The sequence below is a fragment of the Lepisma saccharinum genome, chromosome 26, assembly GCF_977018435.1.
Source record: "Lepisma saccharinum chromosome 26, izLepSacc3.1, whole genome shotgun sequence".
Taxonomy (NCBI): domain Eukaryota; kingdom Metazoa; phylum Arthropoda; class Insecta; order Zygentoma; family Lepismatidae; genus Lepisma; species Lepisma saccharinum.
The window spans coordinates 18,459,840-18,594,080 of record NC_139254.1 but is presented as its reverse complement, the minus strand read 5'-3'; the positions used below and the strand labels follow the sequence as shown (position 1 = coordinate 18,594,080).

At 38.3% G+C, this 134,241-nt stretch overlaps 3 protein-coding genes across 3 annotated transcripts; all 3 read right to left on the bottom strand.

The window, feature by feature from the left end:
- Window positions 1-32,858: 32,858 nt before the first annotated feature.
- LOC145979712 (uncharacterized) lies at window positions 32,859-44,650 on the bottom strand. The gene is made up of 4 exons (XM_083112686.1): window positions 44,520-44,650; window positions 36,102-36,252; window positions 35,034-35,170; window positions 32,859-32,989 (listed from the first exon to the last, which is right to left on the bottom strand). Exons 1-4 carry the CDS (start codon window positions 44,584-44,586, stop codon window positions 32,892-32,894), a joined length of 453 nt encoding a protein of 150 aa, XP_082968812.1. The 5' UTR covers window positions 44,587-44,650; the 3' UTR covers window positions 32,859-32,891.
- Window positions 44,651-52,685: 8,035 nt separating this feature from the next.
- LOC145979753 (uncharacterized) lies at window positions 52,686-73,206 on the bottom strand. Its single transcript, XM_083112739.1, has 4 exons — window positions 73,073-73,206; window positions 67,496-67,571; window positions 55,616-55,734; window positions 52,686-52,859 (listed from the first exon to the last, which is right to left on the bottom strand). The coding sequence occupies exons 1-4, from the start codon at window positions 73,128-73,130 to the stop codon at window positions 52,702-52,704; spliced, it is 411 nt and encodes a 136-aa protein (XP_082968865.1). The 5' UTR covers window positions 73,131-73,206; the 3' UTR covers window positions 52,686-52,701.
- Window positions 73,207-80,069: 6,863 nt separating this feature from the next.
- On the bottom strand, window positions 80,070-106,805 carry LOC145979444 (brachyurin-like). Its single transcript, XM_083112346.1, has 7 exons — window positions 106,732-106,805; window positions 105,828-105,897; window positions 93,562-93,739; window positions 90,654-90,829; window positions 89,287-89,385; window positions 82,431-82,567; window positions 80,070-80,346 (listed from the first exon to the last, which is right to left on the bottom strand). Exons 1-7 carry the CDS (start codon window positions 106,774-106,776, stop codon window positions 80,179-80,181), a joined length of 873 nt encoding a protein of 290 aa, XP_082968472.1. The 5' UTR covers window positions 106,777-106,805; the 3' UTR covers window positions 80,070-80,178.
- Between the last annotated feature and the right edge of the window lie 27,436 nt (window positions 106,806-134,241).

The following is a 134,241-nucleotide window of genomic DNA, read 5'->3' as shown; positions in this document are numbered from 1 at the left end:
CGCTTTCAATAGACAGAAGGAGTGTTAGTATAGCAGGCTCCAAGTTTACAATTTATTAAATTAAACAATAATTTATGTAAGAATATACTTGTACTTAACGAACACAAAATAATAAAAGCACATGAGAATGTTTGCTTGTGTTCATGTTATATGACGACTGAGTAAAAAAATAATGTTGACTCCCCGAAAGATAAAGTACTCCACGTCACCAAAAAAAATATCTCCTCTTGTCGATAAGTTGTCACGTTGTAATCAAAGGGTCCTGGGTTCGATACCTACTGGATTCCGATTCTATTTTAAACTGTATGCCCAGTCCTCCGATTAATCTATCTGTGCATAGAGTAAACTTAAAAAGTCGGTTAATTATTGTTGCGATTAAAAATTAAAAAAAAGAGAGGTGGGTGAAGTCAGATTCAAAAAATGCCACGTGATTATTTTGATTCAATAGCTTCGTCTAGTTTGCTGCATTTTTTTTGACTGCACTCACGCGTTTAGTTGGTTACACGGTGCAACCTACCTTGTTGATTTTGGGTGTCATGTAGTGTATTTGGTGTCTGCACCACGTCTTAGAGAGGTGTAATATGTGGTGTGGTGTATGACCACGTGGTGAGTGGTTAACTAATCAAATGAATGTTTAAAGCAGCAGACAGGCATTTGTTGAATCTTCTGAACTTGAACACTGCTATTCGTCTACTCGGTTGAATGTTATTTTTTTTCACCAGCCTGACACCGGGATACACCTGCACTGCAAAGAAGTGCAGCGTACTAGACAAGAATATTAAATTGCATACTGATCTATTGCATGCTAACCAAACCTCTTGGGAGGTGGGCCACGGGTCCTCCACATGTATGTATGTATGAAATGCGATTTGGGGGAGGCCAAATTTTAAATTTACAGCTTAATTAATCTGCATGCATGCTTAATGTTTGATTTTTTTGTTTCTAGTTTGACATGAGATACACACAATTTTATTTTTTGAAGTACAGTTAATATTACCTAGGTTAATCTGTGACATACAACTAGCGATCGACACGACCACCTGATGACACACAGACACAGAGAGAGTGAGCAAATTTAAAATGTGATCTATCGTGAATTAAACTAAGCTCCCTCACCCACCCACATATAGCCTTAAAGGTGACTCAAAAGCAGAAATTGGTCATAGCGTGACAGGTTGATCTATCGTGAACTAAACTAACCTCCCCCACTCATACATACACACTATGTCTTACAATAAGTAAGGCTGCTATATCACATGTAAGGGCTGACGGTTGCCAACACACACAAGATCTATTGCAAATTTTATTAACCTACGACATAAGCCATGGACACACACACACCAAGCCTTCCAGATAGGCTACAAGCAACTCACCTCTTGCAATTGTATAACGGGGGAAAATTAACCTACAGCTAGCAACACTGTTTGAGCTGCTTTCGACGAGTAGTGTTACCAAACTTATTTTTTTGCAAATAGGCTCTACAGCTAGAGGCTTGAAACATATACCCTACCAGAGTATGCCAACTTACCTCATGTAAAAATATTACCTAGTACGGGTTAAGCTGTGACATACAACTAGCGAACGACACGACCACCTGACACACAGACAGAGAGAGTGTGATACAGCTTATACGCAGTTTTTCCTACACACGTACTGGGTTTAAAAGGTAACTTGCAACAACCATTTCACTCACCTCCTATCATATAATAAAATTACCACAGGTTTTTGATACTTGCTGCCAGAACATGGTGGTTTTAGACTGGAAATTCAGCCCGATTATTCTATTTGTGCAAGAGAAAAATGATGATGCCTGCATTTGGAATATATAATTCTTCTTACGGTATTTTGCGTGCCCCAGTAACCTTGCTTTCGATTCACGGAAGCTATGACGTGTATTTCCTGTTTCGCGAACATACGAGAACCTTTCACAATGTCGCATCAGATAATATATTGCAAGAGCGAGTTGGTTGTGTATATAAATCTAGTCTTGGGGAATGGACATGAATATAATGTCAAAATTATTGCATAACTTAAAAAGAATATTTATTGCACTGCGCTTTCTAGCAAAGGTAAATGTGGAATGCCCCGGCCCCTCAGAGATTCGAATACTGTTAGTTAAACAGCAAGCATTGTCATATGGACTGACGATTATTATTTTTTAAAAAAACAGACCTCGTAGTAAGTTATAACCTGAGCTGTCTTGCAAGTCTCTCGAGTTTGATATCTGGTGAAGGAATATGATGCCACTATAAACTGTACACAAGATATACCCAGTCCCTGGCATGAGATGGACGAGGACCTATACAGTTGTATAATGGTTGTTTTTTTATTAAAGCATAGCGCTTATTTACATGTCAGCGAGGGGGACCATAACGGATAATTCTTATTTCGATTTTAATATTTTTGCTAGTCACGCTATCTAGACGAACACTGGAAGATGGGCAAAAGCGAGGGAAAGAAAGAAATGTTATTTTTTGCCCCTCTGCCTGTGTGTGATATACTAGTTTTACATGCATACGGCTGTATCGTGAAGCGAGGCCGAAAATAATTTTTGAAAGCAGTCTCGAGCATCTTCGCGTTTAGCCAACAAGAGAAATAAAACATTACACATGGGTGTGGGGCGCAACAGCCACAGTACGGTAATGTGCATGGATGTTAAAATTTTTGGGTTTTTCTGAATAGACATACATATCAGTTTTGCAGTCTCCAGATGGGACCGGAGCTTATTTTTTATTTGGACAAGGGGGTTCAGATCAACTATAATTTTTGTTCACATCAAAATGAAACAAAGGATTTTACTCCACTGCTTACTTATTCAATATTTTTATTATTGTAAAGAATGGGGCGGTGTGTTTTATTGTATATAGTCTTCCAACAACCACCTCGGGGGCGTAAATTTATGTTTCTGCATGTATGCAAAATATAGTTAACTTCAGTTGTGAAGTTTGTTTTGCTGTTGTGATTAAATACTAAACCAAAATCACTGATGTGATATGAACCCTCTTCACTTGTGTGTATTTGAATATGCGAACATGAGGCATTTTGAATAATCGAGGCGGACAATCACAAAAACAGCTTGCAACGGTATGGAGAGTTCAAACTTCAGACGATTTTTGTTAATCTACGAAAAGCTAAGGGGGCGAACGGAGATCACTACGAAAATTGTAACGCGAGGCTATTTTGGCTAATGGCAACGATGAGGATGAATAATGGTTGTTTTGATGAAATTGAAAAAGTGGGGGCACGTCTGCTTCGAAGTGCATTACACCAACAACTACAATTGTTCCTCTTCCCCACACGAGGCGATTAACAGAGGTGTATTTTTGCCGGTCTACGACTCTGAGGGCTTAAGTTACAATGTTTACCTATAGCTGTACATATTTAAAAATAACCTGAGCAATTAAATGTTACAATACCGATCCTGATTTTTGTCGGATGACGTAGGTTGCAATCCTACCTCCGATGGCGTATAGACTTAAATGTTTCCATAACATGAAATACTGTTAATGGAAATCTGTTGTTTCTAATGTGAAAATCATATAACAAGAACCCAAACACATAAATAATCAGACAAGATGTCAACGGTGCGTTCATAACTAACAAGTGATTATTCAAAAATTGAAATGGTGCAGGGGGAAACAACCAACTAACTAACTAGGCTTCTTAAACCCGAGGACAGCAAATACAAGGCTATTCTGATCTGAGAAAGATTTCTATCTATTTTTTTTCCATCCCAACCGATTTTTTTAGGTCTATTCAACCTCTTATGGTACACGAGCTCCCACTGCCCTGATGGTGGAGGAAGCGAATCTATTTGGACATGAAAGAGCATTATGTGTGGGAGACTATAATTTATACACGTGGTTGCTTGGATGCTTACAGAGGATGCCATAGCTCGTGTGATTGAGGCATTTTATTAAGCACATATTTTGATGAGTGTAAAGAATTAAATAAGTCACAAGGGGCTGAGGCATGGTTCGAATTTCTCGATCTAGGTATGGATGCAGACAGATACGAAGTTTTGTGTGTGGACACAAATGATAATGGAAAAATGCCGTTCACCCCGATAGCATAGTGGTAATGTTGTTCTTGCCTCGTTTCCATCGACAACATAGTGGTTACACTGTCCAATATTAAGAAGTTCTCAAAATTATTCAATCACTCTCTCTCTTCTTCTTCTATCATCTCGGTAACCAAAAAAAGGTTTTCTCAAACGTTTAGACGGCTACGAAAACGTTGAAATGTAAAATATTGTTGCATTGTAATCAAAAAAGAATTTGTTGAATATGCCTAACCTAAAATAACCTTTCGCGACATGTTCGACTAATCGTGACAATACGTTTCAACGTTTATGCAGAAAGGTTGAAAGGTATTGTCACGATTAGTCGAACATGTCGCGAAAGGCAAAATAAAAAAAAAAAACTCCCAAGTATGATTACAAAGCGACAACGCCATCGGCAAGACATAATTACCAGAAAATAACTGCAACCGACACAGTGAGAGGGGTCTTCATATTGTAAGGCCAGTTCATCTGCTTGCTATTAAAAAAATAAATGCCGAACCTTGCAGGACACCCGGGAAGCCTTGAACTGTTCTTGTTGAAACTAAGTGACACTGCTGTGAAGTAAGTCGCTCGATAGTTTTTTAGTATTCAGTCACCAAGCCCGTGGTAGCCATTCTAGGTAGTTGAGTCGATATTTCACTGGAAATAATGTGTTTTCCATTGTTGAAAAAAAGCAAGCTTCCAGTTTGAATAAATAAGCTATTTCGTCCACTCCTGTTGGGTCACCTAGCAAAAAGTTGAAAACAATTTCTTGAAGAGAAAAAAAAAATACTGTTTCTTGTCACCAAGCGTACGTACATGAAGAATATGCATGAGTTGATTTATTTATTTCTTCTTCTCTCTTTCCGAAGGCATACGCGCTTCTTATTCAAAAACCGGAATATTTGTGCCTTTCGAATCGAATTTAAGAAGGGAGTTCCATGACAAACATCTACTGAAGTTTTTAAGATGAGCCCCGCAGAGTTTTTTGCATGTCCTCTCCCAAGTTAGTGTCTCGTACTTGTGTTTTCGGTTTCCAGTGTGGACAGGTTAGAAGCAAGTGTAGTAAATAAGAATCCCTCGGACCTAATCCTTAATATATATAATATTGTCATTATTATCCTGCTGAAAATAATGTTATGATAGCCATCGCCATTTCAGAGTAGCAAATGTTTAACTCTATTAATTCTTGAATTTTATTTTAGGTTAGGCATATTCAACAAATTCTTTTTTGATTACAATGCAACAATATTTTACATTTCAACGTTTTCGTAGCCGTCTAAACGTTTGAGAAAACCTTTTTTTGGTTACCGAGATGATAGAAGAAGAAGAGAGAGAGAGTGATTGAATAATTTTGAGAACTTCTTAATATTGGACAGTGTAACCACTATGTTGTCGATGGAAACGAGGCAAGAACAACATTACCACTATGCTATCGGGGTGAACGGCATTTTTCCATTATCATTTGTGTCCACACACAAAACTTTGTGTCTGTCTGTCTAGATCGAGAAATTCGAACCATGCCTCAGCCCCTTGTGACTTATTTAATTCTTTACACTCATCAAAATATGTGCTTAATAAAATGCCTCAATCACACGAGCTATGGCATCCTCTGTAAGCATCTAAGCAACCACGTGTATAAATTATAGTCTCCCACACATAATGCTCTTTCATGTCCAAATAAATTCGCTTCCTCCACCATCAGGGCAGTGGGAGCTCGTGTACCATAAGGGGTTGAATAGACCTAAAAAATCGGTTGGGATGGAAAAAAAATAGATAGAAATCTTTCTCAGATCAGAATAGCCTTGTATTTGCTGTCCTCGGGTTTAAGAAGCCTAGTTAGTTAGTTGGTTGTTTCCCCCTGCACCATTTCAATTTTTGAATAATCACTTGTTAGTTATGAACGCACCGTTGACATCTTGTCTGATTATTTATGTGTTTGGGTTGAGGCTCCGTATTTGCTCGCAACATTTATTTTCTTCTTTTTCTTGTTATATGATTTTCACATTAGAAACAACAGATTTCCATTAACAGTATTTCATGTTATGGAAACATTTAAGTCTATACGCCATCGGAGGTGGGATTGCAACCTACGTCATCCGACAAAAATCAGGATCGGTATTGTAACATTTAATTGCTCAGGTTATTTTTAAATATGTACAGCTATAGGTAAACATTATAACTTAAGCCCTCAGAGTCGTAGACCAGCAAAAATACACCTCTGTTAATCGCCTCGTGTGGGGAAGAGGAACAATTGTAGTTGTTGGTGTAATGCACTTCGAAGCAGACGTGCCCCCACTTTTTCAATTTCATCAAAACAACCATTATTCATCCTCATCGTTGCCATTAGCCAAAATAGCCTCGCGTTACAATTTTCGTAGTGATCTCCGTTCGCCCCCTTAGCTTTTCGTAGATTAACAAAAATCGTCTGAAGTTTGAACTCTCCATACCGTTGCAAGCTGTTTTTGTGATTGTCCGCCTCGATTATTCAAAATGCCTCATGTTCGCATATTCAAATACACACAAGTGAAGAGGGTTCATATCACATCAGTGATTTTGGTTTAGTATTTAATCACAACAGCAAAACAAACTTCACAACTGAAGTTAACTATATTTTGCATACATGCAGAAACATAAATTTACGCCCCCGAGGTGGTTGTTGGAAGACTATATACAATAAAACACACCGCCCCATTCTTTACAATAATAAAAATATTGAATAAGTAAGCAGTGGAGTAAAATCCTTTGTTTCATTTTGATGTGAACAAAAATTATAGTTGATCTAAACCCCCTTGTCCAAATAAAAAATAAGCTCCGGTCCCATCTGGAGACTGCAAAACTGATATGTATGTCTATTCAGAAAAACCCAAAAATTTTAACATCCATGCACATTACCGTACTGTGGCTGTTGCGCCCCACACCCATGTGTAATGTTTTATTTCTCTTGTTGGCTAAACGCGAAGATGCTCGAGACTGCTTTCAAAAATTATTTTCGGCCTCGCTTCACGATACAGCCGTATGCATGTAAAACTAGTATATCACACACAGGCAGAGGGGCAAAAAATAACATTTCTTTCTTTCCCTCGCTTTTGCCCATCTTCCAGTGTTCGTCTAGATAGCATAACTAGCAAAAATATTAAAATCGAAATAAGAATTATCCGTTATGGTCCCCCTCGCTGACATGTAAATAAGCGCTATGCTTTAATAAAAAAACAACCATTGTACAACTGTATAGGTCCTCGTTCATCTCATGCCAGGGACTGGGTATATCTTGTGTACAGTTTATAGTGGCATCATATTCCTTCACCAGATATCAAACTCGAGAGACTTGCAAGACAGCTCAGGTTATAACTTACTACGAGGTCTGTTTTTTTTAAAAAATAATAATCGTCAGTCCATATGACAATGCTTGCTGTTTAACTAACAGTATTCGAATCTCTGAGGGGCCGGGGCATTCCACATTTACCTTTGCTAGAAAGCGCAGTGCAATAAATATTCTTTTTAAGTTATGCAATAATTTTGACATTATATTCATGTCCATTCCCCAAGACTAGATTTATATACACAACCAACTCGCTCTTGCAATATATTATCTGATGCAACATTGTGAAAGGTTCTCGTATGTTCGCGAAACAGGAAATACACGTCATAGCTTCCGTGAATCGAAAACAAGGTTACTGGGGCACGCAAAATACCGTAAGAAGAATTATATATTCCAAATGCAGGCATCATCATTTTTCTCTTGCACAAATAGAATAATCGGGCTGAATTTCCAGTCTAAAACCACCATGTTCTGGCAGCAAGTATCAAAAACCTGTGGTAATTTTATTATATGATAGGAGGTGAGTGAAATGGTTGTTGCAAGTTACCTTTTAAACCCAGTACGTGTGTAGGAAAAACTGCATATAAGCTGTCTGTGTGTCAGGTGGTCGTATCGTTCGCTAGTTGTATGTCACAGCTTAACCCGTACTAGGTAATATTTTTACATGAGGTAAGTTGGCATACTCTGGTAGGGTATATGTTTCAAGCCTCTAGCTGTAGAGCCTATTTGCAAAAAAATAAGTTTGGTAACACTACTCGTCGAAAGCAGCTCAAACAGTGTTGCTAGCTGTAGGTTAATTTTCCCCCGTTATACAATTGCAAGAGGTGAGTTGCTTATAGCCTATCTGGAAGGCTTGGTGTATGTGTGTCCATGGCTTATGTCGTAGGTTAATAAAATTTGCAATAGATCTTGTGTGTGTTGGCAACCGTCAGCCCTTACATGTGATATAGCAGCCTTACTTATTGTAAGACATAGTGTGTATGTATGAGTGGGGGGGGGGTTAGTTTAGTTCACGATAGATCGACCTGTCACGCTATGACCAATTTCTGCTTTTGAGTCACCTGTAAGGCTATATGTGAGTGGGTGAGGGAGCTTAGTTTAATTCACAATAGATCACATTTTAAATTTGTTCACTCTCTCTGTATCTGTGTGTCAGGTGGTCGTGTCGATCGCTAGTTGTATGTCACAGATTAACCTAGGTACTTCAAAAAATAAAATTGTATGTATCTCATGTCGAACTAGAAACAAAAAAAATCAAACATTAAGCATGCATGCAGATTAATTAAGCTGTAAATTTAAAATTTGCCCTCCCCCAAATCGCATTTCATACATACATACATGTGGAGGACCCGTGGCCCACCTCCCAAGAGGTTTGGTTAGCATGCAATAGATCAGTATGCAATTTAATATCCTCGTCTAGTACGCTGCACTTCTTTGCAGTGCAGGTATCAGGCTGGTGAAAAAAAATAACATTCAACCGAGTAGACAAATAGCAGTGTTCAAGTTCAGAAGATTCAACAAATACCTGTCTGCTGCTTTAAACATTCATTTGATTAGTTAACCACTCACCACGTGGTCATACACCACACCACATATTACACCTCTCTAAGACGTGGTGCAGACACCAAATACACTACATGACACCCAAAATCAACAAGGTAGGTTGCATCATGTAACCAACTAAACGCGTGAGTGCAGTCAAAAAATGCAGCAAACTAGACGAAGCTATTGAATCAAAATAATCACGTGGCATTCTTTTTGAATCTGACTTCACCCACCCCCTTTTTTTAATCCTTAATCGCAACAATAATTAACCAACTTTTTAAGTTTACTCTATGCACAGATAGATTAATCGGAGGACTGGGCATACAGTTTAAAATAGAATCGGAATCCAGTAGGTATCGAACCCGGGACCCTTTGATTACAACGTGACAACTTATCGACAAGAAGAGATATTTTTTTTGGTGACGCGGAGTACTTTATCTTTCGGGGAGTCAACATTATTTTTTTACTCAGTCGTCATATAACATGAACACAAGCAAACATTCTCATGTGCTTTTATTATTTTGTGTTCGTTAAGTACAAGTATATTCTTACATAAATTATTGTTTAATTTAATAAATTGTAAACTTGGAGCCTGCTATACTAACACTCCTTCTGTCTATTGAAAGCAAATGTTGCGTGCATACGGAAATAACACAGAAAAAAAAGCGGATGGAAGCAATTTAAAATCAGTAGAGCAAGGTCAGTATTACGAGAACGTAAAAACACGTGCTTTCATTCAACTTCGAAAAATAAGAATAAATGTATGCATACAGAACACATATGCTTTCTTTTCACAGTTGTAAAAACATATAAATTGTACATGAAGTAAGTTACGGGAAGGCTCTCTCTTTTATGTCTGTGTATATGTTGTACAATTAGGTACAAGTTGTTGTACAATTAGGTACAAATTGTTGTACAATTATTTCCCCCCAGTTGCCCAGTTGGAGTTGGGGGCACAACACTGGTACTATTTGTACCCACAGTGCTAACTCATGTATTTTGTTTAATATTTTATTTCAAATTCACTGTCAGAAACTAGTGTTGCGAATTCCTAGATGTAGGTTTACCTACTCTGTTGGTTGTCACTGTCAAGCTTCCAGTATTCGTACAGCGTAAAAAGCTATAACCCCCCTCTCAAAATATATACATTGTATACGCCAAGATGCTCAATAGCCTAGCAACACATCATGAAAAAACATGCCAAGAGAACCCAGTTGGTTTATAAGTCCGTGCCGCCAATTCCTATTTGTAGGTTAGCTTAGCCAGTGAAAGATCATATAGTAGAATTTTTGTAGAGTGGGTTGGTAACACCGACGAGCCTCAAATAATAATTTCAAGCCTCAAATAATAATTTCGAGCCTCAAAAAAGGAACATCCAATAGAGTTGCCAGATGTAAACAGAGGGCAATAAACCCCCCCCCCCCTCATAAAAAGCTACAGTAAAAACCCACAGTGTCGTCAACTCTGTGCCCCTCAAAATATACATCATATAAAGCTACGATGAGCCCCACATGATGATTCGAGCCTCAGTAAAAAAACCCAGTAGGTTAACAACACTGTCAAACTACGGCAGTGTTACCAGATGTAAACAAAAAGCAATAAACCCCCCCTCATAAAAGGCTACAGTAAAAACCCACAGTATCGCCAACTCTGTGCCCCTCAAAATATACATCATAAAAGGCTACGACGAGCCCCACAAGCCCCAAATGAAAATTCAGTACCGGGCCACTTGTACTACAACATTTTCAAAGACACTGTCGTACTTGTATGCCGGGAAAGTGAATATGTGCAACCAAACTGTGCTCTGCCCCACCGAGCTCCAAATGATGGTTCGAGCTCCAAATGATGGCCCAGTACCCGGACACTTGTACTACTTTCAGCTGCAAATGGTAGGAAACTTTAGGCAAGCGTTTCGTTACAAATCGACAGTTTGCGCGCACAACCTCGATTCCCGGTTTTTGCGTGTTTTCTACTTAATTTGATGATATTTCACGGTTATTTCGCGTAAAAGCGTTCATTTCGTGGAAAAGCACACATTTCACATTACTTCGCGAATAAAACTCATGCATATTTAATCATTGGGGGTGTAGTTACGTGCAGAATGTTCCAAATTGCATCTTTTTTTCACATTTCGCGATTTCGCGCATCGCGAAAATTTAATGTCCCTACTTATTACTTAGCAATTTTTTGCGAAAAGGTAAAGATATTGTTTATTGCCCATTCTTGAAGTGAATACCGTACATTACTGGGGGTTCACTGCGCCTTGGTTAGACACGCAACATGAGAACAAAACCAATGCAATTATGAAGGAAAAGCAATGCTAATATACCTGGTGAATTCCATGGCAGATTAGAGGGTCCGTGACGAGGGAATTATCCAAAATTTTACTGATGCTGAACACGGCCGAGATCTTGAATGTGTGGGGCCCAAACTTAAACCCCACTATGTGCCTCAGTGGCAATGGTACAGTCGTAGCGTTCCTCTGGACGCGAGGATCTTGAAAGGTATGTAGCTATTAGTACTAGTTGATGGTAGAGACAGCCCTGAACGGGCAGGTACAAATATCTAACTATTCATTCAAATAGACTCATGATTCGTTTCTAGACTGAAGTGAGCAATGCAAATGGCAGAATGGGTGTAGACTAGCTTACCCTGTTCGGTTTAGAAATAAGACCAGTAGCTCCTGCTTCTCCGATGATTCCAGATTAAAAGACCTCGTGTCGCTCTCATGCGCACGTATATAAACCCTCGCTTGGCCTCTCGTCACCTCTTGCCAAAGGCCAGTGTTCTTACCATTTCCTGTAGAAAGCTTATTCTACACATTTCTGAGCAGGAGCTGACAAGGTCTGCCAGGGTCAATATTTCTTAACCGAACAGGGCATGGTACGACACTCCCTCTTGCGAAACAATTTCCAAAATTGAAATTGTAATAATTAAAGTTTAAATTGAACCTTCTGCCATTCACCAAAATTTAAAAGGTTTTGTTTATTACATGAACAAAAAGGATACATAAAATAAAATACTAATAAAAAAAAAATGTCGGAGACCCTTCACCGAAAATTAAATGAAACAGAATTAAGCTCAAGCTTGAATGCTGAAATAAAGTCCTATGTTTACATTAGCCACACGCTGGAAGAGTCTTTCGTAATCAACAATGCTGACGGTTGGTCAACATGCGATATAAAGTGTTGTTTGCAGGTCCGTGGAGTCAGCGGAAAGTTCAACACACTGCATCGTAACGCGATACATGCGACTTGCTTCTGAACAAGTGCTAAATAAGCACAGAACGTAATCCGTAAGAAACCTTAAGGCCGCATGCTCGCAATCTTCCGCCTCATCAGGAGGACAGTTCGAGGCGAGAGCAAAAAGACCGTGGTAAACACCAAGCTCTACTGGACTGAGCACAACCACACGAAGATTAAAAAAATAGTTGAAGATTATGTTTTCACTGACGTTCGTAGCACACTATGTGTGCGCACTATGACCTGAGAAATCAAAAGGCAGGGCAATCCAAATACACTCAAACCAATACACTCAAACCCCGGAGTCCTGGGGTACGAAGCACTGTTCCGGGACATACACGGTTCGTGACCGATCACAATTTCACTGGGGGACCTGATTCGAATCCCGGTGTGGAAAGTTCTGGAATACTGTTCAGTACAGGTCAGATGAAAATACGTTGGCCGTGGGGCGGGCGAACACAGGGTAGTCCATGGGAAGCCACTCCAAGTAGCGTTTCCAAGCCCCAAAATATGCGTTGTCCAATGGCGAACACTGGGGGGTATTTATGATAGGCCCCCGAAAGTTCACAGCAGACGCCATTGCATATTGCCGGCACACATCGAATGGCGACACATTTCGTACGCTGGTTCCATGGGAAAACGGAAGGTGTACCGTGCTGCTATCACTCCAAGAGGGGAACAGTAAATATGGCCACTGGTAGGATTAAACTGTTCACAGGTGGCCTGGCAGGTTGCTGATCCACAGGGGTGGGTCTCAACACATTTGGGTCGTTGACTGTACCCGGAAAGTTCCAATATGTGGTGAAGGACATTGCCTGGCCTTACAGAGCAAAAGGGGACGATGTACATGAAAGATGTTCATGCTTCTTCTTAAGGGGGGTTAGAGTCGTGGGGGGGGGGTTTGCTCTGTAAGATGACATTTCTTCTGATGTTTCTGACGCTGTTCCGATCCTGGGATGTCACTGGGAATAGGATTTTCGGTGCTACTAGGTGACATACACCGCTGAAAATCAAAGGAGGCTGGTGGGCTCCAAAGCCTTCAGGAATGCGTTGTTCTTCCGGCCTCAAAAAAATCGCTGGGCGACTTTCGAAATTCCTTGAACTCGTGGAATTCCCGAACAGGGAAGGAAACAGGTTGGACATGGGAAAACTACATTGCTCTCAGTCATTCAATATTGAAAATATAAAAAAATGTGTAAAGTAATCGTCTTCTATAGGCAAGTGAAAATCATGAGTAAAGATAAGTAAACTAAAATAAAATAAACTGCCCAATAAGTGATATAAATTATAAAACAAAGTTTGAATGAAGGCTAAAGAAAATAAAAGGCGGAAAATGTCATTTGACGCCGTAACACTGGAACACCATTAAAATGAAAAATCTGACTTCATCAAAAGTAATATATGTATATATTGACTAAATTATATATATATATATATATATAGCCCCTGGCTTCTCCCAAAATCTAAAATAATGTGCAATATAAAACTAAAGTTATGACATGGCACTAAATGCCCTTTGTTGGGACATGATCAATATACAATAACATAAACGAAAATATCTAGGTTTAAATATTGATAAATATATAAAAGTAATATGTAGATGGTATAAAATATATCCCCTGGTATCAGAAAATTAACCCGACGAAATCCATTAATATCATGTCAGAAGTGTCAAAGCATTGTAAAAAATGAGGAACTGACGAAAAAAAAATAATTAACCCAAAATTTGGTAACGTCACAGCTGTTAAAACGGACCTAGCCACAAGTAAAATAAAAGAGTAAATGACATGGCTCCAATGACGTTAAGATCATTAATTACGAAAGATACATAATAAAATGGATGAATAAATCAAGGCGACATAGTGACGCACTGTTAGCGCTCACTAGTCAAGGTTTGTTTGCGCTTGCATACGCCTGACGTATAGCATAAATAAACAGTTAAAATGAAGTTCCAAATTAGTAATAGGATAACAGTAAATTCAAAACTGAAACTAAACTGGGTTATTGATTTAGAAAACATTTCTTGGCTATCTGTGAAGTAAATTTACGGTTCTGAGAATAAAGGGGAAAAAATATATATAAGGCATTGCGTTAAACAGAAAAGAGGAAAAACTTCTCTACGTCATGCTATAGCCCGCCGTGTATTTTCTTCGTCACTTAGCATAAATGCTCGTCGCGTAAGAGATTACACTTGACCCATGACAACTATAGGCGTCTAAATCCACTCTTTTGAGTTTTTAGCCTAATAAGGTAAACAAAACTACTTTTTATGGTCGCCTTAGGAAAAAAAATTGAAACGGAACCGTAAATGAACATCATGACGCCGGGCCGGGAGAAAATTATAGGATTTCGTATGATATTACTTCAACTAAAGTCTATGACGTGTGGGAGATTAAAATATAAGCACAATTACTCGCTATTACCTACTTTACGAAGATTAACATGAAATTAATCTGTAAGAAGTAATTAAATTTCATTCGGGAAACTTTTGAAAATTCTGAAGGAACGAGAAAACGCATAAATAAGCGCCCTTGAAGAGACTCTTATTCTCGCCTCTTTGGGAGGCTAGGAATTTCAGTGTCGACGCCAGCTGAGTGCAAAGTTCATCTACAACAAAGAAAGGTGTCATCAAATTCTCTCTCTCCGAGACTGAAATAAGATATGTTTCTTCCGCTAACTCGAATGTGAAAATTTCCGCACGGAAATCTGGCGACTTACATGGGAGGAAAATCCTGGACTTAAGTCTTGCGACTGCACATATCCTGAGTTCGAAGGAACAAAAGGAAAACAACGAATGAATCGTGCTTTCGGTGCAGAGATTAAACTTGCGTGTTTAAACCTATCGTAAGCTGACGGAATGTAAACGTGATTATACCTAAGGGGAGGGCTTGATTGATTACACTATTCGCAATACTTCATCGTTATTTAATGAAAAAATGACAACCAGATTTGCCTTAATTTAAACAACCTTTTTAACTTTTATCGCTATTTAGTGATTTGCGATGCGATTAAATAACCACACGAAATCTGTTGAATAATGCTGAAGAGTGTTTATTTAAACATTAAGGAATGCCGTAACTTGAAATATAAATATCATAATATAAATACACATGAAATTTAAGGTATTTAAAATTCAAAGCTATAAAACGCAAAAGGAGGAATATTAAGCTATCCTTTAATAAATAGCTGAAGGAGACAATAAATATATGGATAATAACAAAAAAATCTCGTTAATATGTGAAATACTCCACGCCTTGAATACCGCTTACGTCTCGTTCTACTTTTCATTACAAGTTGGCTTACGCCTAACTATGGTGTTTTAACAAACTAAAAGTCATGCAGACTAAGTCATTCTTATGTCATTGCGCTACAATGACAGTGTCATTCCTCTTGCTACGGGTACCTCTGTGTACACAATTAATTCGTAGGGGAAGACATAATTAACCTTAAAACTAATGGAAGGGAGCGTCACACTTACTACCTTTAGTAGCTGACATCATTGCTCCTCTATTCCTTAAAACATATATATAAACACTTGCGCACTCTTTTATATTTCACTACCGGTATTTCTGCGCGTACAACTAAAAACACCTATTATTATCCCTTAGCTAGAACATTGAATCAACGAGCGGGTTATACTCTAGCCGAATGGTAGCGTCACTCTTACTACTTACGCCAGCGTATAGTAGCGGACATATAATTGCTCCTCTATTCCTAGAAATATAATTAGCGTTTCGTTTTTTCACATATTAACTTTACTTTAGTAAAAAAAATATTCCTTAAACAAGGTAAAAATAAAAATGCTCTGCGACTGACTCGTGTATTCTCTCGACTATCTCCTTATCAATTTGCACTACAATTATTAGTACCAAGGCTCCCATCTTCGGGGCGAGGAGATTTCAGTCATTTTAAATTACGAGTAAGTCGACCACTGATCCTTGTGCATTTCAAAACTATACGTGATAAAATTAAATATCCTCCTTGCGATAATCTTTAACAGTTTAACTTAAAACACATAAACACAAACGGCGTTACTTTTCGGATCATTAACAAGTTACGGTCTGTTTTAAAAATATATATGAAATTGAAACTTTAAAGGACTTTAATTAATTAAAAACACAATTAACTTCAGCAATACTCTCTGCTGTGACCCACTAAGTACACACACCATGGTGTGATTGAGTCGTATCGTTTATAGCCGAAATATCATAAGTCACGCACCAAATTTACGTTTAAAAAAATACCAAATTGTATTTCAAGAGACTACTGCAAGGACAAGGGTCATCAAAATCAAATGCCACTTTCAAAATTTTGATAAAATCCTGGGAATTGATGATAATTTCCCAGGCGGTAGTTTTGTCATAGCCATCAGGGCCTGACCGAAAGTACCGGGTTCGAGCGAACCACGGCGTTACTAGGAGCGGAATGACAAGGGCTTGTCGGTAGACGTGCCCGGGCTGGCCAAATTCTGGGCGGAATATGACACTCGAATGTCCGACATCGAACCTTCCGGCGCGCGGAATGACGGACGTACCTTATGCCACATCGCATCGACGCGGAAAACCGCGACGAAGCAAAAGCGCCCGTGGCTACCAAAGGAAACATTCTATTTTCGTTTCCTCCGCATTGTAATGTGCTTTAATGCAGCGGGTGATTAGCCTATTGGGTGGGTGTGGTGGGTAAGGACTGAATTAAAGCTGATTATCGACATTAACCATCATTAACATTAAAACTGCGTGCTACGCAGCTTTCCCCAAAAATAAAGATTCGCGGAGAAAAAAACAATTCTGACATGTCACTATTTAACAAATTTCAATTTTCATTTATTTCAGAGTGAAATAAATGAAAAAATTCCGCAACTCCACTACGTAGCTCTAATTTACATCACAATTCCGTAAAATGGATGAAAAGCCCAAGCATCTCACCACGTAACGATGCCTATCCTTTCAATTTTCATGTCTGTTTAAGAAAACAAGTCTTTGACGCTTTCATTTCCAAAAGAAAATGAAAAGGCCCGCATCAATCCACCACGTAGCGTTCCTCTGAACGCGGGAACTTAAATAGGGATGTACTATTAGTACTAGTTGATGGTAGAGACAGCCCTGAACGGGCAGGTACAAATATCTAACTATTCATTCAAATAGACTCATGATTCGTTTCTAGACTGAAGTGAGCAATGCAAATGGCAGAATGGGTGTAGACTAGCTTACCCTGTTCGGTTTAGAAATAAGACCAGTAGCTCCTGCTTCTCCGATGATTCCAGATTAAAAGACCTCGTGTCGCTCTCATGCGCACGTATATAAACCCTCGCTTGGCCTCTCGTCACCTCTTGCCAAAGGCCAGTGTTCTTACCATTTCCTGTAGAAAGCTTATTCTACACATTTCTGAGCAGGAGCTGACAAGGTCTGCCAGGGTCAATATTTCTTAACCGAACAGGGCATGGTACGCAGTGACCAGGGTGCACAAGTTTCATGCACCCATTTCAACGTTTCTTTAAATTATTTTTTTTAAAAAAGTTTCACTTTCACTAAGTAGAATTAAAGACTCATTACACGAAGAAATAGAGAATTCTACTTTAATTTAATTTAATTCTACTGGTTAGCACAGCGCGCTACTACGCCAAAGGTCCTGGGTTCGAATCTAAGGCTGGGTGTCCCATCAGACCTTTCTATCTGTAAGCCATTCATGGAGATCTGTTCATGCCATATATTTTTATCGCTTTATAAGAGAAAATCGTTCTATTTATTCGTATTCATTTATTTGTTCATCTTAGGACCGAAGTACCACTTATGTTGAACATATATTATATAACCTGCACAAGAGGATGTAAAGTTAAAATAAATATTTAAAAGTACATTACTGTTGAAACATATTACAAACATAATCTGCAGTTTGATTCTATAAATAAACAAATTTTGTAAAAACTTTCCACTAATAACTTTGTATGTATTCAGAAGTATAGCCGGTACCAGTTCCGTATATCGGAGACACATTAAAATCGGATATTTTGTGTTTCTCATGGTGCGTACTTACCAATTGTGTATTGCGGAACATAGTTCAAGGTGCCATTATGCTTTTTACACGAAAACAAACACAATTTTTCACATAGAGAGTAGTTGTTATTACTTTTTCGCTTCCCTAACACACAATATGGCAGGCACAGGTTGACTACAGTTGTGGGTATGCAGTGTTTTCAACCTTCTTCACTAAAAATACTTACTATCGTGTTCATCACGTGTGCAAATTGCACATTATGCACGGGTAGCTGACGGATAGCGCCACGAACCATTCACGGATAGCCCCACGAACCATTTCCGATAAGGTTAGGTTAGGTTTGGTTAGGTTAGGCAAGCATAGTTAAAAAAAGAGGTTGGAAACACTGACAGGGGGTTACGTCATCAAACGTATGGAGCATCCGGTTCACGTAGGGGAAGAAAATGAAAGCAATGGCTATTGTTCGTCGTTGAGATATTTCTCTTGCAAAATACATGATTTCTCGGTCAAATAGATTCCACGATGAAAGAAAATACCTCGACGAACGTTAGAAACCTTATAGAAACTCATTTCCGTAAGTAGTTTCTTCTGTAAAAATGAAGAAATGTGTCTCCGATATACGGAACTGTTACCATATAGCCAATTTATACGTATAATAATGATAACGTATCAAAAGTTGTTGTTTTCTTTCAATTTTCTGAACTATATATCAAAAGTGAAATTTCCGCGCTTGCTCTGATTCATCAAGCGCTTGGCATTGAGAGGTTCTTGCAACACTGGAGGAAGTTCGAACATAAAGCTTGTTCCTGGAGTTGTAGTCAGTGGCGCAGGAACGGGGGGGGGGGGTACAGGGGTACATTGTACCTCCCCAAATTTTTTAAGGGAGGTACTGTATGCCCCTAAATCCGTAAATCCAATTGTACCCCCTGTACCGCCTTAGATAATTTGACAGAAGCAAGGTGCTACTGTTAACAGAACCTATTTTCAATTCGCTCAATTAAAATATTTATATTTTTATAACTTAAAGATGTAACTTACCAAAGAAATTCAAACCATTGTAAACTTATCCTACTACATTATGCTTGCTACTAGTTAGTTCATTGACCTGTGTTGTTGGAATCCTCTTTAAGGAGATGAAAATAGTTTAAACTGTGTATGGAACGAGGGAATCAGATAAAGTTTACTCTCAGAAAATCACGCTCCAGACGAATTCTCCTTTGCGTAATTGGGTACACTTTTCTAAAGAAGTGGTCGCGTCGATTCGAAGATAAGATACAAATCTTCATCAGAAGAGTAATATGAATTTTTCAAATGGAATTTTTCGAAACGAAATACACAAACGAGACGAGACACGAGAGACAAACTTGGAGGGTACAATGTACTCCTGTACCTCACCCATAATTTTCATAACTTTGTAAGAGGGTGTTCGGAAAACTATATTCAGAGATATCTTGAAAATAGAGATGGTACTGAAACAAGGAAAAGTATCTGTTTCCTCTCACTAATCACACATATATACACGTATATATGTTTATACACTTGATTACCCAATTAATTAACATATTAATAAATATTTCAATAAGAAAAAAAAACACTGTTGCCCTGACACGGGGGCAGGGTAACAGATTTCACAATACACGTGGGTTGCTACAAGTCAACATAATTATATAATTAACTACAAGAGACAACGGATAACCTTTGCGAAACCTTATTGCTATAGGGGATAAATTACCTTGTCCAGCATCTGTGAAATTAAAATCTGAAATTTTGGATATTTTATAAAGTTTAATTAACGTAAAATTTGAAGTATATACAAGTCGTATCCGAACGTTCATTTCTTTAATTATCGGGCCAAAACTCTAAATTTTGATGTTGGAAATCTGTATTGTTTGTAACTGGTTGCTTTATATTTCATGAATTACAACGGGAGTAGAGCCCAACACATGTATTTCTACCGTGAGATGCGCGACACAACTCAAGAAGCAGTGTTGCTAATGGAGCAGATAGAAAAATCGCTGCAGTGCGCCGATGCACAGCTGTTACGTACAACAAGAAAATTAGAGAATTCAGGTCTATCTAACGTTGAGTTTTAAACGTCATGCATTATACCAGCACTAAGATTAATATGTACTAACAAGTGGCGTTCTATGTAGCTATATACATATGGACTAAAAATTCGCAAAATATGGACTAACACATAAGTAAAATTACCAAAAATGCTGCAAAGAAGACTTCTTCATAGTGATTCCTTATTTGAGTGATTTCAAACAAAATAAACAATTTATTATTTTCCATTGCATTAATGCACTTCACTGGTACGGAACTGCAACGACAGATAATCCACCACCGACACCACCACTGCTTTGAGAACTAATAACATGCGAACGTGTTAAACCGCGACAATTGGACCACAACACTCCTCCTCAAGCAGTATTTTTGCCTCTCTTTGATCGGCGACTGCCTTTGTTGTACATTTACAAACGATGCCGGCTTCCACAACAATAACAAGTACATATACTGCCACTAGACGATAAGCTGCGCGTCTTTTTTTTCTTTGCTATGAACTTACCACCCATCAAAGCATGGCAATTTTAACACAGAAAACAATATGCATCGCATTAAGCAGCAAAAATGACAGCCTCCTCTATGCAATTTCTACAAGAGCACGTGCCGGAGCCAAGCGTTGAAATACTCATGGAGCCACATAATTTATTTCTTTGAACAATTCCAAAATTATGAAATATGAACAATTTGTGAAATAAACCTGTTGAAATATCTAAAATTAAGTATATTTTCCTTAAATATGTAAAAGTAAGTAGGTATTAAAGTTAGAAATATGGAAAAATATTGACAATAAAATGTGCCTTAAATCATTACGAACATTACTATTCGCAAAGATATCACAAAATTTCAGCGATATTTCGTCAAACTAAAAGTGTCGGTGTCGGTGGAATCGGACCCTACATGGATGACTAGAGGGGCAGCCGCGTTCTCGTAGTCGTCTATTAATCCTTCACGTTCCAGGTACTCATGTTCCATCTGTTCTGCATGACGACATGTTGACGCCCATTCTTCGGTCGTGACTTTTTCAAATTTTTGTGCCGCAAGCGTCATGACGTCGTCCAATTTAAATGTCACATTATGTGATGCCACCCAGTTCTTTACAAGAGCCCAGATTTTTTCTATGGGATTTAATTCAGGATGATATGATGGGAGTCTTAAAACGGAATGGCCATGTTCATTTAACAAATAGTCTACTTTATATGTTACATGTCTCGCTTTATGTACTTTAATTATGTCATATTACTCAGGCTTCGTCATATCAGGTGTAAAGGGAATGCCTCTTTCTTGGAGCCAACTCTGCATGTTTTTCTTTAACGAGCCGAGAGTAGGAGCAGGATTTATTTGTGCATTGTGGTAAGAAGAGTTGTCAAGAATCACCACTGAACTGGGCGGCAGATTTGGAATTAATTTCTCACGGAGCCACTTCATAAAGTTATCGCTATTCATGTCAACGTGGTAGTTTCCTGACTTAGCATTTCATTTGAATAATAGTAGGGCATTGGGGACTCCTACGTGAACTATTACCAGGTGCCGTTCTTTAGACAAAGGCATCCGAAGCCCTCTTCCAGAGTCATCCGACCAAGATAACGATGTGGTGTGGGTGCTGTGCAAATAAGTCTCGTCTATGTATATTATTGGTCGGTCTTGTCGTCTGTAGTGCATTATTTGCCTCAAAAACCTTGTTCTTTTAAGGCGAATATCTTTCTGTCAGAATGGTTCTATTGCTTTGTGTCTTCCTCCACCTAAATCTCATCTTTCGAAGAAAACGTCGCAAACTCTCTTGACTTCCCGCAAAATTTATGTCCTTCTGTAATTTGACATGCAATTTTTTCAATGTCGGCACTTCATTTTCACGCAGAGCGTAGTCGTATATGCGCCTACGAATAACGTTTACATCGAAAGCGTCCACTGACGATTTGGGCGCTGGTCTTTGTCGTTCTTTCCCGGGAGTGTGGAATGATGTGGAGGGGCCTTCTGACATCTCAAGAGATTGTCTTTCGTTCACGATAGCCCTGATTGTTCGTTCAGGAATTCCAGTCGCAGCCGCTGCTCTCTTGCCAAAATGCTTTATTGGGATGCTAACACCATGACTGGCTTCCTCCTTCATGAACGCGTGCACGTTGCTTAGCATTTCCCGAGCTTCGCGATGCAAGGTTTTTGATTTCAACTTTGACAGAACTGGAGGCATTATGGAATTTAACGTTCATTAACAAACACACATTTTCACATACACACACGCAATACACGCACACAACGACAAACCAGTCAAATACTTAGTATAAAATAAAAATATGGTGCTTCCAATAAAACAAAAATCACCGTCACTTTATCTGCCTTTCTCCTTCCGTGACAGAAATAATGCTTCATTATTAGTTGGCAACACTAGTTACTAGCTAGCCAATGAACATGCACTGCCTAAAAGAAGCAACAACTTCGTCTTGCTATATTGCCACATTACGTTCCCTGCCGAACGGTGTGAACCGCGAGCTGTAGCACTATTCAATTGTTTTCAATGATATTTGCGCGAGTGTGTCAAGGAATGGAATGTCAATATGGCGAAGGTTTGCGAGCAGCGTAGAACACGTGATGCTAAGAGAGAGGGAGACGAAACGAAAATTGGTATCTGCGCAACGGCAAAGATGTGTGTTGCATTCTACGCTTGTCACAAGGTAGACTCGCGTAACTCCAAGAAACGTCGTAACAGGCGCGAGGTCGCCCGAAGTGTACATTTCTCAACCTCCACGGTGACAAGGCACTAGGCTGCCCGGCGCACCGTAATTACTTCAAAATAACATCCAGTACAAACTACCTTTTTACCTGTAAACTGGACACCAAGGCACTAGCTTGCCCGGCAATCCAATCTCTTACAGCATCCGTTTCAGGAGACCTGTCCTCCGGTCGTAGCTGACCTTAGCAAAAACAGCCTCTCCCTTCCAAGTCTCAGTTCCCACAGCCGACCTCCCCCACTCTCATCTGGGAGTTTATATATGGTTGGTTGGCGTCTGTTGTCAACGGACCTTCTTTCAAAATGTTTAATCTTGAACAGCTAAACTGCCCGCCTTTTCCTCGAACGTTTGGAACACGAAGATACAACAGAGAGCTACATGGAATAATACGAACCTAAAAATGCATAATAAATTGATTTACACTAATCACACATAGGTATATATGTTTATACACTTGATTACCCAGTTAATTAACATATTAATAAATATTTCAATAAGGGAAAAAAACACTGTTGCCCTGACACGGGGGCAGGGTAGCAACTGTAGACCTAGATCCGATTACCCTATCTGTACATAAAAAGGAATTAACAATAATTTCAAAGTTAATTTTTTGCAGTGTGCTCTTTCCGGAATTCAGATAGAACGTGAACAAAACAGTTAAGTATCACATAATTCCATCGTTTAAAAGTATGTACACAATGTAAGAGAAAACTGAATGACAATAGATAACTTTGTTCGGGCAATTCTTGAAAATGTACAAGGGCCATTTTTCTTGTATTAACCAAGACTAAAACTTCAGTTTACTTCATGCCTTGGTCCAAAACTTCATAATTATGCTTGTCAATATGTAATTGAAGCATTAAAACATAGACACGTTTTATTTAGCATGTTCCATATGACAACACAGAAAATGTAGAATAATTTTTTATTGTTCATAAGTACAAGTAATTTCAATTAGTCTCACATACATTTAAATTTGAAGCAGGTGATGATTATATTTCAAATGCTTTTTATCTAGTTATTAGTGAACCAATAAAATTTGCACATGACTGCAATGAAAGCTTTATCACTATTAATTAGTTCATGAAACACAATAGACGTAAGTGTCCACTACGACAGACATAAGTGGCGTCGACAGAATGATGTTAATCTGTTCAGGCATCCTCTTCTGTCTTTATAGAAGCGCATGTCCTTTTCAATGAACTCAAAACTCAACTTCACCTCTTGCATTAAGCTCTTCTTCGTTTTTTTAACTGACCTAGAATGAAAGTTCATAAACTGCACCGTACGATCGTGATTGAGGTGTCTGTTTTGGACAAAATAACATCCAACCCGCTTCTCTGAAGCAATGCGTTGATCCGTAAGCTTCAAGTATATCTTTCCCTCCAAATCCTCGATCTCTTTGTCGAATCTCGACCGGGCAGTGTTGGCGAGCAGTTTTTTCTTCAGTGAGGACTTTTTGGAGTCCATGAACTTTTTCAATTCTTTCTCAGCGCGTTTCCATTCGTCGTTGTAGAGCATTGTGAAAGCCTCCTCTTCGTTTCCTTCTGCTTCCTCGATATCTTTCCTTCTGCTTGTCTTCCGAGCTTCGCGCTGAACAACAACCATGCCTCCTCCCTTTGCTGCGAAAGTTAAGACCTCAGCTGCCGGGGTGTTCCCTCCTCTCGTGGTGGATTTGCCACGGACCCCCGTCAGCAGAAACTGGTTCCTCTCGCCCGTGGTCGGAGTAGTCCTTGGACCGTCGGCTAAGCTAATGGAAATCCCAAAGAACTGGCTTTGCTTTTTCTTCTTACTTTTCTTCTCGTAGAAACAGGTCTCTTTGCATATTCGTCTGAGGCTGTTTTCTAACTCGTTCAGGAGATTCTCCGTCAATTGTCTCACCATATTGCGTAGAAAGTTAGCGAAATTCAAAATGTTGTCTTCTGTTTTGTTTTCATTTGAGAGCAGGAAGTGTTTAGATTCAAGCTCGATGCATCTCCATGTCAATGCACCTTCCAATTTGCCAACTTCCTCTTGGAAAACCGAGAACGCGCAGTACTTCAAAGTTTTCTCTTCCACGCGCTTCAGGGCGGAGGATCTTTTAGTTTCAAAGGCCGAGTTAACTGTTACCACTGTCTTCTTCCACTCGACATGAAGGTAGTTCCTGATGAACTTTTCCCCCGGTCGAAAATGCGGTTCCTCCTCTGCGAGCTGCGAGGGCGCTGTTTCCTCAACTTGTACCTCGATTTCTTCAAAGCGATCAAGTTCAGTTTCGACACCTTTGTAAGACTCCCTCTTCGTTTCGCTACTGAAAGTCAACACTCCAGGATAACCCTTGTCGCCTTCTTTGGAATCGCGGGCTGTGACTCTCGGTTCCTTGGACTTCGAACTCTTTCCTTTGGCCAAGTCTTGGCCTATCGCCAGCGATGCCTCGGATGTTACCTTTGCTGGTTCGGCAACGGTGCTGCTGTCTCCTCCGGGTGATTCATTTACATGATGTCTCATTGCAGCGTCTCCAGAATCTTGAGGTTCTGCGAGGGAAAACGCATCAGCTGCCAGAGCGCCTTCATGATCCGTGGGCGTTTCCACACGATCTTCTGGCAGGTGACGCGTCGTGGCCTCAGTCATTCTCTTACGTTTTCTTTCCTTCCGAGCTACCTGTATCCCGTGCGACAAAAGACTGCAGTCCTCGTCGCTTTTTTCGTAGACGTACCTAGAAGACTTTCCTCCTTTCGCTGTTTGGGCTTCTGTGGGTGGTTGTACATCAGCCGACAGAGCGCCTCCATGAACCGTGGGTGATTCCGCACGATCTTCTGCCGGTTGATGTATCACGACCTCTGTCATCCTGTAATGTTCTCTTTCTTCTTTTCGAGGAAACTGCACGCCATGGGATATTAAACTACAATATCTGTCGCCTCTTTCGTGTACGCAGCTCAAAACATACTTAGATCTTGGTTCTCTATCGTTGCTACCTTGAATGTAGTCACCCTGGAATGTTTGCTGAACACGTCTCCTCCTTGGCATTTCGCTTGATTCCTCTGTTGGTATAAATTCTTTCGAAGAACGACGTTTCCTAATAGCTCCTTTTGATATCTCGGCTTTTTCAGGTGACATTCCATCGGCTAACAGAGCGCCTCCATGTTCCGTGGGTGGTACCGCACGGTCTTCCGTCAGCTGATGTGTCACGGCCTCGGCCATCTTTTGAAGTTCTCTTGCATTATTAGGAAACTGTACGCCGTGGGACAAGCGTCCGCAGTAACTGTCACTGCTTTCGGGGACGTCTCTCGAAGAATACCGTGATCTTAGGTTTGTCTCCTTGTTCACGTTAATTTCGTCACCTTGAAACGTTCTCTGGGCAAATCTTCTTCTTTTTATGTCACTCTGTTCCTCGACTTGTGTACGTTCGTTCGATAAACGCCCTTTTCCAATTTCTCCTTCCGACTGTTGGGCTTTTACGGCTGGCATTGCATCCGCTAACAGAGAGCTCCATGTTCCGTGGGAAATGCCGCACGGTCTTCTGTTAACAGATGCTCCATCGTTCCACCCACTGCTTCAACTTCTGTTGATGTCATCGTAGCTGACGTGATACCGTGGAACAAGAGGTTGCAATTTTCGTCTCCTGATTGGTGCGTAACTTCTAACTTGCCAGATACGTGATTTGGTTTGTACCTCCGTTCGTCAAGGTGTAACGTTTGTAAGGGTATAGACTGTGCTTGAGCGACAAATCTTCTTGACGTTCCGTGTATTTAGCACAAATACTGAAATTACTATCATTATGTATTCAAAACCGAAACCCTTCGGTTCTTAGAGCAAAATAAGTACTTGACATGACTAAAATTCTTGAAACATTGAAAACAATTGATTCACCGTGTATAATGACTGTAGTTCTGAAATTAGAATGATTTTTACATTTACATGACATTTTACCATTTTCTTTCAATCTTTGGTACAAAATGTGAATAGCCATTTTCAATACTTAGGTTTATTTCCAGGTATATTCGTATTAAATGCAGATACATGCCCATCAGATAAATATCGTATATTTTCCTCGCTTATGTGATAAGATGAACTTTAATGTAAGCGAAAGCAGGCCACTAGTTAAAATTTCTCACACGCACAAAGAAAGTCCAAAACATATTGTTACCTCATTCAAAAACCTTGCGTAACAAATCGAAATTTTATGAATATCAACAGTTGAATGTGAAATCGTGTTCCGTGATATGAATCTAACCTGAACTGATCAGAGAAATCATCTAGAAGTTGCAACACTTTCAAGCTTTCTTTTTCTTTCAATAAATGAACCTCGAATCCATTGCTTCCATGCTGAAAAATCTCCAACAATCATGTCTAAGCATAACAGAACCCTTGGTAAAACAACTGGAGAGACATCATATACAGAAATAGTCCCTTTCATCTAGTCTATTCAGCTGATTTATTTTCTTGTACTCTGATAAAATTGTCATTTTCAATAAATTTACGCAAGCAAAACATGGGGAAAACATAAAAATAAATTCTGCTTGTAGTGATGGATTCCTACAATTTCTTTTGGTGATAATTGTGAAGTATTTAATTTGGGAAAATTCCATTGGAAAAATTCGGAAGAGCAGACGTAAGCAGATTTATACCTTATCATTCAATCGACTAATTCTTAGAAGAGTGTAATTCCCCCCCGAGACACATACACATAGGAGCATTAGCCTGCAGCGCGATTTCCTGAAAGTAAATTTCATCTGCTTCCTTTGTTTCACACTCATTTCAAACAATTTTCATTTAATTTAAAAGGTTACCAAGAGCAAATATCTATACGAGTACAATAGGTTTCCAGTGATTTAAATTCTTTTATAAAGGAAAATCATGTTTGTAAACAATACAAACTTCTTGTGTTGAGTTATTAGAAAATAGGTTTCTTTAACGGCAGCACCTTGCATCTGCCAAATTATTTGAGGGGGTACAACTGGGATCTGCCGTTTAGGGGGTACTGTTGTACCCCCCAAACTTAGGGCGGTATGATGTATCCCTGCCCCCCTTTCGTGCTCTACTGTGCACACACACTAGAATTAATCTCCTTAACGAGAACTTAAAGCGAAACTTTAGGTAAGTACAAATTTCCCATTCCTAAGGTAAAAGCTGACATTACAAGGGACACGCTTCTCATAAGAGCAAGAAGAAAAACCGCTACATAATTTCTTTCATTATCCTGCTTCTCCAGTGTTCCGGATTCGAATCTCGGCGTGAGCATGGGGGTTATATTAGAGTGTCTCTTCATCAATTTCATCATATGGTCACTCATCCTCAACTTCCCGATAAGCCAAAAGTGGCAGAAAAGTGAAGTAAGGCCTGTTTTAGACGAAAGCATTTCCCTTAGCATTTTTCTTAATATTTATGCCATGACCAAAATGTTACCGTGTAAAGTGGAAAATCTTATGGCATTTCAGATGCCATGGCATATTTCATGCCATTTCTCAAGGATAGAATCGGTCCTATTAAATAAAATAACCAATCAGAAGCGAGCTCTAGGTCACGGGTGCAGATGTAATGGCGGCCGAGTGAGATGTAAACAATGCATCACTTCACACTTTTAAAAGCCGATAACTATTGAACCGAGAGGAATGACGTTTCACATAAAACGGTATTAGGTGCATATCAGCGGCACTGCTCAAATACATGCTTTATAATGTATAGAGTACACGTATGGAAGAACATTTTAGTTGTTTCAATTCTGAACACCGTGCACTCACCACAGATGGTGTAACTCGACGTGCCCTTCATGCTGTATATGCAGTGGCGTCGTGTGGAGTACATCGTTAGCTGTTCACACCCAGCCTAAATTCAGAGAAAATTTTACCCGTCCCCAAGACCGGGGGGATACAAACACATTGAGAACCAATTTTTTGATCACAATCACAGAGAGGAAAACGGTAAATGTGGACAACTAATTAATTGAGCATACAAGAAGGCGAAATTTGAGCCAAGAATCGAAGCTATGATTTCCATTTTTAGAGTACCCTACACTAGCCAAGTAACAAGATTATCTCGGTATTTGTCTAGAGTTTCTGAGGACAAAAATAGTGAGCAAATTTAATTAAACATTAAGAGCTGAAACTTTTCAAGTTGACACTACCAACTATTCTGCGTCAATACTCGCAAAAACATATCACTGTTTACCAAGTTTTAAACAAGGCTACAGAAAAATATGCTGATAGATTTGATTAAGTTCATTCATCTGGACGTTATGACAGAAGATGACAGAACGCAGAAAAGCCCTAGAAACTGGTAAGCGGTGTTCATCAAATATATCACCCCACCATCCATCGGGAGTGACTGAAGGAAGCCACGGATAATCTCAGAATGCGAGCCACGAAATTTTAACCCATGGCTTCATTGATACATCAACCACTAATTCAGAAAGAAAACACGATGACCACACGTCACCCCATTACCGGTTGAAGAACTCCACACCTATAATAGGATTGTGTGAGGGAGACTGGCAGTCGGGAGATAGGCCAAGACCCTTCGAGGGCTGTCGCGCCATGGGTTGTTACGGTATATATATATATATATAATAAATAAAATAAACCTTGGGCGTCTTTTCTGCGAATTTTTAAGGATTCCTCTACATTTTAAATAAACCTTTTCTCCTTTATTGTATAAATATAATTTATATTTTAGCTATACAAATTTGAACAATACACAACTGTTCTAGTGAAGTCAGAATATATTTCGTTAATAAATTTTAGAGTACAAGGAAAAAATAATAAACTAAAGTAAAACAAGAAATATGAATAATTATAATAATTCATGTTTTATGAAGAATACGAACCTTGGACCTTGTTCTGTGCTGGCCAGTCCGCCAGAACGCCCACCGAAAATCAATTTACAAAACACAGGCCAAATTTCATTTACTGTGAATTATTATAGTTTCCGCTTAACACCTCCCCACTCCTCGCCCGTGAATGCCCTCAAAAACAAGGAAACATTACTAAGGTAAACAATACATTTTTTCCCGTTTAAAATATTGAAATGCCTTACTTCTCTCCATTGGAAATTATTTTGCCTGTTCCTAAGAATTAACCTCCACCATTTCCACTAACCATGATATCGACGAATACGTTTGATTTTTTTTTTTTTTTAAATCAATAGCCATTTGTAAGTTGACATCAGCTTGGTAAGTAAGTCTCAGGCAATGCTCAATCTTCATGATACGAATTTCAATTCGCGAGCCGGCCCCCGTGGCGGAGTGGTTAGCACATCGCGCTATGACGTCAGGGGTCCCGAGTTTGAATCCTGGCCTGAGCATGGATGTTTGTGAGTGTCCATTCATCAAGTTCATTATATAATCACTCATCCCCATCTTCGCAAATTAGCCAAAAGTGGCACAAAAAGCGAAATATAATAAAGCAAATCAATCAATCAAGCAATTCGCGAAACTTAAAATTATTGTTTTAAAATTTACCTGTAGGAGTTTATAACAATTAGGTCATTCCACGTCAGATCGACCAGAGCCTCTAGGTCATGGTTTTTTGATTTGGATGAAATTTGGCATGAAGGTTCAATCATCTCTGAAAGGCTTGTATTCCAAATATTAGGTTCCTCCGAGAAATAGTTCTAGAGTTATAGCATGTGGAAGAAGGTGGTGCGCAACAGAAAATGTGACCCAAATCTGGGAAAAGAGTCTCAGAGCTAACTTCATGACTCAATAACTTTGGAACTATTAATCACAGCCTAGTGATATTTACACACCAAACAAACCTCTCACCAAGGAACATGTGTATTGCATCAAAATACCCTCAGCCTGTTTACGTTAGCAAATAAAATACCCCAAAATATGCATTAAAAAGCCTTACGCGTCAAAAAATGAATATTTTGTGTGCCTGCTGTTACAACTGTAATCCAACCAGGAAGGTGGCATTAATTTTTCTAGTAACCCTGATGTGAGCTCAGTATGCACACACCCACGTAGGCAACGCCAGGTCGTGAGGGTTCAAAACAGTTCCTGTGTATTGTCTGATATATATTTCATTCTCGAAGGAAGAATTGTGCACTTACTGATGATACTTTGTAGAAAAATATTTTCTAATATAAAATCCGTGCTTTTTAACGGGAAATTCAAAATTCCAAAAAATGTTATCTCGGAAACTATGAATCCTAGAGTTAAAACTTATACCTCGTTTTCTTACGTACACACTAGACAATACGCCCATGGTCGAATAAACTTAATTTTCATTTATCAAGTAGAAGAAGAAGACGAAAGTTAAATAAAACTATATTTTTTCGAAATGTAAATTTCATCAGGCCCCCACGCAGGCAACGCCGGAACGTGATGGTTTAAAACGGAACTTGCATATTGCCTGATATGTGTTTCATTCTCGTGGCAAGAATTGCGGACTTGCTTCTGATATTTTCGGAGAAAAAATATAATTTTTAATGAAAAAGCAGTATATTTTTCGGGGGACGTTGCACCCACTAGCCCCCCCTTACAAATATATTCGGATTCATATTGAACTTTACTAAATACTAATAGGATGCTTAAGGCTCTTTGTGTAGCACTCAAGACATGTCCTCTTAACATTGCCTGAGTCGCAGTATGCTCCAAAGTCGAAAATACCAATTTTTTCCACATTATATCGGAGCGGTCTACTTTGTAGGGCGTTTTACTAGCACACGGGAGACAGAGAAATGAATGTCAGCCTACACTTACATATTTCACACATATAATTTAATTTCAATCACAGTAATTAGCACTAATTATTATTTTTGCTATTTAGCGTCGCTCTTCTGACACTTTTGACTATATCCTGGCATGCTAACTCCTGGCCCCGCATTCACAGCGCAGAACGGTCATTTTGACAAAATGCGATTTACCTGCTGGCCGTTTCTGGGAGGAAGGATTCTAAGGTTGCCGATTCTTGCCCAAACAGGGGGACAGCGGTAGCCCTAATTGGCTGTTTGACCGCAAGTTTCTTGTTAGTAAAGGCGTCAACAGCGGGCCACTGCCATAAATACGTTCCCAGCGCCGGTTCTTACCTAGGCCGGACTCAGCGACGATGAAAATGAGTAAAGATGTAATGAAATTGATTGGGGAAACTGGCAAAGAGCAGCCATGCTCAGGTCTGGACTCGAACCCGAAACACTTTGTTGGCGAGATCGATAGTTGACCACCTAAGTCTCTGGGCTACGCTAATTAACGTAAAGGAGTTGTTATTATTACAAGTAAGACTAATACATATCGTTGCAGGAACATCATAACTTCAAACTGAAGCAATGTTTGGGAAAATAGAAGTTCCTTGTCTCTCCGCAAAAGAAACATCTTGCTGACGTTCCAGTATGTGTGTGTACAGGGTGAGCCAAAAGTCCCATTACCCCGTAGGAGTCTGTGCTGTGGTAGAGGTTCGTAGTGATACTCAGTTGGGAGCTGCAAGCCGAAGGACTTATCGATCGCGTCTGGTTTCAGCAAGATGGAGCACCAGCCCATTATTCGATTGCCGTGCGAGAATATCTTAATGATCTGTTTAGTAACAGATGCATTGGACGTGGTTCTCCACACTTACCAACACCTCTGGACTGGCCTCCCCGAAGTCCAGATCTTTCATCGTGTGATAATGCATTGTGGGGTTATATAAAACAGAAAGTTGCCGGTAAGCGTTACCACACAATTAACGAACTGAAAGAAGCCGTTCGGCATGCATTTGGCACGATCACTCGCACAATGCTGCGTAGAATTTCACACCGTACCTGGAGGCGCATAATTCTCTGTTATGAAAATGATGGTGTCCACACAGACATTCTGGACTAAATTGTTGTCTGTAACCTTCTCAGCTAACATGTCTCGTCTCTTATCATACTCTATTTACTTTAGATCCATAACCTTCCATCGTCGCAAAATACATAGGGGGTAATGAGACTTTTGGCTCACCCTGTACAAAAAATGAAAATGCACCACTTACCGAATAAATAGTCTTCCCAATTTCCTTTTCTTATCATACTTTTGGTATTGATTGGATTGTTGTGCTTTTTCTACAGTCGTCATCAATTGTTACTGTAATCGGTATGTCAGTAGCTACAATGTTTGTTGAACCTTGATGTAGTATGAGAAAAGTAAACATTGAACATATATATATTTATTATGTTCAAAATATTATTTTTTATAAAATTATATACCTGATATTATAGTAAAGCATTCGACGAAAAAATATGAACAATGTTTCATTCTAACTTGAACAAAAGAAACAGTATATAACAGTTTATATATTAGTGTAGTACGTAACAAATATTTTCTATGGTCATTCTTATTAGAGGTTTTTCCTTACAATCCCTCCTAAAGGACTAATTTATTGTTATTTCACTGCTAAAATTAACTTTCAACCCCCCATAGAAACTTTTACACACCCCAGCTTGAACATTATGGACACAAGGGCCCCAAGTTTTATTAACGCAAGTTATTTTTGATTTCTACTATTGTAAATGTCTATAGAATGGTTTCTGTATTCGAACACTTTTCCTCAAGTGGCGAGGGAGATAAAACTAAGGCAATAATATCCACTTTCAATTTGATCTCTATGTAATAATAATAATAATAATAATACAAAAATATATCAGATATAATGATTAAAATAAAATTTGTACACAAAACGCCCTTATCGTAGTAGGAAATTTAGGGAGCATTCTTCAATAGTTGTTGATTGTTAATCATATTCTTGTACAAATTAGATACAAATTACAAATTAATACACCGGGATAAAAGTTAAAGAGCAAGCTGTTACATCTAATTCACTGCTGCTGGTGTACGCTCTCGACTTGTAATATAGGTATCCCGTTAGATTCCCGTTCCCGAAAAGCCTATTTGTGCATAAAGTAAAGTTAAAACTTTCTGCCACAGGAGGCACTGCCCTCGTGTGACTGTCATGTTTTGTTGGCTGCAGTCTTCACCGTTGGTGATTCCAAACAACAGTCCGTTTTCAGTTCATTAGTTTAAAGAGTAACTTTCAATCAAATATTATTGCTAAAATAATACTAGGACCATTTAAGCTAACAATACTTCACTCAACAAAAATTATAATGTTCTTAATTAAAAAATATTGTACACGTTATTAATTTCACTAATTAATGACCAAATCCTATAAATGGCATTCCATATTGCAATAGTTTTAACCCTAGGAGCTTACTCGTGCCGTACGACAAACTTACTTAACTGAAGGAGTGGGGGGGGGGGAGCTCACAGGCCCACACTCTTTTCTATCACTAAAATTCAAGAAACCATTTTGTTATTAAATCAATGTTTCTTTGGTTATTATACAGCGTGTCCACAAAGTCCTGCTACCGTTACAATAAAACTTAACTCCTAAACTATATGAGATGAAGACATGCGGTTTTTTGCAACGTGTTCTATAGCTCTCAAAGTTTTATTTCCAATTACAACACTTCCACATGCGCCCCGTTAGTTGCCCTCAGGACGTCGAGACGATATTCGATCTCCATCCATACATGCTGCAGCATAGCAGCATCAACCTGTTCGAGAACTTCTGCAATCCGTGTAATAATAATAATAAAATTCCACTACTGATTAAAACACATATTTTACCATTCAATAGAACTCACAAAAACCATAATATTTTTAATTAGTGTTTTTGTTTATAAAGCTGAAATTGCTTATTAATTATAATAATTACAATAATTGCCAGCCAATTGTACACTATCTCTGTCATGAGTGTCTCGAATTTCACGCATTCAATGGTGGCGCCTGATAGGCCCACCAAGTGCATTTTGCCTCCTATTTACATTACATTTATGTCTTTATAAACAAAAGTTATACATAAATATTTGGAACATCCTAGTGAACAATATATTTTTTAAATTTTTTTAAAAATAAATTTCAGTTGAGATATAAAAAGAATAGAGGTGGTGGGATTTACAGCCCCTCCCCCCCCCCCTCTCGGGTAAGCTAGGGTTAACACTTGATTTAGACACAATTTCACATCAAGAAAATGTTCATATCAGTTCGAAGCCCCAAACATACCCCGCAAATTCGACCATGTTACGATTTACTTACACTTAAATATTGAGAAAATCATGGAGCCTATACTTAAGCTGTCTACAGAAAAATGAATGAAGGTGTTACATACCCTTCTCGATGCACACGTCTTCTTGTTTTTTCTTGTACTTGTATACCGGGCACCAAGCACATCTGTAACAGCAGAAGAGGGCTAATACCACAAAACATAAAGTCTGCGAGACAATGATAGCGACGATTGTGCCATAGCTAAGAAAGAAAGAAAAAAAGTCATTAACGTCTGAGCTTGTAAACATTTAGAGTGGCATGCCTGGGAATTTCTTCTTTTCGTAGTCAGTCCTGTATTCCTACATTTGTTCTTTTTTGTTGTTAAATATAGGCTAGAATTATAACTGTCAACAACCGCCCTGGGCACGCCACTGGACAAATGTGCACATGTATTAAGATCCTAACTAACTCTCTAGCCTTCTCAAACCCGAAGGTTTATGTCTGCAGCAACACAGGCCTTCCACCTGTCCCTATTCTGAGCAAGATCTATCCACTCTTTTTCCATCCCTACCGATTTCTTTTATGTCCATCTCAACGTTATCCCTCCATCATAGTCTTGGCCTTCCTACAGGTCTCTTACCATCAGGTTTCCCAACAAGAATCCTGTAAACTCTTCCCATTCGTGCCACATGACCATCCCACCTAAGTCGTATTGATTTAACCATTCTAATAATATCTGGACATGCATACAAATTATGTAGTTTTAACTTATGTAAACTTCACCATTAACCTGTCTCTTCATCCCTTTTACGCCCAAATATTTTTCAAAGGATTTTATTTTTAAATACTCTTACTTTGTTCTTCTTTAAATGTAAGGGACCAAGTTTCGCATCCATGTATTAAGATCCTTCTAACAGTAACTATAATTCTTTAAATATTTAGGTGAAACACCTGGATCTTGTAAATGTTCTCGATTTATTTTATTATGTATTATATTCAAGTCATTTTCAAGAGACCGAATCGACTTTGTGCCGAACCTAACTTGATGATAAGTAGGGCTCGGAAGTTGATGACCTAAGAAAATCATTAAAAATGACCAATAGAATGACCATGAAATTATTAAAAAAATTACCTCAAAAGTTCAGACATACGCCATTGGCTATTGTTAATAAATCACCCAATTAGCACCTACCTTGGGCCATTAGTGCGTGCCTCGTAATCTTCATAGGAGCAACAATGAAGAAGGCCATTGTTCATGCAACAGTACTGCGTTTCATTATTTATATCCGGGCATTCGATGAAGTATGTTTCTCCCAGAATATGCTGAGTGCAAACAGTGGTTGCTGTAAGTAAACACATCGCATGTGAATGGACATTTCTGAAATAATTGTATCTGAAATTTCTATTTTGTACAGTCAACGGCAAACATAAAGTGGACAAATTCACCCATGCTTATTCGCTTGGTTATACCTGTAATGCGAATTTGAAAAAGTAAAACAACATTTCCAATAAACGGGGGACAAATTCTGCTTCAGCCATCAGCTGAATTCCATCCCATTGAAAAATGCAGACGGTAGAAAAATAGATTAAAGCGATATAAAGTTTACTTACAATTATGTTAGCTGCTCATTGGATCTTCTTTACCCATATTGAATGACTGAATTTTTGTTTTAAGTCCACTTTGTGCACAGAAAAACTAATTCGGACGGCCTATTTAAAGTGGAATCCGAACCAACGGGTATCGAACCCGGGACCCCTTGATTACAAGGCGACGATATTACCACTATGGCATCGGGGAAGTCCTTTACCAATATTTCAAGTGCACAACTCCAAGAATTATAACATTTGAATAAATATACGCCCTTTTTTTTACATTCAGATACATAATTGCAACTTTTGTAAACTCTCTAAAACTAATTTTATGAGGCGCTTTTGAGTAACCGATCTCGTTACTTTCATTTCTTGCAAGAGTTATGGAAATGTGTCAGTCAATTTATGATTTGTATTAATATTTATTTATTTGAATTTTTGTATTTTAGTCACACTTTATGCACAAAAAGGCTAATCGGGACGGAACATGCAGTTTAAAGCAAGTTCTGAAGCACCTAGTGCCTCCATCAGGTATGGAGCTCGATTACAAGACGATGACGTTACCACTACGCCATCATAGAGACCCGTTTATCTTATATTATTAATGGTAATTTACCTACGACGTTGTTACTACAAACCCGGTGCAAATTTTATGGAAATATGCCAACTTGTTAGGGATTGACATACACACTAGCATATCTCCTGTATGTTAACACGAATCGTGGTGATGTCAGAGCCGTAGCTGGAAGGGGGCAGGGGGCCAACTCCCACCCACCTCTAGAATCCTGACCGTTGCACTGGGGGTGCAGTCGCATCTGATTGCCACGTAGGAGACCCGGGTTCGATTCCTGGGATTGGTCATGCAGGAATTTGCTTCTTGTCACTTGGTATCTGAGGCGATCCTGTAGAGGCAAAGGCTATCGGAGCGTGTTGGTGATTCATCACCTTGACCATGGCCGAGATCAAGAATGAGTGGAGCCATACCATCACATTCCGAATGTATCTTCATGGCACGATGCAGGATGGGTTACCCCATTTGTGTAGTTCTAACTTCGTCGCCTTGTAATCAAGGGTCCCGGGTTCGATACACAGTGGAGGCATAGTGGTTCGGATGCCACATTAGCCTATCTGAGAATAAGTGGAACCAACCTTTGTGGCATGGGAGGTTAATTGGAGTTACATACGACGCTTCCGTTACTCTTTGTTTCATGTAAATTTAATGAAAACCGTCGTAGTTTTCATCGGCATGCAAGGGTCCCGGGTTCGAATCCTGGCCTGGGCATGGATGTTTGTGAGTGTCCATTCATCAATTTCATCATATCATCACTCATCTCTAACTTCGCAAATTAGCCAAAAGTGGCACAAAAAGCGAAGTAAAATAAAGCAAATCACAATAATATATTTTTTTAATTGGCATGAACTTATGTTGGCAATCTGAATTGTCACGGATGTTACACTTAACTTTTTATAGACGCATGCATTACTTGAGTCTGTTACTGAATCCAGAACCTTAACACGCTGTATTTCACTATCTACATTTTGTGTTTGTCAGTATTTAATTTCTACAGAAATTGATCAACGTGTGTCACGGATGTTATGTGTTAAATTACTTTCGTTTTTTCTTATCTTGCGTTGCTTTTCGTCAAGACGATTCGATGAAACTGGTGATGAAATACTACACTCTGTCCCGGTAATGTTCGGAGCAAGGCCTCTTATAACTGTAGATAAGGGGAGAAAGCAAGTGGGCCGAGCAAAGCAGTGCACGCTGATGCAAACGGAAGGTAGTTGCAGCTGTGCTTTCCCTTCCATGTCATCACTTCTTCCTCCCACGCGTTCATTGGTCGAACCCTCTTAAGCCGGCTTTAGACAAAAGCATTTCCATTAACATTCTTGCTAGAGTCGTTTTCACGTTCAGAAGACACAATGGGCTCTTATGGGCAATGCTTTTCTTATGGGAAATACGAGCGCGCTGTTGTCAAATTTCTGGATTTACAAATTTAGCTTAAGTAAAATCGGTATCTGCAGTTTTGCAGGAAATTTCGTAGAGAATACGATGGTGAACACAAAAAACTGGTAACTTGCTTACATAATTTCAGATAATTTAAAAACGCAAATTTTCTGTGAAAACACAATTTTTACATTGTTTTCATTCCTAACGTTGAAACATGCCGTAAAATTGAAGCTTTTATTATGAAAAAAATTGACACTGTTTTTTAATTGTCATAGGTGACGGTGGTACTCAGGATTTATCAATACTTTAAAGCATATTTGCATTAAAAAATATTCAAATAAAGTATGTGGAGATTTTTTATATTCGTGCAGTAGAAAATGTCGTCGCTGGCCATTTTTTGTTCTGTAATTCCAAGTAAAAACTTCCAGCGACAAAGTTGTGGAGAAAATAATGAAATTATTTTTTATAACCACTCAAAGGTTCCCAGAAATATTACTTCCATGCATTTGGAGTTTCTTTTTAACCCGAACCGTGCGCGAAGCAAGGAGACGTTGTCTGGCCATCTTCAGCTGACTCACCGCAGCATTCCGGCTAATCACCACCAAGTTTTCGAGTTATTTTATTTCCATTCAGTAAAAATATGAACTTCATGCTGTTTGTTATAATAGAATTGAAATTACTTAAATTTAATAATTGAAAATTATTTCCAATGCTGCTGTTGTGATCAACATTAGTGCTGTCGCAAATAGACGTTGTTTTCGTTTACATTACTGTCGACATTAATACTGAAATGAAGATCACCTTTCAGTTTCCAACGTACACATAAATTCATAGACACTATATTAACCCTTGAAAGGCTTTCCAACACGTGACAAAATATGGGGCTTCAAGATAGAAATATGACATGCCTTGCTTGAGTCATTCACGTCTTATCAGTTCACGTGGGCCATAACTCATTTGTTTGTTTGGGTTGTAACTTAATCTAACCCATGTGCCAGGTTCCCCTTACTTGAGTGAGAGATCTGCTTTGGTCTGTTTACACTTTTTCCCTCTCCCGAAAAAGTGTTTTCAGTTGTGTGAGCGCTCAGTGATTTTTACTTTTTTAAGTGATTTCTGAAGTGTCATATTCGTGCATTACACTCGCGTATGTAGTGATCGCAATGGATCATAGTAAAAAGGGTAACTGTAACGTTCACAGTATAATATTAATATTAATAATTACATATAATTATCATTATATATACAAAATATGTAACACCTTCATTGTGAAGGAAGGTCATCATTACCCGGCGACATGAGCTAGCGCTGTATTGGCAACACTGTGCGGTTTCTCCATAAGCGCCGTTGTGTCTTCTGAACGTCAAAACGACTCTAGCATAAATGCTCCGCAAATGCTTCCAAAAATATTATAACAGATAGTAGTTTACACCAAAGCATTTCATGGAACATTTCCGTTAGCTGTTGCAATTACAATGTACAATACATACAGCACGAAAGGCACGTCGAGTTACACCGTCTATGGTGAGTGCGCGGTGTTTACAATTGAAAAAGCTAAAATATTCTTCCATGCGTGTACAGTAAACCTTGTAAAGTATGTATTTAATCAGCGCCATTCTTCTCTACCTAAAACCATTTAATACGAAGCGATATTCCTCTCGGTTGAATAGTTATTGTCGTTTAAACGTGTGAAGTGTTGTTTACATCTCATGCGGCGGCCATTATAACTGCACTCGTGACCTAGAGCTCGCCTCTGATTGGTTACGCTTCGAAAAATGATTCGGACTGATCCTATCCTTGAGAAATGTCATAAAATATGTCATGGCATCTGAAATGCCATAACATTTCCCACTTTACACGGTAGCTTCTTGGTCATGGCATAAATGTGAAGAAAAATGCTAAGGAGAATGCTTTCGTCTAAAGCGGGCCTTAGTCCTACTTGTGAAGTGACCAGGGACAGAGCGTAACAAAGGAAAACCAACGTGGCACAGGCCAGGACTTTGACCCAAAGCCTTCTAACTCGAGACTGTGACTTGACTACTGAACACGCTCGGCTATCTTCCGTGACAGACGCATGATAAATTTCTGCAAACACTAACTTCATTATCAAACAAAAACTATAACGTCTCGAAGCCAATGCGTTAAGAGGCTCTAGTTTCAGTAATTAGTTTAATCCAAGCGTGTGTAATGCAAAAGTTATTATATTTAAAAGAATAAGATATACATAATGATGTTAGCAGTGCCGGATCTACAAACTTTGCCCCCCCGAAAAGGCCCCTCTACCTACCTACCATCATAGAATAGTAAATACCATCACACACACACACACACACCATCACACATTCCTATATATATATTACACATATTGATATATAATGTATATGTGTGTGTAATTATTGATGTCATGTTGACGAAGTCACATAAAAGGACCTACAGGCTGATTCAAAAGTCCCTTAACACCCTCTATAAAAAGTAAATAAATTAAGCTGGGTAAAATTGGTCATGATAGAAGCAGGTTAGGCTAGGGGGAACCACATTGGTGTGTTCCAAGCAGACGTCCGCCATATTGGTGGCCACCATATTGAACGCAATTCAAAAAATTTAATTAACGGCTTCCCCGATGGCGCAGTGGTAGCGTCTTCGACTTGTAATCAAGGAGTCCCGGGTTCGATGCCCGTTGGAGGCACATAGTGGTTCGGATCCCACTTTAAACTGTAGGTCAAGTCACGAATAGCCTTAATGTGCACAAAGTGGACTTAAAACACCAACTCAATCAATCAATCAAAAAATTTAAATGGAAATATATATATACAATATATGACTATGACACTGTTTTCTCACACCTGGAAAATGACACATTTATTCCAATCATGCAGTCATAACTTTTTCGTTATTAAAGATAGGTTGAATAAACCTTCATCACTGCATTTCTCGTGAAATTGTAGCCTGATTTGATTCTACAGGGTGGCTCAATAAGTCACTTAACACCCCCAGTACAACGCCACTGCGGCATGGGACGTGAAAATGGCGATGGCCAATCGTTATCAGGCCAAGGGAGAACCACATTGACGTCACCCGCATGGTCGGCAGACATCTTCATGTCCGCCATCTTGAATTCAACTTCAGAAATTTAAATGGGAAGAGGGTCGTGCGACATATCAAAATGGGCTAGAATTTCACCAGGAAAACAACTGTGACATTTGTTTTCACTTAACTTTAATTGTTGCAGAGTTAACAATACCACAAAGTTATAACACATGCTCAATATAACGTCCCTCTTGCGCAACACACACGTGTAATCGTCTCTCCCATGACCTTACCACATTCTGAAGGACCTCAGGAGTTATTGCAGTACAGGCATCCACAATGCGTGTGCGCAAGTGGGCCAGATCCCTGATTTTCGTAGCATACACCATGGCTTTCAGGTGTCCCCAGAGGTAAAAGTCCAATGGTGTCAGGTCAGGTGAGCGTGCAGGCCATTCCACAGTCCCTCGGCGACCAATCCAGTGGTGAGGGAATTGTTGATCCAGGTACTGACGGACTATCATCCTATAGTGCGGTGGAGCACCATCTTGCTGGAACCATTCAGGTTAGCTCCCATCCTCGGACAGTAAGGATGGTAAGATCTGCTCTCGTAGCAGAAGCAAGTAGCCCTCTGCATTTAAGTTGCCCTCAATGAAAAATGGACCAACAAGTCGGGAACCCCAAGTACCACACCACACCATTAGCTTCCCGCCTCCCGTCACCTTGCTGGGATCTGTCCAATGTGGATTTTCGGGTGACCAGTACCGCAGATTTTGCTTATTCACCTCTCCCGACACATAAAAATTAGCCTCATCACTGAACAGAATCTTGCTACCGACGGCAGGTTCACGTTGCAGTTGTGCTATAGCCCACTCACAAAACTGCAAACGCCTGTCTGGATCGTCCTCACTAAGGTGCTGCTGCAGCTGTATCTTATACGGATGCCAGTGGTGGTCACGTACAATCCTTTGAATTGAACCCCTGCTGACACCGCTTTCCAGCGCCAGTCTCCGTGTGCTACGGGTTGGGGACTTTGCAAATGATGCCAACACCGCTACAGCAGTACCCTCATCCGTGGCTGTTTTCGGACGTCCATGTCGCGGCTTGTCATCGACAGATCCAGTATCTTGGAACTTTGCCAGCAACTGGCTGACGGCCACATGTGACACCGGTTGTCTTGCAGGATTGCGGTTATTGAAGTCTGCGGCAATGTCACGCGTACTTCTCTCCCCTGACATCAATATGATGGCAATCCGTTCCTCACGTGTTAGTGGCATTTTCGTTCAGATCAGTGAAAAAGGAAATATGCTACTCTTGACACGATCAATTCACATCATCACTATTTTAAACTTTTATGTAAAGACAAAACACAAACGTAATTCCCATGCCAACCAATACTACAAGATATGTACTACATACCGGTAAGTCAATATCCTGACATTTTCAGTGATTGGTCTAACAATAAATATACATAATCACATACTAACGATTATTTTAAACAATAAACATTTAAGCAAAAAGGAAAGGACGTGTCCATCTCCCATGCGGAAATCGCCCTTAAATTTAAAGTTAGGTGAAAACAAATGTCACAGTTGTTTTCCTGGTGAAATTCTAGCCCATTTTGATATGTCGCACGACCCTCTTCCCATTTAAATTTCTGAAGTTGAATTCAAGATGGCGGGCATCAAGATGGCTGCCGACCATGCGGGTGACGTCAATGTGGTTCCCCCTTGGCCAGGCAACGATTGGTCATCGCCATTTTCACGTTCCATGCCGCAGTGGCGTTGTACTGGGGCTGTTAAGTGACTTATTGAGCCACCCTGTAGTCTGACTTCCAACGGGGGACCCGGAGTGAGTGATCTAAGATCGGAATTTTTCCGGCTTTGTTCCCGCATCCAAAATATGTGGGGCCCTACCCTACATGTGCTTTCATGGCTGTATGCACATGGAACTTTAACTTTACATTTACCTGTGTATATTGTAATCGTTTCTGTACCCCTGATTAACTACGTTTAGTTTTTACATACGCGAACCCTCTACTATGTCAATGGCTGAGGACCCCCTAAAAGTTTACTTGTCTCCGGGCCCCCGCACTGCAGGGTTTTGCGGCTTGTAGATCTTGCACTGGATGTTAGTTTTGTTGGGACAGTAGTTGCAGAAAATGAATTTGTTGTATTCTCAAGGCTACAAGTCTTAAGATAAAGAAGCAAACCGGATACATCTAATTTCCAGTTACAATTGCCTCCGAGTTTGTACTTAGCAGCTAATCGAGTCATCCTTGTTAACGGTGTTCCTGTTTAATACCTTGCATGAGTTTTCTTTCGGAAGTCCAACTTTAAAACTCAATAGGAAATGCCAGCCTTTTAGAATGTATTACGCTTGAAGGAATATCATTGTATATATTTAATCGTATTGAAGTAAGAGGCATTGATTATTTCAAAATATTTGCTCTAAACTGGCCAACAAATTTATTTGGCTATTTTACTGTGCGTGTATATTGTGATGACGTGTAAGTGTTCGTTATAGTATAACCATTTAACTAGTGTGTTCATGTTGTAATGAATCTTGAGTACATTAATTAATATACCACACACACACACACACACAAACATCCCTGGCAATATTTGCTATGGCAATATATTGTTCGTTTATCTGTCTTCTGGCCCTCCACCATGGCGTAGTGATAACGTCGCCGTCTTGTAATGAAGGGGGTTCCGGGTTCGATATCCGGTGGAGGCACATGGCACAGTGGTTCGGATGCCAGTTTAAACTGTAGGTCCAGTCCCGATTAGCCTTTCTGTGCATAAGGTGGTCTTAAATATAACAATTCAATCAATTAACGTCTGTTTTGATTTCTTACGCGTAGCGCACTATGAACACTGTTATTTCCTAAGTTTGAATCGGTGACTGATTTATTTTTTAAAAAAAGCCATCATTCAACTTCTTTCTCATAATTGATCTACAGAAGTAGAAAGCTCACTTAGCACAGACTATAATAATAGAAATGCAAACGCAAACAAAAAAAGTAAATAAACACTGAAGACTTACCTAATCCGGCACCAATTTGAAACAAGGAGCTCACGGTCAAAAATGCAAGAAATGTCTTCAAACTCATTCCTCCTTGTGTTTAGTCCTGAAGCAGGCACTATACTATGGATTGTCGGTCGGTTAAATTACACAGCCTCACTAACAGCAAGGATCTAACCAAGTCCTCACGCTTTGTTGAGTTTAGAATGGATGACGACATTGACACTTTGAAGAGGGGAAGGGAAGATGCAACATCAAGGACCCCTTACTTGCAATTTATCTAGTTACAGCTAGATTCTTCCTTTTATCATTCTATAGGAGGAACCGTAGAATCAGGGAATTTATGTACGTTGAAGGGATAAAGTGGGAATATGGTTTGTTTTGCTCGCTAAGCTGAAAAGACAAGACATTAATATGATTTGTTCTGCATCATGTTGCTTTTATTTTACACAGTGGCGACGCCAGTGGTGGGCCGTAAAAGTTCATCATCATCCACCAAGAAGAGGGCTAGGCCTACGAACAGGTCCACCGTATTGAATGCACAATGTCTTTATTAAAATTTCAGATATTTCAATTACATGATTACATGATCAACAAAGATCAGAAGCTGATCAAGTCATATTTTAATTCGGGACCTTGAAGGCAATACAACATACCAGTAAGCATTGTTAGTTTTCATCTTTTTACATTTTTGGCCGTTTTTGTTTTGTGCTTATTTTCAGTTCTTTATTTCATTTACAAAATCATAATTTGAGGTTTAGAAACCCCGTGCATAGAGGGCGTAGGAAACGTTGTGGGTGTTCTAATGAACACAGAGTCGATTGGTTACACATTATACCCAGGCTGTGTGCAGAAAGAATACTTTCACTAGAGAAGTTTACTGGAGACATTCACAAGTAAACAGCATGACTCATCTCTTAAACACATTCCAACCAAGATCTTGAACATGACATTCTTTGATAGTTTTTAGCCTCGGGATGACAACGAGAAATACACACACACCCTGCTTGGTAATCGGGTGAAGAAACAAGTGTTTGATACAACAACTCTTTATTACCTTGTGCGTAGTGCACGATGACGCAGCATATTCAACGTTTGTTCGGTTATATTGACAAGATCTTGACGTGTCATCTGTGGACAAAAAGCTTCAGTCTGTCTTGGGAGTGAATGTGTTCACTTGAATAGAGAAGACATGTTTTGTTCGTACAAATTTCAGGAAAAAAATACAAGCTCGACAAGGACTCGAACGCCGGTCTCTGATATACCGTGTAGTGTTGCTCACGAGACGAGACAAGACACGAGACGAAATAAACAAATATTTTCGAGACTAGACGAGACAGACCAAAGTCTCATCTCGTGGGCAACACTAATATGGGCGTCGGGAGGGGGAAGGGGTCCATCAACCCCTCCTGAAAATTGGTAGGGTTCACTTCAAGTTACGAAAGAATAGGAAACTTGTTATTTTTATATTATTAAAAGCAGAAATAAAGTTCGATTTGTTGGCATTCTAACACAATAAAGAAGTTATATCTAAAAGATTGAAGTTAAATTCAGGAACAAATTTATGTTTTCATGTTATACCTTTTAAACCAAAGAATAACAAGTTTCGAAATTCCAAAAATTAGAGTTTTATGTGAGCGGTCATACAATATAAGCACCATGACTAAAATTTCTACTTAACTATTAAAGCTTTTTCTAGAACAAGGTATGCAAGAGTTAATAACAAAATAGAATAACCATGCATTTTTGTTACTGTGTGAAATGTAAAAAAAAGAACAATAAAAACAGTTGTGCTCGATATTCACTCATCTGATCGATCTAGTAGAGGAGTCTCATCAACATTGTAATAATAATAATAATAATAATAATAATAATAATAATAATAATAATAATAATAATAATAAACTGGAATAAAATCAGTTTGTACTAGTTATTATTTTATAACAATAATAAGCATTATAATAAAATTATTATTGTTATTGTTTCTACTATTCAATTATTATCGATGGCCTGATCCCCCTACAAAACTTTTTCCGCCCATGAACACTTATAATACCTTGCCATTGCACTACCAAGTGAGGTAGCCCCGATTTTGCCTACTTTTCATTCCACTCCCCCTCAGCACACCTACATGATTAATACTGGCGCCTCAGCTGCTCTCATATCATACGTACAAAAAAATATTCAGATTACATCTGATTGTTGCAGAACTGATCTCATGTACCAACTTTTTGTCAACCTGTACCAATTATTTTATGGTCAAAAATGAAAACATGAAGTTGTGCAATCATTTCATAAAAGAAGGCAAATCTGCTGTATTACTAAGCGCAGTCGGCTTCTTTCATGCGCGGCGCCAAAAAATTTAGACCGGATGGGCAGGATCCAAATACTGATAAATTAGGGTTGACAGATATAAAGTTTGAGTTTCACACACGGATATTCCCTCGCCCTCGCCCTCTCCAGAATTCTTTTGTATTTCTTTCACCTTTTCCCATTGCTGTTGTACGTCTTATTTTTCCCTTCCACCATTTTTCTCTGCTTCTATTACCCCCGTCCCCTCTCTCTCAGTGTTTTAAGACGCCATAGTCTCGTTAGTCTGCTAAATGCAGTCCAGGGTGTACTATGTGGAATACAGTCTGACATTCGGGTGGTAGATTAGAGTATATAGTTAAATTCATGAGACAATTATAGAAAATATGGATCGAAATCCGTTTTCCCTCCAAAATTCGCTTTCCCTCTGTATCCGTTATCCTTCCACAACCTGTCTTGCCTCCGTAATTCGTCTCGCTCCGAAATCCGGATTTTTTTGGCCATCCCTACTTTAAACCAGTGGTTCTCAACGTTCTTTTCGTCGATGCCCCAATTCTAACAATGAAATTAGACAGGTGGTGGAAGGTCGCGCTGTTGCACAAGTCCGTGTATTCGGAGGTTTAAGAGAATGAAAGTTCTCGTTGTAGAGTTGGTCTTTGTAATCCATGTGATACGAACTGAGAATATTTGCTACAATGATCAGGGATGACAACTGTATGCCCCGGAAAGAGGTCGGTCGGACGCTTGAACTAGGCAAAACACCCCGTTTGACGTTGCCAGCGCAATTCAGCCCAGCCACCTAATTTCATGGTTGTGCGTTTAGGTTCACTGGTGTACGCAGGATTTTTTTTAAAGGAGGTTCCTTAAATTATGAAGGCAGATATTACTAAGCTGTGTTCTGGGGTGGGCGGCATACAGTATAAAATGTTTCGTAATTACCATTTTTAGTCTTGTTTTTAAAAGTTGTTCAAAGACAAAAATTATAACAGCGGGGTTCTTTTTAAGAGTTTTTCACTGCTTCAATATGCAAATTTTGATTTTTTCAAAATTTTTGGAGGGGACGCAGCCCCATCAGCTCCCCCTGCGTACGCCAGTGTCTAGGCTTGTTGAGAAATATATAATTAGGTTTCAATTAGTTGTCGACGACAGGATCTAATTCAATCTTGTACTTTCATCACGCAAATATCATTAAATTAATTTGGTAGGTGCTGATTTTCATAGGCATTTTGCGATTTGAACACAGAAAAATTCCAGTTAATCAGAATATATCGCTGCCCGGCTGTTGACAAACACTCCTTTAAACTATACTTATTCTTCTAACACTAGAGAACAGCTATTCGAAACATCTTTTACCTATTCGGCTGCAAGAGCATGGAATGAACTTCCTCCTTCCATAACGTCCGTCGCTGATCCTAACAACTTCAAAGACAAATCTCAGAAATCTATTGTTAAATGGAATCTCTGTTCAAACCACTCACGAATAGTAGCTATCGTCATGTCGTCTGAATTAACTTGATAGAAAAAAAAAACATTCTTATTTTGGCTCTTTACTCTTCTCCCCCCCCCCATGTTAATGATGTGGGGGCAGAGCCCCCCCAATAATTTTGCTTAAGAGGATCTAATGTATCATTTTGCTTCTCTTGTAAAGTTTACTATGAATTGTGCCACATGATCTTAACTTTAAATACACATTTGAAATGTTCTAGACCATCAACTTTGGGGGCTGAGACCGCCAAACCATCAACTTTGGGGGGGGGGGCTATGACCGGATACAGCAAAACACATGACTTATTACTATATACTAAGAATATAATTATCATATATTAATCAGAGACATAATAAATTTAGCCAACGACTTCTTCAAGACTGTTTGGGAATCCCCTAAAGGAATTCAAATATTTAGGAATATTATTGATGTGAATGAGAAGGCTGGCCATACTGGACTGCGACCACTTTGCCCTCGTCGGTGGACGTTGAGAGCCTTCAGTATGCAACAGATCTTAAGGAACTATGAAAACCTTCTCAATTTTTTGAGAAATTTTCTGAAGAAGATTCTACTGACGCAGCATCAAAATGTGCTGGATACCTGGAGACAATGATTCACTTCAAGACATTTTTATTTCTCTCCCTCTACTGCCATGTGATGGATCCAATAGAAGAGGTAAACTGTAAGATTCAGTTTCCACACATTGATGCTACAGAAGTGGGATGAAAACTAAAATACTTGACTGACATCTTCCAAGAAAAGCGAATGGGTTTTGAGCAGTTCTGGCAGAGGTCAAAATGCACAGAGGTCAAACCCAGCCTCGTTGATGAGCCAGAATTGCCCCGGCAACTTGAAAAACCTAATGCTGCCAAACCTCACAAGTTCTACACTTCAAAATAGTGTTATAAATCAATATACACTGACGTGTGTGACACAGCAAAATCATGTGTTAAACAAGGACATGAATCTACAGGACTACAAAAAGTAACAGCCGTAGAGAAAGAATGCATCTCAGCTGTGAACAGTTGCACAACAAACTTTCAGCAAAAGCGAGAATTCTTTCGCCAAGATTTGGAAGCCGATAGGCTCTCCTTACACATGTCCATGCTTGGTGATATCGCCAAACAGAAGAAAGTGGTTCTAACTACCATGAGTGACATAAGGAAGGTTCTATTGGAAGAGAGTACCCTCCAGGAGTTTCTGCCTGAAGTTGCCAAATTCATGATGGTCCTCCGCACTGTGCCAGTGACGACAGCCACAGCCGAAAGGTCATTCAGTGCTATTCGCCAACTAAAGACATATTTGAGATCTACAATGGGGCAGAAGAGACTAAGCAGCTTAGCGGTGCTCCACATAAATCAAACTGTGCTTGATAATTTGGACCTGAGACCGCTCGTTAATGAGTTCATAAAAAAATAACCCAGTGCGTAATTTTGAAATCATGTTCATATGTTTTTGTTGTGTATGTCACTTTATATCTTAGTGTACATGCTATTTTTTTTATTATTACAAAATTAAATTTAAAAAGTTAAATATTGTAGCAAGAACAAAAAAGTAAAACTTATTTTCCTGCTATTTGTGTAAATATTAGTTATTTTATGGGTACATCAACACTAACATTATTTGCAATCCATCACATGTCTGTTGCGGACATTAAAACACACCCATGTCCTCGCTGGAACTCGAACCCGAGACATCTGGATGAAAGCGAGTTGAGTCAACCACCCAACACGTTCGGCTACCGAGGCCGGCATAAAACTGTTAGGTTGGCCTCTTAATGTAAATACATACTCTTCAATAAAAATGTTAATTGTTATCTAAAAAACAAATGAGCAGACACAAAAGACATAAAGCGACTTTGAAACATTTTCTAAACTTTTTCATGTTACATTTCATTTGCATGAGGAATATAATAGCTGCTTAAAAACTGCTATAAGAAGACGTAATTTTTAATTTTATAAAAGGGAGGAAGTGAGTCATTCATTTATTTCAGTGATCAGAGCCCCCCCAATAATTTTTACAAGTCGGCGCCCCTGGCGTTACTCATGTGTTTGGTTCTTTGCCTTGCAGGGGCACCCTTAATTTTCTTCCGCACTCCGCTTCAGCACCCCTTTTTCAAGACGAATTTTCAGCGGATAATACTTCACAGAGGAAAAAGTTTGGAATAACGAAAAATAGTTTCTGGCAACCAAGCACTTGTTTCAACAAGCGACAAACAAATGATTACTAAATGCTCATGCACATGTGATTATAGTTCAAAATTACTAACTTTAGTTGACAATGGATAATGTACAATAAACATTGCATGCTTATATAATTTACTTTATAACATTTGAAATAAACTTAAGTATTTAACCAAACAATGTTTATTGTTTACAGTTAGCAAATAGATTAAACAAACGTGTTTGGTTAATTCAACCAAATCAGTTTTTTCTGTGTCGCAGTGTCATTTACGTTATGACTTAACGAAAACCATGTCGTCATGAGGTGTATGATATGAAGTATTGAAGAGAGACCACTATTATTGTATAGGCTACCACAGGAAAGCAATTGGTAGGTACTAATCTGATAGAGAAGCCACATTCACTTCTTTTTCTTTGTACATGTTGTGGTCAAAGCAACCAAGCAAAAATGAATGACGTCATTGGCATATTTTCATACGAGTCTACTAAAAGTTGATTGGCATTTGATGTAGTGGCTAAAGCATACATGCATGTTTCATTTTTCTTTTCTTTTCAACATCGCATCCCCGTAAATTTAATTCCGCACCCACTCAGCACCGCTAGGTGGTGCTAGCGCCGCCGCTGCTGCCTTTTGTTTCCGAGGTGACTGTTGTTTTCTCATAACAATGGCGAATACAAGACGATTCATTGTTGCGGGACAGGCACGTATCCAGAAATTCTTTTCGGGGGGGGCTAAACATCAGTTTTTTTACAGGGGTATAGATAGAACCTCGCAAGGTTTAAGGTCGATGGTGGTGATTCAGTTCCAAAAAGGTGGGGGGGGGGAGGGGGCAAGAAAAGTTTACTTTAGTTAGCATTAAAAAGCCATAGTGCGGGGCCAAAAATGGAGAGCAACTGTCTCTTAAATCTGCCACTGTTTAAGCTGCTGTTTTTTTCTTTCTTTTTCTTTTCAGAACGTGATATCGGGACATTTTTTATCACTCGACTCCTCTGTTGAAATGTACGAACGTTGTGTTTGTGCCGAAACGATCTCAGTATGTGTGTGTGTCCTTTTCACGAAGCTGTTATGCAATGGACAATCCATTCGAATGTGTTCTCCCAGGTTTGGATATGATCCTTTATGGCGTTGTCGCCTGCCTTCGAAACGTAATCTTAACAAAAATCCTAATTTTCCATCCTTGTGACTTGGATCTTCAATATTTAGGAAGAATTCGGACCGAAGGCACACACATGTCGTTTGTAATGAGTGACCCAATCAACAGAAACTTTTCACACCGTAGCGTCACGACAGGCTGCACAAGCCTGTGTTCGATTTGTGAAATCCTCAAGCGACACGTATAGTTTGTAGCTTCGGTGTGAAACCTGGTGGGTCAATCTCATTGTCACCTTGAACGGCAGCTCGTGTTGACCACAGAAGAAAAATATCTTGTCAACCGGTGGGAATGTCCCTTAGTTTTATTCTATCTCCTTTTTCTGTGCTTGTTAATTAAACAGGTAGCATCTTACGGTTGGGCATACACAAGAGATGTGCTATGCAGAAATTTCCACTATACCAATGTGATGCAATATCTGATCAAGAACACAAATTTGTATCAGTGCTTTGACTTCTTTAGTTTTCTGAACAATTTATATATGATTACTAGTTTGATTTATCACATATATATATAAATTTATTTCTTTTATATTTATTCTTTATCTTCTTATAGTAGATTTTATTGTTTTTCATCTTTTCCATTCGTTTTATTCTTATTTATATAGTTATTCGCATATATTATGTTAATTCTTCATCTTGCACGTTTGGTGCTGCCATCTCTATTCCGCTTTTGCAAACTATTTACATTAATTATTTGGTCCTATTGGGTACGTAACATCCTTCAAAATTGGTTCCATCGTATGAACCTCTAACAACCAAGTGTAGGCCATACAATAGTTTAAAAGCACAATAGATGTACTCTTTTAGGTTTATTTGGCAGAAAAATGTGAAAAAAAACGTGAATTTTGGAAAAATAACGCCGATAAATCATGGTTCTTAGTCATAGATTGCCTGTATCAGTCGCTACCCCTCAATATGCTCCCAGGGCGTGAGAATCACTACTCTACAGCATAAACTCTGGTTTGATAAATGGTGATGGTTTCAGGGGATGTAGGTGCGTTTATACTCTTTTGATTAGTAGAAAGGAATAAAAATAAGACACATATTTATGAACATATATTATTTAATGCATCAGTACATCTTCACAATGGAGACAAGAGGATGGCTAACTTCCGGTAGTGGATAAATAGTTCTCTCCTCGTGGATCGGCATCTGCTGCAGGATCTTTTGAGTGTCCACAGACATTGATAAATGCTGAAGAGGGAATATTGTCATCACTGGATGCAACCCTGTATGGTAAGAGAAGGCTTACTGAAACACATTACTTCCTAAAATCCTTCTTTAACTAATGCAATAACACTGACCCACACATTATAGTCACCCGTTGTAGGACTACAGAAAAAGACACGCGTGAAGAGCTAGTGTATATGATGGAATAAGATGTACTGTACAACCCTTACTACGTACAGTGGGATCCATGAGTATTACCGTGCAAATTGTCCATGACTATTTTCATTAATTTTTCTCTTACATCCTATGTGTTTTTAAGCGATGTATTTTTTATGTATGGTGGTGCAAAAGTTGTCAACAGCTTGTCTTGAGTTTTCTTTTAATTCTTGAAGGTCTTATTGAGTGAAGTCATAGCAGTTGAAGGGTAAGTTTAATTAAGAACTAAAAGAGATGATAATATTAAAATGAGAAAATATATTACAATTGTTAAGTCACGATGGTTGAAGAATAAAAAAAATAATGAAGTAGTGTAATAGATACTACAGGGTGTATCAGAAGTCCCTTACTCTCTTGTAAAATCCGCAGTGATGTATTTTCATGGAATTTGATACGGGCGATACATAATAGGCCTAGGGGGACACCTTTTGGAATATGTCTCGCGGATGGCCGCCATCTTGGTTCCGTCATCTTGAATTCAACTTTTTTATTTAAAATGATAGGTGGGTCATATGATACATTGGGTCATAGGTCATGTGTTGGGCAATGCACGTGTGCAGACGCTTCTCCCAATGTCTGTGGACACCGAGCAAGGTATCTGGTGAAATGTGCTCAAAGGCAGCCATGATACGTTATTGCAGATGACGAAGATCACGAATTTTCACACCATACACCATAGCCTTAACGTGTCCCCAAAGGTAAAAGTCCATTGGCGTTAGGTCTGGTGATCGAACAGGCCATTCATCGGGCCCACGTTGACCAATCCATGCCCCAGGAAATTGTTCATCCAGATACTGACGCACCTGGACGCCATAATGCGGAGGCGCACAATCATGTTGAAAAAACCTGGGAAATCTATCATCCTCCGACATCAGAGCTGGCAGTATCTGTTCCTGTAGCATCCCCAGGTATCTTTCCGCATTTAAATTTCCTTGAATGAGAAAAGGACCGATTATCCGTGTTCCCCATATGCCTGCCCACACCATAATCTTCCCTGCACCGGTCATTTTGAAGGGATCTGTCCATGCAGGGTTGTCAGGCTACCAATAGCGCATCTTTTGCCTATTCACCTCCCCATTTACGTAGAAGATTGGATGCGTTCCTCAGTTGTCAACGGCACCTGCAACAAACAGGTAAACATCACTTTCAGTTGCCAATAACTTTTCACCAAATGAAGTTACATGAAATCAGATTCCAGATTTGACATCCTGACGAAATCCTAGCCTATGGTCATGACCCACCTATCATTTTAAATAAAAAAGTTGCATTCAAGATGGCGGAACCAAGATGGCGGCCGTCCGCGTGACATACTCCAAAAGCTGTCCCCCTAGGCCTATTATGTATCGCCCGTATCAAATTCCATGAAAATACATCACTGCGTATTTTACAAGGGGTGGTAAGGGACTTCTGATACACCCTGTAGAAGAAATATATACAGTTAGGTTTGTGAATAAGAAAAAACGAAGAACTGGAACATAATATACAAAAGGATATAGTACAAAAACAATGGTAACGGGAAAATTAGTCAAATGGTAATTAAAGAATTATAAAACTGGCTTCATCAAAGTGTGAACGAATATCCAATTGAAGAAGTCTGACAGTTTTTATGTTCCACAATGAAAGGAAATGTAAAATATTACGATGTTTATTACATACCGTACCTAATAGGCTTTAATCAATGCAATAAAATTAGTAATAAGAATAGTAACTATTGATTAATATGTAAAATATATATTTCAATCTTCTCATTGGCAGAACAAATTTATTATATAACGTATTTGTAATTGCTATAAAATCAACATACGTTCTGTCTCTCAGCTCACTAAATTGAATAGGGCTCTCAGAGGCTCTCAGAATGCCACACTGATTGTAGATACGATAGCGCTTTTAAGTTTTAAGGATTAATTGAACATGTACCACAGCGTTCTAAGCGGAGAATGTAGTAAATGATATCAGCAGAGTGACTCTTTGAGTGAATACACAGGGTAATTCATACTTTTCTTCGCGGTTTCGAACGTTTATAGTACAAGAAGTATAACACACACACAGCAAAAAGGTGCATATCAGTACATAAAGAATCTCTCCAAGTTTGGTACGTACTTTACAGATGCTCGATATGTGCACCTCTGGTGATGCGGTAGACATCAAACCTGAAATCAAGTTCTTGTCACACACGTCCCAACACATTACAGGCAACCAGTCTCCTTGAACTTGATATACTACGCACTAATTGTCTTGTCTGTAGGTGCTACTGTTCGATATTCCATACGAAATCTCTCTTGTACCGTCACAACAAACTCACACTTAGCGAATTCTAAGACGCAGAACGCTTTGTGTTCACCAGTGCACGACGTGTTTGCATTAACTGCGTTACACTGCCACCTAGCGGGTAAATCTACATTACGTGATGGGTCCTATTACGAGTGCAAACTTGGAGATATTCTTTACGTACTGATATGCACCTTCGTTCTATGCGTATTACAGTTCTTGTACGCGTACTATAAATGTTCGAAACCCCGGAGGGAATTATGAATCACCCTGTATCCTCTGTTTCCTGCATCTTGTAAACATAGATCCAGTATTAACGGAAAACACTTACGTTTGGTGAGTCCACTTGTAGATGGAGATTCAGTGTGGACGACACAGCACCTGTAGCACGTGACCAGAATAGCGAGGGCTATGAGAACCAGAAACCCTACCCACCAGATATGGGATAAGCTGAAAGCAATTCAAGAACGACAAGTTATGTTATTTTACGCCATATACAGTGCGTGAATTAAGCATTTTATTCTGACAGGGATGATAGGAAATTTGCTCCCTTGCCTGAGCGACCAATCCAGCACGATACGAACCGCAGCAGCCTGTAGAACGAGGTGTACGCAACACTCTCCTCCCGACCACGTCGTAACTCTCGGTGCTACCGCGGTTGGGTCTGCTGCGCATTCCCCGCTCGCCACATCCCTTGCCAGCATATAGAGCGTAAGTACCCTAGAACATTGGTTCTAACCTAGATCATTAAATCTTATGATAACATTTACACGTAATATTGAAACAGTACATTTACATCTCAATAAAATTCAAACACCGGAAACTTGACCAAATTTTGATTGCCAAATACAAACGTAATGTCCATCTAACCTACCGAAGGCGTGACTCGAACCCGGGACACCTGGCGTCATAACTCGATAGACTAATCTCTTAGCCAACGGGTCCGGCTCAAGTGCTGGAGGTAGCTTCTTAAAAGCAAATTACACCAGTGACCTTCAGTGGATCTGTAATCTCCGTCGACACGGGATTCTAACAGAAATCCACAGGAAGCGTTGAAATAACGCAACGTCAGCCTTAGGCAAAAAACACCGTTAACGGCAGAATGGAACTGCCTCAACGGTTCTAACGATCGGAAATTTGAATCCTCTTTAAATAGTTCGAGGGAACATTTCTCAGCCCAGTTGTAATCAGAAAGCTATCGAGCACACAGTTGTGGCCTGCAATTTATAATCGGGTTACCAATTGATACGATAGAAGTTACAGCGAGGAGTAGTGTGCTATCTTAGTTTCGTTTCAGGAGTGTTTTTATCTACAATCAGAGGATACGATCTTCACAGGTAAACGAACATTCCTTTATCTCCTCGGCTTGCTGTGATTGGTCAGTTGCAGAATGGCGTCCATCTTTAATTCACAATTTAATTCGGCAGGGATATCTTTGGTGACTAGATATTAATGGACACGAATGATTTTTCTGGTTACATAGTTAAGAAATGGCATAAGGTAGGTGATCATAGTTAAGCATAGTTAGACAATTTACAAATCTCCAATGAGAGATACATGTATGAAATTTTAATAAAAAACTTTTATAACTAACTAACAAGATGTACCATATAAATAATTTGTAAAATTGCTCGTAACTTTTTTTTAGAAAAAATAATTACAAAACCGTTACATCTGTTCCCAAGGTAGCCCACTGCTTATAGTTTCGTAGAAAATGTTGCTTGTGCTCAAGGAACATACGAGGGTTGGGGAGTAAGTCATGGCAACCCAGTAATATTTTAATTATATGCAAAGGTGGACGGAAATGGAGACTGCGGGAGGAAGCCTGACACGAGTACTTTACCCGTTGGTCAATAGATGGCTCTGTGTGTTGTACTGGATGAGCACGGGAAACAGGCATGGTGCAGAGGATGGTGCTGCCGATGGTATTCGCCGTCTTCCACATCTATGGCAACGTGCTGTGGACAATGCGGGAGATTATTTCGAAGGTTTCTCATAATCAGACAAGTTTTTGTAACATGTGCACATGTGTATGTCACAGGCTCAGACAGGTTTTTGTAACTTGTACATTAATCTACATGTGTATGTCACAGGGTTGCTTGTTTTTTCTTTCATGATTCCTACCAACAAAATATCCATAATGGATACTCTTTCAGTTGTATATAACAATTTTTTAATACATCCTTTGATTGTCGAATTATTACTGGGTTGCCATGACTTACTCCCCAACCCTCGTATTTATTCATTTTTTTAAAAAAATCACTAGAGAAATTGTTAGTCTCAAACTTTTGTTTGTTGACATACATTATGTACAGTAACGACGCATAACGAAATAAATAAAAGAAACACTTCCGCAAAAAAAATTATCACTGAAGTATTTAACGCATTCACCCAACATATTAATAACATTTAGTGATTCATGAAAGTCTGTGCAAATTTAACATTGTTTGGTAATCTTAAATAATAAAACGTATTTTAATGTGGAGAAAAGTGTAATTTCCACAGGCGAGTGTAACCTGTTCCCAAGGTGGCCCGCCATGTGTCACCTTAGGAACTCGCCTCTGGACTACTTTTTTCAACAAAAATTGGTATCATTCCTTTGACACAAAAACATCTTTACAATGTAGCTATGTGATCAAAAAGATTATTAAACGAGCTTTCAAAATACGTATAAAATATTAACATTCGTTAATTTCTAGGACGCACACACACACATATTTCTTGCTTACCTGAAAATAACAACGACAATTAATCAGCTTCATCCCTGACACAATTACTTACACAAAATGGCTGCTGGCAGCCCGAGACAAGTGGTTTTCTGCATAGTGCACCAGAGGGGGACTGGAAACAGAACAATCGCTATTCGTTGCTCCTCACTCGCATTCATGACCGACAACTTTGACACAACTCTGTTTTATCGCACACGGCAGAAACACTTCCACCCTCGCGTACAGCAAACACTGCCTGCAATGACTCGACACCTATTGCTTACTGCTTCCGTACTTGGCCGGTAGATGGCTCGTATGACAGTTTCACAGCGCCAACTGTCTTAAAACTTGGTAGACGCATTCTGTATGTAGGCCTATATACGAAAATATATACAAACTTCTACCTACCTATTTTCACGATTTAAAGTTCGAGACTTCCTTGTTGACGCAGTGGCAACGTTGTTACCTTGAGACTAAGGGGTTCCGGTTTCGATACACGGTGGTTCGGATACCACTTTAACTGTAGGTCCGATCCCCATTAGCTTATCTGTGAATAAAGTGGACATACAAGAAAAATCCACAACGATTTGGAGCTTATCGTCATTCGTAAGTCGAATAGACAGCTCGTTAATTATGTCCCTCATTTCAGTTCACTACACAACACAGCACACATCATTTACAAAAATACAATCCACTCACTACTGCATTCACACGCTGCCTCTAAATAAATTCCACGTACCAAGGAAACCTTAAAGACCACTCGACGCGATCTAGACTAGAACTGTTCCTTATCATTTCGGTAATTTTTAGATGCACTCATAAACCATTCCCCACTGTATCTCTAGTTGTTTGAAGGTCAACAACTCGTTTTTTCAACTCGTCTACAAGCGTTCAATGATGTTCTTGTCCCTGCCATATGACACACTTTTCCATTGCCTGCGATAATTTGGCTTCAAAATTCCCCGTTTCTGGGAAAATTACATGCTGGGAAAAATTGCTTTGCAATACTGATCGGGTGATCCTTAAGATAGCCCTGTCACGTTCGCCTTTCACTCCCCTTCCCTGGAGTTGCCACCCGGCGCTCCGCCTCGCGAATTCAAAGAAAGCGGGAATTGTTTCCAACTTCTTAGAAATCAAAGTGCCAACTCCTAAGAAATCAGGTTCATCTTATTGAAATGAACAATTTTATGCACATTTTCTGATATATATTTTTCCTGTATTTTGGTAATTGAGCCTGGGCTTCGCAGATAACCTAGAGAGCCCCGAATATACGCCCCTGATTCTTAAAGAATTTACCAAAATATTTTGCCATAGCATGTTCCACGCCTTGTTGGGAGTTATGCTTATCTTTTAATACCAATCGTAGAATGTGTTTGGAAACCTGCAAGTCAAACACAACTGACGAAAGTAGAGCAACAAACTCCCAAAACGTTCGTCAGTTGTGTATTAAGGTCAAGTTCGTTGACTTGCAGGTTTGGCATCGTACTTCATGTTCCAAACACATTCTACAATTGGTGTTAAACAGGGGTGCCCATCCCCCCAAGGCAATGACGCAATCCCCCCAAATCTCGTCATGCCCCCCCCCCAAATCATGTGGTAATCCACATGAAGTAATACGAAAGCGTGTCTATTGAAAGTAACTTTTTTTTTAAGCTTTATTGAACACGATACTTGATCTAGCCGTCCTCCTCAAACAGAGGTTTCCATCCCCCAGCTAGGCCGTGGATGTATTACCCCTCAAAATATTTTGGGTGAATACGTAATAATTCATTTTATTTGAATACAATAGCCTGTTAAACTGTCCATATTTTTTAATGGTTCAAATTTTCGAAATACCGGAAAGCTAGCAATCTCAAGTGTAATAATTATATAAATATGTATTTAAACTGTGGTTGTAGTTGGAGAACAAGATTTTAATAACCCACAATTTGGGTATTTAACACAAAGTCTTACACAACTTAAGATCAAAAATTACAGAACACTAGCTAGAAATTCCTACGGCCGGGACGAGAATATAATAAGGTGCCTCCTTCAAAGAACTCTGTTTGGGGTAATTACATTTTTTTTAGTAATCCATAGCAATAATTACATGGATTTCATCTTCAGTGCAAATTTAACTTGCCAAAGCAAATTTACCCTGCAACAATAAGTTAGAAATGCGAATTTGACACTATTTATTTTCCTGTTTTATCGAGTAATGTGCAAGGCGTTACTATGAAGTACACAGTTAGTACAACTATTGCAGCATAGTCTACAGGGAATCAATAATACAATAATATTGCTAATAGAACCATATTATAAAAATGACTGACCTGCTTTAAATTAAGCAGTATACCGACACTAAACATTATATTCTATGAGATTATATTATTAATAAATATCGAGAATATTGTTTATGTCTTTTAATGCAGCTAAAGTATAATTCTTCACAATCGTCTCATGAAAATGCCAGACACGAATTTTTGCAACGTAATAGTGCGAGCGAAGCGAGCAAAAAAAAATTTTTTGTCCATTTCTTTGCAGGCTTGCAAGAATATTAATTTAACGGGACGTCAATACTTTCATAGGACCCCTTAATATTTACTCTTTTCCAGCTTCTCTTTTCCCATATTCGGCGCAGAAAAGTGCGCATACCATATCGCTAAATATAGTTTCCAGATATAATGTCCGAACCCTAAAGAAATCCCTTGACAATCTAAGATTTTACAGTTTATTAAGAGCTCCATATCTCCTCCCCTCAAATTTAATATTCAATCCTCCAACCAAAATGTTGGACTTACCGTTGATAGATATTACCCCCTCCAAAAGAAAAAAATCTCCGTCTCCAAACCACATTTTCCGCTATAATCTCAGACGTAATATTAATACACAAGAGTTGGATATTCCTCCCCCCAAATTGAATGCTAAGCCCCTTAACTAAAATTCCCAGGATAATCTAAGATTTAACACTGACATTCAATAGTCGGATATTGCCTCTCCCCTCCCCCAACGTATACTTACTCAATCCCCACCTGAACCCAGGTGTTGATTTAAGACACACTGTGTAATAGTTGGACATCCCCCTTCCTTAAAAATATTATCTGTTATAATTTCCTTCGCTGTCTAGTATTTGCTATTTATGTAACAGCAATGGACAGTTAATAACGTAATTCAACTTGTAACAAATACTGTACTGTTTTACATCAAATTTACATCACAAAAACCGTCCCCCCAAAAGAACATAAGTTGCTTGGACATAACGAGAGTCCACAAACCCACCTGTGGGCATCGCTGCCTCTAAATACTTCATTTTCTTCAACTAATGGATTAAATATGGTGCACCTAAGGTGTAAACGTCTTTACATTTATTTTGGAAAAATATATAAATGTTGAATTTTTTATTACATTATGAAAACAATCCCCCAAAAAATTTCGATGGCGCAGTCTGCGCATAATATCCCCCTGTGAGCAGCCTTGGTGATAAAAGATTAAAGGCAAAGCTTCAGTGTTCATGGACAAGGTCAAAGGAATAGTGCCTGGGATCGACGGAAGCACTTTCGCTGTGTAGCTAGCTATCTGGCTCTTGTTACTAGTGTCTGGAGATTGATTACACGTGTTCAACAAGGCCACTACTTTCCATTCCATGTGCGTCAGGCCTAGGTCACCTGACTTTCTATGTTGCACTGCTGCTTGATAAGGAACTTTGAATTCGTGACCTTGCCTTTGCCAAAAGAAGTAGGTAGCTAACCATCGCAATCGTATTGCAATGTTCTTGGCAGTGGTAAAGCCGGACCCTGTGGCCGAGTGATTATTACATCGCGTCACGACACCGAGGGGCCCGGGTTCGAATCCCGCTCGGGCTTGGTTGTTTGTGAATATCCATTTATCAATTTCATCATTTCATCACTCATCCCCATCTTCGCAAATTAGCCAAGAGGCACAAACAAAACCCGAAATAAAAAAACTAAATCAATCAATTGGCAGTGGTAAAGTGCTGCCAAATACCAAACTTTGCGAATACGTATCTATTTAAATAGTACACTCTTGAAGTAAGCGATAGATTTCGTAACACGTACAGTGATGGACAAAAGTAATCATACAGTGGAACTGAAAGGAAGAAAGGACGAATTGCAGCAGCTAGGAAAACAATGAGGAAGTCAAAACTGTTAATGCTTTACCATGTAGGGTAAACTGGGACGAATCGGGCCACTCACAACATAAATCAGTCTTACATGTTATAGAAGCGAGGTAATCCAGTCCCTGTAAAAGAGTTCCGTAAAAATTTTAGTTATGATTTATCTAACCAATGGAACCTAGTAGAATACATGTAGGAGAGTCAGAAAAACTTGGGTAGACATCACCATATTCTGGACCGGGTGTTTTAGACGCCATTTTCCAAAATGGCCGACAGCGACAATATTTTGCTTTTATTTCCGCACCTGAAACCGTTAAAGTCATAATTTTGGTGTCTAAATATATGTTTTGAAGGGTGAGGAATCGAAAAAAATTGTTCCTGAAGTTGTCTGATTGTTATTTATTTCAGAAAATCTGTTGTTGTTTTTTTCGTTTTTTTTTTGTTTTTTTTCGAAAAGTGTCTACTGGACAAGAGGGATAAGAGTATACTTTTGGTTTCATTTATTACACAGTTAAACAAGAGGCCTACTTAACTGTATGTTTAGGGTGATAAAGCTGTCAGAACTGAATTATATAATTCAAAATTCTAATAATAGTTTGTTATTTATAGGTTAACTACCAGTAATTAAAAATGGATGAGTAAAGACGGATACCGGTAGGAACTAAACTGGCAGATGTTCAATAGGAAGAACAAAATATATTGTTTGATGTGCAGAAGTGCATTATTTGTCAGACTGTGGACAGTTATAAGACAGTTACCACAGGTAATGGTAGAATAAGAAATCACGAAGCAGCCGACATAAGAGATGACATAGTTGCTAAGAGACTGAAAATTTTGTCGGCTGAAGAAGTGTTTGTGTATCATGTAACAAACCAGTGCTATAACACGTATACTTTAAAACATCTCTTGATAAAATAGTGGCCGAAGAATCGGAAACTTCCATTGCGCAAAGGTTGTCCTGCACATTATTGGAAAATATCTATGTGGCAGTGGTCCAAAGGATGCACTTATTGAGTGCAAAGTGTGTGGTGTTAAAACTGAAGAATCAGAAATGAATGGAAGTCATTATGTCAGATCGCTCAAGGGCTTACTGATTCTTGAAGAAGCTATATTGAAGATGAAATGGTCAGCATTTTGGAAATGTAACCCCAAAGAAAATTATGCTATTACCATTCAACAAATCCAGAAATTGAAAATAGGCTAAGTATTTCAACTAAGAATGTGAAGACAAGCCCAACAGAGTTTAATGAACTTTTAGCAACCTTAGCAGTTTTGTACAATGACTTTCAGAAATTTTCCAATGATTGTGACACTAAGTCAGAAACGTGCCAATATTGGGATACATTCCTTTACCTGGTAAACTTGTTGAAATTTTTCATAGTGTCTGACAGAGGTGGCGATTGGAATAGCCACCTTCAAGCTATTCAGAACCTTCTGCCTATATTCTGTGAATTTGACAGTATTAACTACTTAATATATGCAACATGGTATCTCGGGAAAAAAAATGCGATTGTTAGAGGAACAGCATCCTGAAGTGTGTCGGAAATTTCAAACAGGCCATTTTGTAGTGAGGCAAACCAATCGATCATTTGGTGCAGTGTCGCCACTGACATGAAATGGATATGAAATTGGAGCAAACTATCCAACGATCTTGAAAGAGCTCTAAAGAAATAATTGGACAAACAAAGCAACAAAAGTATGTCACTGAATGGGAGTTGGTATATCACGAGGTACTAGGAATAAGCAACTGTTTCCGAGAAATACTTTGTGCTGATGATACCAGTTACAGTGAGATAAGTCTTCATCATGAACTATCAGGAAACTTGAGTTCCAAGATGTTAATGTTTTTTGAATGCAGTATTTGAATTTGTAAACAGTAGAGGCAATCCATATGAAACATCCAGCCAGACCAAACTTCATAATTTTATCAGTAAACAATGTGTGCCTAAAGAGGATGCTATCCGCCTGTTGAAAGTGAGAGATCATGGAGAAGAGAGTTATGAACTACTCAGAAGTGAACGTTTCGTTAAGAAAACTACAAAACTTTCTGGTGCCATCACGAACGTAAAACTCCCAATAATGATGGGTGAAACAGTAGTGCCTACCCCGAAATCGAAGACAACACTTGCTTCCCAAAAGAATAATATTGTTGCAGCTGAAGCACTACGAGAAACAATGAAAGATATCTTGAAATATGATCTGCTGCCAACTAATATGTTATTAGATAATAATGGCTACACAACTAAACCTGTAAAGTATCTACTGTTGTCTGAACTGGAGAAAAAAACTAGATCCAATTGATTACTGTTTTCAAGAACGTGAAGTCATGAATACTGCTCTCGTAGTTGATTTTATGTCATAAGTTCGCCAACTCGGAACTTAGTGTATGGGAACTTTTAAATGTATATTTGATAAAGTCTGGACTAATGCAACTCAATACCACGGAACTAAACGAGTAGATTTTGTATTTGACAGCTACATCGAGCAGTCACTAAAAGAAGGTGAAAGGGAAAGATGGAGACCTGCTGATTCAATTGAAATGATGACAATCCAATGGGACACACTAATTCCTATACAGATGGACAGATTCTGGTCTTCGAGTGAAAACAAACAGCTGCTTCAATTGTCCGCTGCTACCGGTTTTATTGAACATGCAAAAACGACTAACTTCACTACAGTGATAAGTGGAACCATCACAGGAGACAATGATACCAGAGATGCCTTCATAGTTATGAACAAAGAACTTCAAACTTGCTCTGACCTTCAGACCTTTGTAGAAGAAGCAGATTCCAGAATGATACTCCACAGATATTCCATGATGTAGTTGTCCTCGTCCTTCGATATATATTTGAACTATTCACGAAAGAATTGGAAGAAATGTGGATTAAAATGGGAGTGAGTGACAAAGTGCGTTATGTGTCTCTACATACGCTGGGGAGAAAACTGGGAGATACGCTTTGCAGCACTTTAATCAAAGCACACATCGTTACAGGTAGTGATGTTACAAGCAAGATAGGAACAAAGCCATCTTCACTGAAAGCATCACCAGAAACATTACTAATTGGATTTGTAGAAGAAAATACTCTGTGTGAAGAAGCACTTAATAAATCAGAGGAATATCTTGTTCAAGTTTTACATCTATCCTCAAAGTATAAGACATTTGATGAGCTTCGTTATTCATTACACAAACAGAAGCACATATCTGAGCTACCACCCTCATCTTTCTCGATAAGAAATGGACATTTGAAAACATGTTCTTTTGTTCTGCAGGAATGCTTAAAACTTTCACGAAGCTACTTTCCTGATGGAACTCTGCAACCAATAGATTATGGATGGTAGAAAGATTTAAATGGCGTACTAAAGCCTGATACCTGTCTTCACGAAATGCCTTCTGAGCTACTAATACAGTGTACTTGTAAAGCATGTGCTACTAGATGTAAATGTAATATGAAATATTTACCATGCACTGAGTATTGCAAATGCGGCAAAGAATGTAAAAGATAGTGTGGGAGAAAAATAAGAAATTATCATATTATTATGCAATTTGTTGCAATAACTTGTAAAAAACATTTAAGTTCAGAGTTTTCATAATTATCATGTGTGCTTTATTGTAAAATACTTTTTTTTAAATTTGTGCTTTTTTTATTATATATATTTTTAAATTCTTTATGTTGTGTAAATGTAACTTTCCAAATAATTGTAGTCAGTTTTTATTCATATTATCCTTTATAGATGCAAAAAAAAACCAACAACAGATTTTCTGAAATAAATAATAATCAGACAACTTCAGGAACCATTTTATTCGATTCCTCACCCTTCAAAACATATATTTGGACACCAAAAGTATGACTTTAATGGTTTCGGGTGCGGAAATAAAAGCAAAATATTGTCGCTGTCGGCCATTTTGGAAAATGGCGTCTAAAACACCCAGTCCAGAATATGGTGATGTCTACCCAAGTTTTTCTGACCCTCCTCCATGTATTCTACTAGGTTCCATTGGTTAGACAAATCATAACTAAAATTTTTACGGGACTCTATTACAGGGACAGGAGTAAGGGGGCGAAGCCGACGCCATATCGTGTGTCGACTGTGAGTCTGTACAAGTTTATTGTGCAGTTGGATTCCGTAAACGTTGGATGCTGATTGTGTTGGGCAGCAGTTTTCATCAACAATAGAAGGTAAGTGTTATGAAATATGGCCTATTGTTAATATTTCTGTCATGTATTCATTCTTCTTAGGCCTTGTTATTTTGTTGAAAGTTTACAACTTTAATTTTCTTAGCTTTAACAAAGACCGAGATAACTTGTCATGAATTCCTTCTTTATCGGAAATGAACCAAAGCAGGGTTGCCAACTCATTAACTGATTAAAATGTGAAATGTATGTAATTGGCCTGACGTTGATAAATAAAAGTAATGTTCTTTTTGTCGTTCTTTTTTTATTTCAGATGGAGAAATATAATCGTAAAAGACAGCAGAAATGCAGTGAAGATGACGTAAGGAAAGCAGAACAGGCAGTGCGGACGTTGTCTCAACAATCCAGGAACATAAGAAAAGGAATGTTTCAAAATTTAGCACTTATGAGCATGCAAATCTTGCCATTTTATAATTTTCTTTTCTGTAATATTGTACTTTGTGTGATTTTCCAAATTATGTATGATTTTGTATGGTTGGCGCAGTTTATATGCATAAAGTATATGTGGCCCTATTCACCTTACAGGTGACCCTATTCAGCCGGACATGCTAGGGTGAATAGGGCCGATGCATGTATTTCCTTTTTTTATATTATATATAACATTATAAAATTTTTGAAATGCAAAATTTGATGTGGACTATGGTTCATTATATTTGTGTAAACAAATTCTACATTAAAACATTCAATACAGTAGTTCTAGGTGATTTTCATAAAAGTGGCCCTATTCGCCCCAGTTGACCCTATGCACCAAACGATATATTCACAACAAAAATATCAGATGCTGCTTGTATAAAAATAAAATACAATACATTCTCAATACCCGCTTCTTTGGTTGGACAAAAGTATTCATACACCAACATAAAAGTTCAGTTTGAAGAAAAGAAAGAAACAAATACCATGTCGTCAGAATTTAGTATGCATTCCTCTGTTATGGAGAACATCTGTCAGTCTCTTTTGCATAGAATGTACAAGAGGCGTGGTTATTTCAGATGTAATATTGTGCCACTCATGCTAAATGACCTCTTTCAGTCCATTCTTGCTTGTTATGTCATGTTTTCGGAATCTGATTTCCAAATGGCTCCAAAGATGTTCATACGCCTTTTGGCCTTTTGCCTGACCGGATTAAGCGAAGTCCGGCTTATCGGGGTCCGGATTAACGAAGTTTTACTGTACTATGTTAGTGTGCAACTACTTACCCCAAGAGGCAGCAACCCTCCGCACAACAAATACATCCAATAGGGCAGACAATTCGCAGGGGATCACAAGAATTTCCTGAAATGGAATTAATGTCAAAATTATTTCTCTGCTGAGAGGGTTGCAGACGTCTCTGTGCCACAATGGGAACCAATAATCCTAGGTTCGAATCCTGATTAGAGAATGAACGTTTCATTGGTCAATACAACACAGTCTACAAAACTACATATTTGTAGATTTAGCTGTTTGAACTATCGATAATTAAAAGAATATCGATTGTTTACTCCAATTGAGAATTTACGGTCACGGGCATGAAAAGTGGGACACTTAAATCCTGACGTACTCGCTTGCTTGAAAGGCGTTATGTGTGTGGCCTAAATCTATGGTGATTAGTGGATATTAATAGAAAATTTTCAATGACAACATATATAGTCCACGGGTTTACTTCGTTAAGGTCGAAGAACTGAAGAAAGCCGCCGCGACGAACGTGAGTGGGGTTAAATAGCGGGCGAGTGGTTTTCGTCCAATCACACTCAACCTTCAGCCAATGGGTGCAGCTGTCATTCTGCTCGTCTACTCCATGTGGAGTCTCAGTCACATGACTGCGGATACGCTGTTGCCGTACTTTGCAACTTCAATGTGGAGACTGTGGGAAGATGCGTGTGCGCGGAGGGACAAGGTGGCGTGGAGAGTGGCAACACTGTGCATTGAATGTGATTGTTGCAGCTGGTGGGCGAGCTCCGTGGACTTCATATCCAGCCGGTTGTTAACGTAGCTAGCGCGTCGACTATACCACAGCCATAGAACTATTCTACACACGTAAAGCCATGCAGGAAAGCGAGTATATCAGGACATAAGTGTCCCATATTTATTGCTTGTGACTGTACCAATGGTTTGATTCTAGTTATTTAGCGTCGCTCTTCTGCCAATTTTGGCTAATCGCAACGATGAGGATGAGTGACGATATGATGAAATTGATAACGGGACACTCACAAAGAACAGTCATGCCAAGGGCTGGATTCGAACCCGGGACCACTGGTGCGTATGCCTGCAGAGGGAGCGGCGGTACTGTACTGAGGCTTCCTCGCTCACGTTTGGTGAGTGCCAGTGCAGTGTCACGCTGTATTCAGGTCAGAAGAAACAGGAAGGGGTTTCGCGAAAGAAGAAGACATTTTTCCCCGCAGTGTTTTACTTCTCATCGCAAGCCACTCTGATGCTTACTCGCCCTGAGATGCAGTGTGCAGCTGGGAAGCTCGCAACGCACGGAGCATACTCTAACTTCCACAAGTGCAAGCGAGTTGCTCGAGCCTGACCACAGTTAAAGCTGTCCTACTCAGAGCATCTGGAGTTTAAATTTTCACCACCAGGTTGAAATGTGGCGCTAGAATCTGGTGCACAGTGAACAAGAACTAGGTAAGCCCATCTGACCTTACACTTCCAAAGGGTCATTCACGTTTACAGGGCGCATATTGAACACTGCTGTCAGGCCCGTAGCCAGGCAGGGGCCAGGCGGGTGGGCTGAGCACCCCCTGGATCTACCGTGAGCCCCCCTGGCATTGCCGTCAGCCCCCTTGACATTAGGTAAAACTATTTGGTATAATTTATTTGCAGTGAAGAGTGAAAATGTAGACAGCAGATATTATTTGTTCACAACTTTGGTGAAGGATAAATTTACAGAGCAACTATTTAGAAAATTCTCTTCTGTAGACTTTAGATAGTTCCTTCATAGGGAAACTTATTTATCTGTACCTTCGCTGCCTCTGTTTTGACCTCCTGTTTATACAGAAATCTGTGACTTTGACGTCATCATGAAAATTCCCTCCGAATCTACGTCAAAGGTTAACAGCTCCCAGGTTTTGGGAACGAAGGGGTGTTTTATTGCTTCAGCCGGAGGTGGAATGTACTGTAGGTACTATGATTGAATATTGTCAATTTTTTCTTGCATGATATAAATGCGTATCTGTATTATCAAAAGTAGTATGGGACGATTTCAGTAGCATTCAATTAACACTTCAAGTGATATTTTAAAAGATATAGAAAAAAATGTAGTACATGTATATTTCTAAAATTTATGTAACTTAATGACCACCACCCAACACACACACAATTTGCATTCATTTAATAATGTTAAACTTTGGAAAAATGGACTTGGTTTACAAAGCTCCCCCTGATAACCCTTGAGCCCCCCCTGGAGATCAATTCTAGCTACGGGTCTGACTGTTGTACCCACATAAACTCAAATTATTGGCTGTTCTTACTACAGCGCCACATTTCAACTTCGTGGTGAAAATTTGAACTATTTTTTACAACAGCGTTCGCTTCCTCATTGTCTCCATACCCTCTGTGATGAGTTAATTATCCATGTCAACCCCCTAGAAAACGTAGTAGTACTCTGTAGCTTAGTAATCAACACTCTTTGGAAAATTACTTTTCTAAAAGTAACCGAACCTTAGTTACTTTGTCCAAAATACAACCCGGTTACTCTGCATAACTGAGTTAACAGTTTTGTAGGAACTTTTCGGGACTTCTTAGTTTGTCATTGAATTACACTTTCACATTTCAAATCTTTGCCTCTGATAGTAACTTGTAACCATATTTAGTCGATAGCTAACATGGCCTGTAATTTCGGCAATTACCACAACAATTAAAGAGCTTTTGTAATAACCTCTTCAGGACTAATATGTCTAATTACTTTTACAAATGAAATTGTCTATTAACATATGCATTAAATTAAACTCATAGACGCCGCTATATAAGGGCAAGGGGGGCATTTGCCCCTCCTGTTTTTTTCACAATGTTCGTTCTTTAAATATATTTTTTTGCTAAGTAGGTTATTTTATTAAAAACTACTTCGCTAAATAGAACCATTTTTCTGAGTTTTGCCGAATGTTGTGCAACGAATCTTACCAAATGTATAGTTAAAGTTATTAACATGATTATCATTACAAACGTAATGCACAGATTGTCAAGCTTTCATATGTCGCCACAGTCACAAAGGAAGGGAAAGGGCCTGCCTGTGACGCCACATTACGAATGCCTGCAGTTGTTTCAACTTTGCAGAGACGAGTACTCTCGTCGGCAAATATTTGTGCCCTGCATCTACGATTTTCATCCGAGAACCAGCATTATCGGGAACTGTTCATTTTCATCCCAAAATCTCTCTGACTATTGTCATTCAACGTGTACAACAAGTTGGTAACAAAATTGACAACTGTGTATTTTTACATGCTCAGGATATAAGCTGCTTTCTAAGTGGGGCCATTGATCCTGCCGTCAACATTTGAAAACGTGATTCATAACGCTTCAAGGTATCCACCGCAAAGATTGCAGTGACTTTACCGGCAACAACGTGCTCTATCGAGATATCTTTCAGAACAATGCGACGCGTGAAGACATCGTTAAGATCAACCATGTCGCATGCAGTGATCAGGAAGCTACATTTTAAAAGTAGCTTCGCTACAGCTACTGTTCCAAAAATGTAGCTTCGCTAGAGCTACAACTACATTTACTAAAGAGTAGCTCGCTACGCTACTCCTGTTCGCTCCTCGCTTTTTTTGCGTCACATCTGCATAAAAACTTAAAACAACCATAAGGATATGCAAAAGAACCCCTTAGTATGATAGTTGTACTTACTGGAAAATAGATTCTGGTATTTATTATCTTTATTCCATTCATTCGATAATGTTACTTCATTTACTTATTTTTACTACAGGATATGAGAATAAGAAATGTAAGTGGCATATGAATTCAAATTTGATATCTGACTATTGAAATTATGGTATTGCGAAATGAATGATTACAACTATTCACAAATAAAATTTGGTAGGATTATGTATGTTTAAACATCAACATATCAAATATGCCATCTTTTTCTTTTTTGTCAATTTGCTATTCTCTTTGTGTTATTATGTTACTTTTAATTATTATTTTTTAATATATTTTTGCTTATTATTATTATTATTATTATTATTATTATTATTATTGCTTTTTCATTGTTGACAATTTCAGTGTAAAATGGCCACCTGTGCTGTATCTGGAATTTTCTCAATAAATAAATAAATATTTCATTTTTTAATGGACTGATATGAAGGAACGAAAAATATGTCTCTCGGACTCTTTCAAGGATGATAATTGTCATGAACATGATGGATAACCAGATTTTCTGAGTAATAGATTTTGTCCTTATGAACCTTGGCAAAAGTAAGCGTTAATGTCGATTTTTTTTGACCATGTTGCCACATTCAAAATTGACCTCAAAATGCTGAGTAGAAATGTAGCTGTAGCGAATTTTGCGCTACAACTACAAGAATTTTGTAGCTTCGCTACAGCTACAACTACAATTTTCAAAATGTAGCGCCACTACAGCTACAGCTAGAAATTTCGTAGTTCGCTACAGTGGCGACGCTACATGTAGTGTGCTACTTCCGACCACTAGTCGCATGATTGTCTTTCAGGATTTTGTACGTTAAGTATTCAACAACTAAAAGTGCAAAGTGATCCAAACTTTCATTCTAGAGTGATTTAACTTATAGGCATAGGCGCCTCCAGTTCTTGTTCCCGGAATAGCTGTGTTGTGTAGCCTTCTACAAATGAAGGAAGTGGTACGTGCTGATATGTGTTAATGTATTTAGCGTTTGTGTTTAGTGTTTCATAAATAAAACGTACCTGCCATAGATGTGTTTCACGTACGTCACAAACTTGAATTGTGGCTTCGAGCAGCCATGATTGAGGTCAGTTCTTGTAAGCATACGAAATTCAATCGGGTGGGCGGGACCTACTAAGACAGACATTCGTGATTTAAAGACACACGTGCAGATGTAACGAATGCTACGTGGTGGATATTTCCTTGCAAAAAACAAATTTGGCACAAACATGGAGGAAGTGCGCATCCTGACGTCACATGAAATCCACATATTCCAGAAGCGTATATTCTAGGCTAGAAAGACTATCTGCCTACCTGAAGCCCAGAGGGTAAAATACAGAATAAAAATAGACTAGAAACTGTGAGTAAACCTAATTTCAAAAAGAAAACGATTGTGCATTTGACAACCTGAATACATAAAAGTTGGCAACCTCCATTCATAAAAGTTTTCAACCTGAATTCTTAAAAGTTGGCAACCTGTATTCTTAAAAGTTGGCAACCTGAATTCATAAAAGTTGGCAACCTGAATTCATGAAAGTTGGCAACCTGAATTCTTGAAAGTTGGCAACCTGAATTCTTGAAAGTTGGCAACCTGAATTCTTTGAAGTTTGCAACCTGCCTCTCGAGGGGATGGCAACGTAGCTTCCTTAAAGACGTCAAGAACGAGCAAAGTGTTTGTGTCTGTCTACCCACTTCCTCCATAGCCTAGGGCTAGGTGTCTTAGTGAAATAGTACACGTCTTGGACTCAGCATGCGCCACTGTCCTATTCTCTGAGTTTGCACCTTCCTGCAAAATTTCTGCCGATGGCCATGATTAAACGTAGTCTCCTTATGTTAAAAACTTGAATTGTGTTGAGATGTCACTTTACGATATGATGTGCGAAATGTTGATTTGAAATCTTAAGACAATATTGTTAAAAAAAAAATGGTTGCGTACCTTGTAGAACCGATGGAAGAGTCCCAGTTAGCAGAAACACTGACGGTTGAAGCAACATTTCCAACTGGTTAAGCTCTAGAGGATGCTAAGGCGTTCATCTGTGAACCAACCATGCAATGACCTTCAGACAGAGAGTGTTATTTTACTTGAAACGACTCTCATTTCCTCCACCGTGTGGGTTTATTTAGTTTCCCATGTCCTGCAGCCGCAATTACTTGTTTCGTGAAATTATTTCGCGGATCTTTTTAGTGCTATATCGTAGGCAACAGGCGGAGAACGGTACCTGTGCATCTCTCTTCAATGAGAGCAGTGCAGGCTAGTGACGTGGGTGTACACTAGGGATGGACGATATCGGAAATTTGATATCGTGATATATCGTCAAGAAAATATCGTCACAGACGATACGATACGATATCTTCTCCGTATTGTGATATCGGCGATATATCGTCTCCGCGTATCGCCAAATATCGTGACGATATATCGCTGACACGATATATATCGCTAAAATATCGTGACGAGATATCGCCAACACGATATATATCACCAAATATCGTGACGATATATCGCCGACACGATATATATCAACAAGTATCTTGTCGATATATCGCCGACACGATATATATAATCAAATATCGCAACGATATATCGCCGACACGATTTATATCACCAAGTACGATATCTTCTTCGTATCATGATATCGGCGATATATCGTCTCCGCGTATCGCCAAATATCGTGACGATATATCGCTGACACGATATATATCGCTAAAATATCGTGACGAGATATCGCCAACACGATATATATCACCAAATATCGTGACGATATATCGCCCACACGATATATATCACCAAGTATCTTGTCGATATATCGCCGACATGATATATATAATCAAATATCGCAACGATATATCGCCGACACGATATATATCACCAAGTACGATATCTTCTTCGTATCATGATATCGGCGATATATCGTCTCCGCGTATCGCCAAATATCGTGACGATATATCGCTGACACGATATATATCGCTAAAATATCGTGGCGAGATATCGCCAACACGATATATATCACCAAATATCGTGACGATATATCGCCGACACGATATATATCACCAAGTATCTTGTCGATATATCGCCGACACGATATATATCATCAAATATCGCAACGATATATCGCCGACACGATATATATCATCAAGTACGATATCTTCTTCGTATCATGATATCGGCGATATATCGTCTCCGCGTATCGCCAAATATCGTGACGATATATCGCTGACACGATATATATCGCTAAAATATCGTGGCGATATATCGCCAACACGATATATATCACCAAATATCGTGACGATATATCGCCGACACGATATATATCACCAAGTATCTTGTCGATATATTGCCAACACGATATATATCACCAAGTATATTTTCGATATATCGCCGACACGATATATATCGCCAAAGTATCGTATCGTCTAGTTGATATCGTCTGGACGACATTTTTTCAATATCGCGATATATCGTCTGGACGATGTATCGCCGAACACTAGTGTACACCGAACGGCGAGAGAAACAGTAGACCAATTGTCCATCACCATTTTCATTTGGGTCTGAATTACACAATGTGATGACAATGAATTGAAATAATGACGTCAATAAGCAGAGAACTATGTCTGCTTCGAACCAACATAGTTTCATTCCTTAAAACAACAGAGGATGTAGAATAATAAAATAATGAAAATACCGGTGGACAATTTGCCTACCTTTATCTTTGCCGTTGACTGTACACCGCTATAATTTAAGTCAGTGGTTGCAAATATCAGGTTTTTTGAGTAGCGTCCCTTTACTGCCTCAGTTGGCTAATCGTAACAATGAGGATGAGTGATGCTTATATAAAAATGATCAAGGGACACTCACATGCCATGACGCATTCTTTTCTGTTGCGCTAGTTCTGATAAGAACGGCGCCTGAATATCGAAAGGACTCCCTGTTTCTGAAGTGTGTGGCCACACCTTAATATACATTATTTTCGTTCAAGTAACTATACTGCGGGACATGAAAATGTGAGCCTCAAGGTCACGCGTGGCCAGGGCGATGTTTTCATGTAGGACTGACTCTCTCTCCCTCGGATTACAATAGTGTGTACTTTTACGTTATTATTTTACACTTTATAATTGATACTTTTTTATACTTTATTTTATGCTTTTCTTTAAATTTTGCAGATTTCGTAACACGAAGTTCTTTGAACCCCAACGTTTATTTTTTCTGCTAAATCAAGTCTCAGCTTTTCGGCAGTTTGATATTCTCCACGATCATAAGAACTGAAGACAGACCAGGATATCAAAACGAGAAATGAAACGAACAAATATTGTCCAGTGGCATCTTGTGAAATGGAAAGAACATTTTCAAAATACAAAGACTTTGTTTCTGACAATCGGAAGAGTTTACTACATGAAAACAACGATAAATAACGTCTAGTGTATTGAAATGCTAACGTAAAAGAGTAAGATATTGATTATTGCAACGAAAAGATGTTTCCTACAAGATACACAATATATACAGGGTGGCTCAATAAGTCACTTAACACCCCCAGTACAAGGCCACTGCAGCGCGCAACATGGAAATGGTGATGACCAATCGTTATCAGGCCAAGGGGGAACCACATTGACGCCACCCACACGGTCGGCGGCCATCTTAATGTCCGCCATCTTGAATTCAACTTCAGAATTTTAAATAGGAAGGTGGTCGTGCGACATATCTAAAAGGGCTAGAATTTCACGAGAAATGCAATGGTGAAGGTTTTTTCGACGTGTCTTTAACCAGTAAAAAGGTATGACTGAATTCTTGTACCAATTTGCTCCTTTTCGAGGTGTTAGAAAAATGCCTTAAAATTTGTTTAGCGCTTCGGTAATGCATCGAGATCAAAGTGACGTCTATGGAGAGACGTTCGCATGCCATGGCACATTATTTTAATCGGATACATCCATGAAGAGCTGTGCATTATGAATGGTTGTCCCGAACAATTTACAGTGTGACGCTTCCATTGAATTAAAAGTCCTTCACAGTGATAAGGCTAATGTTTATTTTCATAAGGAAGTTCATAAACAGAATATTCGATGATTTTTATCTGATAACCCATTTTCGACAGATCAAAGCTGAATGGTTAGTGTTGGTAAGTTAATGGTGTGGCGTGCTGTGTGGAACACGATTGGTTAATCAATTTTCCATCAAAGGAACCTTAAATGCTTAGGGCTACTTGGATTTGTTAAATAAACAGTTTTTTTCATCCTTGCTTATGGAAGAAGGTACTTTTTACAGAGTTTTTTCAATAGGGAAGAACACCAGAACACTTATGGGAACGTTATGAACCAGTTTTTGTCCAAAGTTAGTTATCAGATGACAAGGGTCACATATTCTGTTTATAAACTTCCTTATGAACATAAACATTAGCCTTGTCACTGTGAAGGACTTTTAATTCAATGGAAGCGTCACACTGTAAATTGTTCGCGACAACCATTCATAATGCACAGCTCTTCATGGATGTATCCGATTAAAATAATGTGCAATGGCATGCGAACGTCTCTCCATAGACGTCACTTTGATCTCGATGCATTACCGAAGCGCTAAATAAATTTTAAGGCATTTTTCTAACACCTCGAAAAGGAGCAAATTGGTACAAGAATTCAGTCATAACGTTTTACTGGTTAAAGATACGTCGAAAAAACCTTCAACATTGCATTTCTCGTGAAATTCTAGCCCATTTTGATATGTCGCACGACCCCCTTCCCATTTAAAATTCTGAAGTTGAATTCAAGATGGCGGACATCAAGATGGCCGCCGACCGTGTGGGTGGCGTCAATGTGGTTCCCCCTTGGCCAGATAACGATTGGTCATCGCCAATTTCAAATTCCATGCCGCAGTGGCCTTGTACTGAGGGTGTTAAGTGACTTATTGAGCCACCCTGTAGTATTATAATTGCAATATTGCAGCTTTTAGAGCGGCAAAGGAATATGTGTAATATAATCATTTTGTTACATGAAATTGAAAACATTTTGTAAATAAGTATTTCTTGGTGATCTTAAATAGCACAATTGATCACTTGCATTTCTATAAATGCGTTCAGTGAGTTGCTGATACATTTATTTTGCATGTAAGACGTACAGAACCTTGAAATAGGTTGTTTTGAAAATTTTTAGTGCATATTTTAAGTGCATATTTTGGCTTTTTTAGTGCGTATTTGCATGCATATTTTGGCTTTTTTACTACATATGAATCTGCCCCTAGTTATAAGTTACCGATTTGTTTTACGTCAGTTGCCAACTTTATATTCTCCTGGACTTGCCCCTCCCTCCCTGCACATTGGCATCAATGACAGTCTTTTCTACAACGCGTCAAAACTAGAATATGTGTTTGAACAAAAGATATGCATATAACACGAGTCTTAAATGTAAATGTTCGTTTTTAAAATTAACGATGTTATTATATGAGAAATGAAGGAAATAAAATAGAAGTAACAACTTATCAACGTGTTCTGTACTCAAACACGCAGATTGCAAAAGATATGCACCAACTTAATCCAACATTATTTATTTAACATCAAACTACCACTTAACAATTTATAACGAACTCCATGTCTAAAAGACCAAACATAATATATTACTTCCAACATATTGACAATTCCAAAGGTCTTATAAACTGTACAGTCTATTTACATATGCAGCGTCACACACACGACACAACGATGTCAGTTTTCTTCATTGGACAATTTACCATCTAGAAAGTCTGAGAATTAAAAATTAATTTCTGCAGTACTTTCTATTTGTGAAACGACATATTATTTTTAGATGTGTACACTCATCATAGTAATGTGTGTTCCTTGCACTGACTTGTATTGTCTTGAATGGATTCGGACACCACTTCAAGCACTTCGTTTTTCGCAGATCATGTCAAACCATACATGAGCTCACATCGCTTATAAAATTAGATGTTATGATGCGGTGCAGTTATACGTTTCGTTTTCCTGTAGTTTCTTTAGGATTGCTGGTGTTCACATCAGTGAACGTTGTGCGGCTGTCTTAAAAATTGGAACGGGTGAAACTTTGGCCTTTCCATGTTGAGGTCAAACTAAGTGGATACGATTCAATATAGTTGTTCTTTTACATTCTACCGGCACAAATTAGAAGTTGAAGATTAGTCTTTTCACAAAAGAGAAGTCTATTCAGTATTACAACTACTAATTTAAAGCTTATGTAATACATATTGCATGTGCAACGGAGTCCTTACAAACTTATGATACTTACATGGACGTTTTTCAGATATGGAGGTGGTACAAATTATATGCCAAATGTGAGACTTTTCTATGTGCCTGAAATCATTGTAGAAGATCGATTAGACCATGAGAATGTTAGAATAGGACTGAAGGACTGAAGTTTAGTATATTTATTTAGATATGAGACAATGATAATGAATTGAAAAAAATCGCAGTGGGATCCATGAGTATTACCGTGCAAATTGTCCATGACTATTTTCATTAATTTTTCTCTTACATCCTATGTGTTTTTAAGCGATGGATTTTTATGTATGCCGGTGCAGAAGTTGTCAACAGCTTGTTTTGAGTTTTCTTTTAATTCTTGAACCTGTTATTGGGTCAAATAAAGTGCACGAACATGGTGATGGACAATTTGCAAGGTAATACTCATGGATCCCACTCTACGATGCATTATTTGAGGAAAGTAAACTTCGAAATCATTACTTCGCTCACTGGATGACTAAGTGGCTATGTTGTGTTCTGTGAACTTACAAAAGTGTAGTCAAACGTGTCTTGAAGATATTTTCTTTACCAAAAATGAAATAATCTTGAACGTAATATTTTGGTCACCTTGGATTTATGAAAAGCATAAATATATATAATTTGGTGATAATACAAATGATAAAACTGTTTTACCATCACCATATATGCAGGATAATGAGGAGCTTTGGTGTATATTTTGACATATTTAGTGTCTTGACTACAAAGTTGTTTTTTACACACATTTTGTCAAACTTCACTATCACTCAATGTATGATTGATGGAGAAAGAATTCTTGCTCTCCCAAATTTCGTTCTTGGACTCTGAAAATTACATGAGGTTGCGATGCGCACTGTGAAACAAATATAACTGAAAAGCTCTCGTTAATACACAATATTGTCAGATCGAATCTTAGCTATTTCGTGACTGCCACGTCACTTGTCAGCCTACAATCACGAACATTTCAACCAGTACAAGACTATTTCTCACCAGATGGCAGCAACGGTATGTGGAGATGATTTTACCGTTTTTTTTTATGGAAAATTGGCGTCGTAGAGAAGATCGCATGCGCACACGGCTTTTGTGTTACCACCTATGATTTCCGAGCAAAGCTTCGTTGAGAATATCTTGGGTTTTGGCATATTCTTCGATGTTCTTTGCTATTCAGTTTCACAAACGACGGCGACAAACCCCATGTTTCCTTAACCCGTTTTGTCGCCGGAAAATTGCATCGGCTTAGGGTTTTTCAGCTTTGGAAAATTGCAGCCCATAGCTGTTTATGTACCTCCGTGCACCACAATAGGCGAAGCGAGAGAACAAAACACACAATTAGCTGTATTTTTTGACGAAAGCGACTGATGGCGGGTATAAGTTGCTGTCGGGAATGGCGTTATTTGTGCGTTATCCCTATAATTTGCGTTCTTGAGAAGTCGCGCGATAGTACAGGAACTCTCTCTCTTTTTAAAAGTTCTCAACCTCTTGAAAATTTCATTTTCAAGGTATGTAACGTTTTTGGGTGGACACCGTTAAGGTGGTTGGTTTATTCAAAGGTATATTAATTACAGAAGGCTTGCTCTGATGCACTATACACATTAACTGGAGGGTTAAGATATAGGTAAATGTATTAGAATGCAATTTAAAAGAGTAATATAATTGGGCAAAAATAAGGGATATAAAGGAAAATTAATCATTTCCAATCTATAAGTTTCAAAATATTTTATTGGTTCTACATTTCAAATATAAACATGTCACTAAGAAATCTTAAGTATGTTGTTGAATTGTTGTTTGCCAGTAATAGAAGCTTATCGATATCTAAGCATTAAGGAATGTTGATTCCAGTCGTCTGTGAGATCCAGTCTAGGTAGGATGTGACTCTTGTAAACCCACTCGGCATCTGGTCAGGACACCCTCCGGCACCCCAAGAGTCGATTCCAATCTGAATCGTTTTACCCCCGTCGTCCAGGAACAATGGACTTCCACTGTCACCCTAAAGGCGGAGATCAAGAAACATTGTTATTCAACATAAACGAAAGCTGAAAATTGCAAATGGAAACCGGCTACTAGAAAATGTGGTTTTGATTTGATGTTAGAAACCTGTTCGTTAATTTCCTTACTTTGGTTTTGTCATTTCTAATTATTTAGTTATTTTTAGAGGTCCCTGTAAGAGTCTAGTAATTTTTGTAAGACAATTACTTTAAGTTAGATACAAATACTTCCACAATTTTAGAAATTGAATTGTGGGGTTTTAGAGTGATAGATCTGTACTGAGATGTTCACAAAATAATATCCTACATTTGAAGCGTGCCTATTGAAACACACAAACACACTAACAGCAATTCGAATTCACTTTAGACCCGTCTGCTTCGCTGCAATTTTTTACTCTCTCTGCACTCGCGTGTCTAATTGGTTACACGGTGCAACACCGACTCATTACTTCGTTGATTTGGTGTCAAGTAGTGTAGCCTATTTGGTTTCTGCACCGTTTGCACTACGTTCTGCAGAGGTGCAATGTGTGATGTACGGCCATGTGGTGCGTGCTAACTAATAATAATAATAATAATAATAATAATAATAATAATAATAATAATAATAATAATAATAATAATAATAATAATGTTTCAAGCAGCAGACAGGCATTTATTGAATACTCTGAACTCGATGACCAATATTTGTCTAGTTCGTTGAACGCAGAGGCGTCTCGTGAACGCATGCGGTGCACGTTGCGCATGCGTCAATTGTGGGGAAAAGGACAGCTTGCTCTGCTACGACAATCATGAGCATTTCTACATTCTAATTTCTTCATATAGGAGAAGAATTTATTTTGCACGAGAGCGCTGAACTAATCTTATATTACATTTCTTGGATCTGAAGTGACGCATGCGTCAATTGTGGGAAAATAATTATTACTTTCTTTCACTTCAGATCCAAGAAATGTAATATGAGCTTAGTTCAGCGCTCTCGTGTAAAGTAAATACTTCTCCTATATGAAGAAATTCGAATGTAGGAATGCTCATGAATGTCGTCGCAGAGCAAGCTGTCCTTTTTCCCACAATTGACGCATGCGCAGCATTCACCGCATGCGTTCACGAGGCGCCTCTGGTTGAACGTCATCTTCTTGCACCAGCCTGAAACCGAGATACACCTGCTCTACACCTAGTGTAACGAACTACACGGGGCTTTTGACTACAAGATCCATCAGGGTATGTAAGGACTCTTCACTAAATGTGGCCACTACCGCTTTACTTCATGTCAGTAGGAGACGAAAGTGAATTGAATTTTGAATTATTCAAAGTTTCCACATAGTGTGGATATTTCTTGTTTGAACAGATATTTTCCCAATATAGTTTATGGCAGCAGATCCTATAGTTCCTGTTTGGTCTTACGGCTAGCGGCCTACATGCTGGCAAGAAAAGTGGGGAGAGGGAAAGCGACCAATCCAGCGCGATCAGAAACGCAGCAGCTTGTAGAACGAGGTGCGCGCAACACCTGCTCCCGCGACGTCTCAACTCTCGGGGCCACCGCTGTTGTGTGGTCTGTCTGAGGCGTATTCCCCGCTCCCCACTTCCCTTTCCAGCACGCAGGCCGCCTGCCGTAAGAGTACACAAGAGCTATAGTACTTTAGTCTCAGCTCTCCCCGAGGGAACGGCGTCCGCTATAGGACAATACGACGCTGGATCGTCGCATCCCGTAGCTCTACTAACCGCGTATCCTCTGGGAGAGTAGAGATCGTACCAGGATAAGGCAAACAGTCAATTACAATGACCGATACTCTCTCCACATTAGGTTTATTGATGTGTCTGGAGGTAAGGATTGTAAACGGAAGGCACAGTCGCTCACTCACCTTGCCTAATCCGGCGACGCTTCCTTGAGCACTGCGTATCCCAAGATCACCAGCCCAATAGCTTAGGCGTAAACTTCGATGACAAAGGAAAGCAACACGTAATTGCTTCCCTGCTTATATAGCAGGAATGTGCATGACCTCCCTGTCGCGCTGGACGTTTGACGTCTAGCTTACGTGGGCATTGGACAAGGTTCGTGCGTCGCTTGCACCCTACCGTCTACAGTACTTACACTGCAAATGCTATGTTGACCATCCCCTCCAGCACACAACTGTCCGTCTACCATTGCCCATCCCCTCGACTGGCATTCTGCGTTGGTCAAGACCGTCAGCTGATTGAACTTCAGGAGACTATTGTTGCTGTCATCACCTAAGAATGAAAATATAGAAATAGATTTTCTCAAAAATATCTAAAATATTCAAAGAATCACAGAATGTCCCATTTTTTCACATTACTGATGAAAAAATGTAAATTTTTGCATTTACTAAAGTGTCTCTCAGTAATAACGTCAGTGTCTTTTCTCTCCACAAAGAATATTTGTGATTGACAGTTTTGACAACCATAACTCTTATGGACGAGGCCGGAGCACATTTGAAGACTCCACAAATTTTATTGATTTATTTTATAGTCAAAATTGTTGTGTGGAAACAAATAAACATATGAAGTCTTCTAGTACATGTGAACATTTCTGAGAATAAAAATCAAAGTTATTTCGGTAATATGTAAATATCTACCCCATACATGGGTGACATTTGAACAAACATGGCGTAGTTTTGAGCAACAATGTTATTGGAAACCAAATGTTTAATATACGTATACTACAGAGCATTCCCTGACATTCGCTACGAGACTAGGCTGAAAGCGGGCCGGCGTCAGCGCTTGTCTTTTCCGGTGAACGGGTCCGCGACAGTCGCACGCTACAGTCTGTTTTTTCGCTATCCCTGCCTTCGCTCTCTTTCCCTTTCTGTTGACGTTGCAGACTGATGCCAGTATAATCCTCCGTCGGAAGTTGTGTTGTGTCGTGTCCGTGTGTTGAAGATTGTGGCTTAATATGGCACCACAAAAGTTTACATTACAACAAAGGATTTATCTTGTCGAGTGTTACTTCGGAAAGAGGAATTGTGGAGAAGTGCGACGACCTTTTGCAACGAAATTTCCTGGTGTTCCCGTTCCACATAGGACCACTATGTTAAAACTCCTAAAAAGTTTAGAGTAACAGGGTCAGTTCTGAATAAAAGTGGAAAGAAAAATGGGGAAATATAAAAAAATAAAGTATACAAAGACAATCCGTATTGTACTGTCACGGTATCTAGTGACATGTAAACGCAGTTCGATATAAATTATTTTTTATTTATTGATTCATTTTATGCACAAACATGAAAGTGTGAGGTTTGATTTATTTTGTGAATAAACTTGTATCCGAGCCAGACGTCGGGAGTTGGGGACGAGTTTTTCTTGAGTGACAGCCGCCGCCTAGAACATGACATATTTGCACCAACGCGGAGATAAGGAAAGATTATTTTCGCCGCTACCGGGCTCGAGTCGCAGCAGGCGTTCGAACCCATGTTCACGGATGACCAGGAGAACCAGCTGGAGCCCAACTCTGCAAGGATCCAGGACGCGTCGCTGACCGCGCCTTTCAAGACAATGGACAGAGGTCATTTCCATCCCCTGAGAAAGCGAAGCCAAGCCACTAGAGCGTCCTGTTCAACGGAAGAATTCGAATCTCTTATATATAGGCAGTACTATGATTCCAGACACAGTTTTCACCCGGATTTCATAGAGAGAGCAGCTCCGCGCTACACTCTCGCGTGATTATTGTTTTGTGTCCGTGAACTTCGTTTCCTTACGTACTGTGAGCGACTTGCGGATAGGGAGTTACCAGTGTGCGCCTTATTTTGGTGAAGATTACGCGGTGATTTGTTTTTGCCAAGCGTGGACTACATAAGGATGGAGGGCTAAAGAAGATAGAGAAGGGGGGCGTCGCTTCCCTGACGCCTGCAACGACGCCGAAGCCAGTCAGACGACGCCAAAACCAAACACTGCCCAAAGCCCGAAGGACGCTTTCAGATCGACGTCCCAACCAAAGCCCGAAGGACGTTTCCAGATCGACGTTCCAACCGAAGCTAGTTACCAGAGAAAGAGAGGGGAGGATGATACCAGAACGACGCCCAAACGAAGCCCGGCACCAGAGAGAGATGATTGCTGATCGACGTCCAATTGATGCCCGACACTAGAGATATTCCGAACCGGCGCGTGACCACGTACACCCGACGCTAGTGACAAGAGGAACGCCCGAAGTACTGAGGAGGTGCAAGTACAACAGATCGTCGCAATTATTCTTCGTCGCGATCGACCTCGGAGGACAATTTCGCCACAAAGGAACCGTGTGCAAGTCCCGCGTCCAGGAGAGATGAAGGACCACGCCATGTAGCAGAGTCTGGTACAGTATACTTCAGAGGGTCTCATGTACATGTAAACGTGCGTCGTCAGTATCAACACCGTACAGTTAACGCCGAAGTCTCACTTATTAGCAAAGTCACTCAGGAAACCCCGAAGCTAATTTCCGCGTCTGATAATTTTTGGTATTGTAGTAAAAAAGGGTTATTTCATGTTCAGATGTTCTAATTTAATTGTCTGCATTCAGCGTTAGAAGCTCCATTTCATTTCTTTAATATTTAGTATAAATTGTCAAAGTGTGCTCCATGTCTTGTGTAACCGACCGCCCCGTCGCGCCATTTAATTTGTCAATAGTTGACTGATGAGTCCTTTTTAATTGCGGAAAGCGTAGTTTTTTTATTGCAAGGTCGTGCGCATGAAATAGTATTATTTGTTGCATAGTGGTTTTTAAGGTAATTTTTGCTCGCGCCGACGATTGATTAGTGTATTCCGGCAGCTGGAGCCAATTAAGTTTTTGCATCCCTATGTAATTGTGTAGTTGTTCTCATTGGACGAGAGAGGCTTATGTGTAAAACCCCCGTCCGAGAAACTTGTATAATGTCGTGCTTACTACTCGATACATACGTTCATTCGAACGAAAGATTTAACCACGCCGACCCAATTGTCTTAGTTAACCGCTTTCCGAGGGCTGGCACTTAAGTTAATTTAAAAGAGCACAGGAGCTGGCAGACAAATGCCCTAAATTCGCATAAAGGTTTAAAATTTAAAAGGAATGATATGTTAACGAGATCCATGATTTGTATCCATACTTCACATGTAAAAATACCTCATGTGTGTGAAAGAGAGATAGAGTGAATGTTGTGAGAGTGAGGAGGCTTTGTAAACAGTTGTTGATTGCAATATTATTTTGTTGTTACAATATATATTCACTTTTTACCGTTCGTCAGTGTTGTTATTTGACGTTTTTTCAGGTACCAGATATTATGCTATTAGTGTTTTATGATTGTTCGAATCTACATATCAAAGGTAAACAAAACAGTGTAACTTTTCAAGGTATTAATCTCCGCCTCGCAATAGTATGACAATAAACGACCGTCTCAGTACCGAACTTGATAACTGGACCGTGAGTCACGACCGGTTTCCCGTACACATAACGACGTTTGGCCCCGTGCCGGGGTATGATTGAAACGTCATTTCGGGGACCGTGAGTGCACTCGTTACAGTACGAGAAATCGGAAGAATTACAGTAGACGAACTTGCACGTGTAAATGCCAATTTCCTTCGGAAATACCAGGAATGTGTTGCAGTAGAGGGACATCATTTTTAACACCTTCTGTAGTCAAGATTAGTACACAATATGGAAACTGTAATGTTAATAGCCGACTCTACCGGCTGTCGCGGACCCGTTCACCGGGAAGACAAGCGCTGACGCCGGACCGCTTGCTCCGAGTCTCGTAGCGAATGTCAGGGAATGCTCTGTATTATTGTACATGATCTTCGCTTTCGTGTTGGTTACAGCCATATTGGTTACAGACGATAGCTCGAAATTTTTAGAGAATAGGCACATCTCGGCTCTGAAAATGCGGATGTAATATTTTTCGTTGTAAACGAAGTTAATTAGGCTGTGTTTCTGAAAGATGCCAACTCGTGAATATTGATTTTGTTCAGGGTTTGCTGTAATCCGGTTGCTTTGTGTCACTAGTAGTTTTCCCTTAAAAAGTCCCACCAGGACAACATCTAGTGCTTGATTCACTAAGGGGGAAATGTAACTAAATGCATGGCCTTGAAATTAGGCGGGTGGCAGAAGTTCGCGCTGTTGCCAAGTCGGAGCACTGAAAGATCTCGTTGTAGATTTGGTCTTTCTAATCCATGTGATACAAACTGACAGTAGCCGGCCCCATGGTGCAGTGGTTACGACGCTAGGGAACCCGGATCGAATCCCGGCCTGGGAATGGGTGTTTCTGAGTGTCCATTCATAAATTTCATCATACCATCACTCATTCCCATCTTCGCAATTAAGCAAAACTGGCAGAAACTGGAAGAAAATTATCTAAGTCAATCAGTCAACAAAACAAGCTGACAATATTTTCTTGAAAGGTCAGGGATGACAAAAAAATGGTCTGACGCTCGAATAAGGCAACGCAGCCCGGTTGACGTTGTCACACACTGCGCGGGAACCAGCAACTTTTGTCCCGCTCTCGCTTTGCTTTTCCCACATGTGGCACCAGCGCAATTCTGCCCAGCCGTCTATTTTCATGGCCGTGTGTTTGTACTATTTCATACTCTTTTGCAAACAGAATAGTGTCAAGAGTGCAATGTCTCTTCGTGCCTGTCCATTAGTAAAATGTTTGCTACATCTTGCATGTTTTTTAACATATTCAAGAAGTATTGTGAACATGGGTGTATGTATAGTTCACGTAAAGGGTGGGGGGGGGGGTCAAATTTTGGTATGATTATAATAATAATAATCCTGTGCGTAACAGCCCACTAAGGGCCTTGGCTTACCTACCGGCTGCTGGTCTCCCTCCCACGCTTTCCTTCTTCACCTCTAAGCGTGGAGATCTTCAACCAGGATTGGAATAGTCGGGTGGTCAGCCCGACGTGTCCCCAGCTGTTATAATTGGTCTACGCTTACTCATTCGAAGCTTCCCAATTTCCTCACGATGGTGGGTTGCCACCGGCCCTATACACAGTCCGAAAATTACCCGAGACTGAACCCGGGATCGAACCCATGCCGTCCCGCAGCCGCCGTCCAAAGCAAGGTGCCTTAGACCGCAGGGCCACGGAGGAGGATCTTTGTATGATTAGGGTTGTTATATTTTATAAGCGAAAATCCGGGACACTGCTCACCAGAAGCTTATTGGGGAGCGGGGGGGGGGGGGGTGCTGGACCCGACAAAGTTGTGTGAATGTACATATCCATTATCATATTCTTTACATTTCTTAAAATAAAATAAAAAAAACACTTGCAACTCCTTTTCGGTGCCATAATGAACTAAGCTGCTATCTCACAATGTCGAAGCTTTATTTGAGAACTGCGGACTGAACAGTGTTGCATTGACTCGCAGTAACAACCTGCAGTTTCCACGGTTTAATGGACGTCGCTGTGTGCAGTGTTGCCACGTTCCGCGTACAGCTTTACTCCGTTTAATAAAAATCTGTATAAAATCGGTTTCGCAATGTGAATTGACAATGATAATGGATTTTGAAAACACATGTAAAGAGCTTCAAACAAGAACAATATTGTATCTGTCGGACTATCAAATACTAAGAAAAGTTGTTTCGCAAAAAAAATCAGGAGAACGGTTTGTTGACAAATTTTAAAAATCTGAAAATTAAGAATTGTGTTTAAAACCTTTCTGCCTGCGCCATACTATAATTTCATCACAATCGGACAAGCTATTTTTGATTTATAGAATTTCGAAGAAAGTGATCATTTGCAAAATTTAAAAAGACCGGCACTTCTTTCTGATCTCACGACGATAAAAGAAAATAAAAGGCAAATCGAAAAAAAAATTGGTTAGCATAGATTATTGCAGAATTGAGTAAGCTAAATTTTGATGTAACTCGTTTTTATGTAGATCTACTGGTTAATGTTTAATTTGTTGTCTAAACTCGAGGATCTATAATTTTTGATTCGACAGTAGTATTGGTACTTTTCTGTCCATGTTGTCAAATAACTTGAGAGTGTTACGGAGTTTTCCTGGTTTTCTTGCACTGCGTTTATATAAACCAAATTCCTTTAAAAAGACTCGAGGGGGAAAAAAATGTAACTGATTTGATAATACCATTTTAGTTTCTTATCGCAGAAATTCCGAAACTATCAGGTAATTGCAGACATTTGGTCTGCAGTCCCATCTGGTGTGTGGAATTACGTAATTGCTTTCCCATTCGTATCCCGTCCTATAAGACTTGAATTTAGGAGAATAAAATAAGTCCTAAGGAATTTTTATGAACAAGCGCATAGAGAAGGTAATCTGGTAATTTTACTGAACCAAAAGAGGTTGTTGGACCCGTTGACCCCCCCTTATATACGCCCATGATTGTGAACTACATTTCTGTCAACCTGAACTACATGCTCACTTTTACATCTCGATATTCATGCAGATGAACTTATCTGAGCATAAATAACCTTTGCCAAACTTCTGATATTAATAAATGTTATGTAAAATATGCGATTTTTGTCAATACATTGATTGGTATCCAAGTATATGAGCCGACCTTTTGTAGAACACTTCGTCCATGTCCATTGGCGTCAGCAGGATTTTTTTTTCTCGAGAGGGGATGGAATTTTACAGGTGGATAGCACCTTTCTAAGGGGACGGTATACAATAAGATATTTCGTACATTTAGAAGTTTCTTTAAACATGGCAATCACTGGTTTGCTTTTACGACTGTGTTTAGCCCCAATTCTTCTATCTTTGTTGATTTTCTCAAATTTCGGAGTGGGCTGTAGCCCCATCAGCCCCTCCCCCTGCATACGCCAGTGTCGATGTCTGAGCTCGTTGAATGGTACCGTGCTCGAGTTCATTCCCGGGGATGGGTGTTCGCGATTAGTCAAACGACGCAGAATAAGGAAAAGACCAAAACTCTTCACCCTCTTGGTCTCACCACTAGGGTTATGATGCGGTTCTTGATGGATTCCTACGTTATGCTACTTTATAGTGTGTGGATCAGTGTGTTACTCACTGTCATCATCTCCTCCCCATCCTGCTGCTGTTGCTGCTCTTCCCGCGAAGGAATCGCCTGCTTGGGACCTGGATGGCAGGCTTAGTGGTTGGATGGTGTCTGGAATATAAAGCAGTTTTTCATTAAGAGAAGCTTGTGTGAATCAAAACCCGATAGTGCACTGTAAAAAAATAGTGTTAAAGCGACAGACAGTGGTCACAAGAGGTCCACACCACATACCCCAGTATAGCAGAAGGCGATGTTTAACTTCATATTTACAGATATCACCCATATTTCTGACTTCAAATCCTACTTTATAACGTGCATTGTACCTATTCTTGAATATGATTCCTATATTTGGTCTATGGCCTGCGAAAGCAATATGAAGAGAACAGATAAAGTAGTATATTTCTTCACCAGAATATTTAAACGTAGATGTCCAGTCCTTGCAAACTATTCCAAACCAGAAATTCTATCAACTCTTCAAATCTTGTTCTTTTCTTCGCCGTTAAGTTTCATATCTAATGCAAGGGTTAATCAATGGAAAACAGGCCACCTCGTATATTTCAACGTGTAGATGCCGCGGCTGCACGAAACTCACGCCGTTGTCGCCCGGTAGATGGCAGTCGCGTTGCAAGCTTGTGTGAAGCAGTGCGAGTGTGAGCCGTGTGAAGTGCAGAGGTGCAGGGACTTGCCGTCCGGCATATCATGGAGGCCAGTGAGGAAGAGCACTGTGTTTCCTCGTGGCGGAAAGTGCTAGTACACGAGACATTCACCGTCTAATAAAGGCAGTGTATGGGGATCATTGTTTATCTCTGTCTCCGGTGAAGTACTGGAGTCTGTGGTTTCGCGAAGGAAGAACGTCACTGCAGGACGATCCACGACCTGGACCATCTGTCACTGTCGCAAATGATGACCTCATCCAACGTGTGAATGACATCATAATTGAACAGGATCGACGGTATACAGTGGAGCAGGTTGCGCAGACCACAGGGGCAAGTCACGGCACGGTATTTAACATCATGTACTCTATGATATGCCGGACGGCAATTCACTGCACGTCTGCACTTTACACGGCTCACACTCACACTGCTTCACACCAGCCTGCGACGCGATTACCATCTGCCGTGCGACAACGGAACTACCTTCCAGTGGCAGGAGTTTCATGGAGCTGCGGCATCTACACATCGAGATATACGAGGTGGCCTGTTTTCCACTGACTGACCCTATTTCTTATGGGCAACTCTTTACTAGCGAACTTTTACCACTTCTTCATATTCGGATCCCACGTAGAAACAGCAAAATGAAACTTCTTTTACACTATATGTCCAAGGCTATCCTTAGAACTAAGATCATAGGCTACGAAATCCTTAAAAAAAATGTCTTACCTGTGTAGTCTACTGCTCGCGGCAACTTCACAACAGCAAGGTCGTTTTGCAGAGACGCTGAATCGTAGTTGGGATGCTCGGTGGCAGAGTTGGTACCGTCCAGCTCCACTCTGCCTGCCTCGCTCGCGTCATCGGGGTTGAGAGCGCCAAGGATCATCATAAACTGGTTTTCTCCCCTAGAAAGGAGCAAGTTACAACATACAGAGAATCAATGTAAGGCTTAATTTCTTTTCGTTTCTTATCTAGTAGATTTCTGTACGTAGGGTTGCAGAAGTTTGCTGCATTCTTTAAGATATAAAGAATGGCGTTTTGAAGCTCACTCGATCAGTGTTGCAGCCTTGAGGTTGTTTTGTAAATAACAGTTGATGCCTCAATTATAACACCATTAAGCCTTGTTTCCATGATATGAAAAACTAAATATGCTGACCAAGGCAGTAATTTATTTTATTTTAAAACATAACGTAACGTTTCAACCTTCTAGCAAGGTCTTCTTCATACTATGTACCAAGTACAAATGTAACAAGATACAAAAACAGGACATTATATATACACAAACATTACCCCCTCCAGACTATTAGAAAGTAGTTCTGGAACAATCTAGCAGGTGGCTTTCCCTTGTCAACTGTACTTTCACCTGAAAGAGAATGTCGCTGGACTCTTTATCTTACGCTCCTTTTCCTTAATTTCTCTCCCTTCTCCTCTCCTCTTTCTCTTTTGTCCTTTCCACTATTTTCCATTTTTGCCAAAGAAATACAAGATGAAGAAAGAGGGATAGTCTTAGAACTCGAAATAGAAGAAGAAGACAAGTTAAGCCTAGATATATTTATGAAAAGGAAGAGAGGACAATAAATTGAAACCGCTTGGCATCAGAAGAAGTGTGAAGCAGGGGTATTCTGCCACAAAAGAAGTGATGTAAGTGAGGTGACAAAAATAAATTTTATAAAGAATATGGATGACAGAATCAAGAAAATATGCACGAAAGAATGTGGCAAAGAAGGCAAAATAAATAGCTTATGGAAACAGCTGGAAAAGAATGGCTATGAGAAGGAGGGTAGACTGGACATAAACAGAAGAAGGAAGAAAAGGGGCAGGAGAGGATTGGAAGAGAAAGAAAAAGAGGAAGATAAAAAAAGAGAGAAGGTTTGGAATAAGAAGTATGGGGAAGACCACAGAAAAGATATGCCAAGTGCTTAGGAAAGTGGGCATTAAAACTTACAGGAAGGGAGGGAGAAGCATCTTAGGAATAGCGAAGAATGCAAACAAGAAAAAGGAAAACAGAAAAGAGGAAGAGGAGGGATTATCTACGAAGTGAAATGTAAAGAATGTCAGAGTGTGTACATAGTAGAAACGAAAAAGAGGTTAAAAGACAGGTTGAAACAACATAGGGAGGATGTACGACTTAAGAGAGAGAGAAATGAGATATTTAAACACACGAGAGAAACAGGACATGACATAGAGTGGGATGAGGCTAAGCAGATTGGAAGGGATAAGAGAATACTAGTGATAAAATGGAAGGAGGCCAAGGAAATAGAGAAGATAGGTGAAGAAGACACAATGAACAGGAATGGGGGACTGAAGATAAACAAAGAATAGAAGAAGGTGTTAGAAAGAGGGGAAAGGACAAAAGAGAAAGAGGAGAGGAGAAGGAAGAAAAACGAAGGAAAAAGAGCGTGAGATAAAGAGTCCAGCGCATTCTCTTTCAGGTGAAAGTACAGTTGACAAGGGAAAGCCACCTGCTAGAATGTTCCAGAACTATTTTCTAATAGTAAGGTGGGGGTAATATTTGTGTATATATAATGTCCTGTTTTTGTATCTTGTTACATTTGTACTTGGTACAGAGTCTGAAGCAGACCTTGCTAGAAGGTTGAAACGTTACGTTTAATTTATGTTTTATAATAAAATAAATTACTGCCTTGTTCAGCATATTTAGTTTTCGATACCTCATTGTAAATTTGAGCTGTATATAGTCTGCCCTACAATTTGTATTGGACTTTTAAGGTTTTCATTTCACTCTTGTAATATTCCAAATATTTTCTATTATTTTTTCATCTATAGCAGAATTTCTAAAATTGTCATTTGCATATATTACTCCCCACTGCCATCTTGTTTCCAGGAACCTAGAGCAGGTATACCAAACTCCTCCCTCAGGTTGACCTTCACTAAAAAAAATGCAATCATTACCTACGAGTATAAAATGGACACTTCGACATTGAAGCGTATGAGCTGTGTCACTGACCTCTTTCTTCACCACACATCAGACCTTTTTTTTCAGCAATCATAACCCAGCTAAGGTGAAAAGATGCACAAGACTACTGTCAAATTAAAAATTATGGACACTCGAGTTCGGACTCGAATTAAAAATTAACCAGTAAACCTACATGAAATCGAGTTACATCAAAATTTAGATTATTGAATTCTGCGTTAATTTACGCCAACCATTTTTTTTAGTATGCCTTCTATTTTTTATCATCGTGAGAATAAAAAAATGCCGTTTTTCGATCGATCTCTTTGAAATTCTTTAAATAAGAAGGGGTGTCTAGATCGTGATGAAAGTTAAATACGGTGCAGGCAGAAAGGTTTTAAATTTCCAATCTCAATTTTCAGATTTTCAAAATTTTTAGAAAAAAAAACTAGTAGAATGCAAGATGATGATGCTGATGACAATGATTCCTCCAGTCTCTCCTTATTCTACTCTGCAAAACAACACTTAATAACATATGGTCGACTGTCTGAGATCAGTAGTTTGTAAAGAATTTCCTCGTATTAGTCAACATCCCCGTCGCAAGAAATAAAGAAGACAAGATTTTGGGTGAACAGTTTTCACATAACTCTCAAGAGCGCAACACACAACACTCTAAGACATTACAATTATCATAGGATGAATGGTACGACATTGAACTGAACTTACTCGTGAACGCAGTGAGCAGCAGTGAGAAGCCATTCTTGGTTGAGAAGGCTGGAGCCGCACACTGCCCACCATCCGTCGCCAATGCTGTGCCACAGCCTTACCATCCAGGGGAACTGGGCTTTGCTAGCAAGCTGCCCTCCAGCGATGCGGTTGTGGCGGAGGTAATCTCTAACCGCTTCTGAAACAGTCGCAAAAACAAGTCATATGTGAAACTCTGAGCTTGGAATACAAATTTATATAATGCCTTGCAAACTTTCGGATTCGAAATTTTCAATCGGAAAATTGACATCGGATTCGAAAGTATCTATTAAGGAAAAAGTTCCACCGGATTCAGAAGTAATTATTCCAAAAACGATCCACCAGATTCGAAAGTTTCCCCTATAAAATGAATCTACCGAATTAGAGAGTTCTCGCTCGGAAAGCAAATCATTTGGAATCGAAAGTTTCCAATCGGAACACACTTCACCGGATTCGAAAGTTTCTATTTGCAACGATCCTGCTAGATCGTTACAAAGTTACGCATTTGTTATTTGTATTGTCATTGTTGAATAGCATTGTGTAATCTTATCTGTTCTGATGGCGCTTCTGCATAGGATTTCACTGCTAAGCTTGGTAGAGAAAGAAGTTCTCCCATATCTCACTAGGGAGCGTTATTGTTCTAATAGTTCATTGTTAACCTGTATAGATGGCACTCAATGTTAAGCAGTGCTCTCGTAGTTCACGAATATCCACTAGAGGTGCTGGTGCTGCGCTTGGAATTGTATATAAGCAGCGACGTCGCCCCGGCCAGTTAGTAGTGATCAGGGCTGTTTCAGTCTTATGGGAGATTGGTTGACCGTAGTTAGTATTCTGTGTTTCTACTGTTCCTCGCGAATCGGCTGAAGTCAAATTCGTGTCCATATTCACGAACCTTTTCTTGTGCTAAATTTTATTGCGAGAATGTGAGTAGAATACGTGTAATATTTACAAATAGCACCAGCAATGTACGTATTCTACAACTCTTTCATTTATACACTATTTAGTTTCTAATTTGGATAAGTAGCTTCATCCGGCCGACCAGTCTGCTTAAATTTTTAAATTGTGTCGTCTGATTCTTGTCATTAGAATATTATTTTGGGGATGCGATATGTGTTGCCTAATGTAGTTAATGAAATCGTAATTTAACATTGTATGAAATCACTGCGTAATACGTATCAAAGCTTTTTTTTTTTCAAAAGTGATAAAGAAGTATCGCCAAACGCGAACCAAATTCCGTTCATTTCATACATCAGTACAGGATTGCATTCAGTATCGAAATCGAACTTTCTGATTGTAATTGTGTATCATTTGTTGTGTAAAATAAAAACTCAGGAATTTTAATGAAATGGTAATAATATTATATACTGTTCTGTAAGGGCCAAGTTCCATGTGTATAACATAATCTTATAACTTAATCTGTGATGTTATGCTTCTGCAATAACTTATTTTTGAAATTCCTCTCGTATTTGCTTGCTTGCTTGAGTGGTTTAGGTGGACCAGGTTTGGTTCTCTTACTTTTATAATTATACACATGCGCGGAAATAATCAGATAATTAAACATAATGATCCTAACCTACTTATGTTATGATTCCGGTAATTATTTTGCTAGTGAAAATAACCCTACATGCTATTCTCACCACCTGGTGAAAATAGTCGCAGCCTTTTTTTATTTGTATGTAGCTAATCCTTAAGGATATTTGAGGTAAATTCAACTTTGTATTGAAAGCAGCATATTTTCAGTTTCTATTTTCACCAAGTGGTCAACCTCGTTTTTGTGCTATTTTCACCTAAATTCATGATTCCTCACAATGTGGGAATTATTTTATAAAACATTCACGTTCTCTTGTAAGATTTTGTTTTGCATTGCTTGTTAGGTTCTATGTCTCAACAAATAATCATCTATACCATGTGATATCACTGCTCTCTAAAAAGTGGTAATAATGATCAGCATTTTTAATTTGTGTTAAGCTGTATGGTTAGTTGAGTGATTTAACTTGCAAAAATTGACAATGTGTGAAATATAATAGCATCTGTACTTAATAATAAAGGTACCAGTTTCATGGATTGGAGACACATTAAAATCAGACATTTTGTGTTTTGCATGGTTCGTACCTACCAATTGTGTATTGCGGAACATAGTTCAAGGTGCCATTATGCTTCTTACACAAAAACAAACACTTTTTCTATGCATTTATCTAAGTGCTATCGAATGCACGTAACGGTGCGATATCGCTTTCTTGGTGAATTATATCGCTTCTTTTGTTTTCCAATATCAGTGTTTTCCAACCTTCTTCACCGAAAAATACCTACTATCGTGTTCGTCACGTGTGCAAATTGTACACTGCTGACGGATAGCCCCACGAACCATTCCAATAAGGTTAGGTTTGGTTAGGTTAGGCAAGCATAGTTAGAAAAAAAGGGGGTTGGAAACACTACATGATTTCCCGGTCAAATAGATACCAGGATGAAAGAAAATACCTTGACTAACGTTGGAAACCTTAGAGAAACTCATTTCCGTAAGTAGTTTCTTCTGTAAAAATGAAGAAATGTGTCTCCGATGTATGAAACTGTTACCATAATAATAATAAAAAAACTGCTGAAAATAACTTGTTCTGCTAGTCCCAACACCTCATGAATGTAGTTGCACTTTTTTTTTTTTTTTTTTTTTTTTTTTTTTAGAATAATTACTGAAAATCATGGTTCCCATTGTGTGAAGTTTTTTTTAGAAGCTATACAAGACAATGAAAAGGTGCTTTCGTACTGCAAACAACTGTGGGAATAACTTTTCAGTTCGGAGAAACCTTTCTGTGGGAAAAAAAAACACTTCAGTGTGATCATTTCCACAATTTATCTATTTTAAGATGAACATTTTTGTGTTCAGTAACATGCCTGTATCATGATACACACAGTAGAGTAGTTACTGATATAACAGATTAATCAAGTCCAGTGAGATGTATGAAAGTAAGTAGTCTCTGCTGCACACTGTTTATGCTGTACTTCATTAAATACTAGTTGCTCATGTTATAAAACTATGCGTAATAGCTACAGAAAGGAGGTATGGAGTAGCAAGGTCCAATATGAATTTTTCATTTTTGTAATGGTGCTCGTATGTCCTTAGGATAAAGCAGCCAAAGTTGATAATGAAGTCATGTATTTCTTAAAGTGAGTACATTAAGTACATTATTTTTGTTTGTTCGGTCGACTTAATTTTTGCAAAGTGTACTCTCATTTATGTGGTGAGCACTCTAGCATGTTGGCTACTGAATGTACATATTTTTTTAATAGTATTTGAACATAAAAACGCAAGAAAATTAATCCCACTGTACAGCACTGTAGAGCATTTATTTAATTTCTAGGAATTATCCACCTGTGCACGTGTTTTATGCACACATCAAGATAGAAGAGATACAAATGCAAAGTCCGGTATGGGACTTGGACGTGGGAAGTGTAATAAATATGGCACTTCTCTGTTTAAGTCTCTTATCAGCTGGCAGAAAGTTCATCGTGGAGGGAAATAATCAACATTTCTTCATTCAATTTCAGCTATTTAGTAAATGATGAGTATTTGGTTTTTAAATAAGCTGTTTTATGTAAGAGATATAGTAGATATTATTTTTGTTAATATTTTCTGTGTATTTTTAAAGTAGAAATATTACTTTTCAATATTACCGGTTTTCATTCTTTCAATTGCTTTAAATGCTGAAAGAAGTCTTCTAGGAACAACTATTAATTTTCCAAAGTATATTTTCATACTTTTCTTTCAGTGTAAAAAGCATATATGTATAGTAGGTGCTGCTGCACTTGCTATAATAAGGTATGAAATTTCACTTCATCTTAATGGTCAGTGTCATGACAGTAAATTTGTGTTAAAGGCTGAACTTTTTCGTAGCATTCAACCTTGTACTTTTCATTTATTTGATTTTTGAGAAAACGTCCGAGCACTTTCTTGGTAATTATTATATTTTTTCTGTGCAGACTAACCTATTTCTAATCAGTGCCATAAAGTATGTGAACTGATCCCTGACAGTATTGAAATTTTTACTATCGAATGGAGTGTAGTTGCTGTACGCAGTCATTTTTCCCATTTTAATATGTGGCAAACAAAATCTTTTTTATTGATCGATGTAAAATCTTGCAATACAATCCTGTATAGCCGAAGGATCAACCAGGGAAAAAATATTTTTGCAAATATGGATTAGCATGACATAAATCGTTCTGAATTCTTGTATACTTATTTCATTCCATTTCTCCACCCCCCCCCCAAAAGTCACCTATTTTAAGACTGTCATTTTCGTATGATGAAGAATGTTTTTAAAAATGCCTTTAGAGGAAATTATATATTTCCGCTTGAAGTAAGAGTTCAATTTCAGGAAGCTTTGGTAATAGAACGTTTTCCATATAATTTTCGTATACTCTTATTTTTGTGATAGGAATCAATTTTAATGCGAAAAGTTTATAATTAAACGAAAGCATTGCATATAATTAATTTCCGCCACTTCTAACTACGTTTAGTCAATTTTTCACGTATAATTTATTATACGCGCAAATTGCCTGAACGCGAATGGTACGGAACACGATAGTGTTTTTTCGTTTCGAGCAATCTGCGTGTTCTTGCGCATAACGTTCGTCTTCTGTTCTTTCCCCGACGGTGCTGCCGTCGGTGGTCGCGAGGAAACGACCTTCCAGTGCCGCCATACTGTCAACCACTTTTAACCCGCAGCTGTAACATCTTGTAGTAGTATGTCTATGGTAGTGATGGGAAAAGTATAACTTGACAAGTTTAAAAACAAGACGCTGCAATCCATTGTTTGCGCACCTCGCATCACATTTCCCCACCCCATTGTCTGCAGCGACGTTAGTTCGCAGTGTTGCAAACCTGGAGGGAGAGGAATCGTCTGAGAATTTTCAAAGAAATTTGAATGTGAAAGGCATGAATTAGTATCCGCTCACCTACGCTACCTATTGATTACGCTAAATTCTAAATACATTTTGATATTTTCCCTTTAAACCTTAAATGAATTAAGTTATATTAGGAATATTTCTTACCAGCATAAGAAATGTAAGAAATAAAATGATAGAAAAATGAAAAAATATATAAACGATAGAACTGAGCTCACCTTCTAAATGTTTTCCAGTTCTCCTCCTTCGGTTTCACTCTCCCACTCATCCGAGTCTGTGTCTACCGATGAATCTGTGTCCGTGTCTGAATCGGCTTCACCAAGTCTAATTATCAGTTCATCTACACACTCCTCCTTAAGTCCATCTCTTTCAAAGTAAGAATCTTCAATTTTTTCACGTGTTCACAACATTTAATCCATTTCTGTACAGAATATTCACTAAATAATTTTCCCAGCAATTCTTTCTTTGCGTCCAGTGAATCCGAAATGAATTCCCTTGCCTTACCCTTGATCCCCCCCCCCACAAGCTCAATGGGATTTAAGTCTGCGTGGTAAGGCGGAAGTCGTATTATGGTGTGACCCGCGTTTCTAAATTTCGTGTCAATCGCATACTGTTTCACATAAGGTACACTTTGAATTTTTAAGTACAATTTCCGTTTGTTAATTGTTCACAATGCTTTCACTCTATTCTCCGCATCAATTTCAGTTTCGTTTGCAGATTTGTCTGTCGCTGAGAGCCACTGTACCATGAAAATCGTCATATTTGTTTTAGCTTAATTTTGCCGAGTTAGCACCACTGGTACTCTCAACGCCAGACCAGTGAGTAGAAGAGTGGTGGGGGAGGATGACGTAATAGGAAGTGCTCCGCAGTGATCTGCGCATATCGGGACTTAACTTGTCAGGCTATAGTTCCTTTTGTGGTTTCGATTCCTTTCGTTCCGCTCACCTAAAGGAATCGATTGCTCCAACTCGTTCCTTTCGTTCCACTGGAAGTCGGTCCGACTCCGGCCGTCTCGTTCACCATGATTTCGTTCACTCGTTCCTTTTCGGAATCATGATTCCTGGAATCATTTAATCTCGTTCCGAGGAACGAGGCTCATGTTTCGTTCCTCCTTCCTAGGAGAGGCGGTGGGGGAAATTGAAAATAATGTAGGATGGAGTTTTGTGCTGACGATGACCTAGTAATATGTGTGTGTATTAATTACACGCGGCTAAAAGGTGGGCCCATTCAATGTTGTTTTGCAGCGTTTTTAACTTCCCGGTTGCACTGCTCAACTCACTAATGTGAAATTAAACTTTACTTTGAAAGGAGAAATTTATCATCATGCATTTTATTCCCATTTATTATTGATATTAGCTATAACAAATAGTAGTCACACTAACGGCGATGGAAATAAAGCTAAGAAAAATATGCCATGTGGTAAAACAAAATCTCTGAAAGAGGCAGATTGGGTGTAATTGATTCGTCGACGTAAATATACTAGTGTCCAAAATTAAACCAACAAACAGAAATCCTTTCCTCGTGCGATTTTTTTTGATAGATTTGCCAAGTTTAACCTGTTGCTATCAGGGTTGGCATGTTTAAAACAAAAGTGTGTAAAACACTTTGTTTTAAACGTTTAAAACACAGGGCTTTGTTTTTTTTACAATTGTTTTAAACGTTTAAAACAATGTGTTTTAAACGTTTAAAACAATGTGTTTTAAACATGTTTTTTTTAGAAGTGTTTAAAACACATTTTGGTACTTGATATTTCATAGTCTGTGTTAATTTTTTTGTTTGGCAACCCTGTATTTTCATTGAATCTGTGTCAATTAAACCGTGCTTTACGGGTTTCACTTATCGCACAACACTTGAGCAACCTTATGTTCTGACGTCGCAGGAGATCGCTATAAGGGAAATGTAGGACATGCTGTCCCAAAATGTAGGACACAAAATATTTTCAATAAATAATACATATGTCTATAGAACATGTTAGAAAATAATTGAAAAATGACACTTCAGTTTTAAAAAATGAATTCTTAAAAGCAAATTTTCAAAACTTGCAATCATACTAAACAATGCACCTCTTACTACAAGATTTAAATAATACTTCTCAGAGGAGCCAATTTTTCTCAAAATTTCAGATTTAGTCAAAATCATGGTCAAAATATATTTAGGTTAGAGTGGACAGTCAAACTCTTGAAATTATAGAGACCAGTACCAAACATTTTACAGACTTTATGAAAGAAAGCATTTCTCTTGTGAGTCTGTTGTGCTGATGGTAATGAAAGCACACTCTCAACATTTGCACTATGACCTGTAATGGCAAAAAAATATTCATCCAATTACCGTAATTTGAAATGGTTCCAAAAGTTTCATCTTGGATAGTTTTTAGTTCAATAACAGGGTGTCTACCAAAATAACACATCCAGAATTCTTGACATTTTCTGGACTTTTCTAGACTTTTCCCGTTTTTCTTAACATTTATTTATTCGACCCCTACTTAGATAAAGTTGGAAATTCGTAATTAAGAAAATAAATATTTATTTAATGAAACCCCCTAGATGAAAACTGAAGCTGTAACTATTTAAGAAGAGAATTAGATCTGCTTTATCTATAAATGCATCCTGGACTGTTTTTGGCAGACTAGCGATGCTTTGGCATCTGGATTGATTGATCGAGTTGGTGTTTTAAGTCCACTTTGTGCACAGTAAGGCTAATCGGGACTGGACCTACAGTTTCAAGTGGGATCCGAACCATTATGATTCTCCACCGGGTATAATCTTATGTGGGGTTTGTGTCTGTTGTCCCTATATGTTTGTGACTGTCCCTTCATTCATCTTATCTTAACACCGTTCATCCTCATCTTCGCGATTAACCAAAGGGGTAGAAAAAGTGAAGTAAAATAAACTAAATCAGTCATTGTGATAAAATTCTTCACCACAAGAATAATTTATTGCCGTTTTATTGATTTCTTTACTTTTTCTTGACTTCCATTACTCTCTTGACTGGCAGGCACTCTGAATAACTTTGTTCTCTATACCCCTGCTTTACAATCAAAATATTGAATAAGAATGGGAAGCACCTTATTTCATCAGTATATACCCAAAGACAAGAAATTCCGCTTAGGCATTGAATAGTAACATCATCAGAAAGTGGTCCGAAAACTTTGTTCATTAATTGCTTCCATTTTATCGTTTGTTTTCTAGCAGGACAAACTTTTATTTTCTTTTTGGGCAATGACTGAATCAAAATAAATTTCACTAATGAGTTTGGAAGCGCAGTCCATAGACTTGTAACTTGCATGATTTTTTTTTGTTATGTATTTCCCTAATTTAATTAATATTATATGATGCTCAAAATGTAGGACATTTATGATATTTTTCAAATTCCTCCCGGACACCGGACATAAGGCTACAATGTAGAACATGTCCGGGAAAAACCGGAAGTCTGGTAACCCTAGGTTAGGCAGGCTAGCTATGTATGCACAAGGTAGCAAAACTGTTGCGCGACAAGAAAGACCCGTGCTTTACTGTAGAATTCGAAACTTCTCAGTTCTTTGTTTCGTACCGTCCTATTAATTTGAGACTGGTGGAAGCTGGAAACTAATATCTGAATACACAATGCGTGATTTTGATCATAACGTGAATTTTTTCTCTTGGGATACGATTCATTGGTTTGTATAACTGAATGAAGCGCAGATGCTTACTTTTGGTAACATAATTTTGTACTTGGAAAGATAAATTGATCTGGAGAATCTATATGACACTGCAGGTTGCTTTCTGCCATATAAACTGTTCACGCAGCAGGAAATATTTCACCCTGATTTTTCCAGGACGAGGATAGTAATTCTATAATATTTAGTTTCTTGAAATTTAGATGAATATGAATCCTAACCTACTTCAGCAGTGGCGGAAAAAAGGGGGGCTATTACCCCCAACTTTTGTCCCTGCAGTAGAGGTGTGCGGGATCTCGAAAAGTCGGGATCGGAAAAAAAAAATTACTTCCCGATTTTTCGGGATCCCAAGCAGTCGGAGAAATGCGAATGGTCATTTTAAAAAGTCGTCAATTCTCGATGTTTTCTGGATTGTAAATATCTGGAACTTATCGGAAATTGTTAGTATTTGTACCAGAAGTGCAAAAACAAGCACTTAAGATGGAAATTACGTGTAGAATTCGAGATTTCAAGAGCGTTGGGAAATTTCGAACATATCCCGTTCCGAGAATTTCCCGACTTTGTCGTGAAATTGAGAATTTTCCCCGTCCCGAATGTCGGGATTTAAAGAATTTCCCGCCCCGACCCAAAAAATTCTGCCCCGCAGTATGGTAAACCTTATCTCCAAAGGGAAATAAACTGTCCTTTGCCGCCACTGTACTCATAAAAATGAGTATTTTATCTTTAACGACTTTAACTATAATTTACTGGGAAAAGGTTGACTTTCTTTTGTTTAAAACGTGTTTAAAACATGTTTTTTTAAACTCCTGTTTAAAACTATGTTTAAAACAAAAAAACATGTTTTAAACAAAAAAAACAGTTTGTTTTGTTCTTTTTAAAAAAAACACAAATTTTGCCAACCCTGGTTGCTATCGTGATTTTTTTGTTGATAAATCCTGGCACATTAAAGTTAGTTTATTTTCTATCTTTAACCAGTTGTCTATGACATCATAGATATTACTATCACCTGATCGTATTATGTGGTCAAATGGACACACGGGAAAGAATTTCTGTTTGTTGCTTTAATTTTGGACATTAGTGTATATCAATACCGGATTTTCAAAAATATGCGTTTATTTTATGTCGACAACAAGAATGGTTCATAAATGATATTTTCTTTTTACCTTGTATATATTCTTGATAAAAGTTGTGTAATGAGAGGAAAAGGGGGACAAAAATGAAAAATGTAACCGTCGAATGTAATTAATAAATTAAATTTGTCATGGATGCCAATGATTACTGCGCTCTTCCCTCAATGTAAATGTATTTTTATTAACTTCAAATACATAGTTACGTCCCTTTCTTTTTAGAATTCGATGTTCTTATGATTCAGATACAGACTTTGGCGAACATTTTATTTTACGAAGCACAGGTGTATCTCAAACACACCCGCACCCTTGCCTCTCTCCAGGCTGTTTGGTCGGAACGAAACCTCGGAACGATTCGTTCCGACTCTAAATTCTCGTTCCGATTCCAAAAACTCGTACCAAGGCTCACTTACTAGTCCTTCAAATGTACAGTCACCCTATTGGGGAGCTTGGAGCGAGTTAAACCAGACCACTGCGCTTCGGAATGGACAAAATACAACATTCCTCCTCCCCTCCCCCTCCATCTCCTCGGAGTGCCTTTTCAATGCTGAGGCTCATAACGAGAAGGTAAGGGAACAAAAGGACAAGAAAAGCCGCTTGTAGAAGTTTCTCGCATGTGTTGACAACGACGCAGGCGCAGTAGCTCAAAACAAAACCGGATTCGATTCCAGCTGACTTCCGGAATCGGAACGATTCGTTCACTTGCTGGTTTCGTTCCTTTGAAACGATTCGTTCCGGAACGACCCATCACTACCAGTTAGTTCTGAGTTGACTTTTCGAAGACTCTTGGTCGAGCTCTGCTCCCGCAAATAGCCCAGCATTGCTAGCACACGGGTGCTTAGGGATACAAGAGGGCTTCTTACAGTATGACCTACTCTGATAGATTATACGAGTGGTAGCAATATTTCTCGGCCTACCAGGTAGAATATACGCATTGTTTTAAGCTCAACCTTCTACAGTGTGGCCTGCCTGTAGAACGAAAACGTACTCCTTGTACGGCCTACAGGTAGATTATACGCATTGTATTGGGTTACGGTTTAGCTCGTGGACATATTTACTGTTGGGAGACGGCCTACTAATAGATTATATGAAGGGTATCCGTATTCCTCGGCCTACTAGTAGATTATACATCTCACAACAGTCGATGTAGAAATGAGTTCATCTTTTGGCCTACTCTGGTAGAACGGATACGAGAAGTAGCAATATTTCTCGGGCTACCAGGTAGATTATACGAAGGGTGATGTTCATCGATAGTTAATTTTCATTAGGCGTAAAATAAGCAGTTGTTAATTACTGTCTTTAGTTTAGCTTTATTAAATTATTATTTAAAGTAAATAACATTAACTAAGCCTTATCTATTATAAGCTTATAATAAGTTTCTTTTGCTTGTTGATATTACTCTTTGGTTAATAGGAAGGCAGATTTAAATGTTCTTTGAGTCGCTAAATTGATGCCCTATTGTCCCCTATGTCAACACAGTTGTATTCCAATGCCCTAAAAGAAAAATAAGGTCCCTTACCCCACCTCTGGTTTCTCTAAAGAGGAAAAATCGAATGGTCCCTGTCCTCCTTCTCCAAGATGCCAGCAGAGGAGCTTCGAACCTGGAACTTCAGGAACGATAAAGTGCAGTGAGATCGTATCAGAAGATATTGTGACTTTGTTTAGTGCGGATATCTACATTTACTCCCAGTATAATAAACTTGTTAAGTCGACGCGAACTTTCATTACGTATACCCGAACCCTGAGTGTATAAGATCCCCATATCTCCGACTAGAATAGAGTTAACATTATGGGTAAATCTGAATATTGATGACCGTCACAACGTCGAACCCGGTACGTTGCAGTTACTAACGCTGAACAGGTACGTTTCAGATATATGGTGTCTGCCATGTCGAAACCGGAGCGTTTCAAATAGTGGGGCCCGTTTCTGATTTTCATTGCCACCCAACGTGGTCGTGTCGGAGTGTTTCATATTTTGGTGCCCGTAAAGTGGGGCGCTGTTTCTGATCTTTACTTTTCCCAAACGTGTGTGTGTGTGCGGGGCGTTTCATATTCGGAAAACAAATCCATTGATTTCGAACATTTCTATTCGGAAAACAAATCCATTGAATTCGAACATTTCTATTCGGAAAACAAGTCCATTGAATTCGAACATTTCTATTCGGAAAACAAATCCATTGAATTCGAACGTTTCTATTCGGAAAACAAATCCATTGAATTCGAACATTTCTATTCGGAAAACAAGTCCATTGAATTCGAACATTTCTATTCGGAAAACAAATCCATTGAATTCGAACGTTTCTATTCGGAAAACAAACCCATTGAATTCGAACATTTCTATTCGGAAAACAAATCCATTGAATTCGAAAGTTTGTACCCGGATAAGAAATCCATTGGATTTAAAAGTTTGCAGTCGAGAAACAAATTCATCAAGATTCTGGTTTATTCATCTTCAGCAATAGAAAATAGACGCTACATGAAAAAAAAATCAAAACTACGTTACGTGTAAAACAAAAAAACAAAAAAAATTGAAATCAATGAAGATAGAAAATTTGAAATTATCTTACCTCCTGTTGTGACATTTGCAGGCAACTTCACCAACTTTGTGTGAAAGCTGGGCAGGTTTCGGGGAAATCCCTGTGAACGGAAAAGGAATTGACTTAGGCATCTTTTTGACATACTGTGAGCTATATTCACAAGTGAAATTCCATAACAAACTCCTTGTCCTCTCATTTGTTCAAACATGCGAATGTACACACGTACTCAGCCGCTAAAGACTCAAACATATGTGTATACAAATAGTTAAAATTATTTGCATCTAGTACCTACCATTATGTCTTTGAAAATGCTTTTTTCGATTTATGAATTAAATACATATTTCCGTCAGATTAAAAGCTTGCAAATGTTATTAAAGTTAATTCAAGTACACCGTTTCAAGTCACTAACAAATTGATATGTCACATTCTTCCACTCACTTCACATAAAATACATGTCTTAGCTATTCAAATAATATAAAATACACAACTAATTAATTTTTGCTGTTCCTCCACTTCCATCGCACTTGTATAAATTTATACTTAGTTCAGGGGTAGCAGCAGAAACAATTTTAATAATCCTATCATTTATATTCAACCAACATTTATTTCTAGCTTCTTTTGTATGAACGTTTAGAAAATTTCTTCACGTGTGATGTTCCTACGGATAAACGGTTAAGTGAGTTCTAGAGAAGACTTGAGAATGTCTCGAGAAATCTCTCAAGAACTCACCTTGTTGCTATACTGTTTCTGGAAACTGTGGAGCAAGACCGCACATAACGGTAAACAAGGGGAGAAAACGAGTGGGCGGAGGAAAGCAAAGACTGTTGCAAACGGCTTTCACATATGCTTTCACATATGCCTGCTCTGTGCTAAGTCTCACTCTTCAAGTAGAAATTACTGAGAATCTGTTAAACACGAATCACATTAGTGTTACCTGAACTGCCAAGGCCAAGGAGACAAGTAGGATCAAGTATTTCATGTTGAACGTTTTCAACTTTTCAACTAAATCACGCCTATTTATACAAGTGTATTTTATCTTGTCTAAAATATCTGCATTATGGTTTTGGATAAATCATTGTATTTTATTTATAGATAAGTACTCGTGATTTGTTTTCTTATATTAACAAACTTGGAACAATCGCTTGGTTGGCATTATGTGATAAACTGCTCTCAATTGCACGCGTGGCAATTCAATTAGATAATAAAGAAAGAAATAATGTGTCGCAATAATTTTTATCTACAAGTTATCTTGCTATTTACTCATTAAGTTCTGTGTCAAGGCCCCTTTGTAGAATGGCGATCTTTTGTATTATCAGGATGTTCAGCTGTCTTTTCCTCTTTCAACACCATTGGCACTTTGAGGGCATTGTATTGAATACGTAAACCAGTTTGGGTAACTGCAAGGTACATAGAGATTAGATAAAGCCATCCGAAGATTGCCGATCTTGCACGAACGCGTGACGTCACCAGAGAGGGAGTGAGCTCGGCTGAAGCAGACGGCCCCAAGCATTTATATGTGAGATTCAGAGAGCGAAAGTATATTATTACATTTAGGAGGGGGAAAATATTAATTGTCATCCTCCAAGATGGTATTGAGGCATCCTTTTAATGATTAGTAACATAATTGAAAACGCGCTACGTTTAAAAGGGGGCAAAGTACATTGTGAATAAATGTATTTTGAAAATCCATATTCCTGAAACTTTCTGACCGATGTGCTACAAAGAAAGTTGCGATTTCTCCTTTAGAATTTCGTCATTTTACAAATCGTAATATAATTTTAACAAAAACGTGGCATGCTAAAGAAGAGTTAAAGAGTTTAAATAAATCACTGATTAATACACTTAGTTTATTTTACTTCGCTTATCTGTCACATATGGCTAATCGAAAAGATGAGGATGCGTGATGATATGATGAAATTGATGAAAGGAAAGTAGACCCTTGCCCGGGCGGGGATTCGAACCTGGCGGCCCTTGGCATCGTAAAGCGTTGTGCTAACCACTTAGCCACGGAGGTCAGCATTACAAGGAAATAAACAGAAAATGGCATCTATGTTTTAATATACGAGAAACATTTGCGAGGAGGTTATTGAAGTAACAAATAATTATTACTAGACGTTGTGATGAAAATTATTAATATACCTGAAATATCGAGAGTTGACCTTGCAGTCTCTAAATGTACTTTTAGGGTTACGCAAAACCTTTACTCAAAATTGCTAGTGTAAATTTATAAGCTATTAAAATTTAAAACTTATTCCTGTTCGAAAAAAGAAACTGCCAAGTCAAATTAATATTTCGTAGAAATACATATATATTTTTCTCTCATGAGGCCAAGAGAGTATTTGGAGGGGACGGTGGCTTGGGAAGGCTATAGCCCCGGATCTCGATCTGCAAAGGGACTTCCAGTGGGAAAACCCTGCTATGAAATAGTCCAGAAGAAGGGGCGAAATGATTTTTTTAAATGGCTCAAGAATGCAAAGATATAAGTGGACATTTGACAAGCTTAGTCTAAAACTTATCACCACACTGCACAGAAAGCCCATATGCTGAACAACAGATTTATTTCACAAAATGAAATAAAAAGAAAACATGCAAGGTAGAATCAAAAAGTAAGGTAACAAGTTTTTTTCCCACAGAAACCTTTATGTCGTGGTTGCCTAAACTGTGACAGGGTATACATGACACTGCACACTAACATTCCACATAGTCACCATATTTGTCTAAGCACGTGTCCCAGCGGGTGACCAATGCATCAATGCCAGGAGTGAAGAAATCAGTGTCAAGGCTGTCCAACCAGGTTTTCACTGCATCCTGTGACTCTTGCACTGTGTTGAAGCGTCGTCCTCGAAGATGCTTCTTCATTGGTCCGAACAGATGGAAATCGCTGGGTGCAAGATCAGGGCTGTATGCGGGGTGTTCTAAAACCTCCCAGTGGAAACGTGTGACATGGTCACGGGTGAGCTGCGATGTGTGAGGTCGAGCGTTGTCGTGTAACAACAATACACCCTCCCTGAGTGCTCCAGGTCGTTTCCGACGAATAGCCTCTCTAAATCTGTCCAATGTCTGGCAGTAGGTCACAGCATTGACAGTGGTACCACGTGGAAGGAATTCCAGGTGAATCACACCAAGGTGGTCCAAAAAAGATCGTGGCCATTGTTTTCCTTGCACATGTTACTGTTTTAAACTTTTGGGATGGGGGTGATGATGGATGTTTCCACATCATGGAGGAACGTTTGGACTCAGGTGTCCACAATGGCACAGGTGTCTCATCACCCGTAATGATGCGATACAGAAATGCCAACCCTTCTTGTTGATAACGGATCAGGTGGTTCAGACTCATGCCCATTCGTATGCCTTTGTCATAATCAGTGAGATTTCTTGGTACCCAATGTGCACACACTTTGCGGTAGCCAAGCGTGTTGTGCACAATACTGTGCATAGAACCATACGAAATGTTCAGTGCATCTGCAATGTGTGACAGTGTGATTCGCCTATCCTCCCTAATCATTCCCTCCACCTGACAAATGTTCTGGTCGGTAGCTGAAGTTGAAGGTCTGCCACTTCGCTGATCATCATTAATGTCAGTCCTACCATTTTCAAACTCCTTACACCAACACCACACTTGTTTCCTAGATAACACGTTGTTTCCATACACCTCCACAAGTTCCCGATGGATCTCGGCTGGTTTCTTCCCCTTCGCATGCAAAAACCTGATCACACTTCGCACTTCCACATTTGACCATGTTTCCAGTAACCCTGCCATCTTCGAACTGCGATTCTCTGCAACTGTGTCACCGTGCTGCTCTCTAGCGGTCACCAGGGATACTACCCATCAATACCTACAACACACACACACACACACACACACACACACACACACACACACACACACACACACACACACACACACACACACACACACACACACACACACACACACACAAAAACAGTTACTAGCATATCGTTGTACATTTTCAGGGCACTTGTTACCTTATTTTTGATTCTACCTTGTAGTACATGAATACTACAGCTTTACGGAGTACTAACAGCCAGCCCACTTCGAAACACGGATTGCACACAAACATCGTGCACCGCTCACAGTCTGTACAGCAAGTGTCTGACGTGAATCACTCTACCCCGCCGGTCAACTGATGCCACTTGGCAGTGCTGCCCTCACACAATGGCGGAATTTACAGGTACTACACACCTTATGGTCATAGGCAATATAATTTAATGCGAAACAAACAAATTCATTGTAATTGATTTCTATCAATTACAATTACTTTTCTCTCTTACAGGACTTTCCGTGAAGTATTAATGAGAATGTTTTTAATAACTGGCAGTATATTATCACAAGTAACAGGCTTTCATGTCAACAACTTGAACAACTACGATGTAAGCCTTGGAAAGCTTTATGGTAACACAGAAACTTCCAGTCGAATCCTGCCTCTTCATTTATCACATTGCATATACAGTAGATCAGGGGAACAGAAATGCAGATGAATATCAATACATTCCACTTTCGTTTCAAACCAGAACTGCAAACCAATTGATAACACAGTATGATCAGTTTCTACAGGCTATGGGTGACGGATGTCGTGTTTTCTTTCTATCACCAGCAAATGTTTCTGAAACATTTCATTCTATTTATAAAGCTACAATACACAAGGTGCAAAGACAGAAGACAAGATACTTTTTCATGTGATCTAGACAACTTGGTTAGTAATAAATGGATGAATTTTTTTCTGTATATATTTGCAATTGTACCTATCAGAAACAAGAGTGAAGTTTCAAGTGGACAGTATCACTTGATGGTTTCTTTTCTTGGTGATAACTTACAATCACAAAAGTTCTACATTATGAATATTTGGAAGGGTTGTAAGTTCACTAATGACATTAGTTAGGCCAAAGAGCCCCTTACCTTAAGTGGAGAAGCACTTAAAATAATAATGTTTCCGTACAGTCCGTCTAGTATAGTTAGTGAAAGTCATAAAGATGGATCAGATTACAGAGTTTTCGCTGAGTATTCCAAGAGGCAGATCTTCAGTTGCGAATTTACAACCTCCGGTGTCCAGTGGATGGATACATCAGAGAATGATTCATCCACTGCTTACTACAAATTGCACAAGAGAGGAGAATTCCAGCTTGGAATACGCTCTGCGTACATCAACCAGTTAAACGCCAAGCATGTCGACATATCTTCAGCCGTTACTTACTCCAGCTTGGTTTTCCTCACCCCAGAACCAAGACGTGCAACTCACTTAGGTGCATTGTTTGATTCTCTAAGTGCAGAAGTAGGATATCTTGCATATCTACTATGCAAGATATCATATACTCTGCGGTAGGATATGCAACCAACACTTCTATTATTTTGTATACATTTTCTTTTATACATAAAGTTCTTCAGAAATCCCAAGCAAAAAACCCATATATCCAGTACACTTAGTCTCTACTAAAATCTATCAATATTATAGTGGGTGTTGGTGTACCATACGATCCTGCTATTAAGCGTCTCACCATGGGTTTACCTAGTGCCAATGCTACCAATTACAGCCTACAATAGCAATATTGTGTCTTTCCTGACTCTTCCTTTCTATGAAGCACCTATAGACACTCTGAATCATCTAGAAGATTCTGAACTGAAATGGGGCGGGCGTGTTCGATCCCGAGTAGGTTCTTATATTAGACGAAATTGTTGATCTCTTTTCTAATAAAATGATCAAAAGACACTTCCTAAGTGACAAGAAGAGACTGGCTGCTCAAGTGGAGCATGAAAGAATAGCACTTCTTGCTGACCAGTTACCTTCAGGTTCACTGTGCATCGTAGAATTTCTTTCTGAGGAAATAGCTTGTAAGTTTCATGTAATGAGAGAGAGCGTTACTGAATATTACTGGGGATTTATGCTACCTAAAGCGTCATCTCTTGGTGGACTTTTGGACTAATTTGTGGTCTGCTAAGAGATTCAGGACTAAGAAAGCAGTGGGATAAGGAGGTTGTTGTTCTTCATCAAGGAGTTTTCTTCCTGTGCAGAAATGGCCAGAAGAATAGCAAAAATGCATTACGCCCTCTTTTGATGGGTGATAGGAGGTTACATCTTATACATTGTAGGTCATTTCATTTCCTTACTGGTATTCCTGGCTGAGATTGTGCTCATGAAAATGAAACAGAAATATGTTCTTCGTTTATTGTGGAAACAGATGCGTCGCCACAAGTTGAACAAGGGAGGAGAGTAGTGGTATTGGACCTACAACCAGAGCCGGAAAGGAAGAGCTCCTCTCAAGCAGCTTTGCTACACTTAAAACTTGCTCAACATGTTCATATGAGTTTTTTGCTCAAGTGTGGAACTCCGTCTAATCTAAGATTTTTGTAAAAAATGCCCTCGGGAATTTTTCAGAAAGGAAGAGAATTTTTCAGAAAGGAAGAGAATTTTTCAGAAAAGAAGTGCCCCTCAGATTGATTTGTTTATACTTACAAAAGGCACTTCTGTGAGATTGTTGTCCATAAACTTGTCAAAAATATGGCCCTCTTGTGCCCATACCTAAAACTAGGCCACCCACACCCATACACACCTACACCCACCCACACCCACCCACACATATTTACTTCCGGTCTACTTCCGGTTCACTTCCGGTCTACTTCCGGTCCACTTTCCGGTCCACTTCCGGTCCACTTCCGGTCCACTTCCGGTCCACTTCCGGTTTACCTACTTCCGGTCCAAGTTCAATTGGACACCAGGCTCATCTTGCATATCTAGTACTAAGACAATGCAATATGCAGAGACCCTCTAGAATTGCTCTGTGACCCTCTCATTTCTTACATCATAAACATATGATTTTTCACCTATGAGAATGACACTACATATGGTGTCATCGGGTAAAGCCTCGTGGAATTCACAGATAATTTTAATGTTTGTCCTGTCATTCACCACAACTTGTTTCCTTTTTGAAGTGTTGATGACAAACATGGGTCTCTGTATTTTGAATTCATCTGGAGTGTAATACATGTCAGTATTGCCTGTAGTGACCCTCTTGAAAGCCGAAAAAGCCTCATATAATTTGAGAAAATCATCCTTGGACATGTCTAAATTGTAATTTTCTCTGGGAAAAACCTCATTTCTGCCATTTTTAAGATATATGTTTTTGATGTTGCAGTTATCAAATTTACTTGAATTTTTTTCCTGATTGTTGTGTCTTCCAGTCTGAAACAGTACCACTACAAAATTCGGCATGTCATATTGTATGCTTGAGAATGAATTTGTAGCATCAAACTCATAATAGGTACCAGTGGCAACCTTCTGTACGCATTGATATGTATAAAATTGCAGAGGAATGTGTGGATTTTTTAGGATATCAGCTTTGTATTTAAGAGCATAACTGGCTTCATATTCAACAACCGGGATTCTTAGCTCCATAGTCTGAATAATGCACTTGCCCTCATCAGGTAGGGTATTGGGCAGAGCTTCTCCTGTGGGGTTTATCGCACTGTACCTCATCAAAGCATTATTATCATTGGCAGCTCTTCTAAATGTAATTCTTAACCCACCCTTCCACATAATTTCTTTGTAATCCGAGAAGAATCCTGGCAACAGGCGCATGGGGAACAGCACTGTGTGGTTCTTGGTTAATATCTTATCACCAGCCTCAAATCCACCTATTTGGTAGTATGAAGCCTCGGTTTTGGATAATTTTAATGTGGCCAAAGCTGTGGAGGTAATGCCGGGATAATCCACTCTGTTTATGACAACATCATGTTTTCTGATCTCAATTTCAGAGAACAGATGCGGCACAAAATTGTCCACCAATCTTATGTTTGAATTTGCCGGATAATCTGTTCCATCGAGCTTTACAACATCAAATTTGATGTATAGATCTGCTCTGTGGGGGTGTATAAAGCCGTCCCCTACATCAAGATCAACCTCGATCTCTGTGTTGGGTTGATTTAAATTTGCAAATGTCCTCCTGTTTGGAGGGAATGATTGTAGCTCATAACTCTCAATATTTTCCATTGTAGGTATTTTTATTTAAATGTTAATCTCTACGATTGCAGTTGTTGTGGCTCCAGCAAAATCAACTAATTCTTCTTTTTCATTAGTGACCATCAATTCAATGTAATCTATTCTATTATGGCACACAGGAAAATATAATGTTGGGGATGGATTGTAGATGATGGGCTCCATGAATTCGGAATTAGGTTTGAATGTTGCAATGATGCCAGTTTGTTTGTGAGTGCCTATGCCATTTGATTTGGTGATCATACCCTCGGCCACATTACAGTGAATATTCAGAGTCTCTATGGCTAAGAATTTAGGTATATTCATAGCAGTGTGTTTGATGGCTGGTTCAAGTTTTGTGTTGTTCTCAAATCCTAGCAGCTCTCCTATAGTACCCAGATTCACTGTTTCCGTAGCAGATACAATCTCTACTCTGTGAGTGACAGAATTTTGAGTTAAAACTATACCTCTGGTTAATTGAGCATTTAGAGTGGACAGATTATACTGCCCTGGAGTGATGACAATATTTTGATCCCCTACTGCAATTTTGTTGTTGTGGTGTGTAATATTAGGTATCAGGTACATGCCGTAAAATGCTCTGAGAGCTATTGTTTTGGGATACACTATATCATCATGTAATTTGAGTTTCAATATTGAATTTTGGCTGGTGAGATGGAATACCCCCATGATGTTTCAGATACCACAAGGCTTTTTGAAAATCTTCAATTGTTGGTTTATTTATTTGAGACATATATCTGAGAACAGATAAACACAGATGTCCGCAATTAACATCTTTGAAGTTTTGAACACGGGCATTATTGTAATAAAGATTAGGTGATTTTAGATATTTTATTAAATTTTCAGGCGGAACACCTCCAAATGAATCAAACACAAATGCCTCATCGTTTAAATATTTAAGATAACAGATCCAGTGAGTGCCCTGATTTTTGTTCTCATCCAAATTAACAATGCCACACTCTTTGTTGAGTGGTTGTTCCGGTAAAGAATCAGACATGTACACACCTCTAAAATGTTTGATGCCCAGTGGCTTGATTAAAGCTTCAATATCTTGGTTTGTAAGCGGCTCTTGTTTTTTTAAAACTTATTCATGGCTCTCTTAACACCTTTGCCTTTTTTCTCCATTGCCAGGTTATGGCGCTTCTGCTCATCTAATTCTGCCCTATTTTTCTTGGCATCTATTACTGTTTTTGCTATGGCAGCTGATCCCCCAGCCAAGCTCCCAACAGCCCCGAGTGCTGCTAAGATGGCAGGGATGGTAAATATGAATCCCCCCACATGTGATTTTTTTCTTGATTGCTGTAATTTTTTTAATTGGGGTGTGCTAAGCAACAATTTCATACCATGGCCTTTTGCAAGACAAGAGCTTTTTTTCTTGCGCTGCTTTTTGGTTAAGAGACTGTCAATAGTTTTAAGAGATTTGAGACCTGCATAAGGTATTTGATACATAACACCCTTGGCCTTCATTGTAGGTTTATTATATACATGTTCACAACCCCCACCCCAGTTTTTGTTTGGTGCTCATAGCTATGGTGGTCCTCAATGCTGCTATTTTTTCACTCAAAGAAGCATCTTTGCTTACAAATCTACCAAATGCAGCCTCTTCTAATTTCTTGTCTGCAACATGTCTCTTGTCAAGATCAGAATCTGTGTTGTATGCTATGTCATGGTCTCTACAAGCAGCATCTAGGGGATTTACACCAGCATCACCTCTGTTTAATCTATGGTCCAATTTTGTACCGGGACCGCAATACTGATAGCCTGGAATGTGTAGTTCAAATGGCAGCTTGTTTATGATGTCATTAACAAGGCCCCGACCCTCAGAAATATTCCAAAATTTAGGTGGTAGAGTATTAATAATTTTTATGAGATATCCAATCCCCTTAGGGTCATTCACTATAAAATTAGACAATTTTGTGCTTATCATGTCCATAATTCCAACTTTTTCATTGTAAAAATTGTGGTTCCCTGCATTTTCCTCCCCAGCTATCACCAATAACCTATCTACAAGTTTCCTGACATCATCAACCCACACAAATTCTTTAGGCAGGGTGTTGTATTGTTTGATTCCACTACCTGTCTTGATCTGTGACCATATGGGCTTGATTAAATTGTTGTATTTTGCTCCACTGCTAGACTTGACCCTTTTTTGTGTGGGATCATTGTTCTGGTATAGAGCATCTGATTTTATTAATATTTCTTTGTAATGTTCATAATCTTGATCTGTATAGCTGCCAGGCCTTTTCCTAGTCATCAGTTCCCACAATCCAGGTGTTCCGGGGTACTTAACAAAAGCACCTTTTTCTCCGAGACGAGATTCCGAATATACAATTATATCATCCCCCATAAAAGTTACTCTGAAATTACCAATTCTGTGTATGATGCTGCCATCAAGCTCTGTGTCAGCATATAAACCAAACACCTCATCTTTATTGTCTTTAGGTGTGGTTAAATATTTTTGAGCAAGAAGACCCAATTCAATAGGATCCTGAGTAGCTTCAATTCTTCGAGGAGCAACAGGACTAGGTGTATGAATACTGGAAAGTGGGGTGAATGGATAATCTAATATGTTCCTAGCAGCTACAGGTACAAGCTCTGTGATCAAATTTTGATTTTGCTCTGTAACAGTTTTGATATTCTTACCTAAATTATTAATAGCATCAATTACAGGCTGTTCTGTTTGTTTGTGTTTTTCATAAATTCCACGGTTCTCTGTTTTCCATCCCTTAAATCTTTTTACAAGATAATCTCTTAACTTAAGATCGTCAATGATTGGCCTTTTCATGGTTGTTTATATACGTCTCTACGTCTAGAAAATCGTTGATTTTATTTCTGTATTTGCCGCTATTGGGTGTTCTTGTCATATCAATTGTGACAAACCCATAACTGTCCTGGTTCCAGCACCTGCTGCAAAACTTGGAAAAATCATTGTAGCTCAAGTCCCCACCTACATATTCATCATGTATGTGTTTGAGGTTGGTATGATCTTGATGAAACACACATATAAAATTGCTGTTGTCTCGGATCAGTTGCTTCGGTATTTTAGAAAAAGTCTGTGCCAGGTAGAAGCAATCAATGTTTTTGTGCCGACCCTGTGTAAAGAAATTTCTAACCTTGTTTTGATTATCCAGTATAATGTCATCAAACACAACAACAGAATTATCGAGACATTCATGAAGTGGCTTAACATCTGGTTCAAAAGTGGCTAAATCCAATCCATCATATAGCTTCATCAGCTGCTGATATTTTAATTGTTCCAAGCTCTTAGAGAAAACATACAAGTGCCTGTTTTTCCAGTCTAACCAGTTGGGTGCCAATAAAAAATTATCAACCATTAGTGTAGTTTTACCACAAGCAGATGGCCCAACAATAAGACACCTAATATTTTCAGGAAGCAACTTGCCATTTCTCTTATTTTGTTGTTCAGGTTCTGGCAGCCTTTTTATAACATCCCAGGTGCTCATATTATCACTTTGTTTGCATCGATCCAGCTGTTTTCCGGGTGACCTAGCCATTTGACAAATAACTTGTTGCCTTTTCTGCGGATGATTTTTTCTATGAGATATGTGTCAGGCTGTTTAGTTTTGCTGAGCTCTTGTTCATAGAATCGGCCTTTGAGAATTTCTCCTCGATGATCTTTTATTATATATGTGTTAAGGGTCCCGGGTTTAACTTGAACCACTGTAAATAATTCGGTGCTCCAGTTTCTCGTAAAGCCTCTTTTGAATAAGTGCTTATATTTGCTGATTCTTACTTGATCGCCCACCCTGTATTTGGCCTTTCTTGTTGTTGGCTGGTATCTAGGATAATAAACAGTCCTGATCAATTTTTGCTCATCAGATGAAGTTACTTCAGAGGGTTTCATGTTGATTGTGGAATGGACCGAGTTGTTATATTTATGTAGAAGTTCTGGAAGAATATTAATCCATTTATAATTACCTTGCAGGGTAAATTGTTTATACATAAGATTTTTTAAGGTTCTGTTGAATCGCTCTACAATTGAGGCTTTGAGATCACTGTAACTCGAGTAATGTTTTATTGCCTGGCTTTTAATAAATTGTTGAAACACTGAGTTATAAAATTCTTTGCCATTATCTGTTTGCAAATAGCGCGGGGATCTTCCACTCTGATTGATGATTGTCCTGAGGGCTTCTGTAACACATTTTCCAGTCTTGGATTTGAGTGGCACAGCCCAGGCAAATTTTGAAAATGTGTCTATCACAGTGAGTAGATACTTGTAGCCCTTGTTGATTTTGTCTAAGTTTTTCAACTGTCCACTTGCCAACTCAATCAAGTCGCTCTGCCATAAATCATCTATGCCTTTTGTAACTACTGGCAGTCTCTTAAAATTATGTCTGGCCTGTCTGTGTAATTCATCAACAATAATTTGTCTAGACATAATATGTAAACAAGAATATTGCAACTATAGGGTGTTCAGCAGCTGATACTACAGGATTTTCTAAATATAATTTGTCCCCTATTTGTATTTTAAATTCCAGAGTGCCATCATCTTCAGTATAGGCTGTTTCTAATGTATTGGGATCTGTAAAATCCTCTAACTCTACACTGGTGATTTTTGGTTTGTTGTCAGCATTTGTTATTGATAAGGTGGGGTAGTGGTGTGCCTGTGGCTGATGCCAATATTTGATCTTGATTGGTCTCAGTGTGCCCCCAACAAAAAACTGGTAATAAAATTGTGCAGGGGACAGCATATATATTTTGCCACCTGGTGTAAATGGAGAATCATATTCTTTGTTGGGGATGCTGTACAATTCAAGAATTACTGTATGTTTTGGATTCTCGATTATGCCGGTTATTTCTTTTTCTGCTGTGAGCAATCTGCTTGTTACAGATTCAAGGTGCTCATTCATGGTCCTAACAACATCATCATGGCCTGGCTTGATTTTTATGTCCACAACAAGTTTCTTGTATTGTTGCACAATCTCTTGTAGCTGGGTGGCAAAAACAGACAGAGCATTTGCTTGATTGGATTCCATGGTCCCTAGCTGTTGCTTGATATTGGCTACAATTTGTTGCAAATTTTCAACAACCGCCAATTTTGAATTTTGAGCAGTAAGATCATGGACCTGTCTTCTGATATCCTCAAACAGGGCATGCAGTTCATTAATATGTTGATTGGTTGGTAGACTGGCCACTGTCTGAGTGAGATGTTTGATCTCTGCTTGGATATTCTTGATATCTTCTGATTTCAATATGCGATTCATTGCCCTCTTAATATTTTTAAGTTCCTGTGATGTGGGAAGATTTGATACAGTATTCTGCAAAAATTCAAGTGCCAATTTCACATTGTTTAATTCAGATGCATCAGCCACATTTTGCATAGCATTTTGGAGCAGGGCTATATCTGCCTGAGAGGGTGTGGATTGTTGTAAAATTTCAAGTTTTGTTTGGATATCATCGATCAAGTGATGAAAATGAGATAGCTCAGATTCAGTGTTGAGGTTTTCAAGCTTTGTGATTTGTTGCTGGACACTGACAAGAGTATCTACAATCCCAGGCAATCGGGATTCTAGTACATTTGCCAAATCACTTTGCACTGCTGCTATTGTACCTTCAAGATGGGTTATGGAACTTTGAATTTTTCCAAAATCTTCATATGTTTCAAGTTGCAGCTTGATGTTGGCTACACTCCGAGTTATTGCACTCAAAGCATCAGAAGATGGCAAGTTGTTCATAAAATTTTCAAGTGTCTCAATTTTTTCTTTAACCTCGGCTATGGCATTGTTCAGGGGGTCCAGATTAGGTATTTGGAGTGATTGAATCTGTTCTTTTAGAGTAGAAATCACTAGATCAAAATCTTCCTGTGATTTTATGCTTTTGACAATTGTTTGGAGCTGTGTCTGGACATTATTTATTTGCTCTTCCAATTGCTGTTTCAATTGCTCAGAGTTGGTAGCCTGGGTCTTAAATTTGGCTTGAAGAGCTGCTACAGCTTCTTCCAAACTTTGAAAATTATCTAATGTTGCCAGGTCAGTATATTTCTGAAGCAGCAATTTGAGTTCGGAATCAATTTTAAGAAGAGGGTCCATGCATTGTGATTGTAAATTTGTAATTTCTAATTGAAGACTGGCATTGAGTGTGGTCTGTAAAGCTTGTAAATCACTTCTTAATTTCTTGACTCTGACATCAAGCATCAGAATCTCATCACTGTGATCTTCATGTCTTGTATGGCCAAATATATCATTAGGCATTTTTGTTTTAGTGGTTATTTATTATAGAGTATCTGATTCTTAATTCTATAAAAAAGGGTATAAGCTTGTCATATGATCCCGGGACTTCAATATATAAGCAGTCACCAGCAGAAACAGTATATACAGTGCCAGAAACCATGTTTGAGTGCTTAATTCTATAAATATTTCTCCCTATTGAAATCTTGACATCACCCTCAGGGGTTGTAATAAATTGCAATTGACCACCTACAGGTAATTGGTAATGATTTAAATTATTTTAAATATGTACAATATTTTGCCTGTTTCATCATCAACATCTGTAAGTATGCTGTTCAGATGAATAATTAACAAGCCACTTAGTTTAGACAGCATATCGGAAGAGGGTTGTGGTGTTGGCAGCTCCATAATAGCCTGTTTTTTGAACCCAAATAAGTTCATAGGCATGTTTATTTATTTCAAATCATGCTCTGTAATTGGGCATTGTTTGCCATTTTTCAAATCACAATGCCCCCAAGGTAAAGTATGTATGCCACATGACAAAATGCATCTCTTATCATCATGTGGGTCCAGGGCCACTTTTCTTACAATATTTGAAGTCAGCAAGTGATCCTCACTCTGAATTCTATTTTCTGATGTTTTGATTGAATTCTGGGATTTGAGGCAATTTTCATAATCTTCAAATTGGAGATCTTTTTCAACAGTTACTTTACCAATACCCTTGGCCTTTTTGGCAACAGCGCCACTACATGTTTCAAAAGTGTACATCTTGGCACTTAACCCAGCAAATTTCACAATAACATCACCAAGTGTTTCATCTTTTAACTTGCCAGGCACCTTTTTGTTGTGGGGTTGAATTCTTGTATGTTCACTGGTATCAAAGTATTGAAACAATTCAGGCTGTGACATATCTTGATAAACATCTTCTGTTTGAATATCAAGAATAAAACTATCCGTGTCCATGTACAATAATTTTACACGATCACCATAAAAAGGTTTCAACACATCATAATACAATGTTAACATATGTAATTTGGACGATTCCAATATCACAGCCCCTTCATAAATAGGTTTATCAAACTTAATCTTTGTTTTTTTCATGTTGAAAAGTGCCATGTGCTCATCATAAATTCTTCTGTAATTGAAGTTGGGCTTTGCAACCAATTTTTTGCTCAGGCTGGGGTCAGTAATTATTTTAACATCGGTATGTTTTCTGACATTTTCAATTGTTTTGCCATATACAGAATTGACCATCAATTTAAACAAGGCCTTATCAAATTGGCTCTTTGCAGATGTTCGAAGCTCTGTGTTTGTATCAATGTATGGTTTCAACCATTCTGAGTGCCTGAACCTCAAGACTTTGCCAACTTTGGTCACTTGGACACCATGTTTCATCAGGAACTGGAGGTTTTTGTAATATGTGACATAACCCTGTTTTGGCTCCAGAGTGATCATGAGCTTCTTCTGTTTAGAGCCAGGTGAGCACTGAACCTCGGAAATTGGGGGCAGATCAGAAAATTTTTTGTGCAAATCATCTGGAATTGTCAGATCAACCTCTAAGATGAGGCCATACTCACTGTCATCAAAATCCTTAAGATCTTCAATATTGACATCTTCAACCCACTCAAGCCCTGCATATGGCAGTTTTCTCATCATAGCGTGACCATAGAGGCTGTTTGCATCTAAATACGTTATATAATTTGATGGCCGTGCTGGATCATAATCAGGCATATATTTGTTATTTGCTCTGGCATATCTCTGAGAACATTGCACCATCCCTCCTCTTATACATTTTTCCATAAACAGATACATATCTTGATCGTGGATCAGATCCAATTGCATTTTAGTGTTCAAAAACGTTGCGGCCCATGCTAGGCCCGGGGCACTGTAAAAATATACTGGGTCCAGTTTATAATTTTGCATGGAAGATTTTCTGAATGCCTGTATTACATCAGCTAAGAGGGTCACATCAAGTTTCAAATATGCCATGTGATAATCACCAAATGTCTTGCATTTTAATTTGTTCCACATCAAGTGGGCATGGTGATAATCTTCATCACTGATTCCAGATCCTCTGATTTTGCTGTAAAACTCTTCTTGTGGTGGCAGGGAACACTCATCAAATTTAGAAAAATCTGTAACATAGTCATATGGATATACACCCTTCCGCCTAATTAATTTCAGGTCCTGATTTGGAAACATAGCACGTGTGATTTTGAATTGGTCATCAGATAATTGATTTGCCAGTGTAGGCAGGCCAGCAGATAAAAATCTGTAAGAATCAAGAAATCTTATGTGAATAGGAACACCATTAACTTTAATTATCTTGCTAATAGATATATATTTCTCATCATTTTCAGCTAAAATATTTAAATTCTGCTTGTCAAACCCCTCGTACCTGATCAGATGATGGAAATCATAATTGGATGCTCCGTGGCAAAATATGGGGATAAATTTTGGTCTCTTGATCTGAATATTACAGCTATTACACAGGGCCATTTTGAATTTACCATCTGTATGAGAATGGTGATGAACCTTGATATTTGTATCTGAAAATTCACAATCACATACCGGGCATTTTTCTGCTTTGTTGAAATCTTCAATCTGTTCCTCTGTTAAAGGCAACATGGGCTTTGATTTTAATAAAATATTAGATGCTATGTCACGGCACTCATTTTCTATTCTATGTGCAAATATTTTGATGGCATCTGGTCCCATGTATAAGCACGGCTCACTAGCTACACCATCCCGTATAACTGTATAACAAAAGCTGGAAGGTTCATGTAGCTGGTATGGTGTACTTGCAGATTCTTCAGGATCTGGATTGCAGAATGCAAGAGGATTGAGGTTCGATTCAAAATCACAGACAATATATACTGGGTGTTCCAACAAGGCTTCAAACTTTTTGAATTTGCAATTTTCACTTGGATTAGGCATCACCATATGAACAGGTTTATGGTTCCCACAGTATTTCAGATGCTCAATTAACTTGTTTTTTGCAATTTCTACACTCTCTTCACAAACACCATTCACCATTTTTCTACCATCAAATAGAGTTAAACATCTTCTGCACAACTTGAATATTTTTTTATATTTGTCTAGTTGTGTTCTCACTAAAGCTTCAAGATTATGTATCAGAGTGTAATGATATGTGCCATCCCCTTCAATTAAGAGCAAATCAATCGGAATAGCAGATTCATCATCAAGTGTACTGATTCTGAGAGGTGCTATCGGGCAATTGCCAGTGGAACAAATAAATACATTAATGGATAATTGTTTGCCATTGATGTGCCTGGCCCTTTTTTCAAATTTATCAATATTCTGAACAGACATTGGATATTCTAAACCCTCCATTGCATCGTCAAAAAGATGTTCATGTTGTTTGTAATAATTTATTCTCTGAGGATTTCTTGAAGCTGGAAACAAAGCAGCTAATATACACCACAAAAAGCATTTCTCATCATTATTTTCTATATTAACCACGGCTCTTTTGTTTTTGATATTAGCAGGTAGTGGCAGATATGTAGAACCTTGTAATGGGCTGAATTCAGAAATATTAACATATAACTTGTGCGGAGAGCCGCATAGGGTCCATCCGGACTCTTTTGCAGCAAATTCAGAGTGTTTATTATTCAATTGATCTATCAGCCTGCTTATTATTCTGTCCGAATTTGTATTTGAATATACCGGTACAGTTTCTGTTAAGTGGGGATGTATAAATTTTGTGCCATTTGGCTTCTTATATTGTACAAACAATTTGAGGGACAGCTTATAAGAGCCATTTTGTTCATTAAGAATTGCCTGGAGATTAGGATTTATACTGTTCAAGAAATTCTCAATGCCGCATCTTGGCTCTGATACAAACCGGTGATCCCTTAATTGGCCGTTAAAACTGCTACGGATGGGTGCATAGCGTGGCTGTTTTGCTGCTCTGGCATTAACAGGTGCTTCGTGCTTTCTTTTCAGACCAGATGTAGATGGTTGTGCAGAGCAAGTATCTTTATGTGTATATGTGAAGTATTGCATGCTGTATTTTCTATTGCATTTGGGGCAAATTATTGTGGGAGTTCTGTATTTGTCCGGGTTACAAATTTTTTGGTGTCTGGCCCAATTAGAGCTAAATATATTTTTATTGCATTGATTGCAATATTTTTGATTTGGCATTTTTGCTGTTGTTTATTATATACAATTTCCTGGGTTTCAATTCAAAACTTTATACTGAATAAAAAATATCAGTTGGGTTCAGCTGTGTGATTTGTATGTGTGTATACACTTAATATTTTTGGCTTTGGTATTTATATAAAATTTCCTGGGATTCAAATCTAATCTCTATGGATTAATATTATTAATATTAATCTTATAACAGGTTGTAAAGCCAATAGCCCACAAGTGGAAAATCATTCACACTGACCCAGCGCAAATACCTGTACAGACATGCAGGACATGGGACAAATATAAGCTTGACTCTAAATGTGAGTGGATTACAACAAATATCAGATTTTATATTGTTCAATTAAACCAGGTAAGTATGAGAAGTACTGTAAAAACACATCTGCTCTCCTCAGCCACGCTCACAATACTGGCTGATGCAATACTCGGGAATTTCTGTAAGTATTGGCGCTGGGGAGAAACGTGCAAAACAAAAATCAATACTACCGTCTCGGGAATTACACACACTGACACAGAGTGGGGAAACATGCAAACACGGAGCAATTCTAGAGGAGCGCTCTGCATATTGCATTGTTTTAATATTAAATAAACAAATTGAATAGTATCCAATTGAACTTAAACCCGAAGTAAATATGTATAGGTAGGTATGGATACAAGTTTATAGACAAAAATCTGCTTGAGAGGGAGGTTGATACTTTCCGAAACAAAACTCTTGGGTTAGGCAGGTGCTACACTTGAACAAAAAGCTCATATGACCATGTTGAGCAAGTTTTAAGTATGTACAAATCAATCTGAGAAGAGCTCTTCCTTTCTGAAAAATTCCCGAGGTCATTTTTACAAAAATCTTGGATTAGACGAGGTTTCCACACTAGAGCAAAAAGCTCATATGCTCATGTTGAGCCTGTTTTAAGTATAGCAAAGCTGCTGGAGGGCTGCTCTTCCTTTCGTGAGTTTATCCCACCACAAACACCACTACTGAGGAGTCACCGTGATATAGTTTTAGGTTATTAAAACAATTATTTCAACACTGCATATCCAGGAGGAATGATTTCTTTTCTACATGTCATTTACCGTAAAAATTGTTTAATACGACAAGATTAGAGTAACATTGTGGTTTCTTTGCTTTGGACTACAAGGGGGATTTCATAGTCTCGTTTTTTTAAGTAGGTTGTCACTGAACTAGTCTCATCAGCCCTGTATCATTGCAAGACTGGCAGTATCACATGTCAATATGCCCATATACATAGGCCGTCCAAAAGGTAGTTCTAGATGGAGCAGAGTGCTCCCTCCAAAGTATTCAATTCACTTCGTTATGAATTTTTATTTAAGTGGCTAAAGAGAGATACAGTATACAGTACACACACACACACACACACACTATATATATATATATATATATATATATATATATATATATATTATAATATATATATATAGGCTATATACTATATATATATTATACTCACACGCATTAGGGTGGTTCAATTTATTATAGCAAAAACTGAAGTAGCTCAAAACTTTTCTCCATATATCTTATTTTTGTCCTCTAGTACTAACTTATTTGTGTGTAAAATTTTAACTTGATTGATGCATATTTGGAGATCGCCCCATTTTGCACATTTTTCTTTCCTCTCAGGATAGATTTCCAATCTATTGTGTACAAAATGGAAGTAATTTATAGAATTTTCCACAAGGGAAATTTTTGCTCCTCTAGTGCCGACTTACCTGTGTGTGATCTTTTAACTTAACTACTGAATTCTTGGGGTTCGTACTATTATAAATATATTTAGTTTTTGAATGATCCATTATGTCATCATCTACTGTGAGATTTTCGCCAGCTAATAGCATTTGATATTGAGAATGTTGAAGCAAGGTATGTGTGCCCCTCCCCTCCGATGGCGCAGTAGCAGCGGCGCTGTCTTGTAATCACAGGGTCCCGGATTGGATACCCGGTGGAGGCACATAGTGGTTCGGAACCCAATTTAAAAACTGTAGGTCAAGTCCCGATTAGCCTTACTGTGCATAAAGTGGACTTAAAACACCAAATTAAATTGAAGCAAGGTATGGTAAATTATTTGCAGCAACCAATGGAAATTTTGCCCCTCTATCTTCTTTCTTGGAGGAAAGTAGAAGGTAAACGCGATAGTGGCTGTTTGTGCCCTCGGGCGTTTAATATTCGCAATTCATTTGCACATATTTATAACTAATTTGCACGTACTTATAACTAATTTGCACGTACTTAGAACTAATTTGCACGTACTTAGAATTCATTTGCATGTACTTAGAGTACTTTACATTTATGTATTTGCATGTTTAGAACTTTTTATGAATATATAATTATTTATTTTATGAAAAATATGTATATAGAAGGTAATTAGAGGTACTAAACGCTATGCATATGTTTTTATATTCATTACTGCAAAGTATGTAATGTATCAATCGATAATATTAATGTTTATAATATTGAAAAGAAGTTTTTATGGTTTATGAACCGCTATGAACGGTGGTAATGGGTGTAGGTACAGGTCCAATTACGATTGGGGACGATCCCGGTACTCGAACCCGCGATATGTAATATTATTAATTAGTACTATGTAATAATGTATGTTATTATGTTATGAAACACGGTGGTGCAACACGCTGGACAGAAGACGGTGAACTCCGCGCTCTGCGCTGAGGGTAGCCGAGAAAGGAATTTGGGAGATGTGCGGTCAAGGTCAAATGACGTCAGAACGTCAGAACAAAGAAGGAATCTGAATCACCAATCAGAGAACGCGTCGGTAGATTTTAGAACCGGTTTTTCAAGGTTAACCAGTACGCAAGAACAGGGGAAAGCTATGCAATGCCGTAGGGCAGGGGAGGGATTGAACCAGACAACAAAGGATGTCTGAGAATGCGCAGCAATGGTCAAATCTCTGAAGCTATGCGGTTTCCGCCGCCAATTAATATTCCGCTCAGGTTTGCCGCCAAGGCACAGGACGCTTTAGCGCAGGTTTTTTTTATCTGTACTATGAAGAAGGGAGAGCTATTAGGGACGGGGCCTACAGTTTTCACCATTTGCTTTTATCACGGGGTAACGAACCTAGGACCCTTTGATTATTGATTTAGGTAGTAAATGTATGTTACTGTGTGCTATTTAACTTAAATTTGAGTTTATTTTTTACCAAACTTTGACTTTATGTCAAACATTTTCACAGCTTATCCTTATTTTTACCAAAATAACACTATTTGTACTATTCAAGCAACATTTTTTATTAAATTTTGCACTCACAAAAAACATTTTTTCAATTTTTAACTTATTATTTTACAATTTTATGTTAATTTTTTACCAAAATAACACTATTTGTACTATTCAGGAAACATTTTTTATTAAATTTTGGACTCGCAAAGACATTTTTTCAACTTTTAACTTATTATTTTACAATTTTATGTTAATTTTTTACCAAAATAACACTATTTGTACTATTCAAGCAACATTTTTTATTAAATTTTGCACTCACAAAAAACATTTTTTCAACTTTTAACTTATTATTTTACAACTTTAAGTTAATTTTTTTACCAAAATAACACTATTTGTACTATTCAGGCAACATTTTTTATTAAATTTTGGACTCGCAAAGACATTTTTCAACTTTTAACTTATTATTTTACAACTTTATATTAATTTTTACCAAAATAACACTATTTGTACTATTCAAGCAACATTTTTTATTAAATTTTGCACTCACAAAGATATTTTTTCAATTTTTAACTTATTATTTACAATTTTATGTTAATACCCGGTGGAGGCACATAGTGGTTCGGAACCCAATTTAAAAACTGTAGGTCAAGTCCCGATTAGCCTTACTGTGCATAAAGTGGACTTAAAACACCAAATTAAATTGAAGCAAGGTATGGTAAATTATTTGCAGCAACCAATGGAAATTTTGCCCCTCTATCTTCTTTCTTGGAGGAAAGTAGAAGGTAAACGCGATAGTGGCTGTTTGTGCCCTCGGCCGTTTAATATTCGCAATTCATTTGCACATATTTATAACTAATTTGCACGTACTTATAACTAATTTGCACGTACTTAGAACTAATTTGCACGTACTTAGAATTCATTTGCATGTACTTAGAGTACTTTACATTTATGTATTTGCATGTTTAGAACTTTTTATGAATATATAATTATTTATTTTATGAAAAATATGTATATAGAAGGTAATTAGAGGTACTAAACGCTATGCATATGTTTTTATATTCATTACTGCAAAGTATGTAATGTATCAATCGATAATATTAATGTTTATAATATTGAAAAGAAGTTTTTATGGTTTATGAACCGCTATGAACGGTGGTAATGGGTGTAGGTACAGGTCCAATTACGATTGGGGACGATCCCGGTACTCGAACCCGCGATATGTAATATTATTAATTAGTACTATGTAATAATGTATGTTATTATGTTATGAAACACGGTGGTGCAACACGCTGGACAGAAGACGGTGAACTCCGCGCTCTGCGCTGAGGGTAGCCGAGAAAGGAATTTGGGAGATGTGCGGTCAAGGTCAAATGACGTCAGAACGTCAGAACAAAGAAGGAATCTGAATCACCAATCAGAGAACGCGTCGGTAGATTTTAGAACCGGTTTTTCAAGGTTAACCAGTACGCAAGAACAGGGGAAAGCTATGCAATGCCGTAGGGCAGGGGAGGGATTGAACCAGACAACAAAGGATGTCTGAGAATGCGCAGCAATGGTCAAATCTCTGAAGCTATGCGGTTTCCGCCGCCAATTAATATTCCGCTCAGGTTTGCCGCCAAGGCACAGGACGCTTTAGCGCAGGTTTTTTTTATCTGTACTATGAAGAAGGGAGAGCTATTAGGGACGGGGCCTACAGTTTTCACCATTTGCTTTTATCACGGGGTAACGAACCTAGGACCCTTTGATTATTGATTTAGGTAGTAAATGTATGTTACTGTGTGCTATTTAACTTAAATTTGAGTTTATTTTTTACCAAACTTTGACTTTATGTCAAACATTTTCACAGCTTATCCTTATTTTTACCAAAATAACACTATTTGTACTATTCAAGCAACATTTTTTATTAAATTTTGCACTCACAAAAAACATTTTTTCAATTTTTAACTTATTATTTTACAATTTTATGTTAATTTTTTACCAAAATAACACTATTTGTACTATTCAGGAAACATTTTTTATTAAATTTTGGACTCGCAAAGACATTTTTTCAACTTTTAACTTATTATTTTACAATTTTATGTTAATTTTTTACCAAAATAACACTATTTGTACTATTCAAGCAACATTTTTTATTAAATTTTGCACTCACAAAAAACATTTTTTCAACTTTTAACTTATTATTTTACAACTTTAAGTTAATTTTTTTACCAAAATAACACTATTTGTACTATTCAGGCAACATTTTTTATTAAATTTTGGACTCGCAAAGACATTTTTCAACTTTTAACTTATTATTTTACAACTTTATATTAATTTTTACCAAAATAACACTATTTGTACTATTCAAGCAACATTTTTTATTAAATTTTGCACTCACAAAGATATTTTTTCAATTTTTAACTTATTATTTACAATTTTATGTTAATTGTTTTACCAAAATAACACTATTTGTACTATTCAGGCAACATTTTTTATTAAATTTTGGACTCGCAGACATTTTTTCAACTTTTAACTTATTATTTTACAACTTTAAGTTAATTTTTTACCAAAATAACACTATTTGTACTATTCAAGCAACATTTTTTATTAAATTTTGCACTCACAAAAAACATTTTTCAATTTTTAACTTATTATTTTACAATTTAATGTTAATTTTTTACCAAAATAACACTATTTGTACTATTCAGGCAACATTTTTTATTAAATTTTGGACTCGCAAAGACATTTTTTCAACTTTTAATTTATTATTTTACAATTTTATGTTAATTTTTTTACCAAAATAACACTATTCAATCTGTTCAGGAAAGACTTTTAGTCGACACACAGAGTGTGTGATCTCAATTTCTATCTGTTTATTTCACAAGTTTAGGCTTATTATTACCAAAATAATACAATTCAATCTGCTCAGGAAAGACTTTTAGTCGCATTTTCGACACACAGAGTGTGTGATCTCAACTTCTATCTGTTTATTTTACAAGTTTAGGCTTATTATTACCAAAATAATACAATTCAATCTGTTCAGGAAAGACTTTTAGTCGCATTTTCGACACACAAAGTGTGTGTTCTCAACTTCTATCTGTTTATTTCACAAGTTTAGGCTTATTATTACTCAAATAACACAATTCTATCTGTTCAGGAAAGATTTTTAGTTACATTTTCGACACACAAAGTGTGTGTTCTCAACTTTTATTTGTTTATTTTACAAGTTTAGCCTAATATTTACTCAAATGACACTATTTATATTATTCAGGCACCATTTTTATTACATTTTGGACTCTCAAAGACACACACACACACACACACACACACAGAGAGAGAGAGAGAGAGAGAGAGAGAGAGATTTCCAAGTTTACAGGATTATTCTCCAAGTTTACTCAAATAACACAATTTAAATGTGTTTTGAATTATATTTTGGATGCAAAAGTATGTTTCGTTAAGTTTTACCCGTTTATTTTACAAGTTTAGGCTTAATATTACTCAAATAACACAATTTAATCCAGTCAGGAAGGATTTGTTATTATATTTTGCATGCACAAAGAGAGGTTTTCAATTTTTTATTGATTTTTTTGCAGGGTATGTATTAATTTTTATTTATTTTGTTTTGTATACATTTACAAATTTTTAACTTAGAGTTTAGTATTTATTTAATTTTTTCAAAAACACTAAAAAAAGTACTTTTAGCTAAAATGTAAGCCACAGAATATATTATTATTATTATTATTATTAGGGTTTACTGATTTCCACTATGCTATTTTTGGTTCTGTATTTCTATATGTATTTATTTAGGGCAGGTTACGCCTGCCACGTAGGAAAGTTTGTTTATTTTAGAGTTTGCTGAGTATTTTGTTACTGCTATACTAGGTAAAAGTTTTCTAAATATACCAGATAGAGCTCTATATACTTTTGTTTTTGCTATTTTGGAGATGATGCGATCAGCATCACTCTCCATCTGCTTTTTATTTTATGTACCCAATATTATTTTGAGGCTTAGTGAATTCTAGAGCCTATTTATGCAGGAGAGAGGAGAGAGGACTTGAAAATTTTGATCTCAGACAACCCACAACTATTTGTCAGAGTATTTTAAAGGATATTTTATATTTATTATGTGCCACTAGAATATCAAAGCTTGCTTAATTTTTATGTCTGTAACGCATTTATTGTATTTCTAGCTAAGGCTTACTGGATAAAGTACACGAAATGTTTATCATTTCAACTATTTGCTTTTATACGAAGCCAAATTTTTAGTGTAACGAAAATTATTGTGTGTCTATAAAGACTGAAATCCCTTTCCCGATGGGTCCATAACTGGACGCTTACGAACATTGTTCCTTTTATTTTAAAAAAATATAACCATTTATCAATATATTGACAATTCACAGGACAAGACGAAGTTCACACACGACTGACTATATGAACCATAGGTCCACTTTCCAAACTTTTTTTCTATGCTAGAAGAATAATTTAGCCTTATAACCTTTTTCAAGGTATTTTTTAAGTATTACTGGATTTTTTGGGTGCATCAACATTTGGGTTATTTTCATTTGGCTTATTATACGAGGCTACAATCACTATCTGAACACTGAAATTCTCTGATTGAAACTAAAACCTTAGGCTGTAACTAGGGATTTAGTATGTATATCGACAATTTATAGGACAACACGAACCTTACAAAGGATTGTAGGTGATGTAGGCCCACACGCCAGAGCTTTGTTAACCTGCAAGAAGCATTTACAGCTAATGCTACGAGGAAATGAGGTTGATTTTTTACTGTTTCACAAGAATGCTATTTTTTATACACCCAATATTTGCTTTTCAAGTAACTACATGTTCCAGAAGCACTTACAGGCCAACTCTAACTAGACTTCGACTTATTCTATATCAGGTGCTAAATTTATAAAGAACTATGATTGTGTATATTTCTGAGGAAGTACGCAAAAGCAGATTACCCGATTAAAGTATCTGAAAAACATATTTTTCTATGCAAGTATATTTTTATTGACTGGATTATTTAACAGATAAAACAGGAAGACTGCAAAATTCATTAAATGTAGTTCTATAGTATAGGTGGTTTCAGAGATATAAAAAGAACAAATATAAGATTTCGCTTTTTTTTGCTTCTGAGGCTAATCGCGACGCTAAGGGTAAATGGCCAGGAAATGTAACGGAGGAGAAACAATCCCAAAAGTTATGGGCTGCATGTAAGTTAATACCACAGAGATATTACAGTAGGTGTAGGTTCTTCCACCAGAACATTTCTATCATAATAATACTGGTTATGCTGTACTGTTAGCTAAAGATGCTGATATTTGAGAAACTTAAAAGCTTACTCACGACTTACTGTTGCAAAAGATCCGATGACAAAATTTAAAAATTGTTATCGTCCAGACAGGGACTCGAACCCTGGACAGATAGGTTAAAAGCCTAACGCTATACCAACTAAGCTATCTGGGCACAAGGTATTCTTTTTTTGAAAAGTTAGTTATGTTAAGAAATATATTGAAACACTTGAGAACACTTTTGGTCTGGTTCGACAGACAAGGAGACAACATTTCTAAATTTTTAGACTGGGTGTATTTTTCCACTATAGAGGCCTTCACTATATGTAATTCGAAACGCTAAAGTTCAGCTAGCTTCCAAAATTGAGGTAAAGATTGTGTTTCGCGAGATTAACAAGTTACAATTATATCCAGTTACGGACAAATAAAGCTAAAACTCTTAGATTTACTGTACTAGCCAAGTTTTAGTAATATTTTCTTCACTTTAGTACAAATACCAAAGAAATAGGTATATTTTATTTATAATTTGACAAAATGTACTAGTATTTAATTTACAAAGTTAGGTAAAAAGCAGTATTTTTAAAAAATATTGTTACTGCCTTCAAATTTTATGTTATTTAGCCACTAACAACTGATTTACACTGTTTGGCATTCTTTAAATAGGAAAAGAAGGAATTATTTGTTTATTATTTTTACTTTATATTTATATTTATTTAAGAAAACAATTCTACAGTTTAACTTAATTTTAACAAATTGTTACTAATTTATATATCAAAGTTATGTTATTTAGAGTGTATGAAGGCGTATAAAGTTAATATTTGTACTTATCAGTTCAACTAACAATTATATTTTACACACAAAAGATAATGTTTACAGTTAAATTACTTGAATCAGAGAATAATATTTTACAGTAATTGATTCATTCACCACTAGTCAGTACTTTTATGCATCAGAAAGTTTTCTTAATTTTCTATTACGCATGCTATTTTGGGCTATTCTTAAAATGTATTTCTAGGACAAACTGGTTTAATTTTCCGCTTATAATGCAAAGTTGACAGTTTTCGCACAATGCATTGTACATTTGTTATATTCTCTACTTACAATCCAAATATTATGCTTATTTAATGTATAACTAACTAACTCTCTAGCCTTCTTAAACCCGAATGTTCATGGCTGCAGCAACTCATGCCTTTCATCTGTCTCTGTCCTGAGCAAGATCTATATACTTCTTTCCTTCCCTACCAATTTCCTTTAGGTCCATCTCTATATTATCCCTTCATCTTTGTTTTGGTCTTCCTATTGGTCTTTTTACCATCAGGTTTCCCAACAAGAATCCTGTATACTCTTCTTTCCTCTCCCATTCGTACCACATGATCTACACACCTAAGTCTTCTTGATTTAATCATTCTAATACTATCTGGACATGAATACAAATTATGTACTTCTAAATTATGTAACCTTCTCCACTCATCTGTCTCCTCATCTGTTTTAGGCCCAAGTATTTTCCTAAGGATTTTATTTTCAAATATTCTCAATTTATGTTCCTTTTTCAATGTAAGGGACCAAGTTTATTTACTGTATTTAACTTTTATTTTTTTGTAATTAACAAAAATTAAAAGCTTA

What these genes read in the sequence shown, in the direction of transcription:
- LOC145979712 (XM_083112686.1), bottom strand. Translation starts at nt 44,586, where the DNA reads ATGAGTTTGAAGACATTTCTTGCATTTTTGACCGTGAGCTCCTTGTTT. An exon ending in TCAAATTGGTGCCGGATTAG is followed by an intron (nt 36,253 to 44,519) that starts GTAAGTCTTCAG and finishes GTTTACTTACAG; the next exon opens with CAACCACTGTTTGCACTCAG. An exon ending in AGACGTGTGCATCGAGAAGG is followed by an intron (nt 32,990 to 35,033) that starts GTATGTAACACC and finishes TACTACATCAAG; the next exon opens with GTTCAACAAACATTGTAGCT.
- LOC145979753 (XM_083112739.1), bottom strand. Translation starts at nt 73,130, where the DNA reads ATGTTGCTTCAACCGTCAGTGTTTCTGCTAACTGGGACTCTTCCATCG. An exon ending in TCTTCCATCGGTTCTACAAG is followed by an intron (nt 67,572 to 73,072) that starts GTACGCAACCAT and finishes ATTCCATTTCAG; the next exon opens with GAAATTCTTGTGATCCCCTG. An exon ending in TACAAGTGGACTCACCAAAC is followed by an intron (nt 52,860 to 55,615) that starts GTAAGTGTTTTC and finishes CTTACCATACAG; the next exon opens with GGTTGCATCCAGTGATGACA.
- LOC145979444 (XM_083112346.1), bottom strand. Translation starts at nt 106,776, where the DNA reads ATGAAATACTTGATCCTACTTGTCTCCTTGGCCTTGGCAGTTCAG. An exon ending in TGCAAATGTCACAACAGGAG is followed by an intron (nt 93,740 to 105,827) that starts GTAAGATAATTT and finishes CGACTGTTTCAG; the next exon opens with AAGCGGTTAGAGATTACCTC. An exon ending in GTCAACATAGCATTTGCAGT is followed by an intron (nt 80,347 to 82,430) that starts GTAAGTACTGTA and finishes CTCCGCCTTTAG; the next exon opens with GGTGACAGTGGAAGTCCATT.